Raw genomic sequence first — 130,727 nt, 5'->3', positions numbered from 1 at the left:
TCATCAGGGGAAGGCAGCAGCAGCCGAGTTCATGGCACCATGGGTGGCTCTGCGGCACAGGAAGGAACGAAAAGGAGCAGGAGAGCTATAGTGATAGGGGATTCGATTGTAAGGGGAATAGATAGGCATTTCTGCTGCTGCAAATGAGACTCCAGGAGGGTATGTTGCCTCCCTGGTGCAAGTATCAAGGATGTCTCTGAGCGGCTGCAGGACATTCTGGAGTGGGAGAGTGAACAGCCAGTGGTCGTGGTGCACATAGGTAACAACGATATAGGTAAAAAACAGGATGAGGTCCTACAAGGTGAATTTAGGGAGTTAGGAGATAATCTAAAAAGTAGGACCACAAAGGTAATAATCTCTGGGTTACTACCAGTGTCATGTGCTAGTCAGAGTAGAAATAGGAGGATATTTCAGATGAATAGGTGGCTTGAAAAATGGTGCAAGGGAGAGGGATTCAAATTTCTGGGGCATTGGAGCCAGTTCTGGGAGAGGTGGGACCAGCACAAACAGGACGGTCTGCACCTGGGCTGGACTGGAACCAATGTCCTAGGGGGAGCATTTGCTACTGTTGTTCAGGAGGATTTAAACTAATGTGTCAGGGGGATGGGAACAAGTGCAGAGAGACAGGGGTGTAAAATGAGGGTAGAAGCAAAAAGTAGTAAGGTGAAAAGTAAAAGTGGCAGGCAGGCAAATCCAGGGCAAAAATCAAAAAGGGCCACTTTTCAACATAATTGTATAAGGGCTAAGAGTGTTGTAAAAACAAGCCTGAAGACTTTGTGTGTCAATGCAAGGAGCATTCGTAACAAGGTGGATGAATTGAAAGTGCAGATAGTTATTAATGAATATGATATAGTTGGGATCACAGAGACATGGTTCCAGGGTGATCAGGGGTGGGAGCTCAACATCCAGGGATATTCAATATTCAGGAGGGATAGACAGGAAAGAAAAGGAGGTGGGGTAACATTGCTGGTTAGAGAGAAGATTAATGCAACAGAAAGGAAGGACATTAGCCTTGAGGTTGTGGAATCGATATGGGTAGAGCTGCATAACACTAAGGGGCAGAAAACGCTGGTGGGAGTTGTGTACAGGCCACCTAACAGTAGTATTGAGGTTGGGGATGGCATTAAACAGGAAATTAGAAATGTGTGCAAAAAAGGAACAGCAGTTATAATAGGTGACTTCAATCTACCTATAGATTGGGTGAACCAAATTGGTAAGGGTGTTGAGGAAGAGGATTTCCTGGAATATATACGGGATGGTTTTCTGAACCAACATGTCGTGGAACCAACTAGAGAGCAGGCCATTCTAGACTGGGTATTGAGTAATGAGGAAGGGTTAGTTAGCAATCTTGTCGTGCGAGGCCCCTTGGGTAAGAGTGACCATAGTATGGTGGAATTCTTCATTAAGATGGAGAGTGACATAGTTAATTCAGAAACAAAAGTTCTGAACTTAAAGAAGGGTAACTTTGAAGGTATGAGACGTGAATTAGCTAAGATAGACTAGCAAATGATACTTAAAGGGTTGACGGTGGATATGCAATGGCAAGCATTTAAAGATCACACGGATGAACTACAACAATTGTTCATTCCAGTTTGGCAAAAGAATAAACCAGGGAAGGTAGTGCACCCGTGGCTGACAAGGGAAATTAGGGATAGTATCAATTCCAAAGAAGAAACATACAAATTAGCCAGAAAAAGTGGCACACCTGAGGACTGGGAGAAATTCAGAATCCAGCAGAGGAGGACAAAGGACTTAATTAGGAAGGGGAAAAAAGATTGAGAGAAAGCTGGCAGGGAACATAAAAACTGACTGTAAAAGCTTTTATAAATATGTGAAAAGAAAAAGATTGGTTAAAACAAATGTAGGTCCCTTACAGTCAGAAACAGGTGAATTGGGCGGCAGTGTTTGCTGTGAGGAGGATGCTAAGAGGATGCCGGGTGACTTGGATAGGTTAGGTGAGAGGGCAAATTCATGGCAGATGCAATTTAATGTGGATAACTTTGGTGGCAAGAACAGGAAAACAAATGATTATCTGAATGGTGGCCGATTAAGAAAAGAGGAGGTGCAATGAGACCTGAATGTCATTGTACACCAGTCATTGAAGGTGGGCATGCAGGTACAGCAGGCGGTAAAAAAGGCAAATGGTATGTTGGCATTCATAGCAAGAGGATTCAAGTACAGGAGGAGGGAGGTTCTACTGCAGCTGTACAAGGCCTTGGTGAGACCACATCTGGAGTATTGTGGGCAGTTTTGGTCCCCTAATCTGAGGAAAGACATTCTTGCCAGAGAGGGAGTACAAAGAAGGTTCACCAGATTGATTCCTGGGATGGCAGGACTTTCATATGAAGAAAGACTGGATCGACTAGGCTTATACTCGCTGGAATTTAGAAGATTGAGGGGAGATCTTATTGAAATATATAGAATTCCAAAGGGATTTGACAGGCTAGATGCAGGAAGATCGTTCCCGATGTTGGGGAAGTCCAGTACGAGGGGTCACAGTTTGAGGATAAAGGGGAAGCCTTTTAGGACCGAGATGAGGAAAAACTTCTTCACACAGAGTGGTGAATCTGTGGAATTCTCTGCCACAGGAAACAGTTGAGGCCAGTTCATTGGCTATATTTAAGAGGGAGTTAGATATGGCCCTTGTGACTAAAGGGATCTGGGGGTATGGAGAGAAAGCAGGTACAGGGTTCTGAGTTGGATGATCAGTCATGATCATACTGAATGGCGGTGCAGGCTCGAAGGGCTGAATGGCCTACTCCTGCACCTATTTTCTATGTTTAAATCATACCAAATAACATATAAAACCTAAAATAACACTAACATATATACATATATATAGTAAAAGCAGGAATGATATGACAAATATACAGCCTATATGAAGTAGAAATAATGTATGTACAGTGTAGTTTCACTGAACAGAATCGCCAAAACCAATTTGTAGAAAAAAAATCGGCACGTACACGCATGTGCACGTCACGCATGCGCACACAGGGGCCCGCACAAGGCTTTATGGTCATGGTTGTCTTTCTTGGGGTAAACACAGTGAGAAAGTTGACAACCCTACCCCGCCCCCCCCCCGAATATTGTCAATATTAAACCAGTCCGCGGTGCAAAAAAGGTTGGGAACCCCTGCCATATAGGGTACTGGAAAAAGGAGATGATCAGGAATACATAGTGGTGGAAGTGTGGGAGAGAGGGGAGGGAGTGGTTATAATTAACTACTACAATCCATGTAAAAGGTTGGATTTGGACAGCCTATTAGGGATACAAGGACAAAACAGACATAAAGTAGTGTGGTGTGCAGATTTCAATGCTCACAGCACAATATGGGGGGATCCAATTACAGATTCAAATGGAAAGATAATTGAAGATTTGATGGAAGAAATGGATTTGGTGTCTATGAATGATGGTAGAGGAACAAGGATAGACATAACAACAGGAACTGAGTCAGTGTTAGATATTACGTTAGTGTCTAATGCCTTGGCTGGCATTAGTAACTGGGGAGTTTGGACTGCCTCAACAGTAGGCAGTGATCACTACCCAGTTTTATGTTCAGTGGGTGAAAGAGTTGAAGTAAGATCAGGTGGTGGAATCCGAAAGTGGGTATTTGGAATAGCAGATTGGGGTAAATTCCAGAAGTTGAGTCAAGAAGCATTGACAAAGATTGACATTTCTGGAAATATAGATGAATTAAACAGTCAGGTGACTTCAGCAATTATTATGGCAGCAGAAGGATCTATACCCAGGAGTAAAAATAGGATGAATAGAAAACTGGTACCATGGTGGACAGAGGAATGTTGTCAGGCTGTAAAAAAACAGAAATAGAGCATTCAGGCTAGTTAAAAGAACCCATAATATTCAGCATTTGATGAGTATAAGAAGGCACAGGCAGTGGTGAGAAGAACTATACATCAAGCTAGAAGGGCAAGTTGGAGGAGTTTTTGCAACAAAATAGGAAGAACAACACCTGTGGGAGAGGTATGGGGAATGATTAAGAGAATTGGGGGAGATAGAAGGGAATGGGAATATCCAGTAATGATATCTGAGGAGGAAACAGCAGTCTCCTGTAGGGATAAGGCTGAGTTCATGGCCAAGTCATTTGTACAGATACACAGTTCAGAAAATTTGTCTGAAGAAGGGAAAAGGAGAAGGGAAAGAACAATGAGTCAACACCAGGTGTGTTAAACAGGAGGGAAGAAACAGATGATATAACTGATGATCCATTTACGTTGGCAGAAATGGTGAGAGCAATAAAGAGATTGAAACCAACCTCCCCAGGGAAAGATCTGATATGCTATGTTATGCTAAAAAATCTAGGAGAAGGAGCGCTCTTGAAGTTGCTGCATTTTTATAACAAAGTGTGGGAGGAGGGAAGATTACCAGGTGCATGGAAAGAAGCAGTAGTAATTCCAATAAGGAAACTGGCAAGGATCCGTCAAAACCCACTAGCTACAGACCAATAGCATTAACATCAAATATATGTAAGATAATGGAAAGGTTGATAACAGAAAGGTTATCGTATGAGCTTGAGAAGAGGGGAATGCTGGCAAGTTATCAGAGTGGTTTAGGAAGGGAAGGAATTCCATGGACTCAGTGATAAGGTTAGAGACTGAAATAAGAAGGGCCCAGGCAAATAAAGAATCAGTAGCTGCAGTGTTTATTGACATTGAAAAAGCCTATGATATGATGTGGAAGGAAGGATTATTAATTAAACTGCACAAGATGGGGGTTGGTGGGAGAGTTTTTAATTGGATCAAAGATTTTCTGTTTGGGAGAAAAATTGAAGTTCGGATTGGATCAGAATTATCAAAACAGTACATAGTGGGAAATGGCACACCTCAAGGTAGTGTGATTAGCCTGTTACTTTTCATCGTTATGATCAATGATGATTTCACAAAGGTACCAGTGGATATAGGTAGGTCACTGTTTGCGGATGATGGGGCCTTGAGGAAAAGAGGCAGGAACATGGAGCATATAATCAGGAAATACAAGGAGCAATTGATGAAGTGGTGGAGTGGGGTTATGATTGGGGATGTGGATTTTCAGTAGAAAAAATTCAAACTGTATTTTTCACCAGGAAAAGAGTTGAGGTCCGGGAAGAAGTTAAGGATGTATTGGATTGAATTAGAAAGGGTTGGATCATTGAAATTTCTGGGAGTTATATTTGATTCACGATTAACGTGGGCAGACCATATCAGGAAAGTTGAGGAGAAATGTGAAAAAGTAATAAATGTGATGAGATGTTTGACTGTTAGGGAATGGGGAGCAAGTTGTTCAGCGTTGAAGAGAATGTATGTGGCTTTAGTAAGATCTGTGTTGGACTATGGAAATATAGCATATGGATCAGCAGCTAGTTCTCTTATAAGGAAACTGGATGTGATTCAGTCTCAGGCTTTGAGAGTGTGCAGTGGGACTCTTAAAACATCACCAGTGTCAGCCCTACAGGTAGAAATGGGAATAATGCCTTTGGATCTAAGAAGGATGCAATTGATGGGAAACTACTGGGCTAATTTGCAGGGGCACAATGATTCTCACCCTACTAAAGGAGTGTTGCAGGAGTCCTGGGAAAATCGGAGGTTTCAGAGGGATAACTTTAGTCGGGTAGGGAATGATATTGCTAACGAATGTGGAGTGTTTGATCGAAGGATAAGTCCTTCAGTAGTTTATCCAGTTGTAGCTCCATGGAAGCTTGTATGGCCTGATGTAGACTGGCATTTGTTAGAGGTAAAAAGGAAAGGAAAATATAAAACTGATTTGGTAAGTGCATTTAACTGTCATGTGATGAAAAAGTATAGTGATTATACTCAGATTTATATGGATGGTGCTAAGGAACCTGAAACAGGAGTGACAGGATTTGGGGTGGCTATACCAGCAAAAGAAATTGGAATCAGCAGAAGAACATCTAATAACTTAGGGGTGTATACAGTGGAGATGCTGGCAGTGTTGGTTGCGTTGCGATGGGTGGAGAAAGCTAGACAAGTCAAATCATTGATATGCTCAGATTCATCCTCAGTTCTAGCAAGTTTAAGGTCTTTTCACTCAAATAGTCGGCAAGATGTACTTTATGAAGTCCTTCAGTTAGTCACAAGAATTACAAATCAGGGAGGTCAGGTAAAATTTCTATGGGTTCCAGCACATGTAGGGGTGAAGGGGAATGAGAGGGTGGATGAGTTGGCAAAGAGGGTGTTAAAGAAAGAAAATATAGAAATGCACATTAGTAACAGTAAAGCAGAGGTTAAGTGCATAATCTGGGAAAAAAATCAACCAAATGTGGCAAGAAAGATGGGACAGGGAGGGGAAAGGGATGCATTTATATCAAATACAAAAGAGTGTTGCAGGTACTAGGGTAGGTAGTGGAAACAGAAGAGAGGAAACTGTGTGGACTAGGTTAAGGCTGGGGCACTGTGCATTAAACAAAACATTGAAAATGATAGGGAAACACCAGACAGGATTGTGTGAGGAATGTCAGGAAGAGGAGTCAGCAGAACATGTAGTTTTGTGTTGCAGGAAGTATGGGATACAGAGAGAGATGATGAGAATTAAATTAAGGGAATTGGGGGTGCAGGAATTCACATTAAAAGGGTTGTTGGGCAAAGGTGAGAGAGCACAGGTTAGGGTATTTTTAGCTTTCTTAAGGGGTACAGGGGTTTTTTGTAGGATATGACAGATAAACAGGAATAGGGTACTAGGATGGCCAAAGATAGGAGGATAAAGTGTAGGTTAGGGTATGTGTGGGTGTATTATTGGGTGAAGGGATTTAGAATGTAAGCCTATTGCACACTCCGGAGCAGAAGGTGGCGGTAATGCACCATTAAGCTGGGTGCCAACCACCGTAAAACAAGACAGAGAGAGAGAAAGAGAGACAGAGAGAGCTTCATGGGCTGGACTGTTCCCTTCCCTTCCCCTTCCTTCTGAAGCCTCTGCCTGCAAACTCGCCTGTGTCCTCGCTTGTATCGCTGTCAAGTTCTACTGCTGGAGCAAGACTGGAGCCTTGCTGTATCTAGATAAGGAACTGTCTTTCGTTGTTTGGAACTGTCTCTTTGTGTCCATGCCTTCACTAGGTAGGTCCGGCCATTTGCCGCTACCTTGAGTTGGGAACTGTCTCTGTGTCCACGCCTTCACTAGGTAGGTCCGCCCGTTTGCCGCTACCTTGAGTGGAGATCTGTCTCTGTGTTCTGTGTATGAGTTCTGGCCCCAAGTCCTGTTCCCAAGGAGGAGCCTCGGCTCTGTGTTCCATGTTCCAGTTCTGCCAAGACCAAGTCCCTATGTTCCAGTTCTGACAAGACCAAGTCTCTGTGTTCCAGTTCTGACAAGACCAAGTCCCTGTGTTCCAGTTCTGACAAGACCAAGTCCCTGTGTTCCAGTTCTGACAAGACCAAGACCCTGTGTTTCAGTTCTGACAAGACCAAGTCCCAGTGTTCCATTTCTCTCAAGACCAAGTCCCTGTGTTCCAGTTCTCTCAAGACTAAGTCAAGGCTTCGGGTTCTCGTCCTGTCCATGTGCCTCATTCTGTGCAGGAGTTCCATGTCCAGTCCTGTAGCCACGAGATGTCTTCGCCTAGTTCTGGAGTCCGAGCCTGAGTCAAGACCCAGGTCCTGGGTCCTAGCCCAGTCTCAGGCTCGGAGTCCATACCCAAGTCTCGAAGAACCCAAGCCATGTCCAGTCCTGTAGCCATGTCTCGAAGAACCCAAACCGCATCCAGTCCTGTAGCCACATCATGTCCTCACCTAGTTCCAGGGTCTGAACCCAAGTCAAGACCCAGGTTCTGGGTCCTTGTCCAGTCTGTGGCTTGGAGTCCAAGTCCAGGCTCCTAGTTCCCATTTCCTTGTCCTGGTCCCGCTTTCCTAGCCAAGTCCTAGCCCAAGTCTGTGTCCTGTCCCATCCCTAAGCCTGGTCCAGTCCAGTTCCTAGTACTTCAGTGTCTGTGTCTTGCATTTGGGTCCACTCCCAGCGCCCCTGTATGACAGATTGTATATCTGAGAAACAGCCGATCTCCTGAGGCTTTCATGCATAACAGTCTCGAGCTTGCAGAGAATGGTGCAACAAACAGAAATCATCTCATCAGTAGCAATTCTGGGTCAGTAAGTCAGAGAATGGTAGGGCACTGATGAGTGCAATAGAGCAGAGGGAACTTGGAGTACAGATCCCTAATTCCTTGAAAAAGGCATCACAGGTAGATAGGGTCATAAAGAGAGTTTTTGGCATATTGGCCTTCATAAATCAGACTGTTGGATACAAGAGATATAGGATGTTATGTTGAAGTTGTATAAGGCATTGGTGAGAGCTAATTTGGACTACTCTCTGCAGTTCTGATCATCTACCTATAGGAAAGAATCACTAAGAACGAAAAAGTACAGAGGAAATTTACAAGGGTGCTGCTGGGACTGAGGACCTTGGAGTAGGTTAAACAGTGGGCTGGAGGGCCTGCACTGTGCTGTGACGTTCTGTGGTCTATGTGCTCACTGATGTTCATCATATATCCAGGCTACCTATCTAGAACTTTGCCATTATGGTTGTGATCAGATTTTTGACTCATAAACCTCAGATTCAGAATCAGGTTTATTATCACCTGCATGTGACGTGAAATTTGTTAACTTAGCAGCAGCAGCAGCAGTTCAATGCAATACGTAATCTAGCAGAGGAAAAAAATAAAATAATAATGAATAAACAAGTAAATCAATTACAGTTGTCAGTTTGTACTGAACCTGTGAACACTACCTGACAATTTTACTTTTTTCAGTACTTATTTATATTTTATAAATATAAATAAAATTTCATGTTGTAACTTATCATATTTTTTATGTATTGTGCTATATTGCTGCCACAAAACAACAAACTTCACAACATGTCAGTGATAATAAGCCTGATTCTGATCTCTGCTTTTCCTCCCAACCTCCTGAAATAGCACGAAAAAGAGCAGCAGATTCATTGCAAAATTTTGATAACATTCTTTCTTGCCTCATAAATGTACAAACTGCATTTGAAAATAAACTCTATTTAATAAAAACACAATGTTTACATATTAATATATTTTCAATTCTGTTTGTTAAAAAAGTATCCTCCAACCATCTTGAATTTGTGACTCCAAATAAGGAAGGTTCCACACCACATAACATTGATCGATCTGTTTTTTTGTAGCCACACTCAGTCACTGTGACAAAGCAGCTCATTAGTGTTTTCCCTGTTGACACATCAGACAGATTGTTTTAATATTCACTACAATTTACTCTCAAACACACTGTCTGATAGCAATATATATTAAACTAAAAATGTTTGGCTCTCAAATCACAAATTGCTTATACTGTTATCTTAATGCCATTTGACATTAAATCTATGCTTCAGGCATAACCGTGCCACTAATGGAAGACAACTATTACTTCAGTAATTTACAATGTACAGTAGTACCTATAATTTTTGCCTAGGTTTATGTTGTGTAACTCATCTGTGTATTTATTTTACTGTGGAGAATTTATCAGCCACGTTAAATACCAAAAATGTTAGCAATCTTCCTCATTGCTAAATAAACCAACTTTGTAATGGAATTGGAAAAGACTGGAAATATTTAATAATCTAGATACCCTCATCAGTGTTACTCTAATGCTGATACAAACCAATTTATTTTATGTGTCAAAATCATGCCAGCGGAACATCTATACTAGAGAGTCCTTATTAAATGCTGAATAATTGGGTGATTACAGTCCCTCTAGAAATTGGATAGAAAAAACATTTTGTTAAGATTGACAAACAAGATGTTAACATTTTCAAGATTCAAGATGGTTTATTGTCATTCTTCAGTGCACAACTGTAAAGGAGAATGAAATGATTTTTACTCCAGATGCAAAGCAGCATAAAAAATACAATGAGCATAAAGAACATACTACAAAGAAACACAATGCATATAAATTGTCTATCATGTCCAACGATGACAAGAAACTCGTGTAGGAGAGCTTTTAAAGTGGAAAAGCCATTTTACTGGTGCAGTTGCATTCTCTCAACCTCAGAAGTCTGACTCCAGTGGTACTAACAAGCATCACAAACCGTGATCTTCCTTGGTTACAGTGATGTCTTCTGTACCTTGTCAGGCCTGTCACTCTCCACAGAGCAATGCAATACTGCCTTCCTAGCCGTCAGATTTCTCTTTGAATCTCATCTGCCCAGTCAGTCGGAAGGAGCTGACTTCACATGCCAGGACAGGCATGACCCTCTCTCACCAGTATATAAGGCTACTGGCCTTATAAGATTACGTAATTAAATACATAATATTAGCTTACTGTATATACATAGACTCATGATATGACCATACATAGGAGCAGAATTAGGCCATTTGGCCCATTGAGATGGAATTGCCATCATGGCCAATTTATTATTCCTCTCAACCCCTTTCTCCTGTTTTCTCCTGTAACCTTTGACACACTTACTAATTAAAAACCTATCAACCTCCCCTTTAAATGTACCCAAATGACTCGGCCTCCCTAGCTGTCTGTGGCAATGAATTCCACAGATCCACCACTCAAAGAATCATGTACTTAAAGTGATGCAAGGAGCAGGAGTGCCTGTACATTAGGTGACTCTGACAGTAGTGGTGGTGGTGGGAGGGGTGTTGAGGGGTGGGTAAGTGAGTGGAGGTGTTTGTGGAAAGTTACTTTTTGAGTCTGGTGGTCCTGGAGTGGTTGCTCCTGTACATTGCCTCCTCCCTGATAGGAGTAGGACAAACAGTCCATGAGCAGGGTAGGGAGGGATCTTTTATGACATTTCTGGCCTTTTTCAGGCACCTTACAACATCCATGATGGCAGGCGGGCCGTGCTGGTAATGCACTGGGTAGTTTTAACCACCATTTGTAGAGCCTTCCTGTCCGTCAGTGCAGTTTCCGTACCACACAGTCATGCAGCATTTCAATCTGACTTGTAAAAGTAGTAAAAGATCAACCACAAACAATGGTTTGTAACATTGATTCCACCTCACTGTAATGTAAATAAACTCGGCCATTCTGATTAAGAAATAGTTCAGTCAGAAGAGAATTATTTGCCATTTGCAACATATGCTTATAGTACCCTGCAGAAGTCTTAGGCACCTATATAGGAAGCCTAAGACTTTTGCACAGTATCATAGTGATTTTATGTATTGCACTGCACTGCATTGGCATTGCAAAAAGGACGAATTTCATGACATCTGTGAGTAATGATAAACCTGATTCTGATACGGGTCTCTATTGTAGACTGAGAGTGGGAAGGGGGCAGGGAGAGGGGAATCATGGTTGGGAAAAGGGGAAGGAAGAGGTGAGGAACAGCAGCTCACCAGATTCCTCTGTCCTGGCCCTGTCTTTCATGTGTAGCCCATTGAAAATCCTTCCTCTCTCAGGGATGAGGTTCTGTTGGTGTTTCTGTAGCTCTGGGTTTTCATGGGATAGGGCTGCCAGCTCCAGACCCAGCCCTCCTCCTTTCACACCCGGGCTTGGGACCATCCACAGTGGAATTATTTGCAACCACATAGTTTCTGTTATTTCAAAAAAAAACTGACATGCGATTTGAGCTGTTTTGTATCTTAAAACATTTATAATTTTTTTTTCTCTCTTTAGATATAACCTCTTCCTTTATGAATTTTTATGAGTGTATCATATCTGAAAATGCCAGCTCTTCCAAATTCTTATTACTTTTCCTCTGAATGCACAAGGTGGAGGTTTAAGCAATATCATGGATTTCACCACACATTTAGACTGATATGTTAATGGAATATTAAAAGCATGCTACAGCTACAATCAGAATTAGAATTGATTTTATTATCGGAGACATATGTCATGAAATTTATCGTTCAGTGGCAGCAGTAGAGTATAATAAATAAATAAAATTGCTGTAGGTTACATTAAGAAATATAAAAATATGAATAAATAAATCATGCAAAAAGGGCAAAATAGTGAGTTCATGGGTTCAAGGGCTGTTTAGAAATCAGGTAGTGGAGGGGAAGAAGCTGTTCTTAAAATGTTGAGTATGCATCGTCAGCCTCCTATACCTCCTCTCTGATGGTAGAAATGAGAAGAGGGCAGGAGAGTGAGGATCTTTGATGATAAATGCAGCTTCCCTGAGGCACCACCTTTTGAAGGTGTACCTCATGGTGGGGAGGCTAGTGCCCATGATTGAGCTGGCTGAATCGACAACTTTCTGCAGCTTTTTCTGATCCTATGCAGTGGCCTTTCTTTTCCAGATATTGATGTAGCCAGTCAGAATGCTCTCCATAGTACATCTGTAGAAATTTGCTGGAGTCCTTGGTCAGATACGTATCAAGTCTCCTCAAACTCTAAGCGAAGTAGCTGCCGGTGTACCTTATTTGTAATTACATCAAATGTTGGCCCCAAGTTAGATTCTCTGAGACGTTGACAAGCAGGAACTTTAAGCTGACTCTCCTTTCCACCACTGACTTCCCCACCCCCAGTGAAGCCTTTCAAAGGGGATTGATGTGTGTTCTTCTGACTTCCCCTTCCTGAAGTCCACAATCAGTTCCTAGGTCTTACTGATGGTGAGTGCAAGGTTGTTGTTGTGACACCACTAAACCAGCCAATCTACAACATCAGAGATGCAACATTTTGGCCATTTTATTTGCACGCCTGAATGCAGTTAAATCCATTTGCAGGGCAATGGGAGTAGCCAGATTGTTTCCACACAGAAGCAGAATGGACCTGATGGGCTGAACAGCCTCCTCCTGTGCTGGAAAATGACTGGCATTTTGATTAGTAAGGGCATCAAAAGTTATGGGAGAGAAGGCAGGAGAATGCTGCTCAGGGGGATAATAAATCAGTCGTTACAGAGTGGCAGAGCAGGCTCTACAGACCAAATGACTTAATTCTGCTCCTATATCTTATGGTCTTATTCCACCACTTCTCCAACCTTAGGAGGGAGGAGAAGATGGTGGCACGATGCAGCGCGCGGCTGTTCCAAATGATATCGTATGTGTTAACTAGGGGGCCGTGCACAATCCTGATTTGATGGAGACAGCCGTGAGAAGCACGGAGGAACACCTGGAGAAACTTCTGAAAATGCCCACTTCCCTGCCGCTGCTACTGTGCGATCGAGAATCTCCAGAGGGGAAGGCCCCAAATCCTCGGCTTTGCCTATTGCCTGTTGCCGGGGCCGGGGTCGAGGCGCTCAGCAGAGATGGTGCTCAGTGCTCGGTGTCGGAGAGCTAGTCGGAGGCTCGAAGTTTTTGGACGGACTCGGAGTCGGACTGTGGTTGGGTGCTTCCAGGGTGCTGCATCGGCAAGTATGCGGCGCTGGAGGTTCACCGACTGCGTGAGATGATGGGACTTTCAAGAGACTTTGAGACTTTTTACCATGCCATGGTCTGTTCTTTATCAAATTATGGTATTTCTTTGCACTGTTGTAACTATATGTTATAATTATCAAAGTTGCTGGTGAACGCAGCAGGCCAAGCAGCATCTATAGGAAGAGGCGCAGTCGACGTTTCAGGCCGAGACCCTTCGTCAGGACTAACTGAAGGAAGAGTGAGTAAGGGATTTCCTTCGCTATATCGACGACTGCATTGGCGCTGCTTCCTGCACGCATGCAGAACTCGTTGACTTTATTAACTTTGCCTCCAACTTTCACCCTGCCCTCAAGTTTACCTGGTCTATTTCCGACACCTCCCTCCCCTTTCTAGATCTTTCTGTCTCTGTCTCTGGAGACAGCTTATCCACTGATATCTGCTATAAGCCTACTGACTCTCACAGCTATCTGGACTATTCCTCTTCTCACCCTGTCTCTTGCAAAAACGCCATCCCCTTCTCGCAATTCCTCCGTCTCCGCCGCATCTGCTCTCAGGATGAGGCTTTTCATTCTAGGACGAGGGAGATGTCTTCATTTTTTAAAGAAAGGGGCTTCCCTTCCTCCACTATCAACTCTGCTCTTAAACGCATCTCCTCCATTTCACGTACATCTGCTCTCACTCCATCCTCCCACCACCCCACTAGGAACAGGGTTCCCCTGGTCCTCACCTACCACCCCACCAGCCTCCGGGTCCAACATATTATTCTCCGTAACTTCCGCCACCTCCAACGGGATCCCACCACTAAGCACATCTTTCCCTCCCCACCTCTCTCTGCATTCCGCAGGGATCGCTCCCTACACAACTCCCTTGTCCATTTGTCCCCCCCATCCCTCCCCACTGATCTCCCTCCTGGCACTTATCCGTGTAAGCGGAACAAGTGCTACACATGCCCTTACACTTCCTCCCTTACCACCATTCAGGGCCCCAAACAGTCCTTCCAGGTGAGGCATCACTTCACCTGTGAGTCGACTGGGGTGATATACTGCGTCCGGTGCTCCCGATGTGGCCTTTTATATATTGGTGAGACCCGACGCAGACTGGGAGACCGCTTTGCTGAACATCTACGCTCTGTCCGCCAGAGAAAGCAGGATCTCCCAGTGGCCACACATTTTAATTCCACATCCCATTCCCATTCTGACATGTCTATCCACGGCCTCCTCTACTGTAGAGATGAAGCCACACTCAGGTTGGAGGAACAACACCTTATATTCCGTCTGGGTAGCCTCCAACCTGATGGCATGAACATTGACTTCTCTAACTTCCGCTAGGCCCCACCTCCCCCTCGTACCCCAGCTGTTACTCCTTTTTATGCACACATTCTTTCTCTCACTCTCCTTTTTCTCCCTCTGTCCCTCTGAATATACCTCTTGCCCATCCTCTGGGTCACCCCCCCCCGTCTTTCTCCCTAGGCCTCCTGTCCCATGATCCTCTCGTATCCCCTTTTGCCTATCACCTGTCCAGCTCTCGGCTCTATCCCTCCCCCTCCTGTCTTCTCCTATCATTTTGCATCTCCCCCTCCCCCTCCAGCTTTCAAATCCCTTACTCACTCTTCCTTCAGTTAGTCCTGACGAAGGGTCTCGGCCTGAAATGTCGACTGCGCCTCTTCCTATAGATGCTGCTTGGCCTGCTGCGTTCACCAGCAACTTTGATGTATGTTGCTTGAATTTCCAGCATCTGCAGAATTCCTGTTGTTTATGTTATAATTATGTGGTTTTTGTCAGTTTTTCCGTTGGTTTGTCTTGTGTTTCTGTGATATCATTCTGGAGAAACATTGTATCATTTCTTAATGCATGCATTACTAAATGACAATAAAAGAGGACTGCGTGTCCTCATAATCTAATCTAATCTAATCTTTTGACCATCGCTTTTAAATGGTGCACTGTGTCTCCAGGTGTCAACCTATCCACTGATCAGAACTGTCACTCTTCTGTTGACCTTCAGGGCAAAATGGTAGCAGAATGGTTTGCACAATGTTTTTCGGTACAGTGACCTGGGTTCAATCCCACGGCTGCCTTTAAGAAGTTTGTATGTTCTCCCTGTAACCACGTGGGTTTACTCTGGGTTCTCCAATTTCCCCCACAGTCTAAAGGCGTACCTGAGTGGAAAAGCAAATTGTACAGAGGATGTGGAGGGTCTGCAGAGGGATACAGATAGTTTGAGTGAGTGGGCCAAGGTCTGGCAGATGGAATACAAAGTTGGTAGATGCAAGATCATCCACTTTGGAAGGAATAATAGAAGAGCAGATTATTATTTAAATGGTGAAAGTTTGCAGCATGCTGTTGTGCAGAGGGACTTGGGAGTGCTTGTGCATGAATCACAAAAAGTTGGCTTGCAGGTACAACAGGTTATTAAGAAGGCAAATGGAATGTTGGCCTTCATTGCTAGAGGGATTGAATTCAAGAGCAGGGAGGTCATGCTGCAACTATACAGGGTACTGGTGAGGCTGCACCTGGAGTACTGTGTGCAGATCTGGTCTCCATACTTGAGGAAGGATATACTGGCTTTGGAGGCGGTGCAGAGGAGGATCACCGGGTTGATTCCAGGGATGAAGGGGTTAACCTATGAGGAGAGATGGAGTTGCCTGAGACTATACTCTCTGAAATTCAGAAGAATGAAAGGGGATCTTATAGAAGCATACAAAATTTTGAAAGTGATAGATAAGGTAGAAGTAGAAAAGTTGTTTCCATTGGTAGGTGGGACTAGAACTAGGGGACATTGCCTCAAGATTCAGGGGAGAAGATTTAGGATGGAGATGAGGAGAAACTGTTTTTCCCGGAGAGTGGTGAATCTGTGGAATTCTCTGCCCAGGGAAGCAGTTGAGGCTTCTTCACTAAGTATATTTAAGAAACAGTTAGATAGATTTTTACATAGTAAGGGAATTAAGGGTTATAGGGAAAAGGCAGGTAGATGGAGCTGAGTTTATGGACAGATCAGCCATGATCTTATTGAATGGTGGGGCAGGCTTGGTGGGATGGATGGCCTACTCCTGCTCCTATTTCTTATTTTCTTATGTACCGGTTGGTAGGTTAATTGTGCATTGTAAGTTGTCTAGTGATTAGGCTATAGTTAAACCAGGGATTGGGGGCAGTGTGGATCAAAGGGCTGGAAGGGCCTATTCCACAGTGTAGTCCAATAACTAAATAAATAATAAAGTTAGAAGCAGTGTAAGCATGTTCCAATAGATGTCCACATGGTTTTTACTAAAATATTAGCAGCCTGCCATGCTTATCCAGTAGGTATTCACCAAACTACAGCCCTTTTCAAAATGAGTAGTAAACAACACCATACAAACAAATAAACACATTTACGTAATAAATTTATATTTTAATTAGATCATACAAACCAGTCATAACCCTGTATGTCTAATTACATTCAAGAACTTATTTATATAATAGTGACTGACATTAAGTCACATGACAGGTTTCTTCTGAGGTCTCATGGCATCTTGTTGTCCATATCTGAGAGGCAGGACCTGCAGGGTAGTAATTTCTGGATTGCTACATGTGCCATGTGCCAGTGAGGGTAGTAACAGGATGATTTGGCAGATAAATGTGTGGCTGAGAAGCTGGTGGGGGTGGTAGGTGAGGACGAGAAACCCTATCCAAGTCCTGACGAAGGGTTCCTGCCCGAAACGTTGACTGATCATTTCCACAGATGCTGCCCGACCTGCTGAGTTCCTCCAGCTTGTTGTGAGTGTTGCCTATCCCTGATAGGGTGGCAGGAGGATGGGGTGACAGCAGAAGTGCGTGAAATGGAAGAGCTGTGGTTGAAGGCAGCGATGATGGTGGAGGAATGGAAGCCCCTTTCTTTGAAGATGGAGGACATCTCCTTTGTTGTAGAATGAAAAGCCTCATCCTGAGAGCAGAGATGGAGGAATTGAGGGAAGGGGTGGAATTTTTACAAGTAATAGGCTGGCCTGCAAAGTTCCTCCAGGATTTCCAGCATCTGCAGATTTTCTCTTGTTTGTGATTGAACTACTAGGGGTGTAGTCTTTGGGAAATACCAACTCTTTAAGGCCTCTCTCAAGAATTTCACTCTGATCATTTACTACCTGGGTTGAAAATTTCATCCAATTTCATTAGGTATTTCTAACAATCTCATCCAGATAGGTTTACAGATTGGGAGCAGGTATAGGAGCCTTAGGTCCCATACCACCAGGTTCAACAACAGTTATTATCATTCAGCCACCAAGATCCTAAACTAACATGGATAACTTTATTCTTATGAAATCTGAACTGATTCCACAAACTACGGACTCCCTTTCAAGGAATCTACAACTCATATTCCCAGTATCCATCTATGTATATCCATCTTATATCGAAGTTCAAAGTACATATATGTCCTTTGGATAGTTTGGATAGATACATGGATAGTAGAGGTTTGGAGGCTATGGTCCAGGTGCAGGTCAATGGGAGCAGGCTGTTTAAATGGGTTTCGGCATAGACTAGATGGGCCAAAGGGCCTGTTTCTGTGCTGTACTTTTCTAGGTCACCCTATACAGTCCTGAGATTCATTTTCTTGGGGGCATACATAATAAACCGATAGAATAATAACCATAATAGAATCAATAAAAGACCGCACCAACTTGGGCATTTAGCTAGTTTGCAAAAGGCATAAAAACTATGCAAATACAAAAAGAAAGAAGTAATAATGATAAATAAATAAGCCATAAGTATCAATAACATGAGATGAAGAGTCCTTGAACGTGAGTCCACAGGTTGTGGGAACATTTCAATGATGAAGTGAAGTTATCCCCTTTGGTTCAAGAGCCTGATGGTTGAGGGGTAATAACTGTTCCTGAACCTGGTGGTGTGAGTCCCGAGGCTCCTTCTTCCTGATGGCAGCAGTGAGAAGAGAGCATGTTCTGGGCAGTTGGGGTCCCGGCTGCTGGATGCTGCTTTTCTGCAACATGGTTTCATGTGGATGTGCTCAATGGTGGGGAGGGCTTTACCTGTGATGGACTGGGCCGTATCCACTACTTTTTGTAGGAATTTCTGTTCAAGGGCATTGGTGTTTTCATTACAGGCTGTGATGCAGCCAGTCAATACACTGTCCACCACACATCTATAGAAGTTTGTCAACATTTTAGACATCATGCCAAATCTTCGCAAACCCCTAAGGAAGAAGAGGCATTGCCATGCTTTTTTCATAATTGCACTTAAGTGCGGGACCTAGAACAGGACCTCCAAGATAAAAAACACAAAGGAATTTAAGGTTGTAGACCCTCTGCACCTTGATCATCCAATGAGCACTGGCTCATGGACCTCTGGTAGTGTTCATGGGTTCAATTTCCATTCAGAAATTGGATAGCAGATGGGAGGAAGCTATTCCTGAATCACTGAATTCCTTCAGGCTTCTGTACTTCCTTCCTGATGATAACAATGAGAACAAGGCATGACCTGGGTCCTTAATGATGGACGCCACCTTTCCGAGGCATTGTTCAAATACATATAACCTAATCTTGTTGCATTTATATTTATCGTGTTGTAATTGTGTTCTTTATGCTTATTGTCTTTTTTTATGCTTGCTCAGCTCTGGAATAACAACCGTGTTGTTCTCCTTTACACTTGACAAACTCAAAGTCGAAGTACATTTATTATCAAAGTATGTGCGGTATGCAACCCCGAGATTCATCTTCCCATAGACAGCTATGAAACAAAGAAAACCATGGATCATATTCATCAAACACCCGACGTGCAAACAAAAGAACAAATTGCACAAACAGCAAAAGACTGAGCAATGTCAATAAAAACTGATGATTGACAATATACAATCTCAAATCTTGCATCGTAAATTATCTCTTTCGATTCTTATTCTCAAGGGGCAATCTATGTTAGAGAAAACTTATTAAGCTTCAGGGGCTAGGGAACTCCCAGTATAATACATGTTCTATGTTTATCTTTTGCAAAGGTAGGCTAATAATTTGCTTTTTATTTGTAGACTTTCTGATGAATATCCAAACTGTCATTTTAATCATATATTCTATGCTTTTTAAAAATGTATGAATGCAAATTTTTACACATCTAATCCTTTGCTGAACAATTATTCATAAATCCTGAAAATCATACCCATTTACTCCCAACACAGAAAATAATGATTAGCTATTTTAGAACATTTTTCCACTGTTATTAATTGGTCCATAAAGAGATAGGTGAGATGACCTTCCAGCTTCGCACTTTGTCCCCTTCTTGTAGGCAGCGACACTTGTTTAAGAGTACAGAAGGGACAAGCGGGGCAGCCATTGTTGGGAATAGGCAAGTGGTGTGAGTAGGGCTGTCAGGCTTTGGCTCAAAAGAAGGGTTGGCTCCGGGTAGGTTTCTGCTAAGGTTCCCTTCTTTTTTCCTCTTACTGTACCAAGCATAGGAAATGGCTGCTGTGTGTTCTTCATGCCGGATGTTGAAGTCTTGGGAGACCCAGAGTCTCCCAGCAAACTACATCTGTGTGAAGTGCATCCAGCTGCAGCTCCTTGAAGACTGCTGTGACGGATTTGGAGCAGCAGCTGGTTGACCTTCAGCTTGTATGGGAGAGTGAGGAGATAATCAATCAGAGTTACAGGAAGTAGACACCCCTAAGTTGCAGGAGGCAAGTAGCTGGGTGAACGCCAGGAGAAATGGAAATATGAATAGGCAGTTAGTACAGAGCACCCCTGTGGACAATCCCCCTCAATAATAGGTATACCATTTTGGATACTGCTGCAGGGGATGACCTCCCAGGGGAATGCCATGGAGACAGGGTTACTGGGTTCGTGGTGCAGCAGGGAAAGAGAGAGAAGAGGGGAGTGGTAGTGATAGGGGACTCAGTGGTCAGAGGAATAGACAGGAGATTCTGTGGACGTGAACAGGACATCCGAATGGTATGTTGCCTCCAAGGTGCCAGGGTCAGGGATGTCTTGGATCACGTCCATAACATTTTGGAGGGGAAGGGAGCGCAGTCAGATGTATTGCTACATATTGGTACCAATGACATAGGTTGGAAAAACGAAGAAGTCCTGAAAAGAGAATTTACAGAACTAGGCAGAAAGCTGAGAAGCACGACCTCCAGCGTAGTAATTTCTGGATTGCTGCCTGTGCAACACACCAGTGAGGGTAGAAACAGGATGATTTGGTAGATAAATGTGTGGCTGAGAAGCTGATGCAGGGGGCAGGGCTTCAGGTACTTGGAACTTTGGGATTTCTTCTGGGGGAGGTATGACCTGCACAAAAGTGACAGGTTGCACCTGAACCCGAGGGGGACCAATATTCTTGTAGGCAGGTTTGCTAGAGCTGTTGGAGAGAGTTTAAATTAATTTGGCAGGGAGAGGGAACAGGAGTAAAGGGACTCAGGACAGGACAGATGGTAAAAAAGCAAAGATAGCATGCAGTCAGACTGTCAGGAAGGGCAGGAAGGTGATAGGACAAAATTGCAGCCAGCAGGGTGAATACGAGTACATTAGGGATGCAAAATCAAAAAGGGTAGCAAATATAGTACTCAAAGTGTTATATCTCTGAGCATGGTGTATTAAAAATGAGGTAGATGATCTTGTTGCACTATTACAGATTGTCAGGTATGATATTGTGGCCACACTGAATCGTGGCTGAAAGATGGTTGTAGTTAGGAGCTGATTGTCCAAGGTTACACGTTGATTCGGAGAGATAGGAAGGTAGGCAGAGGGATGGCATGGCTCTGCTAGTAACAATCACATCAAGTCAGTAGAAAGATGTGACATAGGATCAGAAGATTTTGAATCCTTGTTGGTTGTTAACAAACTCCAAGGGTAAAAGTACCCTGATGGCAGTTATATACAGGCCTCCCAACAGTAGCTGGGATGTGGACACAGATGACAATGGGAAATACAAAAACTATGTCAAAAGGGCAATGTTATGATAGTTTAAGAGATTTCAACATGCAGGTCGATTGGAAAAATCCGGTTTGTAATGGATCTCAAGAGAGTGAATTTGTTGACTGCCAATGAGATGGCTTTTTAGAGCAGCTTGTCATTGAGCCTACTAGGGGATCAGCTGAACTGGATTAGGTGTTATGTGATGAATGAGAAGTGATTAGGGAGCTGAAAGTAAGAGAACCCTTGGAGGCAGTGATTACAATATGATTGAGTTCAACTTGAAATTTGATAGGGAGAAAGTATAGTCTGACATAGCAGTATTTCAGAGGAGTAAAGGAAATTACAGTGGTATGAGACAGGAGTAGGCCAAAGTAAACTGGAAGGAGATGCTGGCAGGGATGACAACAGAGTAGAAAAGGTGTGAGTTTCTGGGAAAAATGAGGAAGGTGCAGGATAGATGGTTTCCAGAATCAAAGAAATACTCAAATGGCAAAATAGTACAACCATGGCTGACAATCAGTTTCAATAGGTACATTTAATGTCAGAGAAATATACATCCTGAAATTCTTTTTCTTCACAAACATCCAAGAAAACATAGGAGTGTCCCAAAGAATGAATGACAGTTAAATGTTAGAACTCCAAAGTCCCCCCACAGCTCCCCCTCCCATGCATAAGCAACAGCAAAGCAACAACACCCCCCACTAGCAAAAGAGCAATGACACTCCCCCACCGAGCAAGCAAGCGTGCAGCAAAGCATCAATAAAGTCACAGACTTGCAGTACCCCAAAGACTACTCATTCACCTGGTATTCGACATACCACAGGCTCTCTCTCTCCCTAATAAGGGAAAAAGATATGTCTCCATTTCACAGCGAGAGGGGAGACATAACAAAACAACTCGCTGATTTATGGTGTTAAAAGTCTGCTGCGTCGCTTCTTCTGAGCTCTATACCCAAAGAACTCGGGTCTCTGGGCACACCGCCAGCAACCAGCTCGCTACTTTTGATCTTCCGTCTCCCACGACACACCAATTTTCTGTAGCGGCACTGACCTCGGGTCCGCCCACCTCCAGAGCCACAAAATCCCGGAACCCTGAAGGTGCACTAGTCTTCTAGGTCGCGTCCTTGGCATATCGAATAGCAGCCAGTCGTGAGACCCCGAGAGCGGGTCCCATTTCCGCAAAGAACCGAAATCGGCGTGTAACTCCAGGTCAGAGTCTTCTAAGGAATCCTGAAAGGGAAAAATAGAGATAAAGGTGTCAAAGCTAATGTAAAAACAAAAGAGAGGATATACAACAAAGCAAAAATTAGCAGGAAGCTTTTAAAAACTTACAGAGAGCAACTAAAAGAATCATTAGGAGGGAAAAGATGAAATAGGAAAGCAAGCTAGCAAACAATATCAAAGTGGATAGTAAAAGCATTTCAAGTATGTATAAAAACGAGAGATGAGTGGATATAGGACTGCTAGAAAATGAGGCTGGAGAAATAATAACAGGGGACAAGGAGATGGCAGATGAACTACATGAATATTTTGCATCAGTCTTCACTGTGGAAGACACTAGCAACGTGCCATATGTTGCAGTATGTGAGGAAGAGAAGTGAGTACAGTATAGTTACTATTACATTGAGAAGATGTTCAAAAAGTTGAAAGATATAAGTAACTCCGACCACATGAACTGCACCCTAGGGCTCTGAAAGAAGTAGCAGTAGAGATTGTGGAGGCATTAGAAATGATCTTTCAAAAATCATTTGACTCTGGCATGGTGCCAGAGGACTAGAAAACTGCAAATGTCACTCCACTATTTAAGAAAGGAGGAAGGCAGCAGAATGGAAATTATAGACCAGTTAGCCTGACCTCAGTGGTTTGGAAGATGTTGGAGTCAGTTGTTAAGGATGAGGTTATGGAGTACTTGGTGATACAGGACAAGTTAGGACAAAGTCAGCATGATTTCCTTAAGGGAAAATCTAGCCTGATAAACCTGTTGGAATTATTTGAGGAGTTTACAAGTAGGATAGATAAAGTAGATGCAGTGAATGTTGTATTTGAACTTCCAGAAGGCCTTTGACAAGGTGCCACACATGAGGCTACTTATCAAGTTAAGAGCCTATGGTATTACAGGAAGGTTACTAGCATGGTTAGAGCATTGACTAATTGGTAGGAGACCGCGAGTGGGAATAAAAGGATCCTTTTCTGGTTGGCTGCCAGTGACTAGCGATGTTCCGCAGTAGTCGGTGTTGGGACCGTTTCTTTTTATGCTACATATCAACGATTTAGACAATGAAATAGACGGCTTTGTTGTCAAGTTTGCAGATGATACAAAGATTGGTGGAGGGGCAGGTAGTGTTGAGGAAACATGTAGGCTGCAGAAGGACTTAAGACAGATTAGGAGAATGGGCAAGAAAGTGGCAAATGAAGTACAATGTTGGAAAATGCATGGTCATGCACTTCGGTAGTAGAAATAAATATGCAGACTATTTTCTAAATGGGAGAAAATCCAAAAATCTGAGATGCAAAGGGACTTGGGAGTGTAGAACACGTAAAGGTTAACTTGCAGGTTGAGTCGTTGGTGAAAAAGGAAAATGCAATGTTAGCATTCATTTCAAGAGGTCCAGAATACAAGAGAGGGATGTGATGCTGAGGCTTTATAAGACACCAGTGAGACCTCACCTTGAGTATTGTGAATAGTTTTAGCTCCTTATCTAAGCAAAGATTAGGAGAGGGTTCAGAGGAGGTTCACAAGGATTACAGGAATGAAAGGGTTATCATGTCAGGATTGTTTGATGGCTCTCGGCCTGTACTGTCTGGAATTCAGAAGGATGAGGGGGGATCTCACTGAAACCTTTCAGATGTTGAAAGGCCTAGACAGAGTAGATGTGGAAAGGATGTTTCCCATGGTGAGGGAGTCTAGGATAAGAGGCACAGCCTCAGGATAGAGGGGCATCCATTTAAAACAGAGATGCAGAGACATTTTGAGCCAAATGGAGGTGAATTTGTGGAATTTGTAACCAAGGGCAGCTGTGGAGGCCAAGCTGTTGTGTGTATTTAAGGCAGAGTTTGATAGGTCATTGATTGGACATGGCATCGAAGGTTATGGGGAGACAGCCAGAGAGTGGGGCCAAGGAGGGGAACAAAGGATCAGCCATGATTCAAAGGCGGAGCAGACTCAATGGGCCAAATGGCCTATTTCTGCTCCAATGTCTTATGGTCTTATGGATGGTGGAGGTCCTTGATGGTGGTCCTTGATGGCTTTGTTGTGCAGTGTTCCTTGTAAATGTGCCGAATGCAGAGGAGGGCTTTGCTTGAGATGGATAGGGCTGTGTCACCACTTCCTGTACTAATTGACCATCTATTGCTACACGCTGGACACTATCAGTTCTGTTCTGTTTGTTCCAACAGAAACCTTTCACTTTGTCTTGGAAGGAAACACGGTGGCCAGTAAAAATTAACTGGCCACTGCCCTTTCCTTTCAGTTCCCTCCCAACCCCAGTACCTACAAACTCAGCAAATATATTTACATAATTTTCTCGAACCCACTCAGATTTACATGTGCCGGTCATAGGAACAGAATTAGTCCATTGAGTCATGGCTGATTTATTTTCCCGCTGAACCCCTTTCTCCTGCTTTCTCCCTGTAATCTTCGTCACCCTGACTGATCAAGAGCCAATCAACCTCTGTTTTAAATACTCCCAATGACTTGGCCTCCACAGCCGTCTGTAGCAATGAATTCCACAGATTCACCACACTCCAGCTCAAGATTTTCATTCTGATCTCTGCTCTAAACAAACATTCTTGTATTTTGGGCTGTGCCTGCTAGTCCCAGACTCCCCCACTACTGGAAGCATCCTCTCCACATCGGCTCTATCTTGGCCTTTCAATATTTGATAGGTTTCAGTGAGATTTCCCCGTCTCCAACCACTGCTTCCTTCCACTTCACCACTTCATGTCTTCCTGTACTGTGCTCTGCCAAATGCTACAGACTGGTTTAAGTCCCTTTTGAATGTTTCTAGCCGTCATAAGAATTTTCATCCACCCACTCCCCTCCCCCCCTCCATTACTTCCCCACATGTAACTTTGACTTACTTTTTGCCTAACCTGTGATTTTCATGTCTCCTTATTAAGCTGGTTCTCTGCAAAACCCTTAAGTGTCCAGGGGACTCTGAATAATTACAGCAATAAGCTAACCAGAGAAAATTGTGTCTCGTCAGCATGCTACAGGCATGCAGTGGAACACAGCTATTCTGGGTGAAACATTGTTAGCGGCTGAAAATGTATTTCATGTTTTATTGAGCAACACACACAAAATGCTGCAGGAGCACAGGATATATGGAAATATATAAATGGTCAACACTTGGGGCTGAGACCCTTCATCAAGACTGGACAGGAAGGGGGCAGAAGCCAGAAAAAGAAGATGGGTACACATTGGCAGCTGACAGGTGAGATCAGGAGAAGAGGAAGGTGCGTCAGTGAGGGAGGGAATGAAGTGACTGTAGAGGAGGCCCAGTGGCCACTCATTTCAATTCAACTTCCCATTTCTATTCCAACATGTTGATTCACGACCTCCTCTATAGTCATGCTGATGCCTCCCTCTGGTCGGTGGAGAAACACCTCATTTTCCATTTGGGGAGTCTCCAACCTGATGGCACGAACACTGACTTCTCCAGCTTCTGGTAGTTTCTAACCCCTCCCCCTTCTCTCTTTCTCCATTCACCATTCTGGTTCCTCTCTTACCTCTTCTTTTCTCCTCACCTGCACATCATCTTCCTTTCCCTCTCCTCCTTCCCTTTCTCCCACGGTCCACTCTCCTTTCCCATTAAATTCCTTCTTCTTCAGTCCTTCACCTTTTCCACATTTTCAGCTTCTCACTTCATCCCCCCTCCCCCACCCATCTATTTTCCACTCACCTAGTTTCACCTATCACCAGCCAGCTTACACATGATTTAAAAGTATTTAACAATTTGGGAACATGATTTCAAAATCTATTCGCTTAAAAATAACTAGATTTCCACTTTCCAAACCTGGGAATATTTTCACTATAGGACACCATGCAATATGTATTCATTGCCATTGGTGTGTCCTGGGGTCAATATTGTAGATCTAAGCTCGGAGGTTGATCGGGAGTCCAGATCAAAGTCCGAAGGTTGATCAGAAGTCCAGAAGTCAAGGCTCAATTGCCCGAGGACCAAGTCTGTGAATCTCTTAGGGTATTCGATGGCCAACTGTTTATGAATCCATCAGTCCACTGGAGGTTGTAGGCCAAAGACTGTCCTGGGGTTAGAGGACTTTGTATGTGCATGGGTGGGTGGAGGGGAGGTACAGGGCTTGCATTTTACAGCATATTTTGATGTACATGAGATAGATAAATTTGAATCTCAATGTGATTCTGCAGATAGCACAAAACTGGAACAATATCTTTCCTTCTGTAAAATCTCGTGGGCAATCTGCAGAGCTCATAGATAAGAGACGCTTAATGCAATTGACTTTCCTTCTATGGTCATGCAAAGTGAAAGCAGGAAGAACCCAGATTTTGTATTTACATTAGATGGAAAGTTAACATTCTGATTACAGTGATTTGTTTAAAGTTGTTTACAATTGTTAACAGTGATCAGAATCAGGTTTAATATCACTGAGATATGTCACGAAATGTGTTATTATGTGGCAGCAGTACAAAGCAATACATAATAATAAAAAACTGTAAATTACAGTAAGTATATATATTAAAATTGTTAAATTAAATAAGCAGTGCAAAAAGAGAAAAAAAAATTAGTGGGTTAGTGTTCATGGGTTCATTGTTTATTCAGAAATCTGATGGCGGAGGGGAAGCAACAGTTCCTGAATCATTGAGTGTGTGCCTTCAGGCTCCTGTACCTCCTCCCTGATGGTAGCAATGAGAAGAGGACATGTTGTGGGTGATAGGGTCCTTAATTATGGATGCCACCTTTTTGAGGCATTGCTCCTTGAAGATGTACTGGATGCTGGGGAGACTCGTGCCCAAGATGAAGCTGGCTAGGTTTATAACTTTCTGCAGCTTATTTCAATCCTTTGCAGTTACACCCCCCTGCCCCATATCAGACAGTGATGCAGCCATTTGTTTTACAATCTGTTTACAGATGTGCACCAACACAGAATCCTCCTTGAAGATTAGAACATAATTTTAAAAAGCCACAGCTTTATTTACTCCTGTAAAGGAACCTGATGTTTTTTCTTAGTCAGTTATCTAAGGTACTTAGCAATAGCCATGAAAAGAGTCTCTTTCCCCAAAAGCCAAGGCTTCTTGGGGGTACAGTAGGGCAGAGGTCAAAGTAAAGCTATTACAGTGCCAGCAACTTGGGGTTGATTCCCATCGCTCTCTGTAAGGAGGTTACACGTTCACCCCATGACCTTGTGGGTTTCCTCTGGTTTACATCCCACATTCCAAAGACGTACGGTTTGTAGGTTAGTTGGTCACATGGATGTAATTGAAGGCTCGTCGGGCTGCAAGGTGCTGTAACCATGCTGTATCTCTAAATCTAAAATCTTTCATGGACCTGACTGACTGTCAGTCAATGTCCCTTTCTTGGAGCACCCAGAGAGTGGCAGAACTAAAATTATGGAGTAAAATTAGCTCATTAATTTTTCATTGGGCTCACTACTTTGTCAGATATGTCAGAGATGCCTGATATTTCTGTATAGTTTTCTGTCTGCTTCCTCTGACTCACTATAGGAATCTACAAGTAAGGTGACAACAGATGAGTCTTATGTCTTTTGATAAATGCAAGAGATTTTACAGCTGCTGGAAATCCAAAATAACAGATGCAAAATGCTGAAGGAACTCAGCAGGTCAGTCAACATCTATGGAAGGGAATAAGCAGCTGGTGTTCTGGTCCTAATGAAGAGACTTGGCCCAAAACGTTGACTGCTTATTCCTTTCCCTCGATGCTGCCTGACCTGCTGAGTTCCTCCAGCATTTTACATGTGTTACAGTCATTGTTTTTGATGATTTTGAGACCAGTTTGTTTCCTATTTAAGAAGCTATTCAGGAAAAGGCATCCAAAAATTAATAGGAACAGTTGCTTTTTCCATGTAATGAGGTGAGGTGTAGACTTGTGGTTGTAACAAATGTGGACTTGTGGTTGGAGCAGCCAATACTCCAAATGTTGCTGCAAATGGCCTAATTCTGGTGTTGACAGGTCTGTCTTGACTCAGCAGATTATTTTGATAGTGAATAAAGTGCCACCTGCCAGTATCAAACATGATGAATTTGCATTTGATTAAGGATGCCAAGTAGTCTCACAAGATAGCTCTGTATTCAGTTTTAAACAGAAACAAGTCTGCAGAATCTAGAAATCCAAAGCAATGCACACAAAATATTGGAGGAACTCAGTAGGTCAGACGGCATCTATGGAAATGAATTAACAGTTGTTATTTCGGGCAGACACCCTTCTTCAGGACTGAAGAAAGGGGGAAGATGCCAGAATGAGAAGGTGGGGGGAGGGGAAACAGGTTAGCTGGAAGGTGATAGGTGAAGGCAGGTGGGTGAGAAAGATAAAGGGCTGGAGAAGGAAGAATATGATAGGAGAGGATAGTGGACCACAGGAGAAAGGGAAGGAGGAGGGGACTCAGGGGGAAGTAATGGGCAAGTGAGAAGAACTGAAAGGTCAGAGTGTGGAATAGAGGAGGGGAGTAGGGGAAATTTGTTCGCAGGAAAGAGAAATAGATATTCATGCCATCAGGCTGGAGGGTACCCGGATGGAATATAAGGTGTTGCTCCTTCACCCTGAGGGAGGATATGGATCAACATGTCAGAATGGGAATAGGAATCAGAATTAAGATGTTTGGTCACCGGGAGGTTCCACCTGTGGCGGTTGGTAAAGAGGTGCTTGACAAAGTGGTCCCCCAATTTACGACGGGTCTCACCAATGTAGGGGAGGCTGCATTGGGATCATGAGATACAACAGACAGCCCCAGCAGATTCATGGATGAAGTACTGCCTCACCTGGAAAGAATGTTTGGGGCCCTGATTGGAGGTGAGAGAGAGAGAGAGAGGGTGGTGTGTAGGCAGGTGTAGCAGTTAGGCTGCTTGCAGAGACAAATGGAGAAGGGAATCCTGGACGGAGCAACCCCTCCGGAAAGCGGTGGTGGGGCGGGGGAAGGTAAAGACATGTTTAGTGGCAGGATCTCTTTGGAGATAGTGGAAGCTGCTTCGGAAGATGGGCTGACTGTGGAAACTGATAGGCTGTTAGGTAAGGACAAGAAAGACTCTAACTGTCAAGGCGCCGGGAAGATGGGCTGACTGTGGAAACTGATAGGCTGTCAGGTAAGGACAAGAAAGACTCTAACTGTCAAGGCGCCGGGAAGAAGGGCTGACTGTGGAAACTGATAGGCTGTCAGGTAAGGACAAGAAAGACTCTAACTGTCAAGGCGCCGGGAAGATGGGCTGACTATGGAAACTGATAGGCTGTCAGGTAAGGACAAGAAAGACTCTAACTGTCAAGGCGCCGGGAAGATGGGCTGACTGTGGAAACTGATAGGCTGTCAGGTAAGGACAAGAAAGACTCTAACTGTCAAGGCGCCGGGAAGATGGGCTGACTGCGGAAACTGATAGGCTGTTAGGTAAGGACAAGAAAGACTCTAACTGTCAAGGCGCCGGGAAGATGGGCTGACTGCGGAAATTGATAGGCTGTCAGGTAAGGACAAGAAAGACTCTAACTGTCAAGGCGCCGGGAAGATGGGCTGACTGTGGATGTATGGGAAATGGAGGAGATGAGGGTGAGGGCAGCACCAATAGTAGAGGGAAGGAAACCATGTTCTTTAAAGAAGGAGGACATCTCTGATGTCCTGGAATGGAAAGCCAAATCCTGGGAACAGATGCAATGGAGGCAAAAAAATGAGAAAAGGGAACAGCATTTTTACAGAAGGTAAGGTAGGAAGAGGTATAGTCGAGATAACTGTGGTAATAATCTGTAGGTTTATAAAAGATGTCAGTTAACAGTTTGTCTCCAGAGATGGACCAAGTGAATTTAAGGGCGGGGTGGAAATTAGAGGCAAACTTGATAAAATTGATGACCTCGGCATGGCTGCATGAAGCAGCACCATTGCAATTGTCAATGTAGTGGAGAAAGAGTTGGGGAGTATGACTGGGGAAGGCTTCGAACATAGACTGTTCCACATAGTCGATGAAGAATCAGAATCATAATTAGAATCAGGTTTAATGTTGTCAGCATATGTCATGAAATTTGTTAATGCTGCAGCAGCAGTACAATGCAATATGTGATAATATAGAAAAATTGTGAATTACAGTATAGATAGCTATATCAAATACTTAAATTGAGTAAGTAATGCAAAAACAAATAAAAAAAGTCATGAGGTAGTGTTCATGGGTCCAATGTCCATTCAGAAATTGGATGGCAGAGGGGAAGGAGCTGTTCCTTAGTTGCAGAATGTGTGCCTTCAGGCTTCTGTACCTCCTTCCTGATGGTGACAATGAGATGAGGGCACGTCCTGGGTGGTGGGGGTCCTTAATGATGGACGCTGCCTTTTTGAGGCACCGCTCATTGAAGATGTCTTGGATACTACGGGGAGGCTAGTGCCCATGATGGAGCTGATTAATTCTACAACTCTCTGTAGCTTACTGCAATCCAGCGCAGTAGTCCTCCACCCCTATGCCAGACTGTGATGTAGCCAGTCAGAATGCTCTCCATGGTACATCTGAGGAAATTTTCAAGTGTTTTAGGTGACATGCCAAATCTCTTCAAGCTCCTAATGAAATATAGCCGCTGTCTTGCCTTTTTCATAGATGCATTGATACGTTGGGACGCGGTTAGGTCCTCAGAGCTATTGACACTCTGACAGAGCTGGGGCCCATGTGAGTGCCCATGCGACCCCTCAAGTTTGAAGAAAATGGGAGGAGCCGAAGGAAAAGTTGTTCAGGGTGAGAACCAGTTCTGCCAGACAGAGGAGAGTAGCAGAGGAAGGGGATTGGTTGGTTCTTTTGTCAAGAAAGAAGCGAAGAGCTTTGAGGCCATCTTGATGGGGGATAGGGACTGGGCATCCAGGGTGAAGATGAGGCGGTCAGGGCCAAAGAATTGAAAGTTACTGAGGGGATTGAGAGCATGAGAAGTGTCGCAGGTGTAGGTGGGAAGGGACTGAACCAGGGGGGATAGAACGGAATTGAGATACGAGGACACGAGTTCAGTAGTTCTGTATTCAGTTTATTTTACTGTTGGTTTGTTCACTATGTGCGGTGAAACATGATGTAGGTGATCATGGTCCTTTCGTGATTGTTCTTGGCTCGTTTTTCTACAGAAGTGGTTTGCCATTGCCTTCTTCTGGGCAGTGTCTTTACAAGATGGCTGACCCCAGTCATTATTAATACTCTTTGAAGATTGTCTGCCGGGGGTCAGTGGTGGCATAACCAGGATATGTGATATGCACCAGCTGCTCATTGGGCCATCCACCACCTGCTCCCATGGCTTCACATGACCCTGATTGGGGGGGGGGGGGTGAAGGGCTAAGCAGGTGCTACACCTTGTCCAAGGGTGACCTGCAGGCTAATGGAGGGAAGGAGCACCTTACACCTCTTTTGCTGGAGGGGTATTTTACTGTAGCTGGAGAAAATATTCTTTTGTTGTTGCTGTGTGGAAGATGCTTCACAACGATACAAAACAGGGAGGCTGTTTATGCTCAGTAAAGCAGATGCTGTTTGGCAAATTCACGCCACACCTCCCCTGGCAATTGTGACATGGCTTCAGTTTCCATTCCCAATATTCCACTGTTTTACTTTGTGAGGAAATCAATAAATTCCTTCACAGGCCAATACACTTTACTGCTTACAAGGATATTGCCGGGACTGGAGCACCTGAGTTAAAGGTTGAATACGTTCGGACTTTATCCTCTGGGGTACAGGAGAATGAGAGGAGATATGATAGAGGTGTACAAGATTATTAGGCGTATAGATAGGGTATATGCAAGCTGGCTTTTCCCACTGAGGTTGGGTGAGACGACTAGAGGTTAAGGGTGAAAGGTGAAATATTTAAGGAGAACGTGAGGGTGAAACGTAACTCAGAGGGAGTTGGACAGTGGAACGAGCTACCAGCAGAAGTTGTGGATGCGGAATCGATTGCAACATCTAAGGAAAGTTTGAATAAGTACATGGATGGGAGGGGTATGCAGAGCTATGGTCTAGTGTGGATCAATGAGACTGGGCAGAATTAACAGTTCAGCACGTTCTGCTTCGCTCCATGACACTATGACTACACTTTTCTCGGTACTACAAACAACTACAAATAAGTAAACAACTTCTCCTCCACCAGCAGCCTTCGGAACAGTTCTCGAGAACACTATTCCTTCTTCTCACAATATTTGTTTTGTATTTTATTGCACTTTTTAATGTCTTTGCACCGTACAGCCGCAAAACAAATTTCACAAGTCAATAATAAACCTGATACCAATTCTTTTTTTTTGCACTATTTATTTATTTTGTAATTTTAAATCTTGGTATTATAAAACGCAAATTGTACATCAGACGTGTCGCTGATGATCCCGGGGACAGTATCTGTTTCACAGAGGTCTGGCCGATTAACAACAGGAACACTTCCCTGGTAAGGAACTCCGCGGCCGCTCGGTGGGCGGGGCGAACTCGCTCCGGAGCGTCATGGCGTCACTGCGTGACGTCGTTCGGTGCATGGTCACATGACGCCGGCCCAAAACGCCGCGTTGACGTGACCGGGAGGTGTGGTGACAGCGGCGGGAGAAAGGTGAGCGGAGGCCGGTCTGTAAATGGAGGGTGGTCGGTCCTGAGAGCCCCTGCGGTTGGCTCGGCGCGGGTCACCCGGTAAGTGAACGGGAGGTCGGCACGGAGCCCAGGCCTGTGGGGGGGTTTGAGCTGGTTGTCTCCGGTTGCTGAAGTCCCGGGGCTAGGATGGGAGGCGGGGAGGTGGTTCTCGGGGTCTGTGCCCGGGAGATGCACCTGATCGGGTAACCTGGTGGAAAACGTCCCAGGTCGTAAACTACTGGTTAATTTTGCATCCTACTCCGCCAGCCTAGGTTAAGACGTATAAAATTGGCATTGAAGTAGGCCGTTCAGCCCACTTTATTTATGCTAGTTCCTGTGGTAGAGTTGACACGTTCATACCTTGCATTTTGTCAGTAACTTATCTTCCTTGATTTTAGGTAATTTTTGAGTCCCCGTGTAGATCTGTATGGGATTAACTTGCACTACCATTTCTGGCTTTGTAACAAAAAGTGATACCAATAGTCAGTCGAGCCAGGCGGCGCATGTGGAGAGAAAAAGTGAAAATATTTCAAGTCTGCTACTGTCGATTATGATTATCTTTATGTTCACTAGAGGGATATCAGAATCATGTTTATTATTACTGACTTGTATGAAGTGAATTTTGTCGTTATAACTATTCTGTTAAAATTTCTAATCATTTTTGAAAGCAATTTCCACTTTTTTTAATACGGAGTATCTTGTTTGGGAAGCTCTACTATTTTTAATGTATGATGATCATATATCACAAGGAAATTTCTTCCAAATATGATGTGGTATTTTATAAGTTGTTTTGGAGTTCATTGACTTTGACCCTTCAGAACTACCAACTTCGCTGCTGTAAGCAGACACACCCAAAGGTAAATTGCCTTCAACTTCCTACTCCCAGATCGGAAGAAACTAAAAAATAACCTTGTTTCATTTTTTGAATGATTGTCTGAGGGATGGTGGGGAAGGAGCAGATCAAAATTAGCTGGACACAGAGAGGAAAATTATGTTTGGATGAGTTGCAGAATTGCAAGATTAGTTTTATGTATTGCAGTGTCCTCAGTGGAGAGATGTAATTCTGTATAGAAATGTGTACAGTTTAAGGGGGGGTCTAACTTTTTAAAGCATATTTAGTTTGACATATTTCTAGATTATTGATATAGTGACGGTTGTTATTTACTTTGGCCTGAAATGTTAACTGTTTATTCAGTTCCATGGATGCTGCCTGACCTGCTCAGTTCCCCCAGCATTTTGTGTGTGTTGATCTGGATTTCCAGTAGTATTTATGTTTATTTATTAATATTTTTATTTTCAGTTTGTCTTTTGCACTTTAGTTGTTTGTCAGTCTTTGATTATGTATAGTTTGTCATTAATTCTATTGTATTTCTTTGTTGTACTGTAACTGCCTGTAGGAAAATGGATCACAGGTACATAACATCATATAAATATTCACAAGAAAGTGATGAATATAAATTTTGTAGTTTTTGCAAGAGAGAACACAATTAGAACAACAACAAAAATCTATTTTGGTGCTACGTGATTAGAGTAGTTAACTTTTCTAAATTTTAGTGATTAAGGTTTTGATGATTGGTTTAAGAACCACGTGGTTGGAAAGAAGTAGCTGTTCTCGAATCTGGTGGTGTGGGTCTTAAGGTGTACCTCTTGCCCAGTGGTAGTTGTGAGAAGTAATATGGCCCAGATGGTGGGCATTTTTGCTTTCAGTGGTGGCATGGGATGTACCCGTAATGTATTGGGCTGAATGCGTTACTCTCTGCATCTTGTGTTCCTGTGCACTCAAGTTGGTATACAGTACCAGACCATAGTGCAACCAAGTCAGGATACTTTCAACAGTACTGTAGTTGGGATTGAGAAAATAGATTATTACCGAGTGACAGAAAGCAAAGGTTTTAACATCTGGATTGCTAAAAGAATTCAGCAGTGACACAACCAATATTTAATATTTAATACATGTCTGGTGCCTAAGACTTTTGCACAGTGCTGTATTTGCCAACGTGGAGCGGAGAGCAAGTTTGTAAATCTGGTGGGAGCAGAGGATGTTGGGAATGGTGAGAGTGGAACACCACGGGAGGGGTGTGGGACAGGTGGCAGAGGAGGGGAGTTAGGCCCCGGAGGAGGAGATGCAGACATACCCAGCCCTGAGATACCAGGCAGGGTCATTTGATTCCAAACAATTGATTTATTGATCATTACAGAAAGACTGTTGCTTTCCACTCTCAGTCTGCTGTAGTGACCCATCTCAGAATCAGGTTTATCATCATTGACGTATGTCATGAAATTTGTTTTTTTTTGGGGCAGTAGCAGTACAGTGCAATACGTATTTCTTAACAGTGCTGTGCAGAAGTCTTAGGCACACTAGTTTTATCTATATCCAGATATTTAAAAACTTCTGCATAGTACTGTACAATAGACTATTATGAAAAATTAAATATAGATGGACTGGCAAACAACCGATGTGCAAAAGAAGACAAACTATGCAAATAAAAATAATACAGAGAACATGAGTTGTAAAGTGAATCTGTGGGTCACCTGTAGAGTTCACTATTTTTTATTTGTATGGTTTGACTTTTGCACAGTGTCGTTTGTCAGCCTTTGTTTATGTATAGTTAAATGAAGTTATCCACAGCAGATCAGAAGCCTGTTGGTTGTAAGGTAATAACTGTTTCTGAAGTTGTGGTGTGGGCCCTAAGGCTTCTATATGCCCTGTCTGATGGTAGGAGTGAGAAGACAGCATGGCCTGGATGGGGTGGGGGGGGGGGTCTTTGATGATGGATACTGTCTTCTTGTGGCAGTATTTGATGTAAGTGTACTCAGCGGTGGGGTGGGTTTTGACTGGGGTGGACTGAGCTGTATTCACCACTTGCTGTAAATCCATTCCTCTTGATACCAGAGTAGGTGGTAGAGAGGATGCACTGAATGAAGAACTTCTAAGACTGGTACTAGGAAGAAGATCAAAGAGAAAATTACTTTTTAAAAAGATGTTGACAGCAAAAGTAGAGCAGTTGACACTTTTTTTCTGGTAATATTTTGTTTTTCTTGTAATGTTATGGAAGTGAATTTGTATTTCTTAACAACAGAAAGGTTTTTTCCAATTGGGCCTGCAGACTTTTCCTGCCATTCTGGCATTGATGTATTCATGCACATTGTATTCCATATCCATGCTTTCACCTGTAACTTTATTTTTTATTTAATTTTTTATTCTTTATAATTGTTGCATGTCATGCCCTGACCAACACCACACCAAGTTCCCAGTATATGTCTATGGCAAATTGAGTTGATCGTTGATGATCATGGTTTGATCTGCATCAGGTGTTAGTCACATAGTCACAGAACACTGCACACAGAAACCGGCTCTTCGGCCCACCCAGTCCATGTCGAACTATTACTCTGCTCAGTCCCATCAACCTGCACCGGGACGTTAGCCCTCTATACACCTCCCATCCATGTACCTATGCAAATAGCTCTTAAATGTTAAAATTCGCCACTTCTGCTGGAAACGCCACACCCTCACCACCTCCTGAGTGAAGAAGTTCCCCCTCGTGTTCCTCTTAAACCTTTCACCCTTAACCATGTCCTCCACTTCTAGTCTCACCCACCCTCAGTGGAAAAAGCCTGCTTGCTATCTATACCCCTCATCGTTTTATGTATCTTTATCAAATCTCCCCTCATTCTCCTAGGCTCCTGGGAATAAACTTCTAACCTATTCAACCTTTCCTGATAACTCAGGTCTTCAAGTCCTGGCAACATGCTTGTAAATTTTGTCTGCACTCTTACAATCTTTCCTGTAGGTAGGTGACCATAACTGCACACAGTACTCCAAATTAGGCCTCACCAATGTCTTGTACAACTTCAACATAACATCCAACTCTTGTAATCAGTGCTTTGATTTATGAAGCCCAGTGTGCCCAAAACTTTCTTTACAACCCTATGTACTTGTGATGCCACTTACAAGGAATTATGGATCTATATTACACAATCCCTCTTTGCCAGTTCTCTGAAACCTGGAGAGAACTCGCTGCCCATCAATTCACTACCGGACAGCAAAGAGAACCAAGCATATACTTCTGAGTCGAACAATGCACGCATGTTCCCTTGTGACTACTACAACTCAGCAGACACTTGACATGCTTTGGGCATGTGGTGTCGGCAAGTTGTTTGAGCTGAGTGTGGAAGGAAACAAAGGAGATGGAGGTTAGCAGGATTGATTAACATCAAAGAGCCACTGTGGAAACCAAAGGTTGGCATCAGGTTGTCTTGGTGACTAGTTCATTTGGTCAATTATTCAGAGGAGTCTCCAGTTCAGTGGTTCAATTTGATACCAGAGAATGTATACAGTATACGACCTGAAATCCTTACTCTTCGCAAACATCCACAAAACAGAAGAAAAACCCCAAAGAATGAATGAAATAACATTAGAACCCCAAAGCCACCCTTCCCCTCCCATGCACAAGCAGGAGCAAGAGCATCAACCCCCCCCCCCACTTGCTCCAGCAAAAGCATTCATCCTTCACTACCCACCATGCAAACAATAGCAAAGCCCCTAGAGACCATCAAAAACTACTGTCCATCCCAACACTTGGAAGGCTCTCTCTCTCTCACTTGCCAGGGAGAGAGAAATATCACTCCTGCATCGGACAGGAGGGGAGACCAACGGCTTGCTGTTTCGATGTTATAATCCGCAGCGTTGCCTATTTGAGTTTCCCTGACTCTAGGACCAGCAGACTCTTGCTCACTATTGCCTGCCTGCTATTTCAATGTTTCAGTCTCCCGCAATGCTTCAGTCAGCGACATTGCTGAACAATCGGGTCTTCCGCAGGGCTGCGCCCGATGGTGCACGTCTTCCAGGCTGCACCTGGAGATAGCGAAATGCCAGGCCGCTTGGCGAGTTCCAAGAGTTGAACCCATAGTTGGAGTGCAGCTGTCGATCTCGGACTGACAGGACCCCACACACCTTGAAAAAGGACAAAGAGACATGAGAAGAGGAGAAATCAAACTGTTCTGCAGACGAACTGGAATAAGTCGCCAGGTCCGCAGAAACATCTGTCGCCATCTTTAGCTCCTTCCATTCTCATTTGATGGTACTTGGAATGGGAAGGAAGTATGAAGATGGGATTGTAAAAGTTCAGTTTCTTTTAGGGGACAGAAGCTGATGGTGCCACGTGGCTGTGTGGCAATTAGCATAAAGCTTTACAGTGCCAGCAATCACGGCTCAATTCTGCCACTGTCTGCAGGGAGTTTGTACATTCTTCCTGTGACCCCATGGGCTTTCTCCGGGTCCACTGGTTTCCTCCCACATTCCAAAACTGTACAGGTTAAGATTGTTAAGTTGTAGGCATACTATGTTGGTGCTGGAAGCGTGGCGACACTTGCAAGCTTCCTCTAGCACATCCTTGGACTGTGTTGGTTGTTGACATAAATGACACATTTCACTGTATGTTTTGATGTTTCAATGTAAATATAACAAATAGCTCTAGGGCTAATATTTAAAGGGAAGACTGGGCTTCTCTGCTTGTATCCAAGTATCTTTCCTGTGTGGTGCTGCTCAATGAAATTGAAAGCTGGTAAAACATATACTCTAAAGTGGATGTATGTTCAAAATAAACAAATCCTTTCTGCGATAGAGAGCATGTTCTGCATCAGGTTATTGGGCAGATGGACATAATCCAAAAATAATTGCTTATTGAACAGCATAAATAACCTGATGAAGGGTCTTGGCCTGAAACATCGACTGTTTGTTGCTTTCCATAGATGTTGCCTGACCTGCTGAGTTCCTCCAGCATTTTGTGTATGTTGCCAAGTGACCTGAGAGTTTGATTTTGCTTTGCTTATTTTTGCATATGTCTTGAACCACATGCAAAGCTGTTTTCTTGAGGGATATGGCCTTCAACAAGTTTACATTTATTTTTTATTTTGATTCATCAATAGTATGCAACGCTTGGAAGAGAGTGTTCATTGGTGAGACTCTGAAGCTGTGAACATGGAAATACTAGGGGCAGAAGATGATATTTCTATTTTGAATCATGAAGAAGCAAGTCCTGAAGCAACACCTTTCAGGTATAGTCCTATTGTGGGTTCTTCAGGCGATGAATCTGTTGGTTCCCACTTTGCACTTGTCACAGCCTATGAAGATATAAAAAAACGATTAAAGCAAACGGAGACTGAAAATTCTTTCTTGAAGAAAAAAGCTCGGATGCTGGAAGAAAGGGTAAATTATTTTGTGTTGAACTGTGAAGTTTAAGATTAGAGTTAATTAATGTCATTGCAGATTAATATTTGGCAATTTGGCTCCAGTGCCTCTCTTTTCCCCTTTCATTTTCCACCTGCTTGGTCTCCCCTGGAATTATTGTAAGTATCTCACCTTCACCCCATTGTTTGTTTATTCTCATTTTATACTCTGTTGCCCCTGCTCCCCGCCTTCTCTCAACCCCAGTTGTCTCTACTCTATTTCAGATCTTGCCGCAAAATGTAGATTAATGATACTTTGACACTGAAAGATTAATTCCCTATTATTACTTTCCCAAATTCAGTCTGGTTTTATCTTGTACTGAATTCCTGGATATAGTAAAAAGGAAATATGGAATGCATGTCTGAGGGAAATCTCAATGAGACATTGAGACACGGACATTGTGTTGGCAGAAGGGATCAGTTTGGGTCACCATTAGATTACTGATTTAATTCGTTCAGCACAACACTGTGGGCCGAAGAGCCTGTTTCTGTGCTGTACTGTTCTATGTTTTATGAAACAGATTAAAGGCTTTTAAATTCCTATTTGTGTTGTGAATATTGTTAGCAAAGTCTGTATTTATTATCCACTTGTAATCAACTAAACTGAAATGCTTGGCCAGTTTGGAGGGCAGTGAAGAGGCACAGTGGTGAGCCAAAAGATAGAGCAGTACAGCACAGGCCTACACTGTTGTGCTGAACCAATTAAATTTGTGATCAAATGCCCAGCTAAACTAATACTTTCTGCCTACACAATATCCATATCCTTTTGTTCTCCTCACATTCATGTGCCTATCTAAACGTCTCGTAAAAGTCCCTAATATATCTGCCTCTATCACCATCCCAGCCAGCGCATTCCGGGAGCCTGCCACTCTGTGTTTTTTAAAATAAAAGCCCCTCACATTGCCTTTGAAATTACACCCCTCACCTTAAATGCATACCTTCTGTTTTATTAGACATTTCGACCCGGGGAAAAAGATATTTTCTGTCTACTCTATCACATCTCCCCAATCTGCTGCTCCAGAGAAAACAAACTCTCCAACCTCTCGTTATGGCACGTACCTTCCAGTCCAGGCAATATACAAAGCCTAGCTACAGTCTCGAACTGCTGCAAGTGAAATGGGCTCGAACATTTAGAAACAGCAATGATAAAGGCATCTTGAAAATGTGGTGTTTCTTGTTGTGAATCCCATGTGACCTAATCTTCTTGATCAATCCTCCATGCAGGACATTGACAAGGCCTTCGTGGGAAAATATAGACCATGTAGACAACATCCACTACACAACCTTCATTACCGCTTCAAAAAAAACCACAAAGGATTAATCAGACATGACCTCCCCATACAAAACCATGCTTTGTCTTTCCAAGTGATGGTAGATCATGTTCCTCAGAATTCCCTCCTGTAATTTCCGTACAACTGAAGTCTGGCGTACCAGATTTTCCCACCTTAATGCTCTTCAATGCTACAAATACCTCCTTTGTGGATTAAGCATACGATCCAAGACCTCACTACTTTTTACCTTAATTTTTTTGGCATCCAAGATATTTTCTTTATTAGACATCAAGGGGTAATGGACATTAAAAAACCCCCAGGTGTCTTCTGCAGCTCGACTTGTTAGTGGTCTGATGGTCTTTAGAGAACCTTGTTTCCTCCCTTGTTACCCTTTTACTATTAATACAACTGCAGAACCTCTTGGGATTATCCTTAGCCCTGCTTGCTATCTCTTACCTGCCTTTTGTCCTCCTCATTTCCCTCTTTGGCCTTATTGTTTACCTGCAGTGCTGTTTCTTGGTAGCTGTTACACTTTATTCTGTGTTGTTACTGTTTTACCTTGTTCTACCACAATGCTCTGTATAATTATTTGATCTCTATGAATAGTATGCAAGACAAGCTTTTCACTGTATTTCAATAAATGTAACAATAATAAACCAGTTCCAAATATTATAGTCCTCAAACTCGTAAAGGGATTCATTTATACCCTGTTGACTAAACGTGAAGTAGGGTTCTTTTATCCTGACCAGATCCTCTTTCTCTCATCAGCCAAGGTTCCGTTACTTGGCAAGTCTATATGTTACCCTAATAGGAACTGGTTTCTTGATATTGAACAGAGAACTCCTAAACACCGTGTGCCTAAAAATGTTGTGCTGACCTTTTAGCCTACTCTAAGATCACTCTAACCCTTTCCTCCTACATAGCCCATCATTTTTCTATCGTCCATGTGCCTATCTACTTAGTGCCCATTAAGCCGCTGCCATTTTTAGGGCAGCAATGAAGGTCCTTCATCTCTGTCGCTGGGATTGCTGTTTCCATAACAACTTCTTTTTTGACCAGTCATGTTGTTAGCCCTGAGCTGAACCCTGATCCCAGACTCTTGGTCTGGCCTCTACCCTTTGACCGTTTGGTATGTGTGACCCCATTAAGAGCCAAAGGCTAAGGCCCCGACTCTAGCCAACATAGCTCTCTGGGTCAGTGATGCTCACAAGCCACCAAACTTTGACAAGATTGTGGTCCTTCTGGAGAATGTACCGATCTAGCAGGACCTCAAGGTTAGTAATCTTGGGGTTGCTACCTGTGCCACACGACAGTGAGGATAGGAATAGAATGTGGTGGCGGATAAAGGTGTGGCCGACGAATTGGAGCAGGGGGCAGGGATTCAGATTTCTGGATTGTTGTGACCTCTTCTGGGTCAGGTGTGACCTGTACAAAAGAGACGGGTTGCACTTCAATCCGAGGGGGACCAATATCCTTGTGGGCAGGTTTACTAGAACTATTGGGGGTGGTTCAAACTAATATGGCAAGGGGATGGGAACCAATATAATCAGCTAAGGATGAGCCAGCAGATTTACAAGTAGATTATGTAATATGAATGTTAGCAATGACAAGCTAATGATTGGGTACAACTGCAGACAGAGCAAAGAGTTAAGTTGTACCACAGAGGTAAAATTCAAAAGGACAAAGAATGCAGGACTGAAGGTGCTGTATTTAAATGCACATAGCATTCATTGTAAGGTGCATGAACTCATGGCGCAGTTAGAGATTGGTTGGCATGATGTGAGCATCTCTGAGTCATGGCTGAAAGAAGGTCACAGTTGGGAGTTTAACATCAAAGGAGAAACTTTGTATCAAAAGGACAGGCAGGAAGGCGTAGGCAGTGGTTTGGCTCTATCGGTAAGCAATGAAATTATGTCTTTAGAAAGGGGTGACATAGGGTCAGAGAATGTTGAATCTTGGGTGGAGTTCAGAAACTGAAAGTAAAAAAAAAAATTGAGAAACACATATAGGCCTCCAAATAGTAGCCAAGATGTAGTTGAGATTGCAAAGGGAGTTGGAAAAGGCATGTAATAAGGGTAATGTCAGAATTGTAATGGGGGACTTTAATATGCAAGGGGATTGGGAAAACCAGGTTGGTGTCAGATAGCAAGAGAAAGAGTTTGTTGAATGCCTACAAGATTGCTTTTTAGAGCTGCTTGTGCTCCAGCCTACGAGGGGAAAGGCTATCTTAGATTGGGTTTTGTGTAATAACCCAGATCTCATTAGTCAGCTTAACATAAAGGAACCCTTAGGGCACAGTGATCATAAAATGATTGACTTCATACTGCAATTTGAGAGGAAGAAGCAGAACTCATGTATCACTATCTCAATGGAATAAAGGGAATTACAGAGGCATGAGAGGGGAGCTTGCCCAGGTGGATTGGAGGGTGATACTGGCAGGGGTGATGGCAGAACAGAGGAAGCTGAAGTTTCTGGGAATAATTCACAAGGTGCAGAATAGATATATCCCACAGAAGTAGTAGTTCTCAAATAGCAGGGCTAACCAACTGTGGCTAACAAGAGAAGTTAGGGACCACATAAAAGCCAAGGAAAGAAAGGGAAAAGACTAAATACAAGGGCAAACTAACCAATAATAGAAAGCAGGATACTAAAAGCTTTTTTAGTTATATAAATAATAAAAGGGAGGTGAGAGATGAGATTGGACCACTTTAAAATAATGCTGGTGAGGTAGTAATGGGGGACAAAGAAGTGGCAGATGAACTTAATAGGTACCTTGCTTCAGTTTTTACTGTGGAAGACTCTAGCTGTATGCCAGAGGTGTGTGAGTGTCAGGGAGCAGGAGTGAGTGCCATTGCTATTACAAAGGAAGAAAGTGCTAGGCACACTGATAAGTCACCTGGTCCAGATGGACTATATCCCAGAATCCTGAAGAGATAACTGATGCATTGGTCATGATCTTTCAAGAATCACTTGATTCTGTTATGGTCCTGGAGGACCTGGGGGAGCATTTCCAGGAATGAAAGGGTTACCGTATGAGGAATGCCTGGCAGCTCTTGGGTTGTATTCCTTGGAATTCAGGAGAATGAGAGGGGATCTCATTTAAACATTCTGAATGTTAAAAGGCCTGAATAGATGAGATATGACAAATTTATTTCCCATGGTAGGGGAGTCTAGGACAAGAGGACCCGACTTCAGGATTGAAGGACATACATTTAGAACAGAGAAGCAGAGAAATTACTTTAGTCAGAAGGTGGTAAACCTGTGGAATTTGTTGCCAAGAGTGGCTGTGGAGGCCAAGTCATTGGGTGCATTTAAGGCAGAATTAGATAGGTTCTTGATTAGCTAGGGCATCAAAGAGTATGGGGAGAAGGCTGGGGAGTGAGGATGACTGGAAGAATTGGATCAGCCCATGATTGAATGGCGGAACAGACTTGATTGGCCAAGTGGCCTACTTCTGCTCTTGTATCTTATGGTCTTATGGACTAGAAAGTTGCAAATGTCACTCTACTCTTTAAGGAGGGAGGAAGACAAAAGAGAGGAAATTATAGATAAGTTAGCTTAAACCTCAGTGGTTGGGAAAGTGTTGGAGTCTATTATTAAGGATGAGGTTTGGGGTACTTGGAGACTCATGATTAAATAAGTCAAAGTCAGCATGGTTTTTGCAAAGGGAAATCTTGCCTGACAGTCCTGACGAAGGGTCTCGGCCTGAAATGTCGACTGCACCGCTTCCTAGAGATGCTGCCTGGCCTGCTGCGTTCACCAGCAACTTTGATGTGTGTTGCTTGAATTTCCAGCATCTGCAGAATTCCTGTTGTCTTGCCTGACAGATCTGTTAGAATTCTTCAAGGAAGTAACCAGCTGGGTAGACAAAAGAGAGGCAGTGGATGTCATTTACTTAGATTTTCAGAAGGCATTTAATGAGGAGCCTCACATGAGGCTGCTTAACAAGATTAATTCCTATGGTGTTACAGGAAATATACTGGCATGGAAAGAGGTATGGCTGACAAGCAGGAGGCAGCGAGTGGGAATAAAGGGATCCATTTCTGGTTGGCTGCCAGTGACTAGTGGTGTTCGTCAGAGATCAGAATTGGGACTGCTACTTTTCACATTGGTTGTCAGTGATTTAGATAGTTGAGTTGAATGCTTTGTGGCAAAGTTTGCGGATGACACAGAGATAGGTGGAGGGGTAGGAAGTGCTGAGGAAGCAATGCGATTGCATCAGGACTTAGACAAATTGGAAGAATGGGCAAAAAAGAGGCAGGTGGAATACAGTGTTGGGAAATATATGATAATGCATTTTGGTATAAGTAACAATAGTGTGGACTATTGTCTAAATGGGGAGAAAATTCAAACATCAGAGGTGCAGAGGGACTTAGTCCTCCTGCAAGGCTCCCAGAGGTTAATTCACAGTTGAGTCTGTGGTAAAGAAGCCAAATGCAATGTTGGAATTTATTTCAAGGGGAATAAAATATAAAAGCAAGGAGATAATGCTGAAGCTTTATAAGACACTAGTCAGGGCACACTAGGAGTATTGTGAACAATTTTGGGCCCCATATCTCAGAAAGGATGTGTTGTCATTGGAGAGAGTCCAGAACAGGTTCACAAGGATGATTCCAGGAATGAAAGTGTGAACGTATGAGGTGCATTTGACAGCCTTGGGCCTGTACTCACTGGAATTTAGAAGAACACATGGGGATCTCATTGAAACCTACCGAATGTTGAAAGAACTAGAAAAGGGGCATGTCGAGAGGATGTTTCCTCTGGTGGGCGTATCCAGAACTAGAGGGCACAGCCTCAAAATTGAGGGGCGACCTTTTAGAACAGAAGTAAGGAGGAATATTTTAGCCAGAGAGTTATGAATCTGTGGAATGCTCTGCCACAGTCTGCCGTGGAGGCCAAATCCATGCGTATGTCTCAAGCGGAAGTTGATAGATTCCTGATTGGTCGGGGCATCAAGGGATATGATGAGATGGCAGGTGTATGGGGTTGAATGGGATCTGGGATCAGCCACAATGAAAGGCGGAGCAGACTCAGTGGGCTGAATGGCCTAATTCTGCTCCCATACCTTATGATCTTATCTAAGAGTTTTTAAAATATCCTTTATGTATCTGTCTCTATCACCACCCTTAGCAGGGTGTTGCACACAGCCACCACTCTGTGCTTTTTTAATAAAAAAACCTCTCACCCCACCCACCCCATACTTTCCTTGAATTACCTTAAAATTAAGCTCCTGATATTAGCCATTTCTGCCCTGGGAATAAGTTTCTGGCTCTCCGCTCCGTCTAATCCACTTACCATCTTGTACACTTCTATGAAGTTGCCTCTCATCCTCCTTCCCTCCAAAAAGGAAAAAAAAACCCTTGCTCGCATAGCCTATCCTCATAAACTGTGCTCTCTAATCTAGATAAATCTTCTCCATAAATTCTTTAAAGCTTCTACATCCTTACTATAATGAGATTACCGGAACTGAATGTTTGACCCTTTTTAAAGCCTCCCACTTGCCAGCTGTTACTTTCCCTTCAAACAGGCTGATCCAATCAACCTCTGCTGGAGCCTGTCTCATTCTGCCAAAATTGTCTCTGCTCAGATTAGGACTCTAACCTGTGGATGTGTACTCATGATTAGATATTGATCTGCTATTATTTAATGTACTAGTAGATGGCATAGTATAAATTCAGATCCTTTCAGGGACTATTCAGTGACTGTAAATATTATAAAATTAAATTTGCTTTATTTTGTAATCCTAAGATCCTTTACGCAAATACAATTTTAATTATTATCAGTCTTTGTTTACTCTGTTCTAAGGGCAGAAAGAGCATCTCTTTAGCTTGGCGTTACTTTCCATAATAGGAGTCCAAGACATTGTCAATTTGGCTTCATATATGAGTGATTTATGTGAACCTGCTTAAAAAAAAGTATTTTTGCTCCATACTTACAGCTTCTTAATGCTTCTCTTGACAATGAGAGAAGTTCCTTTGAACAAGAGGGAGTGAATAAAGCTTACCAGGCTTATCGGGAAGTCTGTATCGAAAGGGACAAGATGAGACAGAGACTGGAGAGAATGGTAGTATCTTAATGTGCTATTGTGATATTCTTCTTCCCAAAAAACGTCAAAAGTCATGCTTAAGTAAAATGTAAAAAGCACATCATTCTGGTAATTGATTAATGTTATGTGGATTTTGTATTTAATTTCAAGTATTGTATAACTGAAGCTGGTATTTAAGAATTTATTTTTGTGTTTGTGACCTTTTACTGTCAGAGTACATCACAGAAATAGGCCCTTCAGCCCAACTGGTCCGTGCTGTACAAGTTACCCATTTAAGATAATCCTATTTGTCTTTGTTTCGTCCTTGCCACCTTTGTACCCGTTCAAGTACTTTTCAAACATTGTTAATGTACCTGTGTCAATCACTTCCACTTCCAGCTCATTCCATATACTGGCCACTCTCTGGGTGGAAGAAGTTGCCTCTCAAATGTCTTTTAAATCTCTCCCTTCTTATCTTAAACCTCTACTCTCCATTTCTTGATTCCTGGTGAAAAGGACTGTGTGCATTCACCCTACCTGTATCCCTCACGACTGTATATGCATCTATAAGATTGCTCCTCGTTCGCCTATGCTCCAATAAATATAGTCCTAGCCTGCTCAACCTTTTTATAACTCAGTCTCTTGAATCTTGACTACATCCTCATGAATCTTTTCTGCATACTTTCTAACTTATCAGCATCTTCCCCCATCACGTAGTGACTAAAACTGAATAAAATACTTTTGAATGCAGCCTCATCAACATCATCTACACCTGCAGCATGACATTCCAACTATTATACCCAGTGCCCTGACTGGTCAAGGCCAGAATGACAGAATTCTTCTTCACTCATTTGTCTACCTGTGATGCCATGTATGTCTATGTCCTGTTCTACAACACTCTCCAGTGTCTGACCAGTGCTCTTTAGAGAGTTGTAAAGAGTAAAACGAAGGTATTGCATTGTGTCCTGTGAAAACAAAGAGATTTTTGTAAAATTGAATTGATATAATTTGTATGTTCTGTTCATTTTATATTCTTTTGCATATCTTCCTAGTGGTGATGAAAGTTTGTTTCAACATTACCTAGCCATGTGATGGCCAAATATTGTAACTCACCCTTGGCTATAAAAATTTTTGGTTTCCTTTGTGGGGTTTATGAGCTAGTGAAGGAAGAGACATTCTGACAGTTCTCATCATCATTAACAAAAAAAAAACCTTAGTTTTCTAGTACTGCAATCACTCGAGTTGAGTATGATGCTCTCCTATTGGTGGGTTCTCAGGTGGCTGTAAAGACTGATCCAGCATCTACATATCCTTTTGCATTGTGAGAAAGAGTAGGTGGTGGCTGTGGTCAGTGGTTGGGCCTTTTGGTTGTATGGTCTCTCCTTTCGCAGCTGCCACTTGTTCTCTGTGACACAGTGGAGTTCATTCTCATGTAGCACATTTCCCTCTTGAGCAGATTTCCTCTAGGTCTGTTTATTGAGTGCAATGTCTTCACAGTTTTTAGATATAATGTTGAATTTTTTTTGGGCTGATTTTGGTGTTATCTTTGAAGCCTTTTCCTTTGTTTTATAAAGGTCAAGGAACAGATGGATTCTGTCCGAATTCTGAATGAAGTGCTACAGGCTAAAGAAGTAGAAATTCTTCAGCTAAGAAGTGAAGTTGAAACTCGTGAAGGTACAGTTTCTAGGGTCGTTGTATAAGAAACCTAAAAACATTGCTGTGCTTGTTGTGCGAAGTGTAGCCTTGCTGTTCTGGGAAAATAATATTACGTAATAATGAATATTCTGCTTTTTTGTTTCATTGTCCAATGGATAATGTACATTCTTTGGAGTGAACTGACTTTTGGAACATCCCACATTTAATCTTTGAGCTCTGTGACTTGTCCTATCCTGTGGACTGCCCCAGCATATTTCTGATTGTGTTGGTTGTTGATGCAAATGTTACATTTCACTGTATATTTTGCTGTATCTGTGATAAATGAATGTGAATCTGACCTTAGCTCAGGTATTTGTGAAGGACTGTATATAGGGTATTAATAATGGAATTCCAGAGTTGGAATTAAAAATAGGGATCCAAGTGTACATGCACTCGAAGAGGTTACACACTTAGGTCGTTGAGATACAATATCCCATAAAGAAACTGATAAATTCAAGGTAACTTTTTCTCAACAATATAACTATCGTATGTTGTGGGACCATTTCGTCGAGTACCTGCGTACCATCCGCCGCAAGTGGGACTTCCCAGTGGCCAAACATCTTAATTCTAATTCCCATTCCCATTTCAATGTGTCGTACCATGGCCTCTTATTGTGCCAAGATGAGGCACCCTCAAGGTGGAGGAGTAACACCTTGTATTCCGTCTGGGTAACCTCAAACCTGATGGCATGAATATTGATTTCTCCTTATGATAAACAAATTCCATCCCTCCCACCCCCCCCCCACTCCATTCTGATGTTTTACCTCTTGTCACCTGCCTCTTACTTCACCCTGGGTTCCCTCCTCCTTCTCTTTCTCATATTGTCCACTCTCGTCTCTTATCAGATTCGTTCTTCTCCAACCCATGACCGTTTCCACCCACCTGGCTTCACCTATCACCTTCCAGCTAATCTCCTTCCTCTTCCCCCAACCTTTTTATTGTGGCATCTTCCCCCTTCTCAGTCCTGAAGAAGGGTTTCAGAATGAAACGTTAACTCAGTATTCATTTCCATAGAGGCTGCCTGATCTGTTGAGTTCCTCCAGCATTTTGTGTGGTTTGCTTTGGATTTCCAGTATCTGCAGACTTCCTTGTGTTTATATAAAATAATAGCCTGCAGCTTTATTTCAAAACTTGGTGCCAGTGCATTGCCTCGATCACAGGTCATCTCTAAGTTCTATACAAGTTCAACCCGGTACACTTCAGCAGGTTGGTGTATTTCTATACATTTTTTCTCTGAAGTAGTACAGTAGTTCTCATGGTATTGTTAAGGAAATGAAAGCTTTCAGTAAACTCTTAACATGAAGTAGTGGAAGAGTAGCATTATTTGTCACATGTGTATTGAAACTTAAAGTAAAATATATCGTTCGTGTCAGTGACCAACACCATCAGAGGGTATGCTGGAGGCAACCAACAAGTGTTGCCATACCTCTGGCAACAAACTTGCATGCCTGCAATGTACTAAACTGTAAACAGGAGAAAGTCTGCAGAAGCTGGAAATCCAGAGCAACACACCTATGTCTTTTACTCATATGGTCTTGAAATGCTGGAGGAACTCAGCAGGTCAGTCAGCGTTGATGGAAATGAATAAACTGTCCACGGTTAGGGCTGAGAGCCTTCGTTAGGACTGAGAGGGAAGGGGTGAGATACCTGATTAAAAGGTGTGGGGGGGAGGGGAAAGGGTCTAGTTAGAAGGTGAAGCCGGGTTGAAAAGGTCAAGGGCTAGTGAAGAAAAAATCTGATCAGAGGGGAGAGTCCACCATAGGAAGGTGGAGGGAGACCAGTGGGAAGTAATAGGCAGATGAGCAGTATAAGGGCAAGAGTGGGGAATAGGGGAGGGGAATTTTTGTTAACTGGAAAGAGATATTGATATTCATGTCATCAGGTTGGAGGCTACCCAGATGTAATATAAGGTGTTGGTCCTCCACTCTGAAGTGGCCTTAACTTGGCACAAGAGGAGGTCATGGATTGACGCTGAACTGTATGTTGTTGGAATATGGAAGGAAACTCATGAGGTCACAAGGCGAACACACAATCCACTTACAAACAGTGACAGGAATTGAACTCTGACTGATGATGCCATAAAGAGTTACAATAACTGATACGATGTATACAGAAGTTAAATCTCTTTGGAGGGTAAAATAAACATGGAGGGATTGGATATGTTGTGTGTAAACAACTGAAGAAAAGGAAATGAAGCTCAGTAAACTTTAGCACTTGTCTTGGTAAAACGCAATCAAAACATAGAGTTAACTCTGTTTCTTTCATTACAGATGCTGGCAGATCTGAGTATTTCTTGTGGTCGTATTCCATTCGCATTTCATATTTGCAGAATCTGTAGTATTTTGTTTAAGTATTTTATAGTATTTTTTATTGCATTGTAGTGATGGATGATCTGAACAAAACCCATAATTCCTGGGAGTTAGACAAATCAAGTAATGAAATAAAAGTGCATACCTTGAACCAACAACTGGAAATTCTTAAACAAGAGTGCGCTTTCCTAAGAGAAGAGCTACAAAATTATAAACTGAAGGTAAATTGAAGGTTTATGGCTTTTTATGTTTAATTGTGGAATTATTTTCCATAAATCAAGTTTTAAAAAGGTACTGTACCTTAAAGTATGAATTTAAAGACAAAAATCTTTACTTTTCTAACATTTATTGCACGATGAAAGTATAGAAAATTTTCTGTGTCTCGGCATTGTAACACAAGACAGGAGCAATGTGAAGATTCTTCCTCAGAACTGTTTAAAATAAGGATGTTGCAAAAATGCAATCCAGTGAGGAAGGGCAGAGCAAGTAAACTTGCCAATCTGACAGGGAAATGTGATTGTATTAAATTTAGGAAATAGGGATTAAAAAGTAAGGATAAGGATCTTATTGAAACCTATTGAATGTTGAAAGGACTCTACAGAGTGGGTGTGGAGAGGATGTTTCCTATGGCAGGGGAGTCTAAGTCCAGAAGTCACAACTTCAAAATAGAGGGACACCCTTTTAGAACAGAGATGAAGAGGAATTTCTTTAGCCAGAGGCGGCTGAATCTGTGGAATTCGTTGCCACAGGCGGTTGTGAAGTCAAAGTCTTTGGGTATATTTAAGGCAGAGGTTGATAGATTTTTGATTGGTCAGGGCATGAAGGAATATGAGGAAAAGGTAGGAGATTGGGACGAAGAGGGAAATGGATCAGCCATGATGAAATGGCAGAGTAGACTCAACAGGCCAAATAATAAAGTATGTAACATGAGTAAACACATTTATTCCTGTTCCTTTTCTCCTGCATTTAATATAATCAGGTTACGTACTTCTGCTCTTGTATTTTATGGTCTTATGGTCTAGAAGAAGATCTAAGAGAAACTGCTCAATAAAGAAACGTTGTAGCAGGATTAGGAGAGCCCGAAATTAAAAATTAAAAATAAAATAACTAATTTGCCCTCTTGAGCCTCTTCACTATTCAACATCTCAACATATCATATTTTGTGTTTGGAAATTTATCCACCTTAAAAGTATTTGGCAATTTGGCCTCTTTTTCTCTTTGGTAGTGAATTCACAGTGATGAGGAAATTTCTTCTCAAATAGTTCCACATCTTTTGCCTTGTAAACTGTGACAATAGCCCTTCGTTCTAGACATCCTTACTGTCGTGTCTAATGCTCTATTAACAATATGGGTTGTTTTCCCATGCAAGTGTTTAAATTCACATTTATCTCTATTATACTGATGTAATCTGTTTTTATGCACTCTATCAAAATCTGTTCATCTTACTTACATTTATAACCTCACCTATTTTAGTGTTGTCAGTAAGCTTTGAAGCATTACATCTGGTGTAATCCAAATCATTGAGGAACTAGAGTCCAGGCACTGATCCACATGGGTCAACAGTGGTTACTGCATGTTACCCCCCCAAAAACTCATTTATTCCCATTCAGTATCTTCAGTTCATGCTATTGCATTTCCACCCATACCATCAATTTAATTTTGCCCAAGATACATTAATGCATGCATTTCTAAATGGCAATAAACGAGGACTGAGTGTCCTCATAATCTAAAAAAAGAGTCTTTAAAGAACTTTTCTACAAATTGAATATAGCGCATCCAATGGTAGTCCTTTAACCTTCTCACGACGACATACTGATAGGGGGAAGTACTCGTCTGGTAGGTATGTCAAACATTATTTTCCTTTCAGACATTTGTGTTGCTATTGGTAAATTGGCTTATTGTCACATTTACTGAGATAGTGAGAAAACTCATCTTGCATACTGTCTAAAAAGGATCAGGTCATTATAACAGTGCAAGAAAGCAGAACAAGGGTAAACATCAAAGAATGCAAAATGAATTGTTACAGAACAGCAAAAGTGCAGTGCAAGCAGCTGGCAGGGTTCAGACAATAACAAAGTACTGTACGTTATAAGGTTAAGAGTGCACCTTATCATACTAGGGAATCGTTCAGTAGTCCTATAGCTGCTGGGTAGAAGCTGTCCTTGAGCCTGTTGGTACATGCTTTTGTGTTGTCTGCCCGATAGGAGAGGGGAAAAGAGAGAACATTTGGGGGGAGTGGGGTCTTTAATTATGTTGGGTGATTTACTGAGGCAGTGAGAAGTATTGACTTGTGTCTGTGGCGGGGGGGTGGGGTGGCTGGTTTCCATGATGCGCTAGGCTGCGTCTGCAACTCTTTTCAGTTTCTTGTGGTCATAGGCAAAACATTTGCCATGTTTCCTAAATGTTCTGTCATCTCCTCCTTTATAAACACTATTTACACTGGTCTGTGGTTTCTTGTTTTCTCCCTGACTCCTTTTTAAAAAGTGGGATTATGTTTACTACCCTCCAACCTGCAGAAACATATCTATAAATGTGCAGAATTCTTCTGAATAATAACTAACGCATCCAATATTTCCTTGGCTCTTTTCTTTAAGGGATGTAAATTATCAGGCCCTGTTCACTTATCAGCTTTGAATGCAATTCATTTCTCCTGCACCATAATCTTATTAATGCTACTTTCTTGTAGTTCCTTGCATTTATTTGTTCCTTAACATGCTTGGAAAATTACTTGGCTCATGTCCAGTGAAAACAATACTAATGTCTATGTCATTTAAAGAGATTAACTTTTATTTGTCACATGTAAAATGAAACATTGAAACATACAGTGAAATACGTCGTTTTGCATCAAATCAAATCACTTCACGGAGGATTGTACTGGGTAGTCTACAACTGTCACTATGCTTCTGGTGCCTACAACTTAATAACTCTAACCCATACTTCTGTGGAATGTGGGAGGAAACAAGAGTGCCCAGAAGAAATCAATGTGGTCATGAGGAGAATGTACAAACTTCTTACAGACAGCAGCGGGAATTGAACCTCAAGTTGCTGATGCTTTAGAGCGTAACGCTAACTGCTGCACAACCAACCCACCCCATATAAGCATGTCTGTGTTAACCACTCTGCCATTTCCCAGCTCTCCTTCATGCATTTACTTGTAGGGGACTTAGAATTAGGCCTTTCAGCCCATCGAGTTTACTCCGCCATTCCATCCTGGTTGATCCCAGATCCCGCTCAGCCCCATACACCTGTCATCTCCCCATATCCTTTGGTGGCCTGTCCGATCAGGAAAGATCAACTTCTGCCTTAAATATATGCAGAGACTTGGCCTCCACCACATCTGTGCAGAACATTCCACAGGTTTATTACTGTCTGGCAAAAAAAGTCCTCCTTACCTCTGTTCTAAAGGGCCGCCCCTCAGTTTTGAGGCCGTGCCCTCTAGTTCTGGATACCCGCACCATAGGAAACATCCTCTCCACATTCACCCTATCTAGGCCTTTCTCCATTCAGTAGATTACAATGAGATCCTCTCTTCTAAATTCCCGTGAGTACAATCCCAAAGCTGCCAAATGCTTCTCATTTGTTAACCCCTTTATTCCCAGAATCATCCTCTTGAATCTCCTCTGGACTCTCCCTAATGATTTCACATCCCTTCTGAGAATTGGGGCCCAAAACTATTGATAGTACTCAAGTGCAGCCTGACTAGTGTCTAATAAAGCCTCAGCATTATCTCCTTGTTTTTATATTCTATTTCCCTTGAAATAAATGCCAAAATTGTATTTGCCTTCTTTACCACAGACTCAACCTGTAAATTAACCTTCTGGGAGTCTTGCACGAGGACTTCTAAGTCCCTCTGCATCCCTGATGTTTGAATCTTCTCCCCATTTAGATAATAGTCTGCACTATTGTTCCTTTTATCAAAATGCATTATCATATATTTCCCAGCACTGTATTCCATCTGCAACTTTTTTGCCTATTCTTTCAATTTGTCGAAGTCGCTTTGCTTCCTCAGCACTATCTACCCCTCCACCTGTCTTTGTATCATACGCAAACTTTGCCACAAGACCATCAATTTCATTATCCAAATCATTGGCAAACAATGTGAAAAGTAGGGGTCCCAATACTGACCCCTGTGGAACACCATTAGTCACTGGCAGCCAAACAGAAAGGCCCCTTTTATTCCCACTAATTGCTTCCTGTCTGTCAGCCATTTTGCTATCTATGCCTATATATTCCATGTAACGCCATAGGATTTTATCTTGTTAACCAGCCTCATTTGTGGCACCTTATCAATCGTCTTCTGAAAATTCAAGTAAATGACATCCACTGCCTCTCCTTTGTCCACCCTGCTTGTTACTTGCTCGAAGAACTCTAACAGATTTGTCAGGCAAGATTTCTCATTACAGAAACCATGCTAACTTTGACCTATTTTATCATTAGTCTCCAAATACCTCGAGACCTCATCCTCAGTAATAGACTCTAACACTTACCCAACCACTGGGGTTAGGCTAACTTGCCTATAATTTCCTTTATTGTGCCTTCCTCCCTTCTAGAGAGTGGAGTGACATTTGCAATCTTGCAGACCTCCGGGACCATGCCAGAATTAAGTGATTCTTGAAAGATCATGACGAATGCATCAGTTATCTCTTCAGCTGTTTCGACTGGGATGTAGTCCACCTGGTCCAGGTGACTTATCCACCTTAAGACCTTTGAGTTTGCCTAACACTTTTTCCTTTGTAACAGCAATGGTATTCACTCATGCTCCCTGACACTCATGGACTTCTGGCGCACTGTGAGTGTCTTCCACAATGAAGACAGATGCAAAGTACCCATTAAGTTCATCTGCCATTTTGTTTGTCCCCCATTACTACCACATCAGCATCATTTTCCAGTGGTCCAATATCAACTATCACCTCCCTTTTACAATTTATATAACTGAAAAACACTTCTAGTATCCTGCTCTATATTATTGGCTATTCTACCCACATAATTCATCTTTTCCCTTATAGCTGCTTTAGTTGCCTTTTGTTGGATTTTAAAAGCTTCTCAATCATCCAACTTCTCGCTCTCTTTTGCTATGTTATATGCCCTTTCCTTGGCTTCTGTGCAGTCCTTAAGCTCCTTTCTCAGCCATGGTTGCCTATCCCTGCCATTTGAGAACTTATTCCTCTATCTCTTATTTATCTGTCTCCTGTTGTCACAGGGGTGACTACCTTCCTGTAGCTCCTGTCTCTCACTTTCCCTAACAAGCTGAAGATCATCAAGCTGCAGCTCTAGTTCCCTAATACTGTCTCTGAGGAGCTGCATCTCAATGCACCTTTTCATTGAGGAGGCTGGGAGTCTCCTGAAAATCCCACATCTGACACCCAGAACAGAACACTGGCTCTGCAGACATATCCTCTATTCTCTCTAGCATTGAATAAGGAATGAACTTTCTGAGCCTCCGCTTGTTCTCGCTGAAGCCTTGCTGAGCCAAAGCTTTACTACTCTAACTCAAAACTACTCTGACAATGGCTGCTCCTCTTGGCAGTACCTCTCTTTTATAGACACTGTGTTTTTAAAAGTTCTTTGTCGTATCTCTGTGAGAATGCTCCTGCTGCATCTGCATCTAATTACTCCTGTCAAAAAAGTTGCTGCTTTTTCAAGCTCTTTGTTGGACTTGCGCAGGGACCCTCCTATTGTGTATGCACAGTACTCCAATTGATTCATAATCCTTTCTTTTTCATATTCCCTATATAGTGGATGCCACCTAATAGGGACAGATCAGATCCAGTATATTTTGACCCAATGAAACAGCTGCCCCAATTAGCCAAAATTTCATGGAAATAATTAAAAGGCAGAAGAAGATAAACTACTATTAGCTGAGTAGCAAGTTATGTATTTGAATGAAATACAGAACAAATTAGAACACTACCAATACCTCTACAGTACTATAAAACTGTTTTTTTTCCTAATAGTTATTGACTGAGGTTTAGTTTATTCTTTTGATTGACTGTAAATGACCAAAATCAGCACAGGTACCTTGTGCAAATGATGGACTACTTTCATACAATATTTTAGACAATTGCATTCTGCAAATCTTCATTTTTATTGTAACAATCAAGATGATTGTCAATACCTTAGAAATTCCTGACTATTTGTAGTAGTGAAATAATTTCACTTTCACTCCTGGCCTTCTCCAGCATCTCCAAGCCTGAATACTTGAAACCGTGGTGAGTGAAGCAGTTCTGAATTGTCTCACTGCTTATTTCTTGTCGAAAATAATCACTTTTTTAAACACAATCGCAAACCAACTGACGCTCTTTAAAAACTGATTGTTCTAAATATGGAGTAGTTTCTAACGGCCACGCAAGTGCACGCGACTGACACTAGTTAGAAACTGTTCAGCAGCGGTCCCCCAACCCAATTAAGCAGAATAGTGTTCCAAATAAACAGAGAATCCTGGCTATTTTCTTGATTTAGTTTTTGTTAGTTAAGAGTTGTCCCAAATAACTGGCTATCCTGATTAACTGATAGCCAATTAACTGGAATCCACTGTAATTTCAATCTCACTTTGGCTCTTTTAATTAATTTTTTTGCTTCCTTACAGAGGTCGAAACTGTCCATACTGTTCCCTGTTCTTGAAAGTTGTTTTCTTTGTCTGGCAATATTATAGAATTCCTCTTGGGATCTGATACTATCCTTCATGTTGGTTACCCATTGTTGGGTCTCCTTTCTATGTATTTTTATGCAGGCAAAATGTGTAACTTGGAGTTCCTTGAATGTCAGCCATTGCTTTTCCATTGCACGTCTTTTGATGATGCTTTGCAATCTATCATTGCTGATAATGAACGTATGAGGAATGAGTTGGCTAATTTAAATTCAGCTTCCTGTTTCATTTTGAACTACTTCATTTTCAGACTAGGGGAAAAAAAAAATCTGTCATGTTATTGAGTAGTACGCAAAATATTGGAGGAACTCCAATGAGTTAAGGCAACAAAACCTAAATATGAGATTCTGCAAATGCTGGAACACACACAAAATGGTGGAAGGACTTAAATACAGACAGGAAGTATGTATGTGAAGCTGGTGTTCTGTGCTCGGTGTCAGATATGGGAAGCCCTGGAGGCTCCCAGCTTCCTGGACAGCTACATCTGTTCCAGGTGCGTTCAGCTGCAGCTCCTTGGGGATCGGGTTAGCGAACTGGAGATGCAGTTCGATGACCTTCGTCTGGTCAGGGAGTGTGAGGAGGTGATAGATAGGAGCTGTAGGCAAGTAGTCACACCGGGGCCTTGGGAGACAGATAAGTGGGTAGCAGTCAGGAGAGGGAAGGGCAAGAGTCAGATGCTAGAGAGTACCCCTTTGGCTGTCCCCCTTAACAATAAGTAGTCCTATTTGAGTACTATTGAGGGGGGTGGCCTACCTGGAGGAAGCAACAGTGGCTGTGCCTCTGGCACAGAGTCTGTCCCTGTGGCTCAGAAGGGTAGGGAAAGGAAGAGGATGGCAGCAGTGATAGGGGACTCTATAGTGAGGGGGTCAGACAGGCGATTCTGTGGATGCAGGAAAGAAGCACAGATGGTAGTTTGCCTCCCAGGTGCCAGGGTCTGGGATGTTTCTGATCACGTCTACAATATCCTGAAGTGGGAAGGCGAACACCCGGAAGTCGTGATACATATTGGTATAGATCGGAAAAGGGAGGAGGTCCTGAAAACAGACTACAGGGGGTAAGGAAGGAATTTGAGAAGCAGGACCTCAAAGGTAGTAATCTCAGGATTACTGCCTGTGCTACGTGACAGTGAGTACAGGAATAGAATGAAGTGGAGGATAAATGCATTGCTGAGGGATTGGAGCAGGGGGCAGGGATTCATATTTCTGGATCACTGAGACCTCTTTTGAGGCAGGTGTGACCTGAACAAAAAGGACAGGTTGCACTTGAATCCGTGGGGGACCAATATCCTGGCGAAGAGGTTTGCTAAGGCTATTGGGGAGAGTTTAAACTAGAATTATTGGGGAGTGGGAACCGAACTGAAGTAATGGAGGAAAGGGAGATTGGCTCACAAATAGAGAAAGCTTGTAGACAGTGCGAGAAGGAGGATAGGCAGGTGATAGAGAAGGGTTGCGCTCAGACCGATGGTTTGAGATGTGTCTATTTTAATGCAAGCAGTATCATAAACAAAGAGGTTGAGCTTAGAGCGTGGATCAGTACTTGGAGATATGATGTTATGGCCATTACAGAGACTTGGATGGCTCAGGGGCAGGAATGGTTACTTAGAGTGCCAGGCTTTAGATGTTTCAGAAAGGACTGGGAGGGAGGCAAAAGAGGTGGGGGCGTGGCACTGCTGATCAGAGATAGCGTCAGAGCTGCAGAAAAGGAGGAAGTCATGGAGGGATTGTTTACGGAGTCTCTGTGGGTGGAAGTTAGGAACAGGAAGGGGGTCAGTAACTCTACTGGGTCTTTTTTATAGACCACCCAATAGTAACAGGGACATCGAGGAGCAGATAGGGAGACAGATTCAGGAAAGGTGTAATAATAACAGGGTTGTCATGGTGGGAGATTTTAATTTCCCAAATATTGATTGGCATCTTCCGAGAGCGAGGGATTCAGATGGCGTGGAGTTTGTTAGGTGTGTTCAGGAAGATTTCTTGACACAATATCTAGATGAGCCTACAAGAGGAGAGGCTGTACTTGATCTGGTATTGGGAAATGAACCTGGTCAGGTGTCAGATCTCTCAGTGGGAGAGCATTTTGGAGATAGCGACTACAATTCTATCTCCTTTACCATTGCAATGGAGAGGGATAGGAACAGACAAGTTCAGAAAGCGTTTAATTGGAGTAAGGGGAAATATGAGGCTGTCAAGCAGGAACTTGGAAGCATAAATTGGGAACAGATGTTCTCAGGGAAATGTATGGAAGAAATGTGGCAAATGTTCAGGCGATATTTGCGTGAGTTCTGCATAGGTACTTTCCAATGAGATGGGGAAAGGATGGTAGGGTACAGGAACAGTGGTGTACAAAAGCTGTTGTAAATCTAGTCAAGGAGAAAAGAAAAGCTTACGAAAGGTTCAAAAAAGTAGGTAATGATAGAAATCTTGAAGATTATAAGGTCTGCAGGAAGGAGCTTAAGAATGAAATTAGGATAGCCAGAAGGGGCTGTGAGAAGGCCTTCGCAGGATTAAGGATTAAGGAAAACCGCAAGGCATTCTACAAGTATGTGAAGAGCAAGAGGATAAGACATGAGAGAATAGGACCAATCAAGTGTAACAGTGGAAAAGTGTGTATGGAACTAGAGGAGATAGCGGAGGTACTTAATGAATACTTTGCTTCAGTATTCATTACAGAAAAGGATCTTGGCAATTGTAGGGATGATTTACAGTGGACTGAAAAGCTTGAGCATACAGATATTAAGAAAGGGAATGTGCTAGAGCTTTTGGAAAGCATTAAGTTGGATAAGTCACTGGGACTGGACGAGATGTACCCCAGGCTACTGTGGGAGGTGAGGGAGGAGATTGCTGAGCCTCTGGTGATGATCTTTGCATCATCAATGGGGACAGGAGAGGTTCTGGAGGATTGGAGGGTTGCGGATGTTGTTCCCTTATTCAAGAAAGGGAGTAGAGATAGCTCAGGAAATTATAGACCAGTGAGTTTTACTTCAGTGGTTGGTGAGTTGATGGAGAAGATCCTGAGAGGCAGGATTTATGAACATTTGGAGAGGTATAATATGATTAGGTATAGTCAGCATGGTTTTGTCAAAGGCAGGTTGTGCCTTACGAGCCTGATTGAATTTTTTGAGGATGTGACTAAACACATTGTTGAGGGTAGAGCAGTAGATGTATATATAGATTTCAGCAAGGCATTTGATAAGGTACTCCATGCAAGGCTTATTGAGAAAGTAAGGAGGCATGGGATCCATGGGGACATTGCTTTGTGGATCCAGAATTGGTATGCCCACAGATGACAAAGAATGATTGTAGACAGGTCATATTCTGCATGGAGGTTGGTGACTGGTTGTGTGCCTCGGGGATCTTTTCTGGGACCCTTACTGTTTGTGATTTTTATAAATGACTTGGATGAAGAAGTGGATGGATGAGTTAGTAAATTTGCTGATGACACAAAGGTTGGGGGTGGTGTGGATAGTGTGGAGGGCTGTAAGAGGTTACAGCGGAACATTGATAGGATGCAAAACTGGGCTGAGAAGTGGCAGATGGAGTTCAACCCAGATAAGTGTGAAGTGGTTCATTTTGGTAAGTCAAATATGATGGCAGACTATACGCAGGTGGACTCTGTGGTTAAGAAGGCATACAGTGCATTGGCCTTCATCAATTGTGGGATTGAGTTTAGGAGCCGAGAGGTAATGTTGCAGCTATATAGGACCCTGGTCAGACCCCACTTGGAATACTGTGCTCAGTGCTGGTTGCCTCACTAAAGGAAGGATGTGGAAACCATAGAAAGGGTGCAGAGGAGATTTGCAAGGATGTTGCCTGGATTGGGGAGCATGCCTTATGAGAATAGGTTGAGTGAACTCGGCCTTTTCTCCTTGGAGCAATGGAGGAGAGGTGATTTGATAGAGGTGCTTGGAAGTAGGTACAGAGGAGATGTCAGAGGTAGGATTTTTACGCAGAGAGTCGTGAGTGCGTGGAATGGGCTGCTGGCAATGGTGGTGGAGGCAGATACGATAGGGTCTTTTAAGAGACTCCTGGATGGGTACATGGAGCTTAGAAAAATAGAGGGCTATGGGTATCCCTAGGTAATTTCTATCGTAAGGACATGTTCAACACAGCTTTGTGGGCCAAAGTGCCTGTATTGTGCTGTAGGCTTTCTATGTTTCTATAACTCAGCAGTTCTGCCAGCAGTTTTGGAGAGGAATAAACAGTTGATGTTTAGTGCTGAGACACTTCTTCAGGACTGGAAAGGAAGGGGGAGGGGAAGGAGTACAAGCTGGTAAGAGATGTGGGGGTAGGTTGGGTGGGTGGGGAGGAGTTTTAAAGTGAGAAGGAAGAGTTTGGAGAGGGGGTAAAGTGAGAAGGGTGGGTGGAAGAGGGGGTTTTGAAGTGAGAAGGGGAGGTGTTGAAATGAGAAGGGGGCTGAAGTGAGGAGGGTGGGTGGGGGAGGAAGTAAGGGGAAAAGGTAAAAGAAAAAGGAGCGGACAGTGGAATATGGAAGAAAGGGAAGGAGAGAGGTGGGCATGTAAAGAGAAGAGTAGGGGTAAGAGGGGAGCTAGAATTGAGAATGGGGGGAAAAAAGAGAAGGGGGATTGGGGAAAAATGACCAGACTTCAGAGAAATTGATGATGATGGCTACAGATTGGGGGCTGCTCAGATAAGGTGTTGCTCCTCCAACCTCAGTGTGACTTCATAGCAGTAGAAGAGGCCATGGACGGACATGTTGGAATGGGAAGTGTATTTGAAATGGATGGCCACTGGGAAATCCTGCCTTTTATTGCAGGTGGAATGCGGGTGCTTGAAGAAGCACTCCTTCAATCTGCATCGGGTCTGACCGATGTAGTTGGAGGCCACACTGGGAGCAGTAGATGTAACGGATATGACCATAAAGATAGAAGCAGAATTTGGTTATTTGGCCCATCGAGTCTGCTCTGTCATTCCATCTTGGCTGATTTTCTTTTCTCTCTCAACCTCATTCTCCTGCCTTGTCCCCGTAACCTTTGACACCCTGACATATCAAGAACCTATCAATCGCTCCTTTAAATATACCCAATGTCCTGGCCACCACAGCCATCTGTGGCAATGAAGTTCACAGATTTACCATCCTCTGGCTAAAGAAACTCATCCTAATTTCTGTTCTCAAAAGATGTCATTCTATTCTCTGGCTGTGCTCTCTGATCCTAGACCCCACGTACTATAGGAAACATTCTCTCCACATCCACTCTATCTAGGCCTTCTCCTTTGAATTAGCACCAGGGATTGACCCCGATCTCACAGCTGGTGCACTGTAAAGTGTTGTGGTAATTGCTGTTTGTCATTGGCCTTCTCCATTGCTGTATAATTTGTCAGAAACAACTGAGAAGAATAACATCATACACCACTTGGGTAGCTTATTGTCCAATGGTATGATCATTGACTTGTCCAGTTTCTGGTGATCCACATCTCTGGTACTGTCCTATTCACCTAGGACAGCCCAAGAGATGCTGGCCATTTTTGTCTGTATGTCTTCTGTTCATTCATCCATATTTACTTAAAGATACAGTGCAGAACAAACCCTTCTGGTACAATGAGCTGCATTGCCCAGCAACCCACCCATATAACGCTAGTCTAAACAGAGGACAATTTATAATGACCAATTACTCACCAGTATGTCTTTGGACTGTGGGTGGAAACCAGAGCACCAGGATGAACTCCATGCGATTCACAGGGAGAACATACAGATGGCGATGGAATTGAACTCCAAACTCCGGAACTCCCTGAACTGTAATTGTGTTGTGCTAACGGCTACTGTACTGTGGCATCCAGTAGAAAGGACTAGCCAATTTTCTTCACTTTTTGTACATCTCTTCAATCCACTCTCTCCCCCCCCACACCTGGTTGAATCTGCCTATTGGCACCTAACCTAATCTGCCAACCCCCACCTCCCACTGCTACAGACTGGAAATCTTTCCCGTTCCTTCTCAGTCTCAATGCAGAGTCTTAACTCAAAAGTGTCTACTTGCACTTTTTTCCTCTGCTGATGCTGTTTGACCCAGTGAGAGTTTCTGTACTCTCATTGAACTCTAGGATGGGTCATGCCTGCTGGCTATGAGTAATCTGTGTTGTCTGAATTTCTGCATTTGAACATGGGGGAGCAGAAGTTGCCATAGTACATAGTATGCTCATAGCTTTGCAACCATTGCTGTTTCTGGTAGCACACACAAAATGCTGGAGGAACTCAGCAGGTCAGGTAGAATCTGTGGAGAGGAATAAACATTCGATATTTTGTTTCCACACATTTTAATTCCACGTCCCATTCCCATTCTGATATGTCTGTCCACGGCCTCCTCAACTGTAAAGATGAAGCCACACTCAGGTTGGAGGAACAACACCTTATATTCCGTCTGGATAGCCTCCAACCTGATGGCATGAACATTGACTTCTCAAACTTCCGCTAATGCCCCACCTCCCCCTCATACCCCATCCGTTATTTATTTATGTACACACATTCTTTTTCTCTCTCTCCTTTTTCTCCCTCTGTCCCTCTCACTATACCCCTTGCCCATCCTCTGAGTCCCCCCCCCCCTTGTCTTTCTCCCTAGGCCTCCCATCCCATGATCCTCTCATATCCCTTTTGCCAATCACCTGTCCAGCTGTTGGCTCCATCCCTCCCCCTCCTGTCTTCTTCTATCATTTTGGATCTCTCCCTCCCCCTCCCACTTTCAAATCTTTTACTGGCTGTTCTTTCAGTTAGTCCTGACGAAGGGTCTCGGCCCAAAACGTCGATTGCACCTTTTCCTAAAGATGCTGCCTGGCCTGCTGCGTTCACCAACAACTTTGATGTGTGTTGTTCGATATTTTGTGCCTAGATCCTTCATGAGGATTGGAAAGGAAGGGGAAAGAAGCCAGAAGGTGGGGGGAGGGGAAGGAGGACAAGCTGGAACAGAGGTTCCCAATCTGGGTTCCAAGGACCCCTTGCTTAATGGCATTGGTCCATAGCATAAAGGTTGGGATCGGCTAGGAGGTGATGGGTGAAGCCAAGTGCGTGGAGGAGGGTGTGAAGAGAGGTGTTGAGAGACGATGGGTGGAAAAGCTAAGGGGCTGAAGGAGGAATCTGATAGGAGACGACTGGAAGAAAGGGAAGAAGAAGGCTCAATCTGTTAAAACAGAATTTTATTTTATTTAAGGGGGATGGGGTAGGCAGGTGAGGAGAAGAGGAGGGGTAAGAGGGGAGCCAGAATGCAAAAAGAGGAGGGGGGAGAGGGAAAATAGGGAAATGCTAGTATACTTCTGGTACCTGTTGAACACATGTTGTTATTCTACATCTTTCCACTAGATGGTGATCTCATCCTTTAAATGAAATTTAAAAACTCAAATTACAAGTCTGTATCATCAGCTGTTGATTACAACTCAAGATCCTTTTTGTAATGGTTTCGAACACCACCAATAAGTATAACTCAATGAAAATGTAATAGTCATCTTCTAACACTTGGAGTTCCATTAATTATTAAACAAATGTCAATTCCCCTAAAGCAAAAGAAAGCTCGAAGTAGGTAATTCATTATCAAAGTACGTAAATGTCACCATACACTATTTTGAGATTTATTTTCTAACAGGCAGTCATTCACAGGAAACTAAGGAAATACAATACAATTCATGAAAAAGTATAAGTAACGAAGACTGACAAGCAACCGATATGCAAAAAAGGACTAATTCTGCAAATAATAAGAATAAATACATAATTAAATACTGAGTTGTAGAGTCGGTGTGAATGAAGTTACCTACACTGGTTCAGGAGTCTGATGGTTGTAGTGAAGCTGTCCACTAGAAGTAGGTTGGGCAGTATCTGTGGAGAGAGAAACAGCGTTAATGTATCTGGTCAATAACCTATCCCAATTTCAGTGACTATAACCAGCAGCATTAATAAGTTTATTTTTCCACACATGGTCTCAGGAAAGCTTGGAATTTCTAGAGTAGTTTCTGCTGCTGATAAAGGTGTTCATGCATGATGTCCTCACCATCTGGAGTGCAAATTAATTTGGCAAAAATAATTTAAATATCACCAACCCTTATCTTGCAATGAAATATTTGAATTGGCTGTTTTATGTAGGGGATTATAATTCTGGGACAAGATTAGACAAATTGTATTGCCCCATACTGATGGACTGAAGTTTACTCCCACTTTAAACATGAAAATCATGGAGTGACTTTTTTATATTGGAAGCCAGTTTATATTCTGTATTGTTCATTTTAAATCTTCCTTAAATGTTGGGTCCTTACCGGAAAATCTGTGTAATTCTGCTAATGGGGTATCAGTGCAGATTCTTTAAATTTGATAAATATCTTGACGTTTTTTGGCTGGAAAGTTTTTGACTTATGTTCCAGTAATCAGAAAGCAATCTGGTGCATATCAGTAAGCAGTAAATGAATGCTAACACATCTTGGGGTAATCTCACTGAACCAGATTGCCATACCTGGAAGAAACACCTCAAGTGCCGTTAAATCTGAGACCAAATTTCAGGAGCTGAAGAAATTACTGAGTAGGTCAGTTTTCAGTACAGTTAAACAGTAAAGGCTAGCAGCAGAATATCACAAAAAAGCATTGAGTTTTTAAAGAGTGGGCAAGTCCAGTCAGGAAAATTTACATTGCTGCATTTTGCAGTAGATAATGAATCAGAGATAAAAGTCTATCAGCAGCAGAGTCTCTTGCTAGCAATAGTATCAGAGGTTAAACTCATGATTATTATCTAAAATAACAGAAGTAGAACAAAAACTTAAGACTGTTAATAATGCTGATTATTGTACTCGTACCTTATTTAGTAGTTCATTTTTCATGTGATCCAAAAACAACTGTACATTTTAACAAACAAAATGCTTGAGGATCTCAGTAGGTCACACAACACCTATGGAGAGGAAAATCAGTTAATGTTTCGGGCCGAGACCCATCGCCAAGACCTGATGATTCCTGAGAAAGGGTCTCTGCCCTAAACATCATGTGTTTATTCCTCTCCATAGACGCTATCTGACATGCTAAGTTCCTCCAGTATTTTGTGTGTGTTGCTCTGGATTTCCAGCATCTGTAGAATCTCTTGTGTTTATAGTCCTACATTTTAACCTGTTCAGAATCTCCCTTGGGGATCCCAGTGTAAGTACTTGTTCTTCCATTGTTTAATTTATTTCCTTATTTGTAATTGAGTGTCTCATTTGTCCATAGTACTACTGAAACTGTTCACAATTCATTTGACATTTTTTTATAAAAGCCTGCACAGTTAACGTGCAGGATGTTGATACCCATTGCTTCCGTTGGCCTTTGTTTATGCTTCTGTTAACATATGATCCATTAACATGTTTTCTCTTTCAATGTGTCACTTGGTGCACATTTTCTGTTTAAAAAGTATTTTAGCATTGTTTGTATTTCTGGGCTTCTGCTGTCAAATCTCTGTTGAGCTGCTCTTTCATTGAGTCACTGTGAAGTTTCCAATCTGGGACACTTTACCAATACACAGCAAGTCCCTTATAGGCCTGAGGGAGCGAGGAGGAGAGGCAGCGACATACAAACAACCGGAAACTCAGCTCTGCTGCACTGATACCACTGCTCACAAATATGTGGGTGCTTTTCTCAGCTTGGTGTGAAAATGAGCACAGATGACCTTGCCAGCCGCTGTCTGCACATGCCCTTCTCCCTCATGCTCAGTCCTCCCTGAGCATTTCTACAGAGCGGGTCATGTCGTTGACACTCTTGATACTGGATACCTGAAACACAACTCTGTCGCAGCAGGAAGTTATCAGTTGGACTGAGGTGAAGATTCAAGCCTCCTCAAATATGCAACATTCCCACCAGCTCCTGTCAATCCCCTGATGTGATCACTCAGACTGGAAAGGCAGCATTCAGAAAGCCAATGAGGACCCTGAGTCCATGTGTCCAGAGCACACAGAAACCTAGTGTAAACTGTGGAAGGAGCACAGTGTTTCTCAAACTACCTGTTTCACTGCCCAATGATGTCAAAGTTGGTGGGTTCTGCATAAGTCTGATCAGATACAGATTTACTTACCCATGTACATTGAAACAATACAGTGAAATATGCTGTTTGCACTAATTACCAACACACCCAAGTGTGTGCTGGGTGCACATTCCGGTGTCAAGATGGCATAGCCACAATACTCTGCAGAACAACACAGAGCATTCCGAACAACAAAGCAACAACAGCAAAACAAGTCCCATTCTTCTGTCCCACCCAGGCACATACACAGTCCTCGAACTGCAGGGCAGACTGACTTTCACTCCCAGTGGACCCATGATTCACACACTGGGCCTGCGAATTCCCCAGCAGATTCGCAGACCTGGGGCTTTGGCCACTGAGCCTCGACTTCCAGATTTCTGATTATCTTCGATCTAGATTTCATGGTCCAAGAAGCCAAGAGAACAGGAGTGGAATACTGTCCTAGTGTGATTTTTATTTAAGTGACAGAGTGATGAATTACAGAAGCTGACAAAGAAAAATACATTACTGTGCAAAAGTCTTAGGCACACATGTATATTGCTATGGTGCCTAAGACTTGTGCACAGTACTGTATTTGTCAATGTGGAGCAGAGAGCAAATATATAAATCTGGCGGGAGCGAAGGGTGTTGGGAATAGCAAGGGTGGAGTGCTGCCGGAAGGGTGTAGAACAGGTAGCGCCTGGGACAGGGGGTTGGTGGCACGGGTGCAGATGCACCCAGCCCTGAGACACCAGGCAACGTCATTTGATTCTAAACAGTTAGTTTATTTATCATTACAGAATGTGTCTCTGGTGCTTCCCACTCGCTCCTCTTGCCCTTCCCCATTTTCCCCAACCTGTCCCCTTCCCACTCTCAGTAGGCACAGAGATCCATATCAGAATCTGGTTAAACATCACTCACATATATCATGACTTTTTTTTTGCCGCAGCAGTACATGCGATACATAAAATTACTTCAGTACTGTGCAAAAGTCTTGGGTAACCTAGCTCTATATCTCCCTAAGACACTATCAAATGGACTGAAGATAGAAGCAAATTATACATTTGCCTCAAACATATCCTGTTGTAAGTAATGTGTTTCTATTTAAAGGTACAATGATTACTGCTGTTGGATCATGACAAATAATTTGATGCCATGTTGGATGTAGTTACTTATCTGTTTTTTTTTGGTGTGGCCTTAACTTATGGATTCCCTCGAGTAATAATAGTGTAGTCATCTGTAATTTTAAAGAATAACAAATTTAGGATTTGAAGGTAGATATAAAACCACTTGTTTTTTAAAGCAGAGTTCAAATGATGAAAGTAGTGAAAGTAGGAGATGCAGGTTAGTAAATATGTGGGTGCTTCATACGATAAATGACCCTGTGGTTGTACTTGTGGGCTGCAATGTAGGTGAAGTGTGGCTGATTAGATAAATAATTGTTTTTGTTGTGCTGTGTTTGGGAGGAGTGTAACTTATTTTAAGTGTCTGTGAGAAGTCAGTTCCCAGAATCTTGCTAATGAATTCATACTTACTAAATCATTTCTATCTTTGTCAAATGTGTTAATGATATCCTTGTGCCACATATCAGAAGTTACTGTATACTCTTCCATTCCCCAAGTAATTTTAAATGGAAAATTACCACAGATAGCCCCTGATGAAGCCCAAATCGTCTTCTGTTTATTTTCTTCTATCGATGCTGTCTGATTTGCTAAGTTCCTCCAGCAATTTGTGCGTTCCAGCATCTACAGATTCTATTGTATTTATGATGAGTTACTTATTTTTGGGAGAATGGGGTGGGTGAGGGCAAGTTGTTTTACTGTATTATTACAATTTGCACTTATGAACTCGTTATTTATATAGAGATGCAACTGGACAGGGCGGGCGCAACGAGCCGCACCACCCAGCAACCCATCTATTTAACTCTAGCCTAATAATAGGACAGTTTACAGTGCCTGTGGGAGGAAACTGGAATATCCGGAGAAAAGCCACGTGCTCGCAGGAAGGATGTACAAGCTTCTTACAGAGCACTTTGGAATTGAACTCGGAACTCCAATGCCCTGAGCTGTAATAGCATCACTTAATTGCTACCTTACCATGGCGGCCTTATTAGAAAACTTGCTATCAGTTTGTTTTATGTATCCTTGAACTGAGATTTAAGACGCTCTGCCATATGCTCATTGGGTTCTGAAAGAGGTGGCTGAAGAGATTGTGAAGGCATTAGCAATGATTTTTCGTGAATCACTAGATTCCAGAATGGTTTTGGAGCACTGGAAAATTGCAAGTGTCACTCCACTCATCAAGAAAGGAAGGAGGCAAAAGAAAGGAAGATGTTGGAATCCATTATTAAGGATGAGGGTTCAGGGTACTTGAAGACATATGACAAAATAGGCCCAAGTCAACATTGTTTCCTTAAAGGAAAGTTTTACCTGACAAATCTGTTGGAATTCTTTGAGGAAATAACAAGCAGGATAGACAAAGGTGGATCAGTGAATTTTGTGTACTTGGATTTTCAGAAGACCTTTGGACAAGGTGCTGCACTTGAGACTGCTTAATAAAATAAGATTCCATGGTATTACAGGAAAGATTGTGCCATGGATTGGCTGACTGGCACGAGGCAAAGATTTGGATTAAAAGGGGCCTATTCTAGTTACCTGCCAGTGACTAGTGGTGTTTTATGGGGTTTAGTATTGGGAATGCTTTTTTCATGTTATATGTCATTAATTTGGATGATGGATTTGATGGCTGTGTGGCCAAGTTTGCAGATTATACAAAGAGGGGCAGTCTGGCGTACTGACCTCTACCTTGCCGAGGCACAGCGACAACTCGCAGATACCTCCTCTTATTTACCCCTCGATCGTGACCCCACTAAGGAGCACCAGGCCATTGTCTCCCACACCATCACCAACTTTATCCACTCAGGGGATCTCCCATCCACTGCTACCAACCTTATAGTTCCCACACCTCGCACTTCCCGTTTCTACCTCCTACCCAAGATCCACAAACCTGCCTGTCCTGGCAGACCTATTGTCTCAGCTTGCTCCCCCCCCACCGAACTCGTTTCTACATACCTCGACACGGTTTTATCCCCCCTTGTTCAATCCTTTCCTACCTGTGTTTGTGACACTTCTCATGCTCTTAAACTTTTCGATGATTTTAAGTTCCCTGGCCCCCACCACTTTATTTTCACCATGAATGTCCAGTCCCTATATACTTCCATCCCCCATGAGGAAGATCTCAAAGCTCTACGCTTCTTTTTGGATTCCAGACCTAATCAGTTCCCCTCTACCACCACTCTGCTCTGTCTAGCGGAATTAGTCCTTACTCTTAATAATTTCTCCTTTGGCTCCTCCCACTTCCTCCAAAGTAAAGGTGTAGCTATGGGCACCCGTATGGGTCCTAGCTACGCCTGCCTTTTTGTTGGCTTTGTGGAACAATCTATGTTCTATGCCTGTTCCGGTATCTGTCCCCCACTTTTCCTTCGCTACATCGACGAATGCATTGGCGCTGCTTCCTGCACATATGCAGAGCTCATTGACTTTATTAACTTTGCCTCCAACTTTCACCCTGCCCTCAAGTTTACCTGGTCCATTTCCGACACCTCGCTCCCCTTTCTAGATCTTTCTGTCTCTGTCTCTGGAGGTAGGCTATGATGTCTACTATAAGCCTACTGACTCTCACAGCTATCTGGAGTATTCTTCTTCTCACCCTGTCTCTTGCAAAAACGCCATCCCCTTCTCGCAATTCCTCCGTCTCCGCCGCATCTGCTCTCAGGATGAGGCTTTTCATTCTAGGATGAGGGAGATGTCCTCCTTTTTTAAAGAACGGGGCTTCCCTTCCTCCACTATCAACTCTGCTCTTAAACGCATCTCCCCCATTTCACGTACATCTGCTCTCACTCCATCCTCCCGCCACCCCAGTAGGAATAGGGTTCCCCTGATCCTCACCTATCACCCCACCAGCCTCCGGGTCCAACATATTATTCTCCGTAACTTCCGCCACCTCCAACGGGATCCCACCACTAAGCACATCTTTCCCTCCCCCCCCCCGCTTTCCGCAGGGATCGCTCCCTACGCGACTCCCTTGTCCATTAGTCCCCCCCATCCCTCCCCACTGATCTCCCTCCTGGCACTTATCCGTGTAAGCGGAACAAATGCTACACATGCCCTTACACTTCCTCCCTTACCACCATTCAGGGCCCCAAACAGTCCTTCCAGGTGAGGCAACACTTCACCTGTGAGTTGACTGGGGTGATATACTGCGTCCGATGCTCCCGATGTAGCCTTTTATATATTGGCGAGACCTGACGCAGACTGGGAGACCGCTTTGCTAAACACCTACGCTCTGTCTGCCAGAGAAAGCAGGATCTCCCAGTGGCCACACATTTTAATTCCACATCCCATTCCCATTCTGACATGTCTATCCACGGCCTCCTCTACTGTAAAGATGAAGCCACACTCAGGTTGGAGGAACAACACCTTATATTCCATCTGGGTAGCCTCCAACCTGGTGGCATGAACAGTGACTTCTCTAACTTCCGCTAATGCCCCACCTCCCCCTCGTACCCCATCTGTTATTTATTTTTATACAAACATTCTTTCTCTCACTCTCCTTTTTCTCCCTCTGTCCCTCTGAATATACCCCTTGCCCATCCTCTGGGTTCCCCCTCCCCCTGTCTTTCTTCCTGGACCTCCTGTCCCATGATCCTCTCGTATCCCTTTTGCCAATCACCTGTCCAGCTCTTGGCTCCATCCCTCCTGTCTTCTCCTATCATTTTGGATCTCCCCTCCCCCTCCCACTTTCAAATCCCTTACTCACTCTTCCTTCAGTTAGTCCTGACGAAGGGTCTCGGCCTGAAACGTCGACTGTACCTCTTCCTATAGATGCTGCCTGGCCTGCTGCGTTCACCAGCAACTTTGATGTGTGTTGCTTGAATTTCCAGCATCTGCAGAATTCCTGTTGTTTGCAAAGAGGGGCAGGTAGTGTTGATCAAGCTGGGATTCTGAAGAAGGGCTAGGACAGATAGAATGAGCAAAGAAATGGCAGATGGAATATAGTGTAGGGAAATGGGTAGAAAGAATAAAAGCATAAACCTTTTTCTAAATGGAGGAAAAAAAATACAGAAATCAGAGATGGAAAGGGACTTGGGAGTCCTTGTGTAGGATTCCCTATAGATCAACTTGCAGGTTTAGTTGGTGGTAAGGAAGTCAGGTGTCATGTTAGCATTAATTTTGTGAGAACTGGAATGCAAGAGCAAAGATTTAATGCTGAGGCTTTATAAGGCATTGCTCAGACTGCACTTGGAGTATTGTGAGCAGTTTTGAGCTCCTTATCGAAGAAAAGATGTATTGGCATTAGAGGGGGTCCAGAGGAGATTCACAATACTGATTCTGGGAATGAAAGAATTAATATTTGAAGAGCATTTGATGACTGTGCGCCTATACTTGCTGGAGTTTAGAAGAATGAGGTGGGATCTCATTGAAACCTATCGACAGAATATTGAAAAGCCTAGAGAGAGTGGATGTGGAAAGGATGTTTCCTATAGTGGTTGAGTCTAGGACCAGAGGGCACTGCTCAGAATAGAGGGACATGCATTTCAAACAGAGATGAGGAGGTATTTCTTTAGCCAGAGCACGATGAATCTGTGGAATTCATTGTCATGGACAGCTGTGGAGGCCAAGTCATTGAGTATATTTAAAGTAGTGGTTAATAGGTTCTTGGTCAATGAGGACATCAAAGGTTACAGGTAGCAGACAGGAGAGTGGGTTCAGCCATGGTTGAATGGCAGAGCAGAATGGCCTAATTCTGCTCCAATGTCTTATGAGCTTAATTTGAATTTAAATTCCCAGCTACTTGTGTCACTGGATTGGTGGTCTAGATCTTTCGGTACTAGTTCACTAATTTAACCAGTATATTTCCATTTCCGTATTTAGAATGTTAGATTTCTGGAATTGACAACCTTGTTACTTGCAAGGTATCCACAGACTTTTGCATACAAAGTACGCAAAGATATGGTGAATGCTTAAAGGTGAATAAGGCACTGGTTCAGCCATGAAACAGCACAAAAGACTGACAGCTTTTTTTTAATGCTCAGCACAATTCTCCTTAAAGTTAGTCACAAGCAGAAGAGATTCTGCAGATGCTGGAAATCCATGTGTAGCACATACAGTCCTAATGAAGGGTCTTGGCCCAAAATGTCAACTGTTTATTCCTTTCCATAGATGCTGCCTGATCTGCTGAGATCCTTGAGCATTTTCTATGTATTACTTGACGTAAAGTTAATGATTATGTAGATTTTTGGAAATCCGGAGCAAAACACACAAAAATGCTGGAGGAACTCGGCAGATCAGGCAGCATCTATGGAAGGGAATAAACAGTCAAATGTTTTAGGCAGAGACCCATCATCAGGACTGGAAAGAAAGGGGAAGAGAGCAGAATGAGAAGGTGGAGGTCGGGGGCAGCGGGGGAGAACAAGCTGTCAGATGAGAGGTGAGACCAGGTGAGGGGAAAGGTGGGGGGGGCAAGGGGGGGGAATGAAGTGAGAAGCTGGAAAGTGATAGGTGGACAATATAAAGGGTTGAAGAGGGTGTAATGTGGTAGGAGAGGAGAATGGGCCATGGGTGAAAGGGAGGCGGGGGGAGCAGGTGTGAAGGAAGTGAATCCCAGTGAATAGGAAACGTGCTTTCATTTTAAGTCCTTTACTATGCACTGGACATTTGGAACTTAGAAAGATGAAAGCCTATAGCACAATACTGTTCAACCCACAATGCTGTGCCAAACAAGTACTTACTTTAGAAATTATTTAGGGTTACCCATAGCCCTCTATTTTTCTAAGCTCCATGTACATATCCAGGAGCCTCTTAAAAGACCCTATTGTATCCGCCTCCACCGCCTTCGCTGGCAGCCCATTCCACACACTCACCACTCTCTGCGTTTTTTAATTAAAAACAACTTACCCCTGACATCTCCTCTGTACCTGTTTCTAAGCACCTTAAAACGGTGCCCTCTCGTGCTAGCCATTTGAGCCCTGGGGAAAAAGCCTCTGACTATCTACACGATAGCTTTAGACATTTTGAAAAACACTCAGTGGCCAGTTTACTAGACAATAAAGTTGTCACTGAGAATATTTTCAGGGTCTTCTGCTGTAGTCCATCCACTTCAAGGTTCGATATGTTGTGCATTCAGAGATGCTCTTCTGCACACCACTGCTGTAATGTGTGGTTATTTAAGTTATTGTCGCCTTCCTATCAGCTTGACCTATTTCCTCTGACCTCTCTCATTAACAAGGCATTTTCACCCACAGAAATGCAGCTCACTTTTTGCACCATTCTCTGGAAACTGTGGAGACTTGTGTGTGAAAATCCCAGGAGATTAGCAGTCTCTAAGATAATCAAACCACCCCATCTGGCACCAACAATCATTCCATGGCCAAAGTCATATGATCACATTTCTTCCCCGTTCTGATATTTGGTCTGAACAACAATTGAAGCTCTTGACCGTGTATGCATACTTTTAAGCATTGAGTCGCTGCCACATGATTGGCTGATATTTTTTAATGAGCATGTGTACCTACTAAAGTGGCCACTGAGTGTAATTTGCAGCCTTTAGGTTGCCCATTTTCACAACAGTTGCATGGATGCTCAGCATCACAGATGCTTTAAAAGTGCTTTATAGTATGTACAAATGTGTTATGAATAAACACCCAGTTTGGATGTAGTCCTAGTGGTCAAACAAGTCCACTGTAACTTGCTTACATGCACGTGAGAACAAAGTGTTTCCTTATGGATGATTGAGATGCGTGACCGATGGCAATTTCAGAATATCAGTGTGAATAAGAGCAATAAACACAAAAAACTATAAGAACTCAGGAAGTTGGGCAGCTTCTATGGAAAGGAATAAACATTCAATGTTTTGGGCTGTGACCCTTCAACAGGACTGGAAAAGAAGTGGGAAGAAACCAGAACAAACTGATGTGAATTAAAATCAACTGGCTTAAAAGAAACCAGCTGGATGTGCATCGTTACCTTATCAGGAGGTCTAATGGCTTTGTCTCTCAAGATAGTTTGTGTCCTTGTAGGTGAATAGATTCTTGTTTCCGGCCAGCATTTCTCACCACATCTGGTACTATAGAAGTAATGATTAAAAATGTTATTTTCTTATTGTTAAAGTACTTTCAAGTCAAGACATAATTTGTTAACTATTTCATAAATTGTACTGTAGATTAAATGCAAGGATTTTCTGTTCCTAATTTGGGAAATATTTTCTTGCAAATGAGATGTGCTTTAGAACAGCACATTAAAGGCCATTGGCCCACAATATAATGCTAACTGCTGTTAATCTAATCCTTTTCTCCTACATAGTCCTCCATTTTTATACCATCCTTGTTCTTATCTAACAGTTTCTTAAATACCCCTATGCATCTGTCACCACCATCATTTCTGACAGTGCATTCCACGCACCCATGTATGTAAAAAAAAACAACTTGCCTCTGACATCCCTCCTATACTTTCCTCCAGTCATCTTATGAGAAAGTAACTAACAAAGCCTGTGAGAAAGTAATCTCAGTCTTCGTTCAAGTAATGGTCTGTTTGAAAGATATTAAATGCTGGGATCAGGGTTACCTTTGGGAAGTTTCAATCTTGTCCAGTGAGTAAAATGTGTATATGCTTTTTTTTATTGTGACCGTATAGGATAGTGCAGGTCATTTCATTTAATGAATCCTTGTGTATAATTGCAGGACCTCAGCCTGGATGCATGCAGGTCTAAAAGAGAGGGTCTGAACGATGAAGAAACAGTGAGGTATGCTGAAGCATGATTTTGTGTTTTTGTGTGTGTGTGTTTTGACAAAAGTAGTGATAAAACCTGTGAAGAATTTTCCTGTGTAGACCCAGATTTGGAGCCTTTAACAGTTTCCAGCTAGATTGTCTAATCCATGCCGTGGCTGTTAGCATCTCTAGTTATTAGAACCTCCAGCAAGTCAGACAAATTCTCTCCCCCCAACCCCCCCTCCCCAAACCATGGGCAGGTAACTTGAGGTACATTTGTTCCCATCGACACTTACTCCCTCGTGCTTGGCAAGCATTGGCAGAACCTGAAAGCAGGTCACTCATATATTTGCGTCTGTGTTGCTGAAAGTGTGTGGGAATGTGCAAACGACAGAAGTAGGTGAACATGTAATAGTATCCAAGGGAGTCCACACCTCCCACTGCTGGGAATAAAATGTGACCATAGATTCCGATTTTATGTTGATGATGGCTCTTACTCTGAGGCTGGTAAGAAATGCTAATAGTTGTGTTTATAAAATTAATTAACTGATAAAGTCTAGGTCTTGTGGAAGGTGATAATATGCTCAACTTGGTGTGATATTCTTTATTGTACTGATTAACTTTACCTACTTCAGCAGTAGTGTTATTAGGACATCATATAAAATGCACCAGATAATATATCATTCTTTTTGCTTTCACTTTCTATGTGAAATTGTATCTAATTTGTGCTTTGTAATATATTTTGGATTTGAGTAATCTTGTTAAAAATTGCAGTTTTGATCTGTATCGTGATATGCAGTGACATAAAAAATTAGGTTTTCCCCTTAGAACTTTTTCCACAAGTAAATAAGTGTTGCTGAGCAAAGGGATCTTGGGATCCACGTTCACATCTCCCTGAAAGTAGCCACACAGGTTGATGGGGCGGTTAAGAATACATATAGTATTCCATGCTTTCCTTCATTGGTCGAGGCATTAAGTTCGAAAGTCAGAAAGTTATGTTGCAGCTTTATAAAGCTGTAGTTAGGCTGCATCTGGAGTATTGCATACAATTCTGGGCACCCTTTATATGAAGAATGTAGAGGCTTTGGACAGGGTGCAGAAGGTATTTTCCAGTATGCTACCTGTATTAGAGGGCATGTGTTGTATCGAGATGTTGGACAAACTTGGATTATTTTCTCTAGAGTGACAGGGACAAAGGTGAGAAGGGTCATTCCAAAGGAGGTATGAGGGGCAAGCTTTTTTTTAAACACAGTGAATGGTGAGTGCCTAGAATGTGTTCAAATCACAAACAAGAAAATCTGCAGATGCTGGAAATCCAAGCAACACACAGAGAATGTTAGAGGATCTCAGCGGGTCAGGCAGCATCTATGCAAAAGAGGTCCTGCCGAAGGGTCTCTGCCTGCGATCGACTGTACTTTCTTCCATAGATGCTGCCTGGCCCGCTGAGTTTCCCCAGCATTTTTGTGTGTTGCTTGGCATGGTGGTTGAGGCAGATACATTCGGGACTTTTAAGAGATATTTAGATAGGCACATGAATTTGTGGAAAAAGGAAGGATATGGGCATTGTAGAGGCAGAAGAGATTAGTTAGCCATTGGATTACCAATTTTATTCGTTTAGCACAGCATTGTGGGCCAAGGGGCCTGTTCTTGTACTCTATGTCCTGTGTTCTAAATTGCTCATTGAAAGAAAGAGCTGTAACATTGGAACAGACCATTTCAGTTGTGTGCTTTCCAGAGTCAGATTTTGCATGCTGTATGAAGCTACCATCGACCATAGGTCATGGGAGCAGAATCAGCTCATTTGGCTCATTGTGTCTGCTCTGCCATTCTATCATGGCTGATTTATTATCCCTCTTAACCTCATCTCCCACCTCCTCTCCTTCCCCCACCCCCCCCCATAACTTTTGACGCCCTGACTATTCAAGAACCTATCAGCCTCCTCTTTAAATATACCCAATGGCCTGTCCTCCACCATCATCTATGGCAATAATTTCTACAGATTCATCACCCTCTGGTGATGAATTCCTCCTCTCTGTTCTAAAGGGGCATTCCTGTATTCTGAGGCTGTGCCCTCTGGTCTTACGATCAAACCTCAGTCGTTCTTCTCAGTACTATTTGCAGTTTTCCATTTCCCACATCAACAATCCTCCAGTTTTTCTGGCCAGTTGACTTGTCTTGCTGTGGGGATATCTCTTCTTGGCTCAGCTAATTTGTTGGTGTTTGCCTCAAATTTATATAATTTACTACCTCATTTAACATCTTGACAAAGTTTTTAAAAACTTTTTGAAATCTAGTACTCATATCTTTCATTAATTTTTCCTTGAATGGATAATATAGAATTTGAGGATGAGACGTGATTTGATGGAGTTTTTCAATTCACTTTATTTTCCACGAGGAACTTTGTGCAGTGGTAAGGACAACATCACAGAACTTACGGTGCACAACACTACACTACATATAGTTAAACACAGTATAAAATAATCACAATAGATAATAAATACTAAAAATTAACATGCAATTTAAAATACAAATACACATAACAAAACTCACTTTTTACTGTCAAAGGTGCTATGCATACTTTTCTATTCAATCTTGGGTGTAGAAGCGGGGACAAGAATGGAGGTGTATAGGATGATATAAGGCATAGATCGAGTGTTCAGCCAGAGACTTTTTCCTTTGGTGGAAATGGCAAATACAAGGGGGGATAATTGTAATGTGATTGGAGAAAGTATAGGGGGATGTTAGAGGTACGTTTTTTTTACACAGAGATTGGAAAGCCCTGCTGAGGGATGGTGGCAGAAGCAGATTCATTAGGGACATTTAAGAAACTCTTTGATAGACACATAGAAGATGAAAGCATGAAGGGCTGTGTAAGAGGGAAGGGTTTGATGGGGTTTAGAGTAGGCTAAAATGTCGGCATAGCATGGTGGGCTGAAGGGCTGTACTGTTCTATGTTCTGTGTTCTTTGCAAGTTGCTCATTAGTGGTCTGTTGTGAGAGTTATGCAAAAGGGAGGCTTTTGCAAAGATCAAAGAACTTTTGAAGCACTGTTGTAACAGGTAATTACTGTTAAACAACCCATCTATCTGGAAAAATTTAAATGGGTTTAGGTGCATGGGGTGGGGGTAAATTATTAACCTGAAGTATTACCTTTGATTCTTACTCCAACGTGGAGGAGACTTACAGGATACTACCTAGATTAGAGGACATGTGGCGAGCAGGGGCTTTATTCTTTGGAGTGAAGGAAGATGTGAGGGGACTTGATAGAGGTGTACAAGGTGATAAGAGCCATTGATTGAGTGGACAGCCAGAGACTTTTTGCCCATGGTGAGAATGGCTAATACAAGGGGTGGGGATTAGTTTTAGTGTCATTGGAGGAATATTTTGGGGGATGTTACAGGTAAGTTTGTGGGTCCCTGGAATATGCCACCAGATGTGGTAGTGCAAACAAGAATGATAAATGTGTTTAAGAATGTGCACAGATCGGAGGGATAGAGACATTGTGTAGGTAGAAAGGATGATTTAGCTTTATATGTCATGTACAATGAAACACACAGTGAAGTATCTTGTTCGTGTCAATGACCAACGGAGCCCAGAGGTGTGCTGGTGGCAGCCTGCAAGTGTCACCATACTTCCAGCACCAAAGTAGCATCCCACACTTGCATCTTTGGAATGTGGTACGTAACTGGAGCACCTGGACAAAACTGTCAAGGGCACAGGAGAATATACAAACCATTCCCATCCCCCCCCCCCCCCCCGATCGGTGATCACCGGTGCTGTAATGCAATTGCACTTACTGCTACGCTACTCTGCTACCCTTAACTAGAATTTTAAAAAAACTCTGGTCAGCAAAAAACACAAAGAAGCAGGCAGAAAAAAAATCACCGCATACCCTACCAAACCATCATACTGCCTTTTCCGAAAGCTCCCTGCTTGAAAGTGCTATCAGGCTATTAAAACAAAAATCATGCCATTCTTCCCCCAGGCAGTTATTTGATCAACTGTTCTAGTTAGCTCCCTCACCCCCTTCTGTCCCTGTCATTGCACTGTAAACACTTTAAATACTTTTTATGCTATTTACATTGTAAATACTTGCTGGTATTTTATGTACTTTTTATTTCGTTCTCCTTTACACTCTTGTACTGAAAAAGACATTAAACAATCTTGAATCTTGACATCGGTAGTTTGTTTTTATATAATTATTTATTCTTGGTAATTGTTGAATATCGTTTTTTTTGCATGTTGTGTCCTGACCAACACACCATGACAAATTCCTAATACATGGAAATGTATATGGCAAATAAAACTATCATTGATAAAGTCCTGACTTCTTTCTTCCCCCTTTCTTTCCAGTCTTAACCCAGAATGTTGACTGTTTATTCCTCTTCGTAGATGCTGCCTGACCTGCTGAGTTCCTCCAGCATTTTATATGTGTTACTCTGGGTTTCAAGCATCTGCAGAATCTCTTGTGCTTTATTTATTTAGTGACTGCTTCAGCACATGAGGTACTATTTTGCACACAGAGAGATCTGCCAAGCAAGCAATCAGATGAATGAGTAGTTAATTTGCTTTTTTAATGGTGTTAATAAAGGAAGTAATATTACCTGAACACAAGCCCTCTGCATTGTTTTGAATAATGGCATGAGACTTTTCATGTCAATCTGAATCTCTTGCACAGATGGGATCTCAATTTGACTTCATGTTGAAGGATGCCGCCTTTGAAATTGCAGCACTCAGTACTGTTCTGGAATGTCTGCCTATTTTCTGTACACTTGGTATAATTTCCTAAAGCACAGGAAGAGGTGTGCCAGCCATTCATATTGCCGCTTGTTGAAAGAGTTATCAACTAAATCAGGCCCTTGAGCCCATAATGCTGTATGATGCTAATTAAACTGGTAATTAAATGCCAAACATAGTAGCATAGCAGTTAGCGTCACACTCTATACAGGTTTTCCCCGCCGTCCGAAGATAGAGCGTTCCTATGAAACGATTCGTAAGCCGGAATGTCGTAAAGTGAAGAAGCAATTACGATTTATTTATATGGGGAAAATTTTGTGAGCATTCGTAGACCCAAAAAATAACCTGCCAAATCATGCCAAATAACACATAAAACCTAAAATAACAGTAACATATAGTAAAAGCAGGAATGATATGATAAATACGCAGCCTATATAAAGTAGAAATACTTTTCCACAATCATTGCCTGAACTGTTCTCCGTAGCAAAAATCTCACGCTAGCGCCGTGGGCAGAAACACGGCGCAAGCGCTCTCCAGTAACCTTTAAGCTATGAAGCTGCCAAATCATACCAAATAACACGCAAAAATACACAGCCTGTATAAAGTAGAAATAACGTATGTACAGTGTAGTATCACTTACAAGAATTGGGAAGACATCGAGCACACTGATGATGGTGTGTTAGACTGAGTCGTTGCAGGCTGGGTGGTGCAGTGGCCCCCACCCTCTGGGCTGCCGACTGATACATTGCCACGCAGCACGCGGGGTAGCCGGGAGGCACACAGCACATCTTTAAGAAAAAAGCCGAAATAAACATGCTAATTAATTAGGTGCCGCCCAGCACGTAATTAATTAGCTTGTGTATTTCGGCTTTTTTCTTTAAGATGTGCTGTATGCTTCCCGGCTACCGCTGCATTCTCCGCGAATCATTATCTGTCCACGGCCTGGGGGTTGGGGTGGTGGGACACTGGGGTGTCGTCTGTTTCCATCAGGACAAGCAGGTCATCTGCTATGTCTGCTTGCCTCGATGTCGAAGGTCGAGGTTTGTCATCTGCTGTGGCTGATGTGGAAGTCTTGAAAAATGACAGTATGCTTGACTGCTTAGCCTCGTGCATTTTTCTATCATACAGTTCTTTGTAAGGACTCAAACCATCTTTCAAATATGCCCTAAACCAATATACCCTTTCAAAATTAAAGTCGTACTTTATCATTACTCATTCGGTTTCGATTATTATCCTTTCCTCTTCCAATTGCATCAGTTCTTCATCTATTAGTTCTTGGTCATGTGATGCCAAAACCTCTTCAACTTCATCTTTGTCAGCTTCCACAAGCCAAACTCACTTTGTCTTTACTTCATTCAGCACGATCAAAATGCTTAATTATGTCTAGTTTTACGCTAAGTGTAACACCCTTACGAGCTCTTTTAGGCTTTTCCGATACCTTAGAACTCATCTTGCTAACGGCTGCTCACAGGCATGTGTTTAAGCAATGCCGGCGAGAATGCCATTCCGAATCCGGGGGAGAGCGGCTGCTCAGGGCGCGTGCTGATTTTTTTTTCGCGCGCTGCCTTTTATCGTGCGCTGCTTTTTTCGTAACAGTGAGGTTTCGTAAAGCGAATGTTGGAAAAGTGGGGGACACCTTTATAGTACTAGCAATCACCAATCGGGGGCTCAAAACATGCCACTGTCTTAAGAAGTTAGTATGTTCTCCCTGTAGTTGTGTGGGTTTCCTTTGGGTGACTCACAAGAAGAACGTAAATTGTACAAAATTATACAAGAAAGAATAGAATTACAAGAACAAGTTCATTATAGAGCAAAGTGGTCATATAGATGACGTGATTAGAAATGTGCAGGCTAGTTCAAGGACCAAATGGTTGAGGGAGGGTAATATTTTTGAGAAGAGGGATAATAAATCAGCCATGATGAGATGGCAGACCAGACTCAATGGGCCAAATGGCCCAATTTTGCTCCTATGTCTAATGTCAACCTTGGTGGTGTGGGACTTCAAGCTTCTGCACCTCCTGCCCAATACTATCTGCATGAAAATGGCGTGTCCTGGATAGTGGAGATCTTTGATGCATGTGTCCTTCTTCAGGCAGCTCCTCCTGTAGATACGACCAATGGTGGGGAGGCTAAGAATTCATTAGAGGGGGATGTAGGTTTAGGTTTCTCACAGGCTTGATGTATGCCAAATATTCATTGTATGTATACATTGGTTTTCTTTAATCTGTATCACCTCAAACTTAATCTTGGATCTCTGGAGCAGAATTCCTGTGTAACCTTCTTCCCTAGGAGGAAGAAGCTGTGAAGAAGTTTTTGTTTCAGACTTTGTGCCACACTGCTTACAGTGCCTATCGTTAAGTTGACCTTTGAGTTACATATGTAACTGGTGCCTGAACTGGTGGGTGTGAATATTAAATTGAATGAGTGTATTTCTTCATCTTCACTCTTGCTGATCTTCTGCCACCATTTGATCAGGTTGCAGTTCCTTGCAGGAGAACACCACGAAGGTGGTGAGAGAGAGGGAGAGAGAGACGTGGGGGATGGGGAATATCACACAGTATTAAGAGGTGTTTTCTTGCACCATCTGCATTTTGTAAATCGGGAGTGTGTGGTTGAGGAGGAGGTGGGATGTGAGAAGAAGGATCAGATGTGAAAACTTGCTTTGGCTTCAATTGTTTTAGATCTGTTCAAAGTAAATTTATTATCAAAGTATGCATGTGTCACCATATACTACCCTGAGATGCACTCTCTTGCTGGCAATCACAGTAGAAAATGATTCCTTAGAGGCCATTAGATCAGCAGTAGCTGCTCTTGCAGTGAGTAGTGTCTCCTCCGTGCAAGCTAAGCGTGCAGCCATGTCGATTCCTCACTGATTGCTGTCTCTGATTATGTTCCACCTTGATCTTTTAAGAAAGAGGTGAGTATCAGTGATGTTGTGCAATCTGTGTAGGGGAAATGTGTCTGTCGTTGGAGTGTGTGAAATGTGGGTGTGAGGCTTGCAAAGCTGCTAAGTGTGGGTGCGGTAAGCCTAAGAATGGTAGTCAACAGAGGAGTGAATGGTGGGGCTGTGTGTGCAATAATCCCACGGTGGGATATGGCATTTGAGGCTGGATCTACTTAAGGTGATTTTGTGAGGTTATTGAAGTCATTGAATTTCTGGAGGCCTGGAAGCTAGGTGTTAATGATGTACATCAGAGTTGTACTCTCCTGCTGTCTTTGGGAACATTATTACAAGAATTACAGTCCTGATAAAGGGTCTCCACCTGAAACAACAATTGCTTATTCCTTTCCTTAGATCAGGAATTACCAGCCTTGGGTCCACGGGCCCCTCAGTTATTGGTAGGGGTCCACTGCATAAAAAAAGGGTTGGGAACCCCTGCCTTTGACGCTCCTGACCTGCTGAGTTCCTCCAGCATTTTGTGTGTGTAGTTCTCAGGATTTCCAGCATCTGCAGAATCTCTTGTTTTTATCATTATAAGGATTTCCTGGGTACTTGTAGATAGACCAAATCTCTAGCCTTTACCACCTCATATGCCAAAGCCCCCAATGCATTTTTACACAATATTGGAGTCTGATGGCTTCCATTGCTGAAAGAATCACAGTCCATGTTGTTTTTCGAAGAAGTTCAGGTTTATTGTTGTCATAGGCATATGTACATGAGGTGTCAATCCCGTAACGATGAGCATTTTTTCAGTAGTAATACAGTACGTTATTGGTAATTGGCTTACTATTGGCATTGTATGGAGGTACAGTGAAAAACATTTTGCATTCCATTTGTACAGATCATTTCATCACATCAGTACCTCAAGGGAAAAGCAATAACAAAGCACGATAAAGAGTTACAATTACACTGAGAGTGCATTACAGGCAGACAACAAGGTGTAATGGCCAAGATGATGTAGATTGAGATCAGGAGTCTTATCTTATACCAGGGGACTGTTCAGTAGTCTTTACAGTGGGATAGAAGCTGTCCTTCAGCCTGGTGGTACATGCTTTCAGGCTTTTATCTTCTGCCTGATGGAAGGGGGAGAAGCGAGAATGTCCAGGGTGGGTGGGGGGGGGTCATTGATTATGTTGGCTGCATTACTGAGTCCTTGGGGGGAGGCTGGTTTATGTGTTGTGCTGAGCTCTGTCCACAACTCTCCGCAGTGACAGACAGAGCAGTGGCTATACTGAGTCATGAAGCATCCTGAACAAATGCTTTCCATTGCTGCACCAGTAAAACTTGGTGAGGACCAGCAGGGACGTGCTGAATTATCTTAGCATCGTGAGGAAGTAGAGGTGCAGGCATGCTCCTTTGGCCATAGCTTCTATGTGGTTAGACCAGGTTGTTGGTGACATTTACACCCATGAATGTGAATCTTTAGCTGGTCTTAGTTACTCAATATGTTGGTCCTCTGACAAGCTGTGTTGCCATTGAGTAGTTCAGTTCATTGGGCTATAATGTAGCAGTTGTGCAAGTGAACATACAGTTCAGGCTTTGCATTCTTCCTACATCAAAAACAGTCAGCATGGGTTCATCGTGTCTGCGCTGATTAAAGATTAGCTTTATTTATCATATCAAAACATATACAAAACGTATACATCAAAACATTCCATGAAATGCATTGTTTGCATGTTGCACCCACACACCTTAGCAAATTCCTAACACGTGTAAATGTATGTGGCTCATAAAGAAGATCCTCCTTGACAAAGTACCCTGTTTGGTTGATACCCTGTCAAACAGCCTCAATAGTCATTATCTACAGTAACTCATCCAGTTACAATTCCTTGTCCAGTTACTCTGACAGCATCTCCTAAACTGTTGACATCCATGTCAGAGGAGGACAAGGGCAGCAAGTGAAGGGGAATATTGCCATCTGCAGATCTCTTTGTAAGTTGTATTTCATCTTGACTTGGAAATATATTCCTGGACCTTTATTGTCTGGGTCTAAATCTTGGAATTCTCTTACAACACTCTGAGTGGCTGCAGTGGTTCAAGAATCTTGCTCATCATCATTCTCTCAAGGACAGACACGGATGAGTAATGAGTCCTTGTCAGCAACTCTCTGATGTTGAGGTAAAAATAAAATTAATCATAGTAAGGAAGGCAAATGCAGTGTTGGTGTTCATTTCGAGAGGACTAGAATATGGAACCAAGGAAGTAATGCTGAGGCTTTATAAGGCATGTGTCAGACCACATTTGGAGTATTGTGATCAGTTTTGGACTCTATATCTAAGGAAGGATGTGCTGGCATTGGACAGGGTCCTAAGGAGGTTTACAAGAATCCTGGGAATGAAGGGGTTAATGTATGATGTGCTTTTAATTGCGCTGGGCCTGTACTCACTGGAGTTAAGAAGAATGAGTTGGGGGGGGGGAAGAATCTCATTGAAATCTACCAAATATTGAAAGGCCTAGATAGAATTTGATGTAGAGAGGGTATTTCCTCTAGTGAGAGAGAGTCTAAGACAGGTGGGCACAGCCTCAGAATAGAAGAATGTCCCTTCAGAACAGATATGAGGAGAATTTCTTTAGCCAGAGGATGGTGGATCTGTGAAACTCGTTGCTACAGGCGGCTGTGGAGGCCAAGTCATTGCGTATATTTAAAGAGGAGGTTGATAGATTTTTGATTAGTAAGGGCATCAGAAGTTATGGAGAGAGGCGGGGAATGGTGTTGAGAAGGAAAATAAATCACCCATGATTGAATAGTGGAGCAGATTCAGTGGGCTGAATGCCCTAATTTTGCTCCTATGCCTAATTGTCTAATGTTCTTGCAATATAAATATGCACAGCTAAATTTCTGGAGAGACTGAATGTCAATACAAGTGTATGGATGAATTTAATATTGTTGTCAATTGATACGATGGTTGTGTGGTACTTAAGCTATTGGACTGGTATTTCTGAAACGAGTTCAAATCCTACCTTGACAATACTGGAAGTTAAATTCATTCAATTACCCCTGAAAATGAATCTCAGGGTAGTATATAGGGACATGTATGTACTTTAATACTAAGTTTACTTTGAACTTTGAAATTTAACCTGCAAATTTTTGAAGATGAGATTCTTTGTAAAACAACTTTCATTAGTGTCGTTCACTGCAAGAAATCTGCTCAACTTGGCTTAGCTTGTCTGGTCTACCCTCTATGTGATCCCTGATTTAAAGCCCATGTGGTTGACTCTCAAATGTCCAAGCAGTCCTCTGTGTTCAAAAGCAGTAAATGATGCACAGAAATTGCTAACCTTGTCAGCGAATCCCAAGATCACAAAAACAAATCTACAACAGTTTGTATAAAGGATGGAAATCAGCCAGTTCTGATTGAATCTTGACTAACTTCTTAATAACATATTTATCAAAACCTTTTTCACTTTGTCAGTTCTGAAGTTTTGGTAAGGAACCATATCTTTTAATGAGTTGTACGCTATTCCTTTTGAAGGGAATATTTAAATGAGGCCCTTATGCTCTCTCGTGAGGATGTGAATGATCCCATAGCACTATTTTGAAGAGGAACTAGGCTCTTTTCACAATTTCTAATATTTTTAATTGTAACATAGCATTTTTAATATATTGCACTGTATTGCTGCAAAACAATGAATTTCTCAACATGTGATAAAAGATCTGATTCTGATACTAATTTATTAGTGTTTTATTGCATGTCACATCTTATTACAAAATGTTGCCCTTTTATTATTCCATTGCTATTCTGAGAACAAGTAGTCTTCAAATTGTCTGCACTGTTTGCTCCAGTAATGAGTACATTTCAGAATTATTTGATTTTTCTATAATGTGCTTTGAGGCTTTACCAAGATTTTGAATGGGGTTTTGTCAGTGAGACTCATTAATATCGGTAATTATAGGTTCCTCCTGTAGGAGGAGCTCAAGCATAAATAAAGCACCTCATTTTAATTCTTTACAATTTACTGGAACAATGGTTGCAAGAATTAAGATGTAAAGATAGATTAGATAAAACTATAACATATTCCTTTAGAAAATGCTATTTGCTTCTTCATGCCTTTAGACTGTGTAAAGATCCAGCGGTTACTGACTATAGTTATATTTTCAACAACATTGCTCAGTGTCTGCTCACTGATGGAATTAGCATCATAGACCGTAACACATAGGAGCAGAATTAGGCCATTCGGCCCATCGCGTCTGTTCCACCATTCGGTCAGGACTGATTTATTACTGCTTTCAATTCCATTCTCCTGCCTTCTCCCTGTAACCTTTGACTTATCAATCTCCGCTTTAAATATACCCCAATGACTTGGCCTGCACAGTCATCTGTGGCAATGAATTCCATTCCTCTGGCTAAAGAAATTCCTCATCATCCCTGTTCTAAAGGGTCCTCTTTCTATTCTAGTCCTAAACTCGCCTGCTATAGGAAACATCCTCTCCTCTTCATGCTTCTTGTCTGTTTTTAATTCTGCTATTGTAGTTCTCTTAACTCTGAGATATTGAAACATTTTAATTAAGTCCAAGCTTGTCATCTCTTTGATTGCTATCCTTTTTTGCATACAAATTTGCTACTATGTACATATCAATAATTTATTTTTCAATTTCTAAAAACATTTAACTGGGACGTGAATGAACTATTCATAATTCCGTCGCTGCAAGTGATTGGACTGAGTAAAATTAGCAAGGTACTACTACACCAGTGGTGTGCATTAGGTCAAATAGCTTCTGTACTATCATTTCTATGTAGAGCACATATCACCAAAGAAAGATTAACTTTATTTGTCACATGTACATCAAAAGTTTGAAACATACAATGAAATGTGCCATTTGTGTCAATGACCAACGAAGTCCACGGATTGTGCTAACAGCAGCTTGCACGTGTCACCGACACAGCATGCCCAGAATTCACTAACCCTACTCCATAGGTCTTTTGGAGTGTGAGAGGAAACTGGAGCACCTGAAAGAAACTCACCTGGTCACAAGGAGAATGTACAAACTCCTTACAGACAGACAGTGGTGGAAATTGAACCCCAAACGATGATCAGTGGTGCTGTAAAACACTGTGGTAATGCTACCGTGCTGCCCTGATTAAGAGTCTTAAAATGTTGACTTTGCAACTTCTCCAAAAATTTCACCAAAAATTCACAGAACAAAGTTGATTTTGTTCTCTTTCGACCTTCCTACTTTGTGTTCACAATTGATGTAGATGGTTAAAAAGTTACATTTTTGCAGTTCTAAGGCCAAATATATCACCTTTACTGAGCTGCATCCCAGCCAAGGCCTATATGGTTATCACTGACCAGAATCTCAGTTGTTCTTGTATTCACAGTTGGACCAAGTCAGAGGCTTGGTAGATGTAGTGAGTGATTTGCCTCCTGACACTCCAAAACTATGTCATCACGTTCAAAACACAAATCAGCAGTGTTGAATGAATTTTCAGCAAGTTTCCAAAAGCTTCATGTCATCCTGAATAATAATGAAACTTTTTCATGGAACACTTTTCATACAAACGATGTACTTCCAAGTGCCTTGTAATGGAACAAAGTGCAAATGTAAAAATGAAAGACAAAAAAGATGTTACTTAAAAGCAAAGATAAATAAATAGATTTTGAACTGGCATTTAAATGTCAATTGAATCTGCGTCCCTTATGGTTTGAGGTATTGAGTTCCACAGTTTAGGAGCATAGTTCCAAAAAGACCTGCCAGTTATCTTTTGAGGGGGATTGTTCAAATTTAGGAGACCTGAGAGCTTGCGCAGGATTATAAAACAAAAGTGATTTTGCAATGTACTCCTGTCCCAGACCATTGAGAGCTTTTAAAACAAGTAAGAGAACTTTAAAATCAATTCTTAAAAAATACTAGAAGTCAATGCAGAATGGACAGGAGTGATATACTTACTCATTCTGGTTTTAGTTAAAAGTCTAACAATGGATTTCCGAACGGGTCGATATTTGTCGTTAGATTGCTTTGGAAAGCCAGTAAAAAATGTATTGCAGTAATCTGATAAAAGCCAGTAAAAACTGTATTGGTGTAGTGGGTTCTGAGGCTCCTGTACCACCTTCCTGATGGCAGCACTGTGAAGAGAGCATGTTGGGGGGGGGGTGGTTACTGATGTTGGATGCTGTTTTCCTGTGATAACACTGTGTAGATGTGCTCAATGGTGGGAAGAGCTTGGTCTGTGATGTACTGGGCTGTAGCCATTACTTTTTGTAGATAGACTGTGGAGAGCATTCTGACAGGCCGCATCACTGTCTGGTTTTGGGGGAGGGGGGGCTACTGCACAGGACTGGAAGAAGCAACAGAAAGTTGTAAAATTAGTCAACTTCATCTTGGGTACTAGCCTCTCTACTGCCCAAGATGTTTTTAAGGAGCAGTGCCTCAGAAAAGCAATATCCATTATTTAGGATGCCACCAGCCAGGGCATGCCCTCTTCTCATTGATACCATCAGGAAGGAATAACAGAAGCCTGAAGGCACACACTTAGCGATTCAGGAACAGCTTCTTCCCCTCTGCCATATGTTTCCTAAATAGACATTGAACCCATGAACACTACCTCACTTTTTTAAATGTATATTATTTCTGTTTTTGGTCTATTTTTAATCAATTCTCATTCTCTCTCTCTCTCTCTCTCTCTCTATATCTCTCTCTCTATCTATCTATCTATATATATATATATATATATATATATATATATCTATATCTATCTATCTATATCTATATATATATATATATATATATACACACACACACACACACACACACACACACAGTGGTGCTAGGAAGTTTGTGAACGCTGTCAAAAGTTCTCTATTTCTGAATAAATAAGACCTAAAGTGTGATCATATCTTCACTCAAGTCCTAAAACTAAGAGAACTCAATTAAATAAATAACACAAGAAACATTATACTTGTTCATTTATTCATTGAGAAAAATAGTCCAATATTACATGTATTTGTTGGAAAAAATATATGGACCTCTGGGGTAAAGCCTTCTACAAAATCTATTTGGAGTCCATTGTTTCGATCAATGAGATGAGATTGGAGGTCTGGGTTGTAGAGATGCCCTGCCCTACAAAAAGACACACAGAGTCAGATTACTGACAGAGTCTGCTCTTCTCAAGAAAGATCTATTTATGTGCACCGTGCCCCGATCAAAACAACTTTCAGTGGACCTTAGAAGAATTGTAGCGATACATGAATCTGGAAAAGGCTACAAAAGCATTTCTGAAGACCTGAGTGTACATCTGTCCACAGTAAGAGAAATTGCCTAGAAAACTTAGGAAACTCTGTACTGTTGCTACTCTCCCTAGGAATGGACATCCTGCAAAGATCTCACCAACAGCACAATGTGCAATGCTGAAGGAGCTGAAAAAGAACCCAAGGGTAATAGCAAAAGACCTGCAGAAATCTCTAGAACTTGCAAATTCTCTGTTCATGTGTCCACTATAAGAAAAACACCTGACAAGAATGATGTTTATGGAAGGACACCATGGAGGAAACCACTACTCTCCCAAAAAAAAACATTGCTGCACATCTCAAGTTTGCAAAAGACCACCTGGATGTTTTACAATGCTTCTGGTACAGTGTTCTGTGGGTGAACAAATGAGACAAAAGTTGAACTTGTTAGCAGAAATCCACATTGCTATGATTGGAGGACCAACACTAAAACCTCATCCCAACTGTAAAGCATTGTGGAAGGAGCCTGCTTTTCTTCCTCAGGGCGTGGACATCTTGCAATCGTTGCAGGAACAATAAATTCAAAATCGTATCAAAATATTTTACATAATGTCAGGGTAGCAGTCTGACACCTGAAGCTTTTCGAAGTTGGATAATGCAATAAGACAGTGATCCAAAAGACAAGAGTAAATCAACAACAGAATGATTTAAAAAGAAGAAAATTCATGTTTTGAAATGGCTGAGTCAAAGTCCTGACCTTAATCCTGTAGAAGTATTTTGGAAGGACCTGAAACAAGCAGTTCATGAAAGGAAGCCCACCAACATCCTGGAGTTGAAGCAGTTTTGTAAGGAGGAATGGCCTAAAATTCCTCCAAGCTGCTGTGCAGCACTGCTCAACAGTTACCAGAAAAGTTTGCCCGAAGTTAATTGTTGTACAAGGGGTCACACCATTTACTGAAAGCAAAGGTTTTATGATTATGAAAACACGTAGTCCTCTTTTATTGTCATTTAGTAATGCATGCATTAAGAAATGATAGGATTATTTCTTCCGGTGTGATATCACAAAACACAGGACAGACCAAGACTGAAAAAACTGAGAAAACCACGTAATTATAACATATAGTTACAACAGTGCAACAATACCATAACTTGATGAAGAACAGGCCATGGGCACAGTAAAAAAAGTTCAAAGTCTCTCGAAAGTCCCACATCTCACACAGACGGGAGAAGGAAGAAAACTCTCCCTGCCATGCCCGACCACAGTCTGACTCTGAGTCATCCGAAAACTTCGAGCTCTGATCAGCTCTCCGACACCGAGTACTAAGCGCCATCTCTGTCCGAACGATTCGACCTCCTTCTCGGTTGCAAAAAGCAGGCAAGGCCGAGGATTTTGAAGCCTACCCTTCGAAAGATTCCCGACCACACAGTAATGACAGCAGCGAACGGGCGTTTCAGAAATTTCTCCAGATGTTCCTCTGTGCTTTACATCCATTCTCCATCAAATCAGATTTGTCCACGGCCCCTATTTAACAGATACAATATCATTTTTCACCGGAGGGCTGTGACCACGCAGGCGCGCCGCCATCTTCTCCTCCCGCCTACTTTTCCCAACAGATACATGTAATATTGGATCATTTTTCTCAATAAATAAATGAACAAGTATAATGTTTTTGTGTTGTTTAATTGGGTTCTTTTTATCTAGTTTTAAGACGTGTGAAAATCTGATCACATTTTGGTCATATTTATGCAGAAATAGAGAAAATTCTATGGGGTTCCCAAAACTTTCTAGCACCACTGTACTTACTGTAATTATTTTCTTTCTAAAATCTATATTATCATGTATTGCGTTGTTCTGCTGCTGCTAAGTTAACAAATTTCTTGACACTTGCCGGTGATGATGAATCTAATTCTAAAATGATAAAACAGGAATTCATAGATGCTGACCGTCTCCACCTCTGATCCCGTGATGAAGTCTGGCTTATGGACCTCTGGTTTTCACCACCTGAAGTCAATAGTCATCTCTTTGGTCTTGCTGACGTTGAGTAAGAGGTTGTTGCTGTGACACCACTCAGACAAATTTTCAGTCTCCCTCCTATAAGCTGATTCGTCATCACATTTGATTCAACCTATTACAGTGGTGTCATCAGCAAGGTTGAATGTGGCATTGGAACTGTGCTTAGCTTTAGTCGTAACTATTAAGCAAGTAGTGCAGGGGGCTGAGCACCACAGCCTTGTAGTACACCTGTGCTGATAGAGATTGAGGAGATGTTGCCAATCCAAACTGACTGGGGTCTACAGGTGAGGAAATTGAGGATCCAATTGCACAAGGAGCTATTGAGGTTAAGGTCTTGAAGCTTATTGATTAGTTTTCAGGGGATGATAGTATTGAATGTTGAGCTATAGTCAATAAAGAGCATCCTAATGTGTGCATCTTTGCTGTTCCAGGATTGAGTGAAGAGCCAATGAAATAGCATCCACTGTGGACCTGTTGTGACAGTAAGGAAATTGGACTGGATCGAAGTCACTTCTTAGGCAGGAATTGATAGGTTTCATCACCAGCCTCTCAAAGCACAGTGCTTGTCAGTGCTACTGGATGACAATCATTGAAGCAGGTCACCACATTCTTAGGCAACGGTATAATTGAATCCTACTTGAGGCAAGGGTGGGTACGGGTACCTCAGACTGCCAAACTGAGAGGTTAAAGATATGAGTAAATACTCCAGCCAGAATCTGGCATCCTGCCATGAAAGGGAGAAATCTTTCATCAGTGTTGGTTATATTGGATGACCATTTTGACAGCATGCAGTGTCTAGATCAACATTTAAATCTTGGTTTCAAGCCTTGTTAATCCTGTTAACTATATAGGGAAATGGCAACAAGTGTCTTTCGCAGCAGATTAAACAGGTACAATTTTGCCCAGAAAAATGTTCAACTCTTATGTTAGGTAGACTGTACAAGCACCTTATCAGGAGAAAGGTTTGTCTTTGTATTCTTGGTGGAAGTGATCTTGATGTCATAGAGTCAGAGAACTCTACAGCATTGAAATTGGCCCTGCAGCCAATCTAGTCTGTGCTGAAATACAGTGTATTCCTGTTAATGGGACAAATGAAGCCCAGTATAATTTGGCCTAATTAAGTGGTTTCCCCAATTAGCCAAAGTTTCATGGAAATAGTTAAAAAGGTATAAAAAGACAAACTACGATTTAACAAAGTAACACATGTATTTAAATAAAATACAGAATAAATTATAACAGTATTAATACTACTGGTGATTGTCCATATCTGATGAGGACAGGAAACAAGTGGGGGAGAGTTCTTAAAGTGGAAAAGCTTTATGCTGGGGCAGTTCCACTATCTCAGCCTCAGAAATCCAGGTCCAGTGAGACAAGTAGACATCACAACTGGGGACTTTCTTGGTATTAGAGGATGACCATGACTTCTCTGTGCCTCATCATGCCCTTCATTCTCCATATAGCATTGCAGAACTGCCTTCGTAGCCATTAGATCCTACTGTAGATCTGACTTCACACGCTTGGACTGGCATGCCCCGTTCTCACTGGGGCATGAGACCAGTGGCTTTCTGCAGCTGGTTTAGCCCACCAATCAAAGCAGGTACGAAGGTGTGGCTGCTGTCACATGCAAACAGCTCCTTCGAGCCACAGTTGAGAGCTGTGTGCCTGGTGGGGACAAAAGGTAGCATTATCAATACCTTCAAATTCTTCATGCTTCCTGACTTGTTGAAGTAGTAAAATCATTCCATTTTCTCTTCTGGCCATTTCTGGCATCTCCAAGACTGAATGCTTCAAACTGCAGTGGGCAAAACAGTTCTGAATTGTCTTACTGCTTATTTCTCGTGAACTGTCAGTGACAAAAAAAATCACTGCTTTTTGAACACAGATACAGTACATACAACTATTGCTATTGGAAAAACTTTGTGCTAAGCACAGTATAGTGTCCCAATGGCCACACGATGTGTACATGACTGATGCTAGTTAGAAAATGCTCAGCAACAATCTCGTGCCCCAATTAATCAGCATATTATCCCAAATAATCAAAGGGAATCCTGGCTATTTTTTTTCAATTAGTTTTTGTTCTTTAAAAGTTGTCCCAAATAAGTGAGGTTGATGTTCTGGAGCATGCTGATATTAAGGGAGAGGAGGTGTTGGAGTTGTTAAAATATATTAGGACAGATAAGTCCCCGGGGCCTGACAGAATATTCCTCAGGCTGCTCCACGAGGCGAGAGAAGAGATTGCTGAGCCTCTGGCTAGGATCTTTATGTCCTCGTTGTCCACGGGAATGGTACCGGAGGACTGGAGGGAGGCGAATGTTGTTCCCTTGTTCAAAAAAGATAGTAGGGATAGTCCGGGTAATTATAGACCAGTGAGCCTTACGTCTGTGATGGGAAAGCTGTTGGAAAAGATTCTTGGAGATAGGATCTATAAGCATTTAGAGAATCATGGTCTGATCAGGGACAGTCAGCATGGCTTTGTGAAGGGCAGATCGTGTCTAACAAGCCTGATTGAGTTCTTTGAGGAGGTGACCAGGCATATAGATGAGGGTAGTGCAGTGGATGTGATCTATATGGATTTTAGTAAGGCATTTGACAAGGTTCCACACGGTAGGCTTATTCAGAAAGTTAGAAGGCATGGGATCCAGGGAAGTTTGGCCAGGTGGATTCAGAATTGGCTTGCCTGCAGAAGGCAGAGGCTGGTGGTGGAGGGAGTACATTCCGATTGGAGGATTGTGACTAGTGGTGTCCCACAAGGATCTGTTCTGGGACCTCTACTTTTCGTGATTTTTATTAACGACCTGGATGTGGGGGTAGAAGGGTGGGTTGGCAAGTTTGCAGACAACACAAAGGTTGTGGTGTTGTAGATAGTGTTGAGGATTGTCAGAGATTGCAGAGAGACATTGATAGGATGCAGGAGTGGGCTGAGAAGTGGCAGATGGAGTTCAACCCGGAGAAGTGTGAGGTGGTACACTTTGGAAGGACAAACTCCAAGGCAGAGTACAAAGTAAATGGCAGGATACTTGTTAGTGTGGAGGAGCAGAGAGATTTCGGGGTACATGTCCACTGATCCCTGAAAGTTGCCTCACAGGTGGATAGGGTAGTTAAGAAAGCTTATGGGATGTTAGCTTTCATAAGTCGAGGGATAGAGTTTAAGAGTCGCGATGTAATGATGCAGCTCTATAAAACTCTGGTTAGGCCACACATGGAGTATTGTGTCCAGTTCTGATCACCTCACTATAGGAAGGATATGGAAGCATTGGAAAGGGTACAGAGGAGATTTACCAGGATGCTGGCTGGTTTAGAAAGTATGCATTATGATCAGAGATTAAGGGAGCTAGGGCTTTACTCTTTGGAGAGAAGGAGGATGAGAGGAGACATGATAGAGGTGTACAAGATAATATGAGGAATAGATAGAGTGGATAGCCAGCGCCTCTTCCCCAGGGCACCACTGCTCAATACAAGAGGACATGGCTTTAAGGTAAGGAGTGGGAAGTTCAAGGGGGATATTAGAGGAAGGTTTTTTACTCAGAGAGTGGTTGGTGCATGGAATGCACTGCCTGAGTCAGTGGTGGAGGCAGATACACTAGTGAAGTTTAAGAGACTACTAGACAGGTATATGGAGGAATCTAAGGTGGGGGCTTATATGGGAGGCAGGGTTTGAGGGTCGGCACAACATTGTGAGCCAAAGAGCCTGTACTGTGCTGTACTATTCTATGTTCTATAAACAGCTGCCCTGATTAACCGATGGCCCAATTAACTGGAATCTAGTGTATGCCCATCGACCTGCACCTGGACCATAGCGCTCCATACCCTTCCCATCTGTGAACCTATCCAAATTTCTCTTAAATGTTGCAATTTAAACTTCATCTACCACTTCTGCTGGCAGCTTGTTCCACACTCTTCAATCTCTATGTGAAGATGTTCCCCTTTAACATTTCACCAGTCATCCTTAACCCATGACATCTAATTCTAGTCTCACCCAACCTCAGTAGAAAAGCCTACCTGCAATTACCCTATCCATACCCCTCTTAATTTTGTATCCCTCTATCAAATCTCCCGTCATTCTCCTATGTTCTAAGGAATAAAATCCTAACCTAGTCAACCTTTCCCTATAACTCGGGTACAACTCAGGTTCTGTTGTCTTTGAAATGTTCCTGATCTTTCTCACTTGCTGTCAAGTGGAAGATCTAAGCACTGGTTTGGAGTTTCTGGCACTCTCAATGGTATTAAAGATTGGAATAGTGCATCTTTCATCATGAATCTAAATCCATATCTACAGCCACTGACCATTATTTCTCAGAATAACTCAGGCTAGATCTATCAGCAGTGGGAGACAATGATTATTCTGTGGTATTTCTGAAAGTTATCTCTATATCTAGCATGAAAGCCTTGTTTGTAAATCTGGCAAGATGATGTCTGGTCTGAAACCTTGTCCTGCGAAAGGATTTCACTACACAAGTTTATCATTGAGTCACTTGCATGTACACACAATTTTTCTCCATCGCATGTATATTTTTGCGTAATTTTAGAAGAATTCATTTGGCATCGTGAAAGCAATCTGCAGAGCAGAAATGCTATAAATTTTACCAGAGGTCATGAGTAAAAACATGAACAAACCTTAATGTACCTTTTGGAAATCCTTGAGCAAAGGGTTAGTCGTACTTCCAGCATTTAGTGTTCATATGGGATTAGCTCACACAGATTTTAAACTTGCTTTGTGACTACACTTGAATGCTTCTGATTTGGCTCTCAACAGATTGCAGATCTCTCAGTTCATCCAGCACTTCTGATTGGGGAAGACTGAATGATTTTGTGGGGACACACTCATCAATAACTGTTTTAATAAAGTTTGTGACAATCGTGGTGTATTCATTCAGGTTACGGATGAGTCCTTGAACACAGTCCAGTCCTCTGACTCAAAACAATCCTGTAGCCACTTCTCTGCTTCCTGCAACCACCTCTTAGTTGTCCTAATCTCTGGAGCTTTGCTCTTTAGCCTCTGCCAGTATGCAGGTAGGAGAAAGACAGCTTAGTGATCTGATTTACCAAGCTGTCTTGGGCGTGGAACAGTAGGTATTTGTTATCTTAGCATAACAGTGGGCTAGTGTGTTGGGATGCCTGGTGCTGTGCTATAGTTATATGCTGATTGTAATTGGGCAGGGTTTTCTTCAACGTGCCTGGTTGAAGTCCCCGACTATGATTTAAAATGTGTTGGGTTGGACTGTGTCTTGCCCTTCTTCTGAACATAAAGGATGTCACAAAATAGTTTCAGGCACAACTTGTGTTTGTTTTGCAAGATGATGACAAAAAGTTTCTGATTGTAACTTATTAACTTTGTTTCTCTTTCCATGAAATGTTTCCATAAAACCTGGTCCCATACCATCAGGTTCAGGAATTGTTATTACCCGACCACCATAGACTCCTGAACTGGATAGATAACTTGACTCACCACAACTCTGAACTGATTGATTCCACAACTTACAGACACTCTGTTAAGGAGTCTATGACTCATGTTGAAGAAGTTTGGTATGGCCCTTCAAATTCTAAGAAGCTTAGGACAGGATTGAGAGTATCCTGACTGGCTGCGTCACTGCCTCGTGTGGGAACTCAATCACAGGATTCTGCAGAGAGTGGTGCAGACAGCCCAGCGCATCTGTAGATGTGAACTCCCCACTATTCAGGACATTTACAAAGACAGGTGTGTAAAAAGGGCCTGAAGGATCATTGGGGACCCGAGTCACCCCAACCACAAACAGTTCAGCTACTACCATCCGGGAAACGGTACCGCAGCATAAAGCCAGGACCAACAGACTCCGGGATAGCTTCTTCCACCAGGTCATCAGACTGTTTAATTCATGCTGATGCTACTGTATTTCTGTGTTATATTGACTATCCTGTTGTACATAATATTTATTATAAATTACCATAATTGTACATTGCACATTTGAACAGAGACATAAAGATTTTTACTCCTCACGTATTTGAAGGATGTAAGTAATAAAGTCAATTCAATATTAATTACTTTTTTATTTGCACAGTTTGTCTTTTGCACATTTGTTGTTTATATATAGTTTTGCATAATTCTATTGTATTTCTTTATTTTCATGTAAATGCCCTCAAGAAAATGAATCTCAGGGTTATATATGGTAACGTATGTGTACTTTGATAATAGATTTACTTTGACTTTGAAATCTGCCTGCCTACCTTAATATTTCCAGTCTCTTCAGTTCTTAATTCAAGCATGTGTTGTTGTTTAAATTTTATTAGAGTTTTTCAACTTGCAAAAGTGATTCTTGAATCCCTTCCAAATTTCTTACCAGTTCACTGAGGTATGAAGTAGTTCCAATATTATAGCACATTTGAGTCTCAGTTGGAAAAAAAATTGTAATTAAGGAAGTTAAATTAAAAGACTTGAGATCCATAGTCAAGTAGCCCAACTGGAAAAGTGCAACAGGCCCCAATGTGATTTAATTTTTTTTGTTAAAGACTCTGTGTTTATCAGGTAACAGTTCAGTCTTGATGGGCAAGGCGAGGGTGATGATGACTGGGTACTGCACCAGGCAGAGTGGCACTATCTACATTTCTAGTACTTGGTTGTGAGAAGGAGTTGAAGCAAATCTATTATGCTTTCAGACAGAGGTTCATGTAATGGATTAATCTGTGAGGTTTTTCTCTCTACTTTGGTGCGAGTGACAATAATAAATCAATTTACAAATTTGATGGCCTATCTATCAACTTTGTAAGAGTTTCCCATGCAATAATTGCTGGTACTGGTCACTGCTGTGTCTGGGACTATTGCTGTACCAGTGCTAGTTTGTTGACCTTGATCACCTGGTGCCTCATTCCAGTAAGTAATGATGGTGCAGTCAGAAGAAGAAACTGAAATTGATTGCTTAGTTTTGTTTTAAATTTGTGGAAAGATTTTTGTTGAGAGGGTGATTTTTTTAATTTTGTAATTACCATTTCTGTCATGATCATTTGTGCTCCATGGAGTTGCATTTTCTGTTCTTCAATTCTTGTAATAATTTTCCCCTGAAAACTTGTTTCTCTACCTAAAAATTGAGAATGGGTTAGCAAAAGTATTTTATGAGTAACTTAGCACTTGGATTTTTGTAAACTAGCAAGTCTAATTTTATTGAATCCTTCATTCTTTTGGAAGTGGAATCCAAACAGACCTGATTTATTGCCATAATTTGATTGTGCAACTGAAAACACAAAGAAGAAGAAGATGACTTTGTTTTTAATATTAACACAAGAGATTCTGCAGATACTGGAAATCCAGAGTAACACGTGTAAAATGCTGGAGGAATTGAGCAGCTCAGGAATGGAATAAAGAGTCAGTGTTTCGGGCTGAGAACTGGGAAGGAAGGGGGAAGTAGCCCGAAGAAGAAGATGCAGGAGGGGAAGGAGTGCAAACTGGAACGTGATGATAGGTAAGATCAGGTGGGTGGGTAGGGAAGGGTTCAAATGAGAAGCGAATAGGTGGAAGAGGTAAAAGGCTGAAGAAGAAGAAATCTGATAGAATTTCTATCTGTGCTCCATATAGGTAATCACATTTCTCAATTGCTCCCAAAGCACTGAAATTTGCCTGGTATTCAAAAAGAATGGATGGCCACTGCATATCATTGTTAGATATTAGGCTCTCCAGCCTTGAGCAAAAGGAGACAATTAGGACTGAAAAATGTAATTAGGTTTTTTAAAGTCTTAAGTGTATAAAGTGAGGTTGTTTTGTGTTTCATTTGTGATAATGTAGACAATATGTTTTTTTTAATTTTAGAGAAGTTAGTCTGCAGAAACCATACCAGGATCTGAAGAGAGAAATGTCTAACTTACACTTGGTGACAAAAACGCAAGCTGAGCTTCTGCGAAAACTGTTAGCCACACACGGCTCAACAAAGAATGGTAAGTAGTGTGAGTGGAGGGGAAATGGTCTACCTTTAACCACTGACTCCATCGATGCCAATAAAAGAGCAGCTATCAAATACTATCTTGTTAACATCTCATGATAAACTGATAAGTCTAAATATGTAAGTTACTGTCTGCCCCTTCATGTATTTTAGGTCTGGCTATCTTGTGCTGATAAGCTTCACACATAAAGGTGTTGCTCAAGCAGAACAAATATGTTCTGTACTTTTCTCTCTGTTCCCCTTTTTGTTTCTCCTCCGTAGTTACCGCACTACGCGATCAACTAACCTTTGCAAACAAAGCCGAGGTGTGACCTAAACCATGTTGTTGCATCCTTGATGTTTAATCTCTCATCTTACTGAGGAAAATGTCTACAACTTGAACTAATTATTTTGATTTTTAGTTTTAAAAAATGTCTCCAACAAGAGCCACAAATTACCCCATATTGGAGAATAATTATGTATTGTAACACCTTTACTGAAATCAGTATTTTATCACAATAGAAATGGTGATATGAGCCTATCTGTGTTTTACCTTCAGTGAAACCTTTCTGCCTTTATACGTACTACGTGATATTTGAGAAAATGTATTTCCCTGGATAAAAGTTTTACTTTTTGAGTAAATACATTTTACTTAAAGGTTTGATTTTTTTTTCTTCCCAATGACAACTCATTCAATATTTTCAGTTTCTTCCTAACATGTAAAATAATTCTGAATGTAAAATATTTGAGCAGTACTTTTTAAGCTGATAAATATTTCAGTGTTGATAAAGTTTATTGTTTCAAAACTGGGCTTTTTGTTTTCCTGTTTTCATGAAACAGAGCATGCATTGAAGGGGAAGTTTTTTTTACACAGAGAGTGGTGGGTGCCTAGGTTGGTGGTAGAGGTAGATTCATTAAAGACTTTTAAGGGACGTTTGGACAGGAACATGAATATGAAGAAAATAGAAGGAGATGGACATTGTGTAGGCAGAGGGGATAATTTAGTTGCCCATTTGATTACTAATTTAGTTGGCTTAATGGGCTGTTTCTGTGCTGTACTGTTCTGTGTTAAATGTATTTCAAGACTGCTTCATCATTCAATTAGGTAGTGGCTGCTGATGTCTTGTCCCAGCTTACTTGCATTTGCTTTATATTCCTTGGTGCCCTGAACCAACAAGGAGCTTCATTTCTAAGTTCATAATTGACTGAACATGCACTGCCTTGCAGGAAAGTGAGCTAAACATTTCATCTGCACTTTGTGTGCTGATTTCATTCCTAAGTAACCTGGTTCCAGTATTAAGACTAGTTACCTTACTGCAGAATGTAATTTTTCAGCATTACTCAGTTCAATCACATCATTGTGTTTTAAATGTGTAATACATTGTTAAGCATTGTGGACATGCTACGTCAGTACATGTGTGGTGACACTGGCAGGTTACTACAGCACATCCTTGGGTCGTGTTGGTTGTTAACGCAAAGAGTGCATTTCACTGTATGTTTTGATGTACATGTGATAAATAAAAGAATCTGAATCTAATTATTTAAGTGTCTGAGCGAGTGATTGCCTTCAGGCTCCTGTGGCAGTGTACGCTTGCTTAGGGATTGAGCTACTTCCTCAGCATCTCCAAACAGGAATATGGGAAAAAATGTGAAGTCATGGCCTTTAACATTATCATGGAAAAGGATAGAATCAGAGAGGACAGGAAAATGTTTAATTGAGGAAGGGCAAATTAGGAGGCTATAAGGCTAGAACTTGTGGGTGTGAATTGGGATGAAGTTTTTGCAGGGAAGTGTACTATGGAGATGTGGTCAATGTTTAGGGATCTCTTGCAGGATGTTAGGGATAAATTTGTCCCGGTGAGGAAGATAAAGAATGGTAGGGTGAAGGAACCATGGGTGATAAGTGAGGTGGAAAATCTAGTCAGGTGGAAGAAGGCAGCATACATGAGGTGCAGGAAGCAAGGATCAGATGGGTCTATTGAGGAATATAGGGTAGCAAGAAAGGAGCTTAAGAAGGGGGTGAGGAAAGCAAGAAGGGGGCATGAGAAGGCCTTGGCGAGTAGGGTAAAGGAAAACCCCAAGGCATTCTTCAATTATGTGAAGAAAAAAAGGATGACAGGAGTGAAGGTAGGACGGATTAGAGATAAAGGTGGGAAGATGTGCTTGGAGGCTGTGGAAGTGAGCGAGGTCCTCAATGAATACTCCTCTTCGGTATTCACCAATGAGAGGGAACTTGATGACGGTGAGGACAATATGAGTGAGGTTGATGTTCTGGAGCTTGTTGATATTAAGGGAGAGGAGGTGTTGAAGTTGTTAAAATACATTGGGACTGATGAGTCCCCGGGGCCTGACGGAATATTCCCCAGGCTCCTCCACGAGGCGAGGGAAGAGATTGCTGAGCCTCTGGCTAGGACATTTATGTCCTCGTTGTCCACGGGAATGGTACCAGAGGACTGGAGGGAGGCGAATGTTGTCCCTTTGTTCTAAAAAAGTAGTAGGGATAGTCCGGGTAATTATGGACCAGTGAGCCTTGCGTCTGTGGTGGGAAAGCTGTTGGAAAAGATTCTTAGAGATAGGATCTATGGGCATTTAGAGAATCATGGCCTGATCAGGGACAGTCAGCATGGCTTTGTGAAGGGCAGATTATGTATAACAAGCCTGATAGAGTTCTTTGAGGAGGTGACCAGGCATATAGATGAGGGTAGTGCAGTGGATGTGATCTACATGGATTTTAGTAAGGCATTTGACAAGGTTCCACACGGTAGCTTTATTCAGAAAGTCAGAAGGCATGGGATCCAGAGAAGTTTGGCCAAGTGGATTCAGAATTGGCTTGCCTGCAGAAGGCAGAGGGTTGTGGTGGAGGGAGTACATTCAGATTGCAGGGTTGTGACTAGTGGTGTCCCACAAGGATCTGTTCTGGGACCTCTACTTTTCATGATTTTTATTAATGACCTGGATGTGGGGTTAGAAGGGTGGGTTGGCAAGTTTGCAGACGACACAAAGATTGATGGTGTTGTAGATAGTGTAGAGGAATGTCAAAGATTGGAGAGAGACATTGATAGGATGCTGGAGTGGGCTGAGAAGTGGCAGATGGAGTTCAACCCGGAGAAGTGTGAAGTGGTACACTTTGGAAGGACAAACTCCATGGCAGAGTACAAAGTAAATGGCAGGATACTTGGTAGTGTGGAGGAGCAGAGGGATCTGGGGGTACATGTCCACAGATCCCTGAAAGTTGCCTCACAGGTAGATAGGGTAGTTAAGAAAGCTTATGGGGTGTTAGCTTTCATAAGTTGAGAGATAGTGTTTAAGAGTCGCGAGGTAATGATGCAGCTCTATAAAACTCTGGTTAGGCCACACTTGGAGTACTGTGTCCAGTTCTGGTCGCCTCACTATAGGAAGGATGTGGAAGCATTAGAAAGGGTGCAGAGGAGATTTACCAGGATGTTGCCTGGTTTAGAGAGTATGCATTATGATCAGAGATTAAGGGAGCTAGGGCTTTACTCTTTGGAGAGAAGGAGGATGAGAGGAGACATGATAGAGGTATATAAGATATTAAGAGGAATAGATAGAGTGGACAGCCAGCGCCTCTTCCCCAGGGCACCACTGCTCAATACAAGAGGACATGGCTTTAAGGTAAGGGGTGGGAAGTTCAAGGGGGATATTAGAGGAAGGTTTTTTACTCAGAGAGTGGTTGGTGCGTGGAATGCACTGCCTGAGTCAGTGGTGGAGGCAGATACACTAGTGAAATTTAAGGGACTACTAGACAGGTATATGGAGGAATTTAAAGTGGGGGATTATATGGGAGGCAGGGTTTAAGGGTGGGCACAACATTGTGGGCTGCAGGGCCTGTACTGTGCTGTAATATTTTATGTTCTATGTTTATTCACTTATGAAGGTCAAACTTGAGACAGAATGCAGAGTTAATGGCTGGATTCTTTGCAGTGTGGAGGAACAGAAGGATCTTGGGGTCCACATCCATAGATCCCTCAAAGTCACCACACAAGCTGATAGGGTGGTTAAGTACGCCTGAAGTGTGCTGGCCTTCATTAGTCAGGGGATTGAGTTCAAAAACCGCTAATTAATGTTACAGCACTATAAAACTCTGGCATATTGTGCTCAGTTCTGGTTTCCACTTTATAGAAAGGATGTGGAAGCCTTAGAGAGTGTGCAGAGGAGATTTACCAGGATGCTGTCTGGATGAGCGAGCATGTTTTATGAGGAAAGGTCGAGTGAGCCTTTCTCTTTGGAGCGAAGGAGAATGAGAGGAGACTTGCTGAGTTGCTCAAGATGATGAGGCAAAAATCGAGTAGACAGCCAGAGACTTTTTTTAACCCCAGGTTAGAAATGGCTAATACAAGAGGGTATAATCTTAAGGTGTTTGGAGGAAAGTATAGGGAGATGTCAGAGGGAGATGTTTTACACTGAGAGTGGTTGGTGCATGGAAAACACTGCCAGGGGTGATAGTAGAGGTAGATACATTAGGAACATTTAAGTGTCTCTTAGATAGGCATGTGAATAAAAGGAAAATGGAGGGTTATGTATGAGGGAAGAGTTCGATTGATATTAGAGTTAGAGTCTTACTGTCCTGTGCTTTTCTATGTTCTTAATCATTTAAAAGGCTCAGAGTGATCATTGCTCAATCTCCTACTGCTTCCTAAGAGTGTGGGTTATTGCTTTCGCACCTCTCAAGCAAACAGACTGTAACCAGGAGGACAACAGTTGCAAACAAAAATGTAAACACAAATTTTCCGTACAGTTCTGACTCAGACATGTTTCTTGTTCCTGCACATCACTGGGTCTGAATAATGGAAATCTCTACTTGGGTCACGTGAGTTGCAGTGGTTCTCTGTCTTACTTTTAGATTTGGGCGATAAGTCATGTCCACGTACATCTTGTAAGTTAGTTAAAAGAGGAAGTAACTAAAAAAAAATACAAGCTAAGTTTGTATAATTTATTTCCAGTTTAATCTTTTAAAATTCAGCATCATTCCAATGAATCTGTATAAAATAATAATTGTAGATCAAATGTACAGATATTTTCCTGGCAAAATAACAAATGGTGTAATAGTTCCATGGATCACAGCAGGCACGTCGCTGTAACGTGATTTGCTTGTTATGAGAAGGTGAAACTGCTGGTTACTTGCAACATCATGACTCTAGTATATGGAGGAGGCAGAGGCCCTAAATGCAGTGGATGTTTTGAAAATCAGAAAGGTGTGAACTAAAAGATAGGACATCCTGTACAATCTCGTCTGTGATTATTCAGCTATCAGCTTAACTCTGAGGCAAAAAGATAAAAGATTGTAAAGTGTTAATTCTCAAAATGGCCTGAATAGTTGCAGTAAATTGACAAGGATCTTTCCTACAGGAGAGATGTAAATAAGTTTGAAAGAGTACAGAGAAAATTTACAAGGATGTTGCTGGTTTTGGAAGACCTGAGGTGTAAGGAAAGTTTGAATAGGTTAGTATTTTGTTGCTTAGAATGTAGAAGATTGAGAGGAGATTTAATTGAGGTATACAAAATAGGGTAAATGCAGGCAGGATTTTTCCACTGGGGTTGGGTGGGATGACAACCAGAGGTCATGGGTTAAAGGTGAAGGAGGAAAAACTTAAGGGGAACATGAGAGAAGACATCTTCACTCAGAGGGTTGTAAAATGTGGAACAAGCTGCCAGTGCCTGGTGAATGCAAGCACAATTTCAATGTTTAAGAAAAGTTTGGATAGGTATGTGGATGGTAGTGGTACGGAAGGCTATGGTCCCGATGTATGTGGCATAAAATTCCAAATTAGGATGATATGCAGTGTTTTGTGGAGAACTGCTGCCCTTGTCCCTCTTGATGGTAGTGATCTCAGGAGATGCCATGGTAGTAAACTTTGATTATCAGGCAGTTAGTCCCTCACATCAAGAAATGGAACTATGATCTGCTCTTGTTGTCACAGCACGTGCCCACAGGAATGATTCTGGTCAGTGGTAAAATCAAGAATATTCATAGTGGAACACTCATTAATATTGCTGTTAATGAGTGTGAAGTGTAGGTTGTTAGATATGTTGAAGGGGCTTGCTTGGCCATAAGCCATAGGAGCAGAGTTGGGCCATTCAGCCTGTCTGGTCTGCTCCATCATTCCGTCAGGGCTGATCTCTGAATCATAAGCAGAATCCAAATTAGGTTTCATGTCACTGGCATATGTCATGAGATTTGTTGTTTTGCGGCAGCAGTACATTATAATACATAATAATCTTTAAAAACTATGTTACAATAAGAAGTATATATTAAAAAAAATTAAATGAAATAAGTAGTGCAAATGGGGGTGGGGGAAGAATACTGAGGAAGTGTTCATGGATTCACTGTCCATTCAGAAATATGATGGCAGAGGGGAAGAAGTGTGTGTCTTCAAGCTCCTGTACCACCACCTTGATGGTAGCAGTGACAAGAGGGCATGTCCTGTGTGGTGGAGGTCCTTAATAATGGATGCCACCTTTTTGAGGCATTGCCTTTTGAATGCTGGGGAGGCTAATGCCCATGATGGAACTGGCTGAGTTTACAATTTTCTGCAGCTCTTACCGATCCTGTGCAGTGGCCCCTCCATACCAGATGGTAACCTCTTCTGAAACTCCTACTGAAATATAACCGCTCTTGTGTCTTCTTGGTAATTGCATCAATATGTTGGGCCCAGTGTAGATCTTCAGAGATGTGACACCCAGGAATTTGAAACTACTCACCCTTTCCACTGCTGATCACTCGATAAGGACTGCTGTGTGTTCCCTTGACTTCCCCTTGCTAAAGTCCATAATCAATTATTTTGTCTTGCAGACACTGAGTACAAGGTTGTTGTTGTGACATCACTCAAACTATCTCGCTCTTATATGCTTCCTCGTCACTATCTGAAGTTCTGCCAGCGATAGTTATGCCATTGGCAAATTTATAGATGGCATTTAAACTGTGCCTAGCTACACAGTCATGGGCGTAGAGAGAGTAGAGCGGTGGGCTAAGCACGCTTCCTTGAGGTGCGCCACTGTTGATCGTCAGCATGGTGGAGATGTTATTAACTATCTGCACTGACTGTGGTCTTCTGGGGAGGTAGACAAGGATCCAGTTGCAGAGGGAGGTACAGAAGCCCAGGTTTTGTACCTTGTTGATTAGAACTGATGTATGATGGTGTTGAACACTGAGCTGCAATCAATGAACAGCAGCCCGACATGGGTGTTGCTATTGTCTAGGTGATCCAAGACAGAGTGGAGAGCCAGTGAGATCGCATCTGCTGTAGACCTATTGTGGCAATAGGCAAATTGCAGCGGGTCTAGGTCCTTGCTTAGGCAGAAGTTGACTCTGGCCATGACCAACTTCTCTAAATATTTCCTCACACTAGACATGAGTGTCACAGGGCGATAGTTTTTGAGGTCTTGGGCACTGGTATGATTGTCACCATTTTGAAGTAGGTGGGAACCTCCAACTGCAGCCGTGAGGGATTGAAGATGTCCTTGAACACTCCCACCAGTTGGTTGGCACAGGTTTTCATTGCCCTGCTGCCAGGTGCACCATCAGGACCTGATGCCTTGTGAGGGTTCACTTGCCTGAAAGATATTCTTGACGTCAGTCTCCAAGACAGAGATCACTGGGTCACCCAATGCTGCAGGGATTCTCCCTTTCAAAGCTTGCATAAAAGGTGCTGAGCTTGTCTGGCATCAATGGCGTGAAGCATCACAGCAATTCATGATGTTAGGTTTCTCCTTATAGGAAGTAACGGCCTGTGAGTCCTACCAGAGCTGACGTGCATCCGACTCCATCTCTAACTTCAATCAGAGTTGTTTTATCACTCTTAAATAGCCTTCTGTATGTTGTACCTGGTCGACTACAAGTCACCTGGTTCATCCACGGGTTTTGGTTTGGGTATGTCTGGTATGTTCACACACTTGTCCATGCATATCTCGATAAAGTTGATGACAACTGAATATTCTCCATTCCCCTGGCTCAAAGCAGTCCTGTAAGCACTCCTCTGCCTCCCTTGCCTGCAGCTTCTTTGTCCTCACCTCTGGTGATGAGGTCTTTAGTCTCTACTTGTATGCCAGGAGTAGAAGTACAGCCGGGTGATTAGACTTTCCAAAGAGACCGTACATTCACCAGAAGGATAATTGGGAGTGGGGGTCTTAACGCTCTGCGTTCCAATTGTACCTGCAGACTGGCTTGGCTTCCATGCGTACGTTTTCTTAAGGGTGAACTGTACTTGCGACTTGAGTCTGCAGTCTGGGGTTCACTGATTTTGAGTTTTGATAGATGTTTTAAAAATGTTTTAAAGCAATACCGCTTGCTGAAGTACCCATGACTGTGTCTGGGGATTTCAGCTGTAGTTGTCCTAAACCAGAATATTTGCTAATTCCCATCAGAGCTGCACGCAAAGCGTCGCCACTTATCAGTGCCATATTAACTGCATTTTCCCTCAACCACGTTCTCCTGTCTTCTCCTAGTAACCTTTGACCCCATTACAAATCAAGAACTTATTAACCTCCACTTTTAATATAGCAAAATGACTTGGCCTCTACAGTTGTATATGTCAATGAATTCCACTGATTCACCACCCTCTGGGTAAAGAAATCCCTTCTTATCTCTGTCCTCAATGGACATCCTTCCATTCTGGGGCTAAGCTCTCTGATCTTGGATACCCCCACTATATGAAGCATAGTTTGCATTCCATCTAAATAACGAGTATTGATCATGCCATGTATGTGTTGATGCCTGAATGTTGAATAGGTTTTGCTGTGCACAGGAACTGACTAATTCAATTTTGGAGAAATAAGGAGGAATTTGACCTCATCTTTGAGTCTTCCCATTTTTGAGCTTATGATTCAAGGAAAATCATTGCAGCAACTGAAGGTGGTTGGGCCTATGGTGATGTCCCGGGTTGAGTTAATTGACCTCCAGCAATGACGATGTCTTCCTTTCTGCAGGGTATGACTCTGAGTATTCGATTGCTTTCAGCTTGATGCTCATTGACATTAATTTTATCAGGGCTACTTGTGTCCACTTGGGTGGCGGGGTTGTGATTCATCTTGACCAAAGGAGGTGTAAGGCACTCCTTCCCTCCACCAGCCTGCAGGTCACCCTTGGGCGAGGTGTGGAGCCTGCTTAGCCTCCCCCCCCCCACCCCCAATCAGGGTCATGTGAGGCCATGGGAGTGGTAGTGGATGGTTGTCTGAGCAGCGGGTGCACATTACAAGTCCTGGTTTTGTGACCACTGACACCAGGCAATCACTGAAGAGTTTTGGTAATGGCTGGTGTCACCCGTCTTGTAAAGACACTGCCCAAAAGAAGGCATTGATAAACTACTTCTGTAGAAAACTTTGCCAAGAACAATCATGGTCATGGAAAGACCATGATCGCTTACATCATAGGACATGGTCCATAATGAATGAACTTATTTCCACACTTGGTGAGTGTGCCCTATTGTCACTTAACCTTTTGTCTCACTTGACCTCTGGAATTCAGTGGTTTGGTGCCTGTCATGACTGAAAAGGAAAATTCTGCTTTAAACCCTCCTATTCCTGTGATTTTTTTGTTGTAGTAAGTAAATTGGCAAGACTAAATGACTTGCTCAAATTAGTGACAGTTTTCTCAGTAATTTTACTGAAAATAGCAAATGGTTAGTTTTGTATTGCATATTCCAGTGTAGGTTTTATCTCTTCTGCTCTCAACTTTAGGCAGACTGCAGTTAATGGTTGCAATTCCACCGAGATGCAACACAGAGCGTCATAGGAAGTCATTCCTACCAGTGGCCATCAAACTTTACAACTCCTCCCTTGGAGGGTCAGACACCCTGAGCCAATAGGCTGGTCCTGGACTTATTTCCTGGCATAATTTACATATTACTAATTAACTATTTATGGTTCTATTACTATTTATTATTTATGGTGCAACTGTAACAAAAACAAATTTCCCCCGGGATCAATAAAGTATGACTATGACAATAACCGAGCATTGACTTTATATACATTTTATCATAAATATATAGTATTAAAATCCTCCTCATTATGATCTTGCACTGCACTTTCTCGATAGCTGTTGCACTTTATTGTGCTTTGTTATTCTTTTACTTTGTACTACCTCAATGTACTCTGTAAGGAGTTGATCGGTATGAACAGTATGCAAGTCACGTTTTTGACAATACCTTGGTACATCTAATCTTTCCATTGCTTATTGAGAACCCATCAATTCTGTTGGAATCTATCTCTTTAGACATCATCTTGCCCTCTGCCATCAGATTTCAGAATGGTCCATGACCCCATGAAAACTACCTCACTATTATTCATTTCTTTTTGCATTACTTATACATGTAGCTGTGTACATACATCTATTGATGCTTCTGGACACATCTTCAGTGATGTTCCTGGAATCATCGGGTGTTTCGGGTCTTTCAACATCATACAACCTCCTCCAGGTGACCCAGCCGGGGCTGATCAGACCCCAGCTTGTGTCCAGATGGCTAGCTACTTATGACTCCATGGCTCCCCTCTTTTGAGCCACAGCCATCTTGAGGCCCTCTCTGCCGCATCGGTGGTACTGCGGATGGCTCGCCTCTTCCTCTCTCCCTCGATGCCCAAAATGCTGAAGGCTCTAACTAAGGAACGGGCTGTGAATCCCCTACAACCAACCTCCATATACTTAGTGTATTGTATAGTACTTTTGGTATTGCACTGCTGCTGCAAAACAACAAATTTCATGGCATATGTCAGTGATTATAGACCTGATTCTTAATTCTGAATATAGTTGGACTGGAAAAATTGTTGTTGTCTTTCTTGGAGGAAAAAATGTTGCGGGGGGGCAGCATGTGATAGTGGTGTACAAGATTATAAATGTTTTAGAAAAGGAACTCTTCTCATTTCATAATGATTCAAGAATAGGGGCGGTTTTAAAACTTAAGTCAAAGAGAGCAAATGTGAGGAAAAACAATTTTACAAAGAGAATTGTTTGGATCTGGAACATTGCTTTAAGACAGGTAGAAACATGATGAGAATGTTCAATAGTGAATTTGGATATGCACTTGAGAAAAAGTGATTTTTGAATGCATTGGGGGAAAAAAACCAAGAAAGTCAAAATAGTGTGATTGTGCTACTAGGAACTGTCTTTGATACCATAATCCCAAGAGCATCTTTCTGAGCCACAACACTTGCCTGATCTTTATGAGTAAATTTTGAACAGTGGGGGAGAAAAGATACATATTACTAAAATATTACATCTTGTGGTTTTCTTTCTGAGTTAGGCCTATCTGTAGGATCAAAAGGTTATCTTCACCTCTTAGCTTTACATCTGCAGCAAATTATTCGATAATTATTAGCAGATTAATTATTTAAAAAAGGAATTGGCCATGGACAGATCTTCTGAGCTACTGCCAGTTACACAGTATTTACATGCCGATCTAAATGCTGCAATGATTTTTCTCCCAGCTGAACCTGGCTGCATAGTCATTGAATCATAGAGCACTACAGGACAGAAACAGGCCCTTCGGCCCTTCTAGTCCATGTCGGACGGCTATTCTGCCTAGTCCCATCAATCCACACCTGGACCATAGCCATGCACATCCTTCCCATCCATGTACCGCTCAGATCACCAAAACCCTACAAAGAGGTAACCAGTCCATTGGCAACACACGCAAAATGCTGGTGGAACTCAGCAGGTCAGGCAGCATCTATGGAAGTGAATAAGCAGCTGATATTTTGGGATGAGACCCTTCATCAAGGTTGGAAAGGAAGGGGGAAGATGCCAGAATAAGACTGTGGGGGGAGGGGAAAGAATACAAGCCTGGTGAGGTGGGATGAAGTACGAAGCTGGGAGGTAATAGGTGGAAAGGGTAAAGGGCTGACAGGAATCTGATAGGAGAGGGAGAAAGGGAAGGAGGAAGGACACCGGGGGGAGTGGTAGGCAAGTGAGGAGGAGAAGTAGTAAGAGACCAGAATTGAGAATTGAAGAGGGAAAGCAGAGGGAGATAAAGCTACCGGATGTTGGAGAAATTGATGCTCATGCCATCAGGTTGAAGGCTACCCAGACAGAATATGAGGTGTTGCTCTAGTCCAACTTTCTCAGTGGGTCTTTCACTGCATTGCTGGGAGTTTCATCTCCTAGTGTGTGTTTTGCTGAGTGCCATTTTTCAGTTATCCAGGCTGTACTGGTATTTGTGTGTTTCACTGAATATCAAGTGTGCAACTCCAGGAAAAAGTAATGTCTCTGGCTTTGTTTGCAACTTGGTGTTGGAATGATGGGGTGGGGAGGGAGAGGTCGGGGATGGGAGGCTCATTGGTAAACAGCTGAAAAGTACACAGGCTTTGCAAACAGTAGATTCAGATTAATTTATCACATGTACATTGAAGCACACAGTGAAATGTGTTGTTTGTGTTAACAGCAACACAGCCTAACGATGTAATCAAGTTTAATGTCATCTGACTAATCATATATACAACCAAATGAAACAGACTTCGAAGCCAAATGTAGTGGTGCCGCCAGCATCGCGGCCTCTCTCCCAGATGAGCTCAATCACTTTTGCGCTCTGTTTGATGTCGCTAACTCTGAGACTGCAAAGAAAGTCACCACTACAACCTGCAAGCTGGTCATCTCTGAGGCTGAAGTACACAGATGTTTCCAGTGAGTGGACAGTCGCAAGGCTGCGGAACCGGATGGCATCCCAGGGCAAGTACTTAGGATGTGTGCAGCTCAACTGGCAGGTGTGTTTACATATATTTTTAATCTCTCCCTCTCCCAGTGTAGAGTGCCCTCCTGTACCAAAAAAGACCAAGGTAACATGCTTGAACAACTGGCGTCTTGTCGCACTCACCTCATTATTAAGCATGCTTTGAGACGCTGGTCAAGAATTACATCTATAGTATGCTACCACCCACACTGGACCCCCTACAATTCGCCTACCGACACAACTGATCGAGAGATGACGCAATAGCCACTGCTCTACACACCGTCCTTACACATCTGAAGAAGAAGGATGCTTATGTGAGAATGCCTTTCTTGGACTACAGTTCAGCGTTCAACACCATTATTCTCTCCAGGATCAACAGGAAGCTCAAAGACCTTGGCCTTGACCCTGCCTTGTGCAGCTGGATCCTGGACTTCCTGTCAGATCGCTGGCAGGTTGTAAGAGTGGGCTCCCTCACTTCCACCCCTCTGACTCTCAACACAGGAGCCCTGCAGGGCTGTGAACTAAGTCCCCTCCTTTACTCCCTGTATACCCATGACTGTGTCGCCACCCACAGCTCTAATCTGCTAATTAAATTTGCCGACGACACTACTTTGATTGGCTTAATCTCAAACAATAGCGAGGTGGCCTACAGGGAAGAAGTCATTTCTCTGACACAGTGGTGTCAAGAAAACAACCTCTCCCTCGCTGTCACAAAAAACAAAGGAGCTGGTTGTGGATTACAGGAGGAATGGAGATGGGCTAACCGCTTTTGACATCAATGGAACTGTGGTTGAGAGGGTAAACAGCTTTATGTTCCTTGGCATCCACATCAGTGAAGATCTCACGTGGTCTGCACACACCAGCTATGTGGTGAAAAAGGCACAACAGCACCTCTTTCACCTCAGATGGTTGATGAAGTTTGTTGTGGGCCACCAGATCCTAAGAACTTTCTACAGGGGCACAACTGAGAGCATCCTGACTGGCTACATCACTGCCTGGTATGGGAACTGTGCATCCCTTAATCGCAGGATTCTGCAGAGAGTGGTGTGAACAGCCCAGTGCATCTGTAGTTGTGAACGTTCCATTATTCAAGACATTTATAAAGACAGGTGTGTAAAAAGGGCCCAGAGGATCATTGGGGACATGTGTCACCCTGACCACAATCTATTCCAGCTGCTACCATCCAGGAAACAGTACCGCATCATAAAAGCCAGGACCAACAGGCTCCGGGACAGCTTCTTCCACCAGGCCATCAGACTGATTAACTCACGCTGATTTAAGTGTATTTCTATGTTGCATTGGCTGTTCTATTTATTATAAATTACTATGATTGCACATTTAGACAGAGATGTAACTTAAAGATTTTTACTCTTCGTATGTGAAGGATGTAATAAATAAAGTGAATTCAATTCAATGTTCCTGTGGTGACCACAGCGCATCTACAAAATATACTGTATATCACACACAACACATCAAACAAAATATTTCAACAAGTAAGTTCATAAAATACAGTTCAAAATGTGTGTAATACAGGTAAACAGCTCACTGTTCTAGGGCTGAGACTTCAGTGGTGGCAGGGTTCTCATTGGTTTTACTGCCTGAGGGAAGAGGCTGTTACCCAATCGAGCAGTTCTAGTCCTGATACTCCTGCACCTCCTTCCTGATGGTAGTGGGTCAAAGAGGTTGTGGGATGGGTAGTAGGGATCCTCAACAATGTTTCAGACCCTTTGTTTTCAACACTCCCGGTAAATGTCACAAATAGAGGGGGAGGGAAACCCCAGTTATCCTCTCAGCGGTCTTTACTGTTCTCTGTAGGGTCTTGCTTTCCGGGGGAGCAACCCCCAGTGTGTCTACGCATTCTGTCACCAAATGGGGAAAGTTGGAAACAGCTTTCAATTGTACAGTCTGGTTATTTGTAATTTGTGTTGTCTTTAATTGATTTATTTCAGAGTAATCAAGTATTATTGAGAAGTGGATTAGAGATCAAAGGGGAAATCAAGAGTGTTCTCGCCTGTTGCAGTAAAGCTCAGCCATTATAGCACTACAGCATAGGAACCGGCCCTTTGAATCCATGCCGAAATATTATTCTAGCTAGCATCATCAACCCACACTTGGACCCTAGGTCTCCACACTTACCCAAATACTTATCCACACTCCTCTTAAATGTCGCAATCTAACCTGAATCCACCACTTCCTTTGGCAGCTCGTTTCACATGCCCACTACCTGAAATTTCCTCTCAGTTTCTCCTTAAATATTTTACCCTTCATCCTTAACCCATGACCTCGAGTTCCAGTCTCACCAATCTTAGTGGAAAAAGTCTGCTTGCTTTAGATCTGTCTATACCCCTCATAATTTTATGCCTCTATCAAAGCTCCCCTCATTTTCCTCCACTCCAGTGAATAAAGTCCTAACCAACCAACCTTTTAACTCGGGTGCTCCATTCCTGGTAACATCCTTGTAAATTTTCTCTGCTCTTTCAATTTATTGCCATCATTCATGTAGTCCCCGAGGGTTTCCTCTTTAATCATTTAAGAGGATGAAATGCTCGTATTACCAGTGTGGCAACGCTCCCTTTAGATGAGTGTGTGTTCAATGAGTTGATCATTAGAACTTTTGGTATCATGGAATACAAGAGCTATTGCTGGAAAGTGGTGCTGAGTTAAAACATCGGCCATAATTTAGTTGCAAACCGTTAGTACAGATTAATTAATTACAACAGTGCATTGAGGTAGTACAAAGTACAACAGTAGTTGCTTCTGTCCATAAGAAGAAACTGTAAGCATGAGTTCCATGTATCAGTATCGCAATGGAACAAGGAATTTTCAGAGACGTGAGAGGAGCTCGTACAGGTGGATTGGAGGGGGTACTGGCAGGAATAATAGCAGAACAGAGATGGCTGAGGTTTCTGGGAATAGTTCACAAGGCATAGGATAGATATATCCCACAGAAGAAGTTGTTCTGAAATGGCAGGGGTAGGCAACTGTGGCTGACCCAGGAGGCTAAGGACTGCATAAAAACTAAGGAAAGGGCATATAAGGTAGCAAAAGTGAGTAGGAAATTGGATGATTTTAATATTTTAAAATCCAACAAAAGGCAATTAAAAAAGTTACAAGAAGGGAAATAATGAAATATGGGGGGCAAACTAGCCAATAATATAAAGCAAGATACCAAAAGTTTTTTCAATTATGTAAAGAGTAAAAGGGAAGTGAGAGTTGATATTGGACCACCGGAAATTGAAGCTGGTGACGTAGTAATGCGGGACAAAGAAATGGAAGATGAACTTGATGGACATTTTGCAACTGTTTTCACTGTGGAAAACACTAGCAGGATTGAATGGTGTGTCATATGAAAGAGTGTTTGATGGCTCTGGGCTTGTACTCAGTAGAATTCAGAAGAATGAGGGACGGTTTCATTGAAACATATTGAATGTTGAAAGGCCTCAATAAAGTGGATGTAGGGGAGATGTTTCCTAAGGTGGGGGAGTCCAAGACCAGAGGACAGCCTCAGAACAGAGGGGTGTTCTTTTAGAACCGGGATGAGGAGGAATTTCTTTGGCCAGAGATTGGTAAATCTGGGGAATTCCTTGCCACAGGTGGCTATGAAGGCCAAGTCTTTATATTTAAGGCAAAGGTTGATAGATTCTTGATTGGTCTGGGTATGAAGGGATATGGGGTGAAGGCTGAAGATTGGGTCTGAGAGGGAAGATGGATGAGCCATGATAAAATGATGGAGCAGACTCAATGGGCCAACTTGCCTAATTCGGCTCCTGTATCTTATGGTCTTATGGATACAAGAAATATGAAAGCCATTGTAAGCATCTTACGGTAAAGACCTTCACACAGGAGCACAGAAACCCAGGAGCAGAAGAATGAGGAACGAGAGAGGACAGTTGCAGAGTACACCAAGAGGGGTATAGGAAGACAGGAGGGCAGGCTCGATGGGCTGGAGAGTCTGTCTCTGTGATGTAGTGTTCTATGACATAATTTTAATGGCTCTTATGTTCCCATGAATACTGTTACTCTCTCTGTGCTTTGCTGGGTAGAATTGACTGAATGCTAAGGAATAGTTGTTAAACGATTTTCCTTCTGCTGCCCTGACTCTCCCCTGTCTTCATCAGACAACTCCTCCAGTGCCATAAAAGACAATTAAAATAATTCCATTCCATAATTTATTCTTTTAAATCCTGTCACAGTCCTGGTATGTTTCACCATATCAGAAAGTTTCATTTCAGAATATTTCACTACTTTCAGTACTAATTACAAAAATCCCTATTACGACAGAGAAGTTAAACTGTGCTTTATTAATGACTGATTTTAAGGTGATTAAAGAAAAGTATGGTGGGGATGTTAGAGGTAGAATTTTTCACACAGTGTGGTAAGTGAGTGGAACACCCTGCCAGGGGTGGTGGTAGAGGCAGATGCATTGGGGACATTTAAGAGACTCTGAGATAGGTTCATGAATGATAGAAAAATTGAGAGCTATGTAGGAGGGGTTAGATGGATCTTGGAGTAGGATAAAAGGGCGACACAACGTGGTAAACTGAAGGGCCTGTACTGTGCTGTTACTTTCTATGTTATATTAAAATAGCTTTTATTAAGTTATCTTTTCCTTGTATTCTGCATACTCAGTTCAAAGCCAAGAAGATTTGTTACGTGACTGTGGCAAACTGGAGCTCAGTTCTTCGGGGGCAACATATCAAGTGCTACGTCCTTCATCAGCGGGTGCTGGTGTGAAAATTTCCAAATTAACTACCACTGATTGTTTCCAGCAAGATACAGCAACTTATTGTGACCAAGAGTTCCTTTTACCATGGGCAAATTCACGACCCACTCCTGTCGGCAGTGCTGCCTTCGAAGAAAATGTTTCTTGTGGAAAGGGCACAATTGATGATAACTCTTGGGTATTTCCAAACCAACCAGTGGACAGTCCAAGCGATGCTGCTTTCTGGAAAACTGGAAATAATTCTGGCTCTTCAACTGTGAAAGTTCCCGTTGTGAATATTCGTGATCCATTTTTGTTCCAGAGCTGAGCTGTGTAAATTGTGAACATTCAGCTAGATGGTAAAATATTTGTAAAGTATTTTTAAAAAGCTGATTTAAAGGGGATTGGATTAGCTGGTGATAAAAGCTTTTAATTTATATCTGAATTCAGGAAGTAAGCATGGATGTTGCAGAATGCACCAAGCTTCAAGAATATACAGCGAGTAATCCATTTGTATATCAAACAAATATCATTGAAATAAGTGTTTATATTCTGAAGCTTTAATCTTCACTTGGGCACGTCTGTGAATATGGAAAATGTAGCTGAAATTCTCAAACTTGGCCTTAAGTAGTAAAGTTCAAATATATATCATGTAATAAACTCAAATCTCACCTCTTATTTACTAAGCTGTGTTTGAAGACATATAAATGAAACACATTCTCATTGAAAATAAATACTATTCTGTGACTAAAAACATTTTAGTTGATCATTCTGCACTGAATTTATATTAGTTTAATTTTGACTTCTCTAGAAGTGCCTCCATGCTTTTGTATATATGATTTCTAGAAGATGCCTCTCCTAACCTCAGTGCCAAACTTGCCCCAAACATCACAAATAGTTGCTTTAAAAATAAAATCAAGCATCTACTGTAGATTTCTCTAAAAATTGTATAACTTGTGTTTTCATTGAGTACATAAACAATGGAAAATTGTTCTGTAGCCTGTTGGCTTTTCCTGTATAATTCCTTCTCTCTTATAACTTTTGCTTGGAAAGAGAATGATTTGCTCCCATTGACCCTAAAATATAAGAGCAGAAATTGCTAATGCTGTTCTTCAGGTTCTCAGGTGATTGAGGAGCCTGGTTTTGGATCTGTTGATTTTGCCAAAGTGGTTGGTTATGGGGGATGGGGGGAGCAGGAAGAGAAGGTGCTCGATGGGATTTATAGCTGGTCATGTGGGAGGTAGTATACTTCCTCCTTTCCAACAGCCTTCTCTGTACTCGCAGTGCATGGACGGGATTATTAGCACCATCACAAATGTTCCATCTCCACTTTAAACAGACGGGGATTCCCCGCAGTCAGTTTTTGAGAACTTTTAAAATATTCTTATTGAGATACAGCATGGAATAGGCCCTTCCAGCCCATTGAGCCACGCCGCCCAGAAATCCCTCTGTTTTAATCCTCGCCTAATCGCAGGACGATTTACAATGACCAATTAACCTACCAACTGGTAGATCTTTGGATTGTGGGAAGAAACCACAGCACCACATGGTCACAGGGAGAATGTAGAAATTCCTTGCGGGCAGTGGTAGGAATTGAACCCGGGTCTCTGGTACGCTAAAACTTTGTGTTAACCACTACGCCACAGTGCAGGCGTACCTTGAACCTTTTCCTTGGTCACTTAGGAATTTCTTCCTATTGTTTGTGTTGAAGAGCCTGGTAAAAGGTGCAATTGAATTGCATTGCTATCTTAAAACTGCAATAAGTATTTGTTTCCTGCTGATTTTCATGACATATTAAAAAAAAACAAAAATAAATTGTTTTAAAAAAAAAACAAAAGAAGGTGAGGGAAGGGGAAGGAGTACAAGCTGAAAGGGGATAGTGAGATCAAGTGAGGGGGAAGGTGGGTGGCGGGAGAGGGTGGGATAGATAGAGGGGGTAAACCGCTAAAGAAGAAAGAATCTGATAGAATCAGAATTAAAATCTGGTTTATTACCACTGACATATATAGTACTGTGTAAAAGTCTTGCGCACCTATATATAGCTAGGATGCCTAAGACTTTAGCATAGCACTATAGTAATTTGATGTATTGCACCGTACTGCTGCCAGGAAAAAATACAAATTTCATGACAAGTGAGTGATGATGAATCTGATTCTGATGGGGGTCTCTATTGTGGACTGATGATGGGAAGGGGGCAGAGAGAGGGGAATCATGGTTTAGAAAGGGGGGAGAGAGGGAAGTACTGGAGAGACATTCTGTAATGATCAGTAAACCCAATGTTTGGAATCAAATGACCTTGTCTCGGGTTTCAGGGCTGGATGTGTCTGCCCCTGTGGCACTCCTCTGCCATCAGTCCCACACCCCTCCCTCACCATACCCAACAGCCTTAGCTGCCGCCAGATTTACAAACGCACTGTCTGTTTCACATTGACAAATACAGTACTGTGCAAAAGGCTTAGGCAGCCTAGCCGTGTATATGTGCCTAAGACTTGCACAGTACTGTATGTCGTGAAATTTGTTGTTTTATGGCAGCTGTACAGTTCAATACACAAAAAAACTATAAATTACAGTAAGAAATATAAAAAGTAAGTGGTGCAAAAAGAAAAATAGTGACATAATGTTCATGGACTCTTCAGAAATGTAAGGACATCATCAGAAATCTGAAAACGTTCCTAGACATCTCTGACCAGGCCACGTTTCCACTTCCCAATAATTCAGATATAACTGCCAAGTCTCATTGAAAATTGTTCCTCATTTTAAGGTTAACGTTCTCCTCCACTTCGATTTCTTTTGAATTTTAATAGTGACTTGGCATATTTTGTAATTACCATTTTTTGCCCATTTATTGAGCTCTATTGCAATCATTAGCACCAGCTTAGTACTATTTACCTTTCATTATGCACAATCTGAGTAATTAGTGGGAGCATAAAATGGCGCTGAAGTAAAATTGAAGTTTAGTTACGATCTAAAATATTTCCTCATGTCAGGTGGTATGGATAATCCCTGCTGATCACTATTAAAACATACTTTGCTATTTATGTTTGCATTGTAGAACATAGTTGTATATGTATTGTATATTGATTAAATAAATGTATGTTGACTAAATATTTTAAACCCATGTAATTTAATGAGGAAAAATTACTCCCATTTTCCTGGCTTGTGTCTTTTGTGTATGTGACATTGGTGTGGCCTGTAAATATACTTTGCTGATTAAACTCTTTACTTGATGAGCCCTCTTTATTTTTAAATGAACTTATTTCATGTGTTTCTCCACAGAGAAGTTTCAGCAAAGTTTCCTTCTGTTCTCTTGGTCATTTTTATTGGTTTTTATTTGAGTCTCTTTTCAAACTGCTGATTATAAGATGGTTCAGAATTTTCAACTTTTCCCAGCCAGTTGTGAGACCTAATGTTCATGAATTCCAGATTTCACTCTTCCCATACAATTGAAATCACAGATAATTTAGGGAGGAGAAAGGACTTTTTTCCTTGGAACACAAAGATGAAATTTGATAGAGGTATACAAAATTATGAGGGCTGTAAATGGGGTAAATGTATGCAGGCTTTTTCCACTGAGGTTGGGTGGGGCTACAACTAAAGGTCATGGGTTAGGGATGAAAGGTGAAAAGTCTTAAGAGAGGGGAACATCGACTCAGACCATGAGAGGCCTGCTTTGGGCATGAAAATGCCTTACAAGGCGCAGATTGGAAGTCTGTGTGGGGCGCCACTCCTCGCACAGAAATTAGAGCAATGTGTGGTTAAGTGCCTTGCTCAAGGACACAGACACACTGCCACAGCTGAGGCTTGAACCAGCGACCTTGAGATCACTAGACAAACGCCTTAACCACTTGACCACGTGCCCAACACAGGAAGAATGGGTCTTAAGAGAACATGAGGTGAAACATTCACTCAGAGGGTGTTGAGAGTGTGGAAAGAGCTGCCAGCGTAAGTGGTGCATGTAAGATCAATTTCTATGTTTAAGAGAAGATTGTGTAGGTACATGGATAGTGGGGGTCTGGAGTGCAGGTCAATGGGAGTAGGTAGTTTAAGTGGTTTGGCATGGACAAGTTGGGCTAAAGGGCCTGTTTCTGTGCTATACTTTTCTATGACTCTACAACTCTAAACTGTCCATGAGCATGGTGGGTGGGATCCTTCATGATATTGCTGGCCTTTTTCTACATTTACTAGGGAAGCTGCCCTGAATTGGATCATAAACTCTGTCACGTGTATGTTCGGGTGCCATTTCAGATGGGTTATGTTTTTGGTAAATCAGGACCAAAAACTGCCGTCCAATAATTATTTCACTTCATAGATGTAGCTCGTGGCCTCCATAATTCTAAATATGTAGAAAAATTTCACTAAATGTCAGTCCTTGATGAAGGAAAGAAACCAGATGTGTTGTTTTTGAGGCAGCAGCACAGTGCAAAACATAAAATTACTACAGTACTGCACACAATAACTATTGTGCCAGATACCTTTGCATAGTACTGTGCAGGTACAAACTAAATACGTAATGCAAAAAGGTGAAGTAGTGTTCATGGGTTGGTTCGTTTTCCAGTCAGAGATCTGATAGCGGAGGGGAAGAAGCTGTTCCAACAACGTTGAGTGTGTCTTCAGGTTCCTGTAGAGATGGATTAAGCCCTTGAGAGGAAGATTAGCTGTGGGGTCTTGGTGCGATGCCATTCTTTAAACAGTGGTTTCATTCTGCTCGCCCCATTATAGGAAGAATTAGAGAAGGAGCAGAGGTGATTTACCAGGATGGTGCCTGGATTAGAGGGCATGGTTTGTGAGGGAGAAGTTGAGTGAAGGAGGGTGAGAAGTGACTTGATGGAGGTCTACAAGATGTTAAGAGACATGGATTGAGTGGATAGACAGACTTTTCCCCAGGGTGGAAATGGCTAAAGTGATTAGAAGAAAGTACAACAGGAATGTCAGAGGCAGCTTTTTTACACAGAGAGTGGTGGTTGGGTAGAGGCAGATGAGTAGACACATGTATGATAGAAAATTGAAGGGTGATGTGGGAGGGAAGATTAGATTGGTTAAAAAGTCGGCATAATATTGTGGGCTGAAGGATCTGTACTGTGTACTACTGTTCCATGTTCTGGAGAATCATGGCACTTGATGCTGTGGTCCTGATCCCAGATGTGTTTTATAATTTCCTCCCACCATCATGTATGTGTAAAACCCTGTTTTACTGCTAATGTTGTAGAGTATTTCATGTAATAGTCTTTCTGTGGAAGCAGTGTTTGTATTACTGTTAAAGATAAGGGATGCATAGGAAGGTGGGTCATCCAGTCAGGAGAGTAGAATAAGGAGTAGGTTCTTGAGAAGGCTGGGGGAGCAGCATTTGTAACTGACACCAGTGTGGGGCTTTGTCTTTATTTGGCGGAAGATGAAGAGAGAAGACACTGGAGAGAACCGGTCGTAAGATTTGATCCAGTGGGAAAACGCGATTCGATGGAGCCAAGACGCAGAGGTCTACCCAGAATCGGTGAGTATGGCTTTTGGAAGATTTGAGCTCCACCCTGTGCATATTTGACTGTTTAATTACAATAGGCCCTTTTCGTTCTTTTCTTTCTTTACTAGCTCTTTCATTAATGTTCATAAATATACTAATTTATAATTGTATGCAGTGTGTGATCTGTTATTTCATGCCACGGGCTATTACAGGGCAGTAAATCACCCAGCAATCACACTAACTAGGGTTTGGGTGGGCGAGACATCTCAATCTCATGGATTTGACAGGACCAAAGTTGTATACACCCTAGACATATGAAGCTAGAGAAGGTGGGTTTTCTCGGCGTGGTTGTTAGTGAGGGGTTAATAAGCCATTTCTACAGACGCCCAGTAAAAAGGGGTTTCATACACTTAACCCCAACTGAAAATGAGAAAAAAAAAACAGCAGCAGGAGCAACACACACAAAACTTGAGGAACTCAACTATTCTGTGAAGAGGACTTGAATAGTTGATGTTTCAGGCCAAAACTCTTCATGAGAACTGCATCAGGGAAGAGTTTCAAGGGTAGGCCCCAACATCACCGTCAGTTGGAAGGGAGATGCTTACTTGGACCACAGCTGGTGCAGGCAGATCTGTCTTCAGTTTGTTCGTTTACATCTCCTTTCTATTCCTTCCATTGTGTTTGGGTCCTGCCATGTTTGTCCAGCCAACCCAAAGATCCTGACTTCAGAGTTTGTCCAATTTCCATTTTCTTAATTATGAATGTTGCTTCTATCTTCTGCTCCTTAATCCCAGATGTCCCCTTTCCTATCCCACCCTTTTTGGATCCTTGGCTCTTCAGCTAACTATGCAGTGAGTTAGCAAGCAGAGAAAGAAAGGCATTGGTTTGTGTTAACTCATGCAAACCCATTCTATCACAATCACTTGGGTACCATACAGGAATTCTGAACCTTGCACAGAAGTGACATACTGCACAAGGGTTTCTAGGTCCTTGTACTTCTATTGCGAAGGCCTGAATTAAATCTTCACTCACATCGACAGTGATGAAATGCTTTGAGAGGTTGGTCATGACAAGACTGAACTCCTGCTTCAGCAAGGACCTGGACCAATTGCATTTTGCCTATCGCCACAATAGGTCAATGGCAGATGCAATCTCTTTACATGGCTTTAGACCACCTGGACAACACAAGCACCTGCGTCAGGATGCTGTTCATTGACTATAGCTCAGCATTTAACACCATCATTCCCACAATCCTGATTGAGAAGTTGCAGAATCTGGGCCTCTGTACCTCCCTCTGCAATTGGATCCTCGACTTCCTAACCAGAAGACCACAATCTGTGCGGATTGGTGATAACATATCCTCCTCGCTGACGATCAACACTGGCACACCTCGGGGGTGTGTGCTTAGCCCACTGCTCCACTCTCTATATACTCATGACCTTGTGGCCCGGCATAGCTCAAATACCATCTATAAATTTGCTGACAATACAACCATTGTTGGTAGAATCTCAGGTGGCAGGAGTGAGATATGCCAACTAGTGGAGTGATGCTGCCCCAACAAGCTGGCACTTAATGTCAGTAAGACAAAATAGCTGATTGTGGACTTCAGGAAGGGTAAGATGAAGGAACACATACCAATCCTATAGAGGGATCAGAAGTGGAGAGAGTGAGCAGCTTCAAGTTCCTGGGTGTCAAGATCTCTGAGGATCTAACCTGGTCCCAACATATCGATGTAGTTATAAAGAAGGCTAGACAGTGACTATACTTTATTAGGAGTTTGAAGAGATTTGGCATGTCAACAAATACACTCAATAACCACGGAGAACATTCTGACAGGCTGCATCACTGTATGGAGGGGCTACTGCACAGGACCGAAAGAAGCTGCACAAGGTTGTAAATCTAGAGTGCTCCATCTTGAACACTAGCCTACAAAGTACCCAGGACATCGTTATGGAGCGGTGTCTCAGAAAGGCAGCGTCCATTATTAAGGACCTCCAGCACCCAGGGCATGCCCTTTTCACACTGTTACCATCAGGTAGGAGATACAGAAGCCTGAAGGCACACACTCAGCGATTCAGGAACAGCTTCTTCCCCTCTGCCATCTGATTCCTAAATGGACATTGAATCTGGACACTACCTCACTTTTTTTAATATACAGTATCTCTGTTTTTGCATGTTTTTAAAAATCTATTCAATATACGTAATTGATTTATTTGTTTATTTATTTTTTCATTTTATTTATTATAATTATTTTTTCTCTGCTAGATTATGTATTGCACTGATCTGCTGCTGCTGAGTTAAAAAATTTCACGGCACATGCCGGTGATAATAAACCTGATTCTGATTCTGTAGAAGCACACATAAAATGCTGGAGGAACTCAGCAGGTCAGGCAGTATCTGTGAAGAACAAACATCAGCTATGGAGGAAAATAAACAGTGGCATGGTAGCACAGCAATTATAATACTTTACAGAGCAAGCGAACAGAAGGTCAGAGTTCAATTCCTGCCATTGTCTGTAAGGAATTTATATATTCTCCCCATGACCGTGGAGCTTCCCTCGGGGTGCTCCAGTTTCCTCCCACAATCCGAAAAGACGTACTGGTTTGAGTTAGTAAGTTGTGGGTGTGCTATGTTGGTGCTGGAAGAATAGCGACACTTTTAAGTCAGTGTTGGTCTTAGATGCAAACAACACAATTCACGGTATGTTCCAATGTACATGTGACAACTAAAGCTAATCTTAAATATTAATCTGTTTATTCCACCTCATAGATGCTGCCTGACTTTCTGAGTTCCTCCAGCATTCTGTGTGTGTTATTCAAGATTTCCAGCATTTGGAGGATCTCTTATGTTTATGCTTGACTACAGCAGATTGGTGGTGTGTACTTGGAGAGAATCCATACCACTCAGAGCCTGGGGTGTAACAGCCGACTCCAGTCACACCTGCTGGGAAAGCCATTAGTTCCAAATATACAAAGATGGTTCTGAAAGGGTAAGCACTGAAATATATAAATATTATCAGCCAACACGAACAACATTTGATGCTCACTCAAATAGGAAGTTATCATTTCAGCACAAAACTAGTAGCTGATCTGCTAGGCGAGAAGGAGTAGGAAGTATTTTAAATCAGTCAAATGTTACTGTGAATTAGCACTTCAGCAAGACTTCTGCTAATTTCTTGATGCAATTTCAGCAAAAATTAATGGAATCAAATTAGTTTAAGTTGCTTTACTGAACTACAGTAAGAAACTTGTCTTCAATACTGTTCATACAGATCAATTCATTAGAACAGGGCATTGAAGTATAAGGGAAACACAATAACAATGCAGAATAAAGTGCTGCATTTACAAAGAAAGTGCAGTGTAGATAGACAATAAGGTGCAAGGCAGCACACACAAAATGCTGGAGGAACTCAGCAGGTCAGGCAGCATCTATAGAAATGAATGAACAGTCGACATTTTGGGCCAAGTTCCTTCTTCAGGACCAGAAAGGAAGGCGGAAGGGGAAGAAGCCAGAATAAAAAGGTGGGGAGAGGGGAAGGAGGCTAGCTAGAAGGTGATAAGTGAAGCCAGGTAGGGGAATGGGCTGGAGAGGAAGGAATCTGATAGGAGAGGAGAGCGGACCATATGAGAAAGGGAAGGAGGAGGGGACCCAGGGGAGGTGATAGGCAGGTGAGCAGAGGTAAGAGACCAGAATGGGGAATAGAAGCAGAAAGGGGAGAGAATATTTGTTTTTACTAGAAGGAGAAATCAATATCATGCCATCAGGTTGGAGGCTACCCAGATGAAATATGAGGTGTTGCTCCTCCATCCTGAGCGTGGCCTCATCGTGGCAGAAAAGGAAGTCACGGACTGACATGTTGGAACGGGAAAGGAAATCAGAATTAAAAATGTTTGGCCACCGGGAAGTTCGGCTTTTGGCGGATGGAGCGGAGGTGCTCCACAAAGCAGCCCCCCAGTTTATGACGGTCTCTCACCAATGTAGAGGAGGCTGCAATAGATGACCCCAGAAGATTTATACATGAAGTGTTACCTCACCTGGGAGGATTGTTTGGGGCCCTGAATGGAGGTGAGGGGGGAGGTGCAGCACTTTACCACTTGCAGGGATAAGTGCCGGGATGGAAATTAACGGGGTGAGACGAATGAACAAAGGAATCATGGAGGGAGCAATCCCTGCAGAAGGTGGAGAGAGTGGCGGACTGAAAGCTTGAGTGAGGATGTGCTGGAGCTTTTGGAAAGCATCAAGTTGGATAAGTCACCGGGACTGGACGGGATGTACCCCAGGCTACTGTGGGAAGTGAGGGAGGAGATTGCTGAACCTCTGGCGATGATCTTTGCATCATCAATGAGGAAGGGGAGGTTCCGGATGATTGGAGGGTTGCGGATTTTGTTCCCTTATTCAAGAAAGGGAGTAGGGATAGCCCAGGAAATTATAGACCAGTGAGTCTTACTTCTGTGATTGGTAAGTTGATGGAGAAGATCCTGAGAGGCAGGATTTATGAGCATTTGGAGAGGTATAGTATGGTTAGGAATAGTCAGCATGGCTTTGTCAGAAGCAGGTCGTGCCTTACGAGCCTGATTGACTGTTTGAGGATGTGACTAATCACATTGATGAAGGTAGAGCCATAGATGTAGTATATATGGATTTTAGCAAGGCATTTGATAAGATACCCCATGCAAGGCTTATTGAGAAAGTAAGGAGAAATAGGATCCAAGGGCACATTGCTTTGTGGATCCAGAACTGGCTTGCCCACAGAAGGCAAGGAGTGGTTGTAGCAGGTCATATTCTGCATGGAGGTTGGTGACCAGTGGTGTGCCTCAGGGATCTGTTCTGGGACCCTTACTCTTCGTGATTTTTATAAGTGACCTGGATGAGGAAGTGGAGGGATGGGTTAGTAAATTTGCTGATGACACAAAGGTTGGGGGTGTTGTGGATAGTGTGGAGGGCTGTCAGAGGTTACAGCGGGACATTGATAGGATGCAAAACTGGGCTGAGAAGTGGCAGATGGAGTTCAACCCAGATAAGTGTGAGGTGGTTCATTTTGGTAGGTCAAATATGATAGCAGAATATAGCATTAATGGTAAGACTCTTGACAGTGTGGAGGATCAGAGGGATCTTGGGGTACGAGTCCATAGGACACTCAAAGCTCTGTGTAGGTTGACTCTGTGGTTAAGAAGGCATACGGTGTATTGGCCTTCATCAATCATGGGATTGAGTTTAACAGCTGAGAGGTAATGTTACAGCTATATAGGACCCTGGTCAGACCCCACTTGGAATACTGTACTCAGTTCTGGTCGCCTCACTACAGGAAGGATGTGGAAACCATAGAAAGGGTGCAGAGGAGATTTGCAAGGATGTTGCCTGGATTGGGGGAGCATGCCTTATGAGAATAGGTTGAGTGAACTCAGCCTTTTCTCCTTGGAGTGACGGAGGATGAGAGGTGACCTGATATAGGTGTATATGATAATGAGAAGCATTGATCATGTGGATAGTCAGAGGCTTTTTCCCAGGGCTGAAATGGCTCGCACGAGAGGGCATAGTTTTAAGATGCTTGGTACAGAGGAGATGTCAGGGGTAAGTTTTTTTACGCAGAGAGTGGTGAGTGTGTGGAATGGGCTGCTGGCAATGGTGGTGGAGGCGGATATGATAGGGTCTTTTAAGAGACTCCTGGATGGATACATGGAGCTTAGAAAAATAGAGGGCTATGGGTAAAGCCTAGGTAGTTCTAAGGTAAGGACATGTTCGGCACAGCTTTGTGGGCCAAAGGGCCCGTATTGTGCTGTAGGTTTTCTATGTTTCTATGTAAAGATATGTTTGGTGGTAGGATTCCTGTGGAGATGGTGGAAGTTGTGAAGGATGATGTGATGGATGCAGAGGCTCATGGGGTGGTAGATAGGGACAAAAGGAACTCTATCACTGTTAAGGCGGCGGGAAAAGTGGTGAGCGCGGATGGTTGAGAAATGGAGGAGATGAGGGTGAGGGCAGCGTCAATGGTGGAGGAAGGAAAACCCCCATTCTTTGAAGAAGGAGGACGTGGAAAGGAAAGCTGCAGTGGAGACAATGGAGCTGAGAAAAGGCTCGAATCCTGTGGAACTTTTGAGGAATAATTAATAATTACTTTCCAATGGCATCGAGCCAGGTGGGGCTCAGCAGCCTTGGACAGCAACCCACATAGGAAAAGGAAAACTCTGATTTTAAACCTCATGGGAAAGGCTTCGGGAGTAAACCCTGAGGAAGAAATCTGGAGCTGGGGTCCCTAAGGCAGTTTGATGCTGTTTACAACTTCACTCGGGCAACCTCTGCGACGACACTGGTGCCAAGCTGTATCGGCGTTTGCCCTTCCCTTGGACGACATCAGTGACGTGGAGAGGGGGAACCCGCTGCATGGGCAACAGCCTGTTCTTCAAATCCCCACCCAGGCTTGTGCCCTGGAGAGGACACAGTCCACCAGAGGCACAAACCCATGATCCCCTGGGATCGACGGCTGCCTACTATACGACTGTGTATTGAGCCAGGCTACTTTTCATTATGTGAGGGAATAATTCTCATGAGGGCAAGATCAGAAGGGAAAGAAACATCTGTTCAGTTGTTAAAACTGCCCATCCAAATCAGGGAAAGGGGTTAAGTTTTTTTTCAAAGCTTGGATTAGCACACAACAATTAATATGGTAAAATATTCCAAATTTCTTCATGAGAACATTATCAAACAAAATTTCACACCAGCTCATGATTTAGATATTGGAACATATTAGAGGTGAGTTTTAAAAAGCATTTCAAAGGAGGAACCTTAAATAGACAGGTGTGCAGAGGTTTTGGTGCAGAATTCCACGACTTAAGGCCATGGCAACTATCAGTGATGTCATCAAAGTCGCGGGGGGGTGTGGTGCAAGATTCCCAAAGAAGCATCCCAACTTATCTTGCCTGCAGAGAAAGGAACTCATAAAATTGAGATGAGTAAACATGTTAAATAAATCAGTCATTTAATAATATTTATTAAATTTTATTGAATTTATGTATATATTAAAATTAATGATTCTATAATTAGCAATAATAATAAAATAAAATAAATAACATTTATTAATGAATAAACTCTTCTTGGGCTCCAGCCAGGTACAGGTATCGATTATAACGGACATTTTGATGACAAACTCTGCCATTTTCATGAAGGTGGCAGACTTTGACATCGAAACTGTGGTTATAATTGACCTGTCAACTGGAAGCCCGAAAAGAATTTATTTGTCATATACACCAGGAAAACACTAGATCCTTTTGCGAAGTGTATTAAATATATTAACTTTAATGACTGTTAATAATAAAACATATTAATTAAATATTCCTGAGGAAGAGTCTCGACCTGAAATATCAACTCTTTCCATAGATCCTGCC

At 42.4% G+C, this 130,727-nt stretch overlaps 1 protein-coding gene across 2 annotated transcripts; it reads left to right on the top strand.

The window, feature by feature from the left end:
- The first annotated feature begins 32,813 nt into the window (after positions 1-32,813).
- azi2 (5-azacytidine induced 2) lies at positions 32,814-121,117 on the top strand. 2 transcript variants are annotated; one of them, XM_063069495.1, is made up of 8 exons: positions 32,814-32,945; positions 38,814-39,093; positions 46,323-46,448; positions 47,984-48,083; positions 50,486-50,634; positions 75,746-75,807; positions 100,406-100,530; positions 117,818-121,117. In XM_063069495.1, the coding sequence occupies exons 2-8, from the start codon at positions 38,866-38,868 to the stop codon at positions 118,216-118,218; spliced, it is 1,191 nt and encodes a 396-aa protein (XP_062925565.1). In that variant the 5' UTR covers positions 32,814-32,945; positions 38,814-38,865; the 3' UTR covers positions 118,219-121,117. The 2 variants fall into 2 exon arrangements, with proteins under 2 accessions (XP_062925565.1, XP_062925566.1); XM_063069496.1 differs by having other exon boundaries at positions 32,816-32,868.
- The last annotated feature ends 9,610 nt before the right edge of the window (positions 121,118-130,727 follow it).

This window comes from Mobula hypostoma, chromosome 17 (genome assembly GCF_963921235.1).
Source record: "Mobula hypostoma chromosome 17, sMobHyp1.1, whole genome shotgun sequence".
NCBI lineage: Eukaryota > Metazoa > Chordata > Chondrichthyes > Myliobatiformes > Myliobatidae > Mobula > Mobula hypostoma.
This window is presented reverse-complemented; position numbering and strand designations above follow the sequence as displayed.

Coding starts and splice junctions, on each gene's coding strand:
- azi2 (XM_063069495.1), top strand. CDS start 38,866: ATGGAAATACTAGGGGCAGAAGATGATATTTCTATTTTGAATCATGAA. Junction 46,449..47,983: donor GACAGAGACTGGAGAGAATG/GTAGTATCTTAA, acceptor TGTTTTATAAAG/GTCAAGGAACAGATGGATTC. Junction 48,084..50,485: donor TGAAGTTGAAACTCGTGAAG/GTACAGTTTCTA, acceptor ATTGCATTGTAG/TGATGGATGATCTGAACAAA.